The sequence below is a fragment of the Pristiophorus japonicus genome, chromosome 21, assembly GCF_044704955.1.
Source record: "Pristiophorus japonicus isolate sPriJap1 chromosome 21, sPriJap1.hap1, whole genome shotgun sequence".
In the NCBI taxonomy this organism is placed as follows: domain Eukaryota; kingdom Metazoa; phylum Chordata; class Chondrichthyes; family Pristiophoridae; genus Pristiophorus; species Pristiophorus japonicus.
The window spans coordinates 11,137,988-11,282,166 of record NC_091997.1 but is presented as its reverse complement, the minus strand read 5'-3'; the positions used below and the strand labels follow the sequence as shown (position 1 = coordinate 11,282,166).

Below are 144,179 nucleotides of genomic sequence, written 5' to 3'. Positions count from 1 at the left end.
GCCAGATCCAGAGAACCAGCAGGGAGCCGGAGAATCTGGAAGTTTTTTTTAGGCGCACTTTGTGGCGCGAAAAACGGGCGTCCAGGTCGGGGCTGCGCCGTTCTAGGCGCGGCCCGAAACTTGGGCCCTTGGTTACTCAACCAGAAAACAACAGGACTGGTTTGATAAAGGTGATCAGGAGATTCAAGAACTACTAGTTCGTAAGCGCAGTGCATTTCTGAGCCTGAAGCAACAACCCAACTCGGGAACTGCAAAGCAACGTTACAGATGGCTCAAGACTGAGGTCCAACAAAAAACCCGGGAGCTAAAGAACGGTGGTGGATGGAGAAAGTACAGGAGATACAACAACTGGCCGCCAGCCACGTATGCGAGGATTCTTCATTGCAGTCAAGGCCACATACGGTCCAAACTCCCAAGGTCCGACCCCACTCCTAGCCAAGAATGGGGAAACACTCATCAAGGACACCAAGGCTATCAAGGCCCGTTGGAAGGAGCACTTTGAAGATCTCCTCAATTGAGACTCGGCCTTTGACTCGAGTGTTCTCAACTCCATCCCGCAGCATGCGACCCGCCACCACCACAGTGAAACCCCACCGCTGCACAAGGTAGTGAAGGGTGCAAAATTCACAAGAACCCCCCCAGTGTTTGGGCTCATTCGAAAGGAAATTTAATTTTGGACTATCTATCAGAAAGTTTGAAATCCTAAAATGCGTGTGGAAGAAACTACGAACTTTAATCGAATTTTGGATTTTAAAAGACAAATTCAAGGCTGTGGGCGGGCCTAAAAAACTAACAGGAGACAACTTGATTATTGGAATTGTCTGGGTGTTGGGACTAAGTTAACTTGTCTGGAGAAATGGGTATTCGAGAATCCTTCTCCACAAGAAACATTAACATTACAACAAATAACCCAGAGATAGCCAGCCATCAGCCGGAATCTGGAAAACCATTTCAGCATATACATCACAAAGAGGCCCAATCCAGCCTGTATGCGGAAAAACTAAGCACAAAAGGACATTGCGATTACCAAGCTAATATTTCCATCAGGAAACAGTTTTTGAACATTAACCCACCCAAAACATATTAGCTTTTAACGAGCCCGCCAAAATATTACAAAGAAGAGTCAAGCCCACCAAATTTAAACAAAGAATTCTGAACTGATTTGGCGCCAAGATTAGAACCACTCAAGCCGTATAACTGGTCCCTGTTTTCAACAGAGATTAGGTTGCTAGATAGCTACAAGGTTGCTACCATCTCAGATGACATGCTTTGCCATACAACCGAGACCAAGCAGATGCCATCAAGACAAGGAGAGAAACATACGCGACAGTTGTAAACTAACTTTCCCAGCCTCGAAGTCCTGAAGTTTTGAAGGAAGGAAGAACATCACCATCGCGGCAGCCACCGACCACAACCAACGTGGTACCAACGGAAAACCACCGCGATCGACCAAACTCGAAACAAAACTCCAACGGGAAAAAAATGAAGAATCGAAAAGTTTCCACTCGACAATCTAATCCTGACCTACCAATGGGTAAAGCATTACCTAAAAGACTGTAGAGACCTATTTCTAGCCAAAGAAAACGGGTACTTACCCCACAGATCCCAAACGCACCTTACCGCATCAGCGGACTCAACCCAACTGAAGATTGTGCAGCAAGAAGTCTTCTCTGACATTCAGGGTATGGCAAGCAGACCCTACTGCGTCCAGCGAACCCCAAAACCGCGATCTACTGCTAACTGTCAAAAAGGATTGGTAAGCATAGTCCCTGCCTGCCCTGGAGTCCAACCTAGATAGAATTAGGCATTGGGAGGTGCGAGGTGCAATTCTACTGTAACCCCCTTTGAATGTAATGTGTTGTTCCCTAGTAGAGTCATTATAAGTTATTGTAACCCCCTCTGAGTGTGTAAGGTATTGTTCTTTAATAAGTTTGAATAAGTTCTGACATTGTACTTTCTTATTAGAGGAATTATAAGTTTGTAGTTTCTTGACTGTAATAAAATCAAAGTTCTTTTGCATCAAACCAGTGTCCTTTGCATTTTGTCACATCCCCCAAATAAATCCAGAGTCTAGAACCCAAGGAAGTGGGAGCGATTTGAACCGCTCAAGTTGGTCAGAAGGGAACCTGACCCCATCATCGAGACCACCCCCTTGCAGTAGGCAAAGCCATAAAACAGCTCAAAAATAACAAGGCTACGGGTGCGGATGGAATTCCTGCTGAGGCGCTAAAGTATGGCGGAAAGATGCTGTTGGCACGGATACATGACCTCATCTCTCTCATTTGGAGGGAGGAGAGCATGCCGAGAGATCTCAGAGATGCAATGATCGTGACCATCTATAAAAAGGGGGATAAGTCCGACTGCAGCAACTACAGGGGAATCTCCCTGCTAACAGCCACTGGGAAAGTTGTTGCTGGAGTTGTGCCTCAATGCGAGGAGTATTCAGAATAAGGTGGACGAATTAACTGCGCAGATAGTAGTTAACAGGTATGATGTAATTGGCATCATAGAGACATGGCTCCAGGGGGACCAAGGCTGGGAACTCAACATCCAGGGGTATTCAACATTTAAGGAGGATAGACAGAAAGGAAAAGGAGGCGGGGTGGCATTGCTGGTTAAAGAGGAAATTAAAGCAATAGTAAGAAAGGACATTAGTTTGGATGATGTGGAATTGGTATGGGTGGAGCTGCGGAATACCAAGGGTCAGAAAACGCTAGTGGGAGTTGTGTTCAGACCACCTAACAGTAGTAGTAAGGTTGGGAACAGCATCAAACAAGAAATTAAGGATGCACACAATAAAGGTTCAGCAGTTATCATGGGTGACTTTAATCTACATATTGATTGGGCTAACCAAACTGGTAACAATGCGGTGGAAGAGGATTTCCTGAAGTGTATTAGGGATGATTTTCTAGACCAATATGTCAAGGACCAACCAGGGAGCTGGCCATCCTAGACTGGGTGATGTGTAAAGAGAAAGGACTAATTAACAATCTTGTTATGCGAGGCCCCTTGGGGAAGAGTGACCATAACATGGTAGAATTCTTTATTAGGATGGAGAGTGACACAGTTAATTCAGAAACTAGGGACCTGAAATTCAGGAAAGATAACTTCAATGGTTTGAGGTGTGAATTGGCTACAATAGACTGGCAAATGATACTTAAAGGGTTGATGGTGGATCGGCAATTGCAAACATTTAAAGATCACAAGGATGAATTTCAGCAATTGTATATCCCTGTCTCGAGTAAAAATAAAACGGGGAAGATGGTTCAACCATGGCTAACAGGGGAAATTAAGGATAGTGTTAAAGCCAAGGAACAGGCATATAAATTGGCTAAAAAAGCAACAAACCTGAGGACTGGAAGAAATTTAGAATTCAACAGAGGAGGACTAAGGGTTTAATTAAAAGGGGGAAAATAGAGTACGAGAGGAAGCTAGCAGGGAACATAAAAACTGACTGCAAAAGCTTCTATAAATATGAGAAGAGAAAAAGATTAGTGAAGACAAACGTAGGTCCCTTGCTGTTGGATTCAGGTGAATTTATAATGTGGAACAAAGAAATGGCAGACCAAATGAACCAATATTTCGGTTCTGTCTTCACGAAGGAAGACACAAATAACCTTCTGAATGTACGAGGGGACCGAGGGTCTAGTGGGAAGGAGGAACCGAAGGATATCCTTATTAGGCGGGAAATTGTGTTAGGGGAATTGATGGGATTAAAGGCCAATAAATCCCCGGGGCCTGATCATCTGCATCCCAGAGTACTTAAGGAAGTGGCCCTAGAAATAGTGGATGCATTGGTGATCATTTTCCAATGGTCTATCGACTCGGGATCAGTTCCTATGGACTGGAGGGTAGCTAATGTAACACCACATTTTAAAAAGGGAGGGAGAGAGAAAGCGGGTAATTATAGACAGGTTAGCCTGACATTAGTGGTGGGGAAAATGTTGGAATCAATTATTAAGGATGAAATAGCAGCGCATTTCAAAAACAGTGACAGGATCGGTCCAAGTCAGCATAGATTCATGAAGAGGAAATCATGCTTGAAAGATCTTCTAGAATTTTTTGAGGATGTAACTAGTAGAGTGGACAAGGGAAAACCAGTGGATGTGGTGTATTTGGACTTTCAAAAGGCTTTTGACAAGGTCCCACACAAGAGATTCGTGTGCAAAATCGAAGCACATGGTATTGGGGGTAATATACTGATGTGGATAGAGAACTGGTTGGCAGACAGGAAGCAGAGAGTCGGGATAAACGGGTCCTTTTCAGAATTGCAAGCAGTGACTAGTGGAGTGCCGCAGGGCTCAGTGCTGGGACCCCAGCTCTTTACAATATACATCAATGATTTGGACGAAGGAATTAAGTGTAATATCTCCAAGTTTGCAGATGACACTAAACTGAGTGGTGGTGTGAGCTGTGAGGGGGACGCTAAGATGCTGCAGGGTGACTTAAACAGGTTTGGTGAGTGGGCAAATGCATGGCAGATGCAGTATAATGTGGATAAATGTGAGGTTATCCACTTTGGGGGCAAAAACGTGAAGACAGAATATTATCTGAATAGCGGCAGATTAGGAAAAGCGGAGATGCCACGAGACTTGGGTGTCATGGTTCATCAGTCATTGAAAGTTGGCATACAGGTACAGCAGACGGTAAAGAAGGCAAGTGTTATGTTGGTCTTCATATCTAGGGGATTTAAGTATAGGAGCGGGGAGGTCTTACTGCATTTGTACAGGGCCTTAGTGAGGCCTCACCTGGAATATTGTGTTCAGTTTTGGTCTCCTAATCTGAGGAAGGACATTCTGGCTATTGAGGGAGTGCAACAAAGGTTCACCAGATTGATTCCCGGGATGGCTGGACTGACATATCAGGAGAGACTGGCTCAACTGGGCCTTTATACGTTGGAGTTTAGAAGGATGAGAGGGGATCTCATAGAAACATACAAGATTCTGACGGGACGGGACAGGTTAGATGCGGATAGATTGTTCCCGATGTTGGGGAAGTCCAGAACCAGGGGACACAGTCTTAGAATAAGGGGTAGACCATTCAGGACTGAGATGAGGAGAAACTTCTTCACTCAGAGAGATGTTAACCTGTGGAATTCCCTGCTGCAGAGAGTTGTTGATGCCAGTTCATTGGATATATTCAAGAGGGAGTTAGATATGGCCCTTATGGCTAAGGGGATCAAGGGGTATGGAGAGAAAGCAGGAAATGGGGTATTGAAGGAATGATCAGCCATGATCTTATCGAAATGGTGGTGCAGGCTCGAAGGGCCGAATGGCCTACTCCTGCACCTATTTTCTATGTTTCTATGTTTCTCCTCAACTGTCTTCTCCCTGTGGTCAAGGAGCTCCTCCTGGAATCATAGTGCAGATTTCGTCCCCTGAGGGGCACAACAGACGATCTTTGCAGCGCGACAGCTGCAGGAAAAATGCAGGCCTTTTTCGATCTTACAAAGGCCTTTGACACTGTCATGGAGCGTCCTTCTCCATTTTGGATTCCCCAAAAGTTTGTCAACATGCTTCACCTGCTCCACGATGACATGCAGGCCGTGATCCTTATCAGTGGATCCATCACAGACCCAATCCAAGTCCGGACCGGGGTCAAACAGGGCTGCGTCATCGCTCCCACCCTCTTCTGAATCTTCCTCGCTGCCATGCTCCACTTCACAGTCAACAAGCTCCCTGCTGGAACGAAACTACAGAACCAGTGGGAAGCTGTTTAACCTACGCCGTCTCCAGGCCAGGTCCAAGATCACCCCAACCTCTGTCGTTGAGCTGCAGTACGCGGACAACGCCTGCGTTTGCGCACATTCTGAGGCTGAACTCCAGTATAGTGTCGATGTATTCACCGAGGCAAATGAAAGCATGGGCCTTACGCTTAACATCGTAAGACAAAGGTCCTCCACCAGCCTGTCCTCGCCGCACAGCACTGACCCCAGTCATCAAGATTCACGGCGTGGCCTTCGACAACTTTCCATACCTTGGGAGTCTCTTATCAACAAAGGTAGACATTGATGTGGAGATTCAACATCGCCTCCAGTGCGTCAGTGCAGCCTTTGGCCGTCTGAGGAAAAGAGTGTTTGAAGACCAGGCCCTCAAATCTACCACCAAGCTCATGGTCTACAGCGCTGTAGTAATAACCGCCCTCCTATGGATCAGAGGCATGAACGATGTACAGAAGACACCTCAAGTCGCTGAAGATATATCATCAACGATGTCTCCGCAAGGTCCTGCAAATCCCCTGGGAGGACAGGCGCACCAACATCAGTGTCCTCGTCCAGGCTAACATCCCCAGCATTGAAGGACTGACCACACTCGATCAGCTTCGCTGGGCAGGCCACATAGTTCACATGCCAGACACGAGACTCCCTAAGCAATTGCTCTATGCAGAGCTCCTTCACGGCAAACGAGCCAAAGATTGGCAGCGGAAACGTTACAAGGACGCCCTCAAAGCCTCGCTGGTAAAGTGCGACATCACCACTGACACCTGGGAGTCCCCGGCCGAAGACTGCCCAAGGTGGAGAAAGTGCATCCGGGAGGGCGTTGAGCTCTTCGAATCTCAACGCCGTGAGTGTGAAGAGATCAGACGCAGGCAGCGGAAGGAGCGTGTGGTAAATCAGTCCCACACCCGCCCCCCCCGCCCTTCCCCCGACGAATGTCTGTCCCACCTGTGACAGGGTCTGTGGCTCTAGTATTGAACTGTTCAGCCACCAAAGAACTCACTTTAGGAGTGGAAGCAAGTCTTCCTCGATTCCGAGGGACTGCCTATGATGATGATGATCTCCCCAATGCCGTTTTTTGGCATAATACAAGAGTTACGCCTGTTTTTTTGGCCCCGACTACTCCAAAAAAATAACTAGCAAGTTTCCCCGTTCTATCTTTTGAAATTTGCGCTGCGCAGCCTGTCCTTTAGCTTCGGGGGGTGGAGCCTAATGTCTGCGCTGAAAAAATGATGCCCCCCCTTCTGTGCATGCGTAAAAAAATAAAGGACGTTTTTGACGTGACTGCTTTGGGCGCACATGCCCAGTTTGGCTACCGGTCTGCATTTGGCCATTTTTAAAGAACCAGTTGTGTGCGAGAACTTTAATTCTCATTGGAAAAATCGGAGCCGCAATACAAGATGCAACATGGCCCAAGGACTAAAAATTTCTCACAGGACGAAGTGGAGGCACTGGTTACTGTAATTGAGGCCAGATGGCACGAGCTGGACATCAGCAGAGGTCACATAAAAGTTTCACCAAAAGAAATGCAGAAATGCTGGAAGCAACTTGCAGAAGATTACTGTGTAATGGTGACCACCCCGAGATCTGGAGGCCAGTGCAAAAAGAAATGGCAGGACCTTGGTCAAGTAGTTAATGTAAGTAATATTTTCATTTATTCAATGGAATTGCAATTGTAAATGTGACCATCTGTATATGTCCCATCCAGCAGAAAGACACCCTCTCTAAAAAGTTATATTTTCATCTTTGCAGAAGAAGGTGACACTCAACAAAAGGGAAAGAACTCGAACAGGAGGAGGCCCGGCAAATCTGCACCCACTGACACCATTGGAAGAGAGAGTCGCTGCTTTGATGGGTCCTGCCTGGAGAAAAGCAACCACCACTGCACAAGCTGGGCCCACACTCGAGGGAGAAGGTAAGTCCTGCAAATCCCACAATCTGGCTTTGCTAAATGTTAAGTACTGCGTGGGCTAGCCATGCTTCGGTTCATGGGGATGTCTCCATCAGCTACCCTTCGGTTGATGCAATGTGCTATCATTCATAGTGGTCCTTCAAATGAGCCTGCTGCCTGCGCTGTGTGAGCCTACTCATACCACCCACCCTGCCCCCTCCTCTGCTGCTAACCATTTGTCTGTTCTGTTATATTTTGCAGAACTAGAGGCCAACCCTGACAAGGCTGAAGCCGATGCAGAAGAAGATTCAGATGCGGACGAGCCTGAAGAGAACATCTTCCAATCCACCTTCCAGACCAAAAGCATTGGGGTGAGGGACAGGAGATGGATGAAGCCCCCAATGTTGTATTCATTCTGGAGGAGGTGCTGGTGCCACCCATTGAGGTGCCAGGCCCTTTCCTGACTAGTACAAGTGTTGGGACATTCCATAGTTTCTCAGAGTCCGAGGCTGGGGACTCCAGTGGGGTGCAGTGAGGCACACCCAGGGTCCCACCATCCGAGGCTACGGGTCCCAGTGGGATGTAGCGAGGCACACCCAGGGTGAGGAGGGGAAGGAGAGCTCGATAGCGCTCTCCTGAGGTGCAGGATCTAACAGATGTGGTTCAGATGATGGCAATGATTGCGGAGAGCATTGACCTTACCCGATCACTCCTGGACACCATCAGTGAGGTGGGTGATGAGGTATCAGGACTGTCGGGAGAAGTAACATTACTCTCACGAGAAATGCGAGCACTGTCCGGGAACATGAGGGAGGAAATGTTGCAGGTAGTTGACACACTGTGAGTGAACATGAGGGAGAGAATGTCACTGTCGGCAAACATGAGGGAGAGAATGTCACTGTCGGCAAACATGAGGGAGGGAATGTTGCAACTAGTTGAGACAGTGTCAGGGTACATGAGGGAGGGAATGTCGGAGTTAGCTGCTGCAATAAGGAAACATGCCCAGACCCCGCGCCCATTGACAGAATCAGCTGCCACTCCCACTCCAATCCCCAGGCCAGCCTCTGAAGAGGCCCAAGCCGGGCCTTCCACATTACCGCCTGCCCCCACTCCTCCCCCCATCAAGAAGTGTACATTACCTGAGATGTTCGAAAGAATAAGCTCAGTACCAACCCAAGAAATGTTGCGCCACCGCTTACGAGCAGGGGTGGAGTCAACAAGACCAAGCGCAGCGGGCAGTCTTAGAATAAGGTGGAGGAGCGATGGGTGCAGCCTTTCTTTGCTGCTGTTGTTGTTGTTATCATTATTGTTGTTACTGTTCTCAAATTAAAAGTTTCTTGTAAGTTATGTAAATTTACAAGTTATAAAACTTGTAAGTGATGTTAAAGATTTAAGTGATCTTAGAGTTTGTAACTGATCTTAAAGTTTGTACATGATTTTAACAGAAAACTTTAAAGTTTGATACCAGAAAATCTTTATTAAAGTTAAGTACAAATACGTGTTTCTTAAACTTTTGAATAAAATATATTTTAAATTATAACTGGCTCATTTCCATTATTTGTTCCATTATTAATACAACTTTTTGAAGTAAAGAAGAATCATTTCCATTATTTGTTCCATTAATACAACACAACTTTACGGAACAGGTCCATTTGGAATACTTGCCGCTGAACCTTCAGGCAGCAAAGCGTTCACAGATGAGCTGCTGGCGCAAGGCTCGAGCGATCGTTAAAAGGGCATGACGGTCCGCTCTCCTCCGCCGTTGTGCTTCGGGTTCAGGTACCTGCATGGCTTCCTCGTCCTCCTCCTCCTCATCATCTGCAACTTCCTCCTCATTATCAGCCACTCTCACCTCAGGTGGGTCTTCTACTACTAACTGCTGCTGCCTCATGATGGCTAAGTTATGCAGCATGCAGCACAAAACATGAACTGACCGACAATCTCAGAGGAGAATTGCAAATAGCCTCCAGAATGGTCCAGGCATCGGAAACACTGATTCAAGATGCCACTGGTCCTCACTATTATGCTGCGTGCTGCAATGTGTGGCATGTTGTATTCCCGGTCAACTTCCGTCCGGGTTGTGCGTAGGGCGTCATGAGCCAGGTGGTGAGGCCGTACCCTTTGGCTCCCAGCAGCCAGCTCTGCCCTTCTGGCTGCTGCTGAAACATGGCAGATATAGCGCTCTTGTGTAGGATGAACGTATCATGGGTGCTCCCAGGGTATCTTGCATGTGTTGATGTGATGCATGTCATCACACACGAGCTGTACATTAATGGAGTGGAAGCCTTTTCTGTTCCTGTACATCTCGGAATCCTCCAAACGTGCTCGCAAGGTGATGAGGGTACAATCAATGCAGCCCTGTACCTTTGGGAAGCCAGCAATCCTGGAGAAGCCCACAGCCCTGTCACGTATTGCCTGGGCGGTCATGGGGAACTTCATGTAGTCATTCCTCTGGGCATATAGTGCAGCAGTCACCTGCCGAATGCAGATATGTGTTGCATGTTGAGAAATGGTGCACACATCCCCAGTTGTGGCCTGGAATGATCCAGATGCATAGAATGAAAATGCAGCTGTAACCTTCACTTCACTGTCAAAGCAGTCCTCCTGACGCTTCTAGGTTGCAGGTCTGCTTTTACTAACTCACAGATCTCGGTAACAACTTCTTTGTGGAAACACAGCCTTCTTGCACAGGCTGCATCGCTCAGGTATGAACGCCTGTCTTGATATATCAGATGTGGGTAAGGCCTCCTGCCCATCATCCTACATGCTCTGAGGTTCCTCACGTGATGACGTCGAATCAATTGTCTCCTCTGCAGCACCATGATGCAGAAGGCTTGCACGAGGTATGTCATTGTCAGTATTACCTCCATGATTAAATTGTACCTTTGCAAGAAGCTCAAAAAAGCAGGAACAAGCTTCTTTGTTCACTCTCTCTCCCCAAAGTCGATGCCCTAGTATGGACCACACCCAGGTCTGCGCATGCGCAATAGGCTTGCTTAGAATGGGAACCTAGGCATTCAAATGAGGACATTTGGGGCAACGAAGTCTAATGCAATTCTTTAATTTTAGATTTTTTACAAAGTACCACCCACCAACTCACGGGCTCGAGGGTCTACCGGCATAATTTCTCCCTCACAAGGACACAGGGACTCGGCAAACAACCCCCCCCCCCCACCCCACCACCCCACTCTCCCCAGGCTTCTTTTGATGCTGCTGCATAGTGTAAGGGTTCTCATCCCTTCTGTTCGGCTTCCACACACCCCCACGCCCCCCCGGGCTGAGTCCCGAGCCCCTGTATCCGGGTGAGGGACTGATTGTGACAGCCGACACTCCAATCCTCGAGCCCAGTTTGGAGATGTTCGGTGCTGGCATGGCACTGTGAATAAAATCCAAAATTAAAGAATTGCATTAGGCTTCCATTTTCTGCGTTTTAAGTTTGAAAAAATTGAGCTCCATGCTGCATATTTAATGTGTTCTTGATTCCCTCCAAATCTTCGCCTGAAAACAATGGTGTCTTTCAGCACCGACTTTTTAAATTTGCGCTGGTTTTTCTTAAGTGCCCAGAAGGTTTTTTGCGAGTGGTCACATACGCCGTCCTGGGAAAAATGTAAGTTGGCCAAACTTACATAAATGTGAAAAACTGGCACAGACATCAGGTTACGCCCCCGTGACACAAAATAAAAACGAACCTAAACAAATCATAACTAATTGAGTTACACTGGCGAACAATCTTTGGGAAAACTTAGATATTTTACTTTAGGCCAAAAAAAGCGATGCGCCGCCAAATAAACGGTGCAGGTAACTGGGGAAAATTGACTCCTATATCTTTTGTTGATTACTGTGACTATTGTGGTAATGCAGCTCCTCATTTATGACAATAAAAGGATCATGTGACAAGTCACATGATGTATTGGAGCCATCCTGTGAAGTCTGTTTGTTAGTGATGTCATAACAAATATATCACAATTATCAATGAGAATAAGAACATAAGAAATAGGATCAGGAGTCGGCCATACGGCCCCTCGAGCCTGCTCCACCATTCAATAAGATCATGGCTGATCTGATCAGGAACTTGGCTGTGGAAGACTTGGTGCTAAGTGCAAAGTTCCCAGTGCCATAGGAGGTTTTACAAAAGACGTTCTTTGCTCTTGTTGGAGCTTTGCTTGAGAGCAGTGGTCCTGAAAGAGTCAACTTATTTATCCAGGACTTCCTAATTACTCAACTTACTCAGCTCCACTTCTCCTCCAGCTTGCCATATTACATTGTGATTGGTGGTCCAGGCCCACGTGATTCCAGGATGACCTTCCATTCCTGGGATGCATGGGCCTCTGCGCTGGGCTGCATATCTAGGCCTCGGAACGGAAATGTTTTTTCCTCCAGGACCGCCAGGTACTTTCATTAAAAGAATTTTGGTCAGAGCCATCCGTCTCCGACCGCAATTTTTGGTCTTATATTCTCTCATCCAATACAATGTTATAGTGTCGAAGACACCGATTCAAGGTAAGACTCTTAACACAAGCAGACCGTCAGATTGTTAGTTTATTTTTACTTGTATACAAGGGGAGAGTGCCCTAGTCAAAGGCTTAGGGTACCAACTCCGACAATACACAGGAATGGGACCATATTTATACACGTAAGTAAACAACTCCTATCATATGTGATGGTTCCTCTTTTTTTTGTAATAGTGCAGAGTCTAGCAGTTAATTTAATTACCTCATCAGTGTTATCCAATGGCTACTTGTCTTAGCTACCCTTTCCTTATTTTGGGCTAACCTCTCCTTGCCCCCTGTACACACTGTCTGGTTTTTTTGGTTTACACATCCTTATTGTGATTATAATTAGACAGAGAAGACAAATGACCTTAGCTGCCCTGAGGTAATGCAACCCATGGTTTCAACTGCTGACAGCTTGTTTGATATAGTTGCTGAAGTAAGCTCTAATTCTTAGGTTGACCAAATATAATGTCCCAGCAAGCCTTGCAATCTATGGTTGCTCTTTTTCTATCTTTCCACATTCCTCCCTTTTGTCAAAATATTCAAAAAGGAGTTATTATATTCAAAAAGGAGTTAGATGAGGTCCTTACTGCTAGGGGGATCAAGGGGTATGGCGAGAAAGCAGGAATGGGGTACTGAAGTTGAATGTTCAGCCATGAACTCATTGAATGGCGGTGCAGGCTAGAAGGGCCGAATGGCCTACTCCTGCACCTATTTTCTATGTTTCTATGTTTCTATGTCCCTATAGGGACAATAACTTTTAGTCCAACTAAATTTTACAGAGTCTCTCCATCTCCTTCTCTGAGGCTTCTGGGGTTGTGGCTACCACCATGGTGGCCGCCCCCGCTGGTACGGCTGTAGCCCCCAGTCGTGCACAGCAGCATTTTATCAGGACAAATACCAAATATAGAGCAAAGATAATGACCAGGAATATGATCAGCCCTTGTACTATGGTTTGACCTATAGACCCGAACCATCCGCCTGCCCAATCAAACATGCCCCAGGAACCTGGTTTCTTTAACTTTTCAACTTCCTCCCGGATGTGGTCCACTAAGTTACCTATTTCCTCAGAATTGTCAGGAATGTACGTGCAACACTCGGACCCCATTAGTGCACATGTTCCACCCTTTTCTGCTAGCAGATAGTCTAGAGCCATTCTATTTTGCAAAGCTACTGTTCTTATAGCCACCATCTCATCGTTTAATCCGCTTATAGTATCTGCAGTGTCGTTTGCTACCTCTTCTAATATTCTAGCCACTTTTCTTATTTCTCTTATGGCAAGTGCTACCCCTAGAGGGGGAACAAGGATAGAAAAGAATCGTTGTGTTTCTGTAATGGCTCATCTGGATCGATAGAGAGAGGATAAGTGATGAATGTACGGTACCACATATGCCAGGTAACATGATCCTGTCCAGCCCCTTGGCAACCAGGGGTAGGCCTTGTGGCCACAAACAAAGTAAGTTCCATTGTACGAGGTGGTTTTATCCACATTAAACCCTGCGGATACCAGGGAATAGTTGAAAGTATCTATCTGGTTGGCGTATGGGACATTCAATGTACAACCATAAAACTGAGAGGACGTATAAAGGGGAAACTCGCCAGGAGTACCCATCGCTGTAAAATTATATTCGCACTGACTCATGCCTACCAATATTCCCCCGGCCAAGTTCCTTACTAAACATATTGTCCCCGGCGGCCTTCCCATACCTGTGGCCCTGGTAAGGGTGAGGAAGGGAGGCTCTTGGGAGTGGTCATACCTCGGTTGGTACCACCCTTCAGACGAAAGGTATTCAGACGATATCCCCCCTTTTCCCAGGGCTCTGCAGATATGGGGTAAAATGATAAACTAGAGGATTCCATCATCTTCCCGTCGCCCGATGGTGGGTATACGACCACAGATGCAACTCTTATCATCCTAGGGAATTGGCGTGTGCCGTTCTGGTAGATATACCATTCTACTACTTCTGACAGGTTAAGTGAGATAGGTCTAAGAGGAATCCCTCCCTTCGAGTGGAGAGGGGTTTGGGTCCCTATCCAACAACCTCCTTCTTTGTTGTTTTCCTAGCGTATTTGTGGGACATATACAAGAAGGTGTTTACATGCAATTCGGGCATTACAGGTATCATAAGTGTCACAAGGAAACATAGTCCTAATGTCCATTTCCCTTTACTGATGGGGTTGGTGATTTCTTTTCCTTGTGTCCTGGAGCTCTTTTGCAGTGTGAGGCGTGGATCCATGTTGGTCTCTCCTTTATCTTCACGGCAGCATTGGTGGTCAACAGGATCTGGAATGGACCTTCAAACCTTGGGTGAAGACTATTTTTTCTCTTGAACACCTTCACGTACACGAACTCGCCAGGCTCCAAGCTATGGCATCTTTCTTCGGCAGGATCAATTTGGGCTTCCTTTACCTGGGAATGAAAGCTAGAAATACATTTTGTTAAAGCAATGCAATAGGTTAGCATAGTTTCTTCAATTTTGTGGACATTCATTTGTTTAGCAGTAAATGGTGCAGAAAAAGGCAACGTTGGGGACGTCCCATGACGATTTCATGTGGTGATAATCCTGTCGTTCTATTTGTTGCTGATCGCATTACCATTACTGCCAAAGGTAACAATTCAACCCATTTGACTCCAGTCTCATCACATAACTTTGCTAGTTTATTCTTCAACATTCCGTTGTATCTCTCCACCAATCCAGCTGACTGTGGGTGATAACTGCAGTGGAAGTGTTGGTCGATTTGTAACGCTCGACACATTTCTTTCACAACTGTCCCAGTAAAATGTGACCCATTGTCACTTGAGAGTTGTACAGGTATGCCAAATCGTGGCACAATTTCTTTTAACAAATGCTTAGCGACAGTAGTTGCGTCATTCTTTTTACATGGAAAAACTTCAACCCATTTAGAAAACACATCTATAATTACTAATACATATTTAAATCCCATGCATGGGGGTCATTCAATAAAATCCATTTGCAAATTTACAAAAGGTCCTGTTGGGTTTGAGTGGGAGGTAGATTCTACCTTTTCTGTTTTACCTGGATTCATTGTCTGACAGGTAACATAATTTTTCACTAATTTGTTTTGCAATTGCCGAAATACCTGGCGCATACCATGTTTTTGAAATATAGTCTGCCATCCCCCCTTTGCCCGCATGTGTGAAAGTATGAACACAGCGGGCAATCCATGGGAGCACAGCTCTGGGTGCCACCATGCGGCCGTCAGGTGTTTTATCGCATTGATTCTGTGCCCAGGTTAACACCTCCTCAGCAGCGGCCTGTGACTGAAAGGCCAATACATCATTAATTGTGGGCGGCAGATCAATGGGTTTTGTGCGTTGAAGCACGTAGGCTGACACCTGAACTCCTGTGTCTGATATGGCGGCATTTCGAGCAGCCCTATCAGCTCTATCATTGCCCAGCGCAATGTCGTCTCGGTGGCCCGTGTGTGCTTGACACTTAATTACTGCAATTCTTTGTGGACATTGTAAGGCACATAAGAGGTTTTTTACTTGCTTGGCATTCTTAATTGTTGAGCCTGCAGAGGTTAAATAGCCCCTGAGTTTCCAAATCTGTCCATAATCATGAGCAATTCCAAATGCAGATCGTGAGTCCGTATAGATATTAATGACCTGTTGTGTTGCCAGTATATATGCATGTGTGAGAGCAAACAACACCGCCTGTTGTGCTGAAAACGTATTTGGTAGGGCTGCCGCTTCCACAGTGGAGTGGCATGAGGTAACAGCGTAACCAGCGCGGCACTGGCCATGTTCATTTGTTCACTGTTTGCAATATCACTCCGTATCCTTGCTTTTCTCATATTGTACCTAGGTGCCCTTATGAATTTGCCACGCCCTCTCTATTCCCAAATCTTCCATTCTTTTAACCATTGGTTCTAAGTCTTGCGGTGTATACTTTTGTGAAACTGCTAGGGTACAGTGGGGTTTGCTGTTTACCCCCTTGAACAACCCTTGTGCTTGCGTGGGTAAGAGGACAGTGGCTGCTGTACCTTCAGGGCCAATGAGAATTTTTGGGATTTTCAATAAGTACTTGGTTTTGCAAAAATGGCTTGTAATACGTTCGCTTTTCCCAGTCTGTGCCCGTCTTGTCATAAAAGGCCGTACAATGAATGTTCGTGTGCCAGTGACCTAAATGTAAGTCCTTATGATATTCTGAAACTGCCCTCAGGACAAATTGTAGAGAGCCTATAATGTCCGCTAGTTTTCTGCTGACGTCATATTGATGATTCTGCCATGCATACAGAATTGGAGCTGGTTTAACTTGTAATGGGTACATGCCGTATCTGTCCGCTGGCACTTGAACTTCGATTCCCTTTTTGGAGCAGATAATAGTAGCATTCATTTTACACAATAAGTCTCTTCCGCATAAATTTAAGGGGACATCTTTAGACAACAAAAACGTATGGCTATCTTCGAATTCTTCGACTTGCACATTAAGGGGCTCTGAGAATGGCATTGTCTGTGAAGTTCCTGACAGACCCATTACCGAGACGTGGGCAGTTGAATGTGGAAATCCGTCCGCATAATTCTTTGTTAAAACTGAATAGGTGGCTCCTGTGTCTACCAAAAATGGGATCTCGGTTCCATCCTGTTCATTATTATTGTGGGCTCACTTATCATACTGGCTGATACAATGGGCAATTGTTTAGAGACTGCTCCTGGGCTGGGCTCAAGGTGTCATGGGGCATATGGAAAATTTAGCTGTGGCCGCATTGTTCCTGGTTATGCGTTGGTTGTTCCCACGGGTGTTGGTTGGAAAATTTGCTTGAGGCCTGGTGGGAACTTGAGTTTGTGTATTACTATTACTGCGACCTCAACTTTGTTGTGGAGGCCAATTCTGCTGGGACTGTTGGGTTCCTTGCAACGGACAATTTCTTGCCCAATGTCCCGTTTGTCCGCGGTTATAGCAGTTCCCACTAAAATTCTGCCCTTGCCCTGGACGGTTCATATTACCCCTATTTCTCCCGCCAAATCCTCTCCTATTTCCGCGCCCTCTCCCTCTGTTTGCAGATTTAACCCTGGCCGGCTGGTTACCTGGAAACCTGGCAGCTGAATGGGAGGAAGTAAGTGCCCTTGCAGCACTGCTTGTGGGCCAGGAGGAGCAGGAGAGCTTCCTACCGTCCCCCAAGCTTACCCTCTTGCCTTGGATAGAAACATAGAAACATAGAAAATAGGTGCAGGAGTAGGCCATTCGGCCCTTCTAGCCTGCACCGCCATTCAATGGATCGGTCCCTACTTCCCCCATCAGATCCCCACAAACAAAGATACCCTCCCCACCGGGGTCGGAGATCAGACCTCCCATGCTCTGACTAGCAGCTGCAGGCTCCTTATCTGGGAGTGCTCCCCACCCGACTGGAAGCCAAGCCTGTCAATCAGGCTGACCTCCGGGCAGCATCCTGTTAAAAAAAAGTCACACACTGTGAAGTCAAAACTCCACCGCATGCGGGTTTCCTATCCATAAATCCGCCCTCCCACTGACGAAACCTGCCCTTGTCAATATCGGAGCCAATGTATTCGACATAACTTGTGAGTTCCACCCTATCGATGGTATTTTTGGTCATTTTTACAAAATAAAAATAAACCTATAGCTTTTTTTTTTAAATCAAAAAAATTGTAAAATAACATTTATATCATACAGCTTTGTCATTAAGCCCTATTTATGTTTTATAACGGTTACTCACATACTGAAAAATGACACCATGCCAATAAAGTGACTGCAACATTAGCCAAAAGAATAATCACAGCTTAACGAACAATCAGCCATACTGTTCTCTCTGTTGCTGGCCCACCATTTGGACCCATCTGTCAATTGGCACAAATACTAATATTGCCTTTTACTGCACATGTAAATGACAGCTGGACAATGCTAACTGCTGCGAAAAAGAGATTATGTGCTCTTAAGATTAAAGTCTGTTAGAAAACACTGAAAATATCCTGATAAGATCCCAGTGAGCAGTATAAGGAGAAGGCCGTGGTGCAATGTGGGCTAGATAAGTGTGCATTACAAACTTTCATCCTGGATACAAATGACAGGCCAGATTACAAACCATTGTGGGTCATTTGAACCTAACTTGGTGGGCGGGAAACCCACGGGATCGGGTGGAACACCGGTTTTACACCCAGCCCAATAATATGGTCCATTGTCTTCAATGGAGAATATAATCGAGCGGGCTGTGAAAACAGCATTGCACCCGATCCTGTCAGTTCCCCGACGGGCAAGTTAGATTCAAATTGTCCCTATTGTGTCTTATAAGGGCACTGCCTCATTCCTTTGCATAACATGAACGACAACAAACGAGTGCCCAGTTATAACTACCAGAGGCAGTTATAGAACAGCATCCTCAGTATCAGAACCAAGAGAAAGATTGAAGACAACCTGGACATTTTAGTCTTGAAAGAAGGCAACTGAGAGAGCACCTCGCAGAGGTATAAGGGATAGTGAAGTGTAAAAAAGGGGACTCAGGAACACTACTTCAAGTTAAACCCTAACAATCGGATAAATTGACACCGGTGCAAAACTGGTAAAGAATGAATTCACGGCTGATATCAATAAGTGACCAAAATGTGGAATGGATATCTGGGTAGAGTAGTGAAGGCAAAATAAAAGCACATTGGGTTTTCTTTCACAACATATTAGTTTGTTATTTCTTGCCCCCTTCCCCATCAAAATTGGCAAAAGGTTAAAATGTCTTTTTGAGTCTTTGAGATCTTTGTTCCCCTACTCTGCCATAATTTTCCAGAAAGAACGTACATTTATATAGAAAGAAAGACTTGCATTTCTATAGCGCCTATCACAACCACCGGATGTCTCAAAGCGTTTTACAGCCAATGAAGTACTTTTGAAGTGTAGTCATTGTTGCAATGTAGGAAACACGGCAGCCAATTGCGCACAGATGGCAATGGGATAATGATCAGATAATCTGTTTTAGTGATTGAGGGATATATATTGTCCAGGACACCGAGGATAACTCCCCCGCTTCTCTTCAAAATAGTGCCATGGGATCTTTTATGTCCACCTGAGAGAGCAGACGGGACATCGATTCAAAAGATGACACCTCCGAAAGTGCAGCACTCCCTCAGCACTGCACTGGAGTGTCAGCCGAGACCTTTTTGTGCTCAAGTCTCTGGAGTGGGACTTGAAGCTGCAACCTTCTAACTCAGAGGCGAGAGAGAGAGTGCTACCCACTGAGCCAGTGACTGACACACCTTTGCATTTATATAGCGCCTTTCACTACCTCCAGATGTCCCTAAGTGCTCGACAGCCGATGACGTACTTTTGAAGTGGAGTCACTGTTGTAATGTAATGACATACGGCAGCCAATTTGTGCACAGCAAGATCTGTCAAACCACAATGAGATAAATGGCCAGATAATCTGTTTTTATTGATGTTCGTTGGGGGATAATGTCCAGGGCACTGTGAGAACTCTCCTGCTCTTCTTCCAATAGTGCCATGGGATCTTTTACGTCCACCTGAGAGAGCCTTGATTTAAATTTCATCAAAAAATGGCACCTCCCTCAGTACTGCACTGGAATGTCAGCCTGAATTATGTGATCAAGTGTCTGGAATGAGCCTTGAACCCACAACTTATTGACCGAGAGGTGAAGGTGCACCACTGAGCCAAGGTCACCTACCATCGAACATTCCTTTAAACTTCAATTATGCGGAATGTTCTGTTACCACCATCAATATTCCCTACATCCATCTGAAGCTGCAAACCATTATGTAAATGAGATGAGCCATGAAACTCTGGTGCTATTAGCATATTATGGGTTAGATTTTAACGCCCTCCACCCAGTGGAAACTAGACTGAGGCCGAGTTTGAATAGAGGTGGTACACTTGACGTATTGGTTAAACTCCACCAACATATTTCTCAGGGTCTTCCACTGGGCAGTCAAGGCACCCACACTAATCAAATGGGGGCCTCATTAATATTTTTAATTAGTTTGAGAAGGATTGTTTTTTCATTGGCCTCGAGACCTTTGAGCAGATCCAGTAAGCCACATTGTTGCTGTAGTGTATACTTGGTTTCACACATAATCATGTTTCTGCATAATTAGTTTTGAATGTAGTCAGTGATCTTAAAGCAATGCAAAATAACTTATGAGTAGACCATTATCATTCTCAATGGACGACTGTATGGATTGTATATCAATTTCAGAAATATTCTTGCCGTATGTTAAGTCAATGATTCATGGCCAATTAATAAAAACTAGTAAGGGTGGGAGGGCAATAGGCCAAACAATGGTATATGAGTAATCTGTTCCAAAGGCAAATGAAGAACCATGTAAAAATGTCAAAGCTCAATTGGCACTGACACTGTTTTCATGAGCCTAACACTATTTTCATCGAGGTTCCGCTGGAAATTGCCGTTTTCTGGGCGATTTCTCTCGAACCACCCATGTCCCGTCGAGGATCCACCCGGCGGGATCACGGTGGTGGAAGGGTTCCGTCCACATCACAGCGTCCTGCCCGCCCATGCCGCTTGTCTGTCAATCTCCATTTTGGCCTCCTGCCGACCTGCTGCCCGCCAGACGGACCGCTCTGGAAAAGCAATTCTGAGCTGGGCGGCAGTCGGCCAGCAATCGCAGATCAGGTGGTAGGGAGGGAGGGAGCGAGGCAGCGGTGCAGTGTAATCGGGCAGCTCTGGCACATCGGCTGGGTGGGAGTGCTGGTGGCCATCACATCATGGCAGCCAGTCGGATTCTGCACCATATCAGTGGGACTGCTGGAAAGAAGTTAGGTCAATGTTGCATTACTTTCTTGCTGATGGTGATGTTTAAATTGGATGTGATAAAACCGACTGAAATGTGTCTAAGCTAATGGAAGCTTTTTTGTTGCATCTTGTTGAAAGTGCTTCATTGACAAGGCCAATGGCAAAGGGAAAATTATTATGAGCGACTGAAAAGTGTTCAGCATCTCAAATTTTGTACATCCAAGCTGATTCATTAATTGTCTCGCACAATGTACTGCAATGTAACTGATGGCCATGTCATCTCAAGAGTGGCACTCCTCCATGTTTGGCCTCGCAAAAAGAGGATTGAAGTGCAGGCCTTAAGGTCTGCCCTGCAACTTGGTAAACTGAGAGTAATTGAATGGCAGTATACCTGCATTCATTGTCGTCTTGCGATGGCCTGTTGACAGGACCCATTAAACACTGCAGTCAGATGTGGAAGGGACAATATTCCTGATGAAGCAGATGACCTGAGGGACAGATGTGTGGTTGGCGCAACGCACCACACATGACGTTAAAATGACACAGGCACAAACAGAGGGTCAACAATGTGAGTGTATTTGCAAGTGCACAATGACAAATGTTACATAACATTATGACATATACATATATTTACACGAGGAAACAACACTCACCCCTCTACCCAACACCACCACCTCTCTTCCCCCACCGCCGACCCCCTGCAGCCATCCCTGCTTTCCTCTTCCTCCCCACGCCTACACGATGGAGTGGCCATCCCCTGCCCCTCACTGTCTCTGGTTCAGAAGGTTGTGCAGGAGGGCAGCGGGATGTGTGCAGACGTGTGCGTCTCGGTGATATCTGAGCCCGACGCCGAGGTTCTGCAGACACCTGGCAGACTTGGCAGGGGGCTGATGTCAGGCACTTCCGGATCCTCCAGGTGAAGGGGCAGAAATATGGGCCCTTCTCACTATCCTCCCTCCTCTTCTTCCTGGCCCTGGGTAGCAGAGATGGGAGTGGTGGATGTCATGTATCTCACACTACTGTACATAACTGTATCTTACCATGCTATACATGACTGTAACCAGAGATGACGTGTAACCACAAGCTTACCTTACCACCAGGGGTGCACTTGCAGGAGACACTGGATACCTGTCTCAGACAGGTATATAAGGACAGGTCTCAGGCAAGTGTGGCATTCCAGAGCTGTGAAATAAAGGTGCAGGTCCTGAGTGACCTTGACTTCATCGGAACAAGGGTTTCACAGTGTGAAATAAGCTGCTACCCCCACACACAGACAAAGGCAGAAAAGCAGGCCCTCAACAGCAGGCAGTGGCGCCAGAAGCCATCAAGGGCCACATGAACGGCCATTCACACCTCATCAACCCACAATGCGAGCAATCAACTACAAACTGAGAGAAGCTCAAGAGGGATCATTCTTTGGAAACAATGGAAGCGGTCTGTGCTGGAGATGTGGGGGAAGGCACTCATCAAGGGGGTGTCAATTTCAGCATGGTGTTTGCAGAAACTGCGACTACACGGGGCATCTGGCCCGCACGTGCAGAAAAACGGCAGCTTGGCTGGTATACGAATTGGAAGGGTCGGAAAGCGGACCAGAAGACGGTGGGGACAGTACCCGGGACACTGATGTACAGCAGGTCAACATGATCAATGGCCACTGCTCCTACAACAAGACGCCTCCAATAATGATGAGGATCCTACTCAACGGGATACCCGTCAACATGGAGCTGGATACGGGAGCGAGTCAATCTCTCATGAGCGCTCAACAATTTGAACAGCTGTGGCCGCACAAAAGAGACAGACCAAAACTCACAAGGGTCGATACAAAACTAAGGACCTATACCAAAGAAATCGTCCCAGTTCTCGGCAGCGCTATGCTCTCAGTCACACACAAAGGGACAGTGAACTGACTTCCCCTGTGGATTGTCCCCGGAGATCTCCCAGCACTGTTGGGGAGAAGCTGGCTGTCAAAACTAAACTGGAAATGGGATGATGTTCACGCCATGTCGTCAGAGGAACGGACCTCCTGCTCAACAGTTCTAAGTCAATGTGAACATCTCTTTCAGCCATGTGTGGGCACCTTCAAAGGAGTTAAAGTTAAAATCTACATCACACAGGATGCTAGACCGGTCCATCACAAGGCTAGAGCTGTGACCTATGTGAAGAGGGAAAAGATTGAACATGAACTGGACAGGCTTCTGCGGGAAGGCATTATGTCACCCGTGGAATTTAGCGTCTGGGCAAGTCCCATCGTCCCAGTCATGAAGCCTGATGGATCTGTACGATTCTGTGGGGACTACAAATCTACCATAAACAGAGTCTCCCTACAGGACCAATACCCGCTGCCCAGAGCGGAGGACTTATTTGCCACATTGGCTGGAGGAAAACTTTTCTCAAAACTAGATCTCACATCTGCGTATATGACGCAAAAATTGACCGAGGAATCCAAGCTACTCACCACCATCAACACACATCGAGGCCTTTTCATGTACAATCGATGCCCGTTCGGCATCAGGTCGGCAGCTGCCATATTCCAGCGCAACATGGAGAGTCTGCCCATCCCGGGGACGGTTGTATTTCAAGACGACATACTTATCACGGGCAGGGACACCGACTCCCATCGCCGCAATTTGGAGGAAGTACTAAAGCGGTTGTATCGGGTAGGCCTAAGAGTTAAGGAATCCAAGTGCCTGTTTCTCGCACCCGAGGTTGAATTTTTGGGCAGAAGGATTGCCGCTGATGGAATCTGCCCAACAGAGTCCAAAACCGAAGCAATTCGCCTGGCACCCAGGCCCCGGAATGTCTCGGAACTGCGCGCCTTTCTCGGGCTACTCAATTAGTTTGGGAACTTTATGCTGAACATAAGCACGCTGCTGGAGCCTCTCCATGTGCTACTCAGAAAGGGGTGCGATTGGTTTTGGGGGGACGTCCAGGAACGCGCCTTCAATAAGGCACGTAACCTTCTGTGTTCCAACAGTGTTTTGGCTTTCTTTGACCCAGGTAAAAAGCTAGTTCTTACATGTGATGCGTCAGTGTATGGGGTCGGGTGCGTTTTACAACATGTCAATAGTGCGGGTAAATTACAACCCATAGCTTATGCCTCCAGGTCACTTTCGCGGGTGGAGCGCAGGTACGGAATGGTGGAGAAGGAGGTGCTCGCGTGCGTGTACGATGTCAAAAAGATGCACCAATACCTTTTCGGGGCCAAGTTCGCATTAGAAACCGACCACAAGTCCCTCACGTCCCTACTATCCGAAAGCAAGGCAATAAACGCCAACGCCTCGGCGGGCATTCAACGGTGGGCACTCATGCTGGCGTCTTACGATTACACCATAAGGCACAGACCAGGCACAAACAACTGTGCCGACGCGCTTAGCAGGCCAACCCTGGCGACCATGGAAGGGTCTGACGAACAGGACTGTGAGATAGTCATGGCAATCAATGCCTTTGAGTCCACAGGTTCGCCCATGACGGCTCGCCAAATCAGAGCCTCGACAACCAGCGACCCCACGTTATCCCTAGTAAAAAGATGTGTCCTAGCCGGTAACTGGGCAGAGGCTCGCGATGCCTGCCCCGAGGAGATCAAACCTTTCCATAGGCGCATGCATGAGCTGTCACTTCAAGCAAACTGCCTGATGTGGGATAGCCAAGTAGTTATGCCTCTGCGAGGCAGAGAGGCATTTGTCCGGGAGCTCCACCGCGAGCACCCGGGGATCATTCTCATGAAGGTCATAGCCAGATCCCACGTCGGTTGGCCTGGACTTGGAGCCCTGCATCCGACGGTGCACCACTTGTGCCCAACTCAGTAATGCCCCCAGAGAGGTCACCCTGAGCCCCTGGCCCACCAAACTGTGGTCGTGGGTACACATAGACTATGCGGCCCATTCATGGGCAAAATGTTCCTCGTAAATGTAGATGCATTTTCTAAGTGGATCGAATGTGCCATTTTAAACTCGAGCACCACCTCCACCACTGTGGAGAGCCTTGGAACCATGTTCGCAATGCACGGCATTCCTGACATATTGGTCAGTGATAATGACCCGTGCTTCACCAGCGCAGAATTCCAAGATTTTATGTGACCACGGCATAAATCATGTTAAGACGGCACCATTCAAGCCAGCCTCCAACGGCCAGGCAGAGCGAGCAGTGCAGATCATTAAACAAGGCATGCTCAAAATCCAAGGTCCCACGCTGCAGGGCTGCCTGTCACAACTGCTGCTGGCATACAGATCTCGTCCACATTCATTAACTGGAGTTCCCCCATGCAACTATTAATGAAACAGACCTTAAAGACAAGGCTCTTATTAACCCTCCCAGACATGCATGAAATCGGTGAGGCAAAGTGCCGTAAGCTAACTGAGTACCATGACCGAAATTCGAGGGGGAGGTGGAATGAGATAGGGGACAAAGTGTTTGTGCTAAACTATGGCAGGGGTCCCAAATGGCTTGCAGGGACAGTAACAGGCAAGGAAGGAAACAGGCTACTGGTGGTACAAATGGATAATGGCCAAACCTGCCGGAGGCATGTAGACCAAGTCAAAAGCAGATTTACCAACAACACTGCTGAACCAGAGGCAGACTACAATGTGGAACTCACACCACACCTGGTGGACAGACAGAGGGAACAATCTGAGGAAAGGGCAATCCCAATAGACAGCCCAGGCAAGACACTAACAGTCATACTGAACGAAACAGACAGCCCAGGCGAGATACCAGCAATCACCCCGAAAGAACAACAGGCACCAAGGCAAACAACTGAACCACAACTAAGACACTCCACGCGAGAGCGTAGACCACCTGAGAGACTGAACCTATAAAGGCAATAAGACCTTGGGGGAGGGTGATGTCATGTATCTCACACTACTGTACATAACTGTATCTTACCATGCTATACATGACTGTAACCAGAGATGACCTGTAACCACAAGCTTACTTTACCACCAGGAGTGCACTTGCAGGAGACACTGGATACCTGTCCCAGACAGGTATATAAGGACAGGTCTCAGGCAAGTGTGGCATTCGAGAGCTGTGTAATAAAGGTGCAGGTCCTGAGTGACCTTGACTTCAGTATGTGCCTCGTGTGAATCTGTACTGCAGGGACAGGACTTTACAGTGGACATGGGTGATGTGGGCTGGGGGTGCAGGAAGGATCCGGTGTCTTCGGGTGTGGAGAACGTCGGGGTGGGAGATGCTGGGGTGTGACGGCATCTGTAAAGGCCAGAGGTCGATGGATTCTCCAGATCCGTGGTGTCTGAGTCAACATCTGCAAGTAGAGGACAAAATTTCAGTCTGTGGCGAGGGTCGGGGGTGGGGGGGAGGGGGGGAGGGGGAGATGTGAGCCGTTCCAACTCACATCATGCCAGCAAGGAGTCGCATCTCTTCATGTCCGCACCAATAATGGGCGACAAAGTCTGTTCAACCGCGAGTGCATTAACATTGCAAGCACTTTCATGCCATGAGCATCGCCGACACCAGAGATGAGTGTAGCCTTACCCTGCGGTAGCACCGGATCTGCAGAAACGTTTGTGCTTGGAATGCGGTGATGTACCACCAATGGCCAATGCACGCTGCTCTAGCCTGGTCAATTCCACCACATCTTGTGGGCCCCCTCCGCTCGCACTCGGGCTTGCATGTTTGGCTGCTTGTTTTCTCTGCACAAAGCCTTTACCCCCTTTGCTCATGCCCCCCCCCCCCCCCCACCCACACACACTCCCACAAACACACACTCACACCGTGCGCACAACCTTTTTGACCTTGGACAGGAGGGAGCGAATAAATTTGTGCTCACTTTAGCTGCTGCCACCAAATCATTGTGGCATTGGGCCCCATCCTGCTCCACAGTGCCTGTTGCACTGACCATCTCACCTATGTCCATCGAAAGACATCGGTATTGGGCTGGTGGAGGCTTGACGCGCCCATCCCGGGTGAGTTCGCTGTACCTGCGCTCCACCTCTGTCACTAGCTCCTCCAACTCCTGCTCATTGAACATGGAGCTCTGGGCCTGGTTCTGCCAGTCTTCATTGACGCTTTCTGCCCACTCATCCTCTATAATGAGAGGACTGGCTGCTCAAGAGTCTGAGTATAAATTTACGGCAACTCAGACTGCTCCCTCTCCAATGCCACCTCTGCTCTCTAACCTCCAACTCTCTCTCCTCTCTCTCTCCTCTCTCCCTCCTCTCTCTCTTCTTTCTCCTCTCTCTCGCTCCTCTCTCCTCTCTCTCCTCTCTTCTCTGTATCCTCTCCCCCCTCTCCTCTCCTCTCTTTTCTGTTTCCTCGCTCTCTCCTCTCTCTCTCTCTCTCCTCTCTTCTCTTTCTTTCCTCTCTCTCCTCTCTCTCTCCCCCCTCCTCTCTCCTCTCTCCTGTATCCTCTCTCTCTCCTCTCTCCTCTCTCCTTTCTCCTCTCACTCCTCTCTTCTCTGTATCCTCTCTCTCTCCTCTCTCTCTCTCCTCTCTCCTCTCTTCTCTCTCCCCTCTCTCTCTCCTCTCCTCTCTTCTCTGTATCCTCTATCTCCTCTCTCTCTCTCCTCTCTCCTCTCTCTCCTTGCAGGTGCAATTGACTGGTGTCCCTTTTATGGCCATGAGCATTTCCTCAATTAGCGTGCAAGGGCCACAAAAGGACTACAGCTTCCACCCCCAAAACGACAAAAATAAATGCCTAAATCCTGCGCATGCGCAGTGGAGACCCTCCGAAAAAACCCGAGTGAAGAGGCCTCCACCTGACGCATTCTGATGATGCTTGCCGCCGAGTCCCGCTCCTGCCCGCTGACTGATGCCTGCTGCCGCTCCCGCTGCCACCCACACAATGGCAACCAAAGCGGTTTTCCGGCAGGCTCCGGTAGCGTGGGTGCCGAAAACGGACCTCCCGCCCCGTGGCCGCCGAGAAATGGATGGCCATCAATTTCAGGCCCTAAGTTACTGACAGTTTATTTTTTTCCCAATAATGGATTGAAACTACCCATGCTCATTTTATATGGATAGAGGACATGTTCATTCAGTCAGTCTGGGTTGGATTTGCGGCCAGGTCACAGAGGTGAAAGGATAATGTTCCAAAACCTGCTGTGCCACAGAGTCCCTGAACAAGAAATATCTTCAAACTGGATCTTTTCATCACAAGTAGAAGTCGAAGGGTGATAAAATGGGAATTCAAGAGTTTGAAAAAATAGAACAGGATAAGATTCTCCCATGCTGCAAAGGATAACGAACAGTCATACATCTGAGAGAGAAGAGAAAGATCATCTGATATAAATGAGCCTCAGGACAGTAAATGTCAGGGTAAGTGGCAGTAATGATAACTGTCCAGAGCCCAGGAACTAGAAAACATACAATTCAATTGCTTTTCAATGCCATAAATCAGGACATTTCCTCTGGGGGAAGGAGGATAGGACTATTAGACTTGCCCTTCATTATGGATGACTGCAGATAATGGAAACTGAGCTGAGCTAAGGATTCACTTGCCCTATTGATGGCCTGACTCAATTTGGACCAATTAGAACAGGGCATTTAGACAGAATGTGTTTCCGACTGGATCAATATGAAGTGACATCAAAGGCACTGAGGAAGAGCAAATCATCTGAGCACCTTACTGAAGGAGGCTGTACAGCAGGAAGAGCCACTTGCAGAAATAGCAACAAAAACGTTGGGGTAGATTTTGACTTGGTACAACAGTATAAAATTGGTGAGAGCGCTTCAGTAGCCCCCTTTCACATCTCTCCCCATTTTAATTTCTGCTGACCTCAAAGGGGATAAAAATTGGGAGCGATGCCGGCTCACTATGGCCCATTTACATAATCGCACCAAGTCAAGATCTGCCCCATTTAGTTTATAGAAAAGAGATTGTAAAATTCAAATAGTCATCAGTTGCTGTGAAACTTTCTGTATTTTGCCTGAATTTTGTCGTTTAAAAATTAGAATGTTAAATATATGGTGTTAAATGTAATTATGGTAACTGGAAGTAAATCAATTTAACATGGCCCATTGTTTATTTATGGAGTTGTCATTTTAAATGTAATTTTATGCATAACTAGCATATCAAAATTGAAATGTTCGTGAATAAAATCTGACAGTTTTTGTTTGATCAACTTTTCTGAGACTCTGGAAATATAACCTTTAGGCTACAGAAAATAATGAGTTACCACCAAACTGTAATCACAGAAGTGCCAGAGTTGTTAATATCTGTCACACATTGGCAGAAAGAATCCATCAGAGAACGCTATTTATTTTGTTCCGCGTCCCGCAGGTTTTAAATCAGACCCAAAAAGGCTCAGGCAGCCATTCTGACTAGTTCAGTAGCAAGAAAATCCTTTTCTTTTGCCAATTTACTTATTAAGCTTTCATTGTTTCAGTGCCGATGCTATTCAGTCTTTTAACTGTGGGTTTCAATGTGATGTACCTGCCTGTGAACATACTGATGACATTTAATCAAAATGCTGCATCTTTCCATAATTTGCAGGTGGGACAGTTGCTGTAAACAGCAAAAAGCCATGTGGTTCTTTCAGGAAAAGTCTTTTTTCCATTGTTACTAATTGGATGCTGAGCTACTGCACAGCGATAGAGTTCATGCAAACCATGGGATTACAATGGACAAAAGCTAAAAAGCACAAGCAAAATACTGCGGATGCTGGAATCTGAAAAAGAACAGAAAATGTTGGATACTCAGCAGGTCAGGCAGCATCTGTGGAGAGAAGCAGAGTTAACGTTTTAGGTCTGTGACCCTTCATCAGAACTATAAAGCACAAGATGATCACGATCTGAATGTGAGCACAGTCTATTTGATAGTTGGTAGAAATCTCAGTCTGCTTAAAGAAAGCACTCAAAGTAGCAGGATTTGATTCTCCTAGAGACTATTGCATTTGTGGAATAGACACTCAGATAAACCAATTGCTTGCTGCATTAATTAACACATTTACCTGGCTCTGAACAAGTTAGAAGGTTACATTTTGTTTGCTGCTCCAGCCCTTCTATCTCTTCTTCCTTTCTCTTGCCCCCTCTTGGGTTCTTCTCTCCTGTGTCCCTCCCCTTCCTGTCCTTCAGTCATGCCAACTTTTATTTCTCCCATCTTGGGTACTTTGCCTCCTCCAATCCCTACCACAACCCATTAAAACTCCGCAATCTTCCTTCTCTCCTCCCACCGGACGAGCTTTGAACCCCGCGTGAGTGAGCCCACAGCTACTCTGTGTCCCTCTTTTGGTATTGTCTAAAGGGCCCAATGAAGCACCCCTCTCTGCCTCTTTATAGGCAGCAACCCAAACTGCTCCAATCCCCCTCTCTTGCCAACCGGCCTGCCCAGTGGGGGTTTCTTCACCAACCTGGTATAGTGGTAATATTACTGGACTAGTAATCCAGAAGCCTAATGATCGAGAGACAAGAGTTCAAATCCCACTACGGCAGCTGGGGAATTTAGATTCAGTTAAAATAAACCTGGAATAAAAAGTTTGTATCAGTAATGGTGACCATGTAACTAGCAGATTGTCGTAAAAACCCATCTGGTTCACTAATGTCCTTTAGGGAAGGAAATCTGCCGGCCTTACCTGGTCTGGCCTATATGTGACTCCAGACCCACAGCAATGTGGTTGATTCTTAACTGCCCTCTGAAATGGCCTAGCAAGCCATTCAAGGGCAATTAGGGATGGGTAATAAATGCTGGCCTTGCCAGCGACGCCCAACATCCTGTAAATGAATATAAAGCAAAATCTCTTTCCCATCCTGCTCACCCCACCCACTGCATTCCCTTTGACTCTGGCAGTGGATCAATCACCATCCCTCTCCACATTTCCCTCCAGAATGTCCATTCACTCACAATCAAGACCCCTTTGACCTTACCGTGGATGATGGCATGACCATCCTGGCTCTTTCACAGAAACCATGGGGCCGAAATTGGTGGCCTTACCGCCGGCTGCCACTGACTGTTGCCGAGTTTTTTCGGGTGAGGCCATAGCATCCCTGGAGCCTTTCCTTAAAGCTAGGCTGCCAGTTTAGAAAGCAGTCACGAGCCCTTAAATGGGGACTGCCTACTAAGATAAACCATTTAAAAATAGGCAATCTTCAGCTCTTAAAATAGAACTGCCGTCTGCAAGTAAAAAAAGGGTAAAAGTGCTTCAGCACGATCACAAATGGTTCAATAGGCCACGAAAGAGTTGTTGATGCCAGTTCATTGGATATATTCAAGCTGGAGTCCGATAAAGCCCTTACGGCTAAAGAGATCAAGGGATAGGGAGAGAAAGCAGGAAAGGGATACTGAGGTGAATGATCAGCCACGATCTTATTGAATGGTGGTGCAGGCTCGAAGGGCCAAATGGCCTACTCCTGCACCTATTTTCTATGTTTCGATGTTTCTTGGTCAACCACTGGCTGGGTAGGCTGGATTTTTGGGGTGTGTGAAATGAGGAAGGCACAAGGATAGGGTTGTGGTGAGGGGACGGCGGGAAAGCCAGAGCATCTTACTTACGCCATGCGCAGCTTGTACATCAGAAGAGATTGTGGGATGAGGGGAATTGGATGAAAAGGAGAATAACATATGACAGTATCAGTAGCCTGTTTCAGCCCCGCCACTGGCCAAGGGCTCAGTCATGCCTCGGTTAAGAATGGCCAGCACCATCTCCTCCAAGGGGGTGAGGTGAAGCTAGGAGTGTGAGGTGTGCCTCGTGTTTGGTACAGATTGTTGGTAGGTGAGTGATGGGAGGATGGGGTGTCATGCATTGAGCAGAAAAGGGCACATCCAAGGCCTTGCACACAGCACACCAGCTTTGTGCATTGAGTCAACACTGGCCCTCCAGAAGTAAGGATGTGGGATCAGATCACCGAAGCTGTTGCTGCCAGCAATGTCGCCCCCAGGACCTGGCTCCAGTGCCCAAAGAAATGTCATGATCTCAGACCATTGGTCAAGGTCAGTGAATGCACCTTCAAAAGCCGTCTCCTACCAACTGCATCACTAGCCTCACACACTGCTCAATGCATGACACCCCATCCTCCCATCACTCACCTACCAACAATCTGTACCAAACACGAGGCACACCTCACACTCCTAGCTTCACCTCACCCCCTTGGAGGAGATGGTGCTGGCCATTCTTAACCGAGGCATGACTGAGCCCTTGGCCAGTGGCGGGGCTGAAACAGGCTACTGATACTGTCATATGTTATTCTCCTTTTCATCCAATTCTCCTCATCCCACAATCTCTTCTGATGTACAAGCTGCGCATGGCGTAAGTAAGATGCTCTGGCTTTCCCGCCGTCCCCTCACCACAACCCTATCCTTGTGCCTTCCTCATTTCACACACCCCAAAAATCCAGCCTACCCAGCCAGTGGTTGACCAAGAAACATCGAAACATAGAAAATAGGTGCAGGAGTAGGCCATTTGGCCCTTCGAGCCTGCACCACCATTCAATAAGATCGTGGCTGATCATTCACCTCAGTATCCCTTTCCTGCTTTCTCTCCCTATCCCTTGATCTCTTTAGCCGTAAGGGCTTTATCGGACTCCAGCTTGAATATATCCAATGAACTGGCATCAACAACTCTTTGCGGTGCAAAAAGGAGAGCGGTCCTCCTCACAGTCTGCGGGGCACCGACCTACAGCCTCACAAAGAATCTTCTGGCTCTGGTGAAACCCACAGATAAGTTGTATGAGGAGCTGTGTACACTGGCTCGGGAGCATCTTAACTGGAGGGAGAGCAGGCTGATGGCGAGGTATCGATTCTACACGTGCCAGCGATCTGAAGGTCAGGAAGTGGCGATCTATGTCGCCGAGCTAAGGCGACTTGCAGGACAATGTGAGTTTGATGGCTACCTGGAGCAAATGCTCAGAGACTTTTTTGTACTGGGCATTGGCCACGAGACCATCCTACGAAAACTTTTGACTGTAGAGATACCGACCCTCAGTAAGGCCATTGCGATAGCACAGGCATTTATGTCCACCAGTGATAACACCAAACAAATCTCTCAGCACACAAGTGCTAGCAATGTTCATAAATTAACCGGAACTGTGTTGGCGAGCAGAAATGTACAGGGCAGAACCCACGAGTCTGCAACTGCCAGCAGGCTTCAGGTGACCCAGATGACTCAGAGTCCCCAACAAAGGATGAATGCAAGGCAATTCACACCTTGTTGGCGTTGTGGAGGATTCCATTCAGCCTATTCATGCCACTTCAAAGGGTATGTTTGCAAGAGCTGTGGAACAATGGGGCACCTCCAACGAGCTTGCAAACAGGCTGCAAGCTCTGCAAAACCTGCTAACCACCACGTGGCAGAGGAAGATCAGTCCATGGTGGATCAAAGCAATTTCGAGCCTGAGAGAGAGGAGGCAGATGCTGAAGTAAACGGGGTGCACACATTTTTGACGAAATGTCCACCTATAATGCTAAATGTAAAATTGAATGGCTTACCCATAGCCATGGAACTGGACACTGGCGCTAGCCAATCCATCATGAGTAAAAAGATGTTTGAGAGACTGTGGTGCAACAAGGCATTCAGACCAGCCCTGAGCCCCATCCACACGAAACTAAGAACGTACACCAAAAAGCTTATCACTGTCCTGGGCAGCGCCATGGTCAAGGTCACCTACGGGGGCATGGTGCATGAACTGACACTCTGGATTGTCCTGGGGGATGGCCCCACACTGCTTGGAAGAAGCTGGCTGGGCAAAATCCGCTGGAACTGGGATGACATCCGAGTGCTATCACATGTCGATGAGACCTTTTGTACGCAGGTTCTGAACAAATTTCCTTCCTTTTTTGAGCCAGGTATTGGAAACTTTTCCGGGGCGAAGGTACGGATCCACTTGGTCCCAGAGGCACGATCCATTCACCACAAGGTGCGAGCGGTACCACACATGATGAGGGAGAGAGTGGAAATCGAGCTGGACAGGCTGCAACGCGAGGGCATCATCTCCCCAGTGGAATTCAGCGAGTGGGCCAGCCCGATTGTTCCAGTACTCAAAAGTGATGGCACAGTCAGGATTTGCGGCGATTATAAAGTAACTATTAATCGTTTCTCGCTACAGGACCAACACTCGCTACCTAAGGCAGATGACCTATTTGCGACACTGGCAGGAGGCAAGATGTTCACCAAGCTCGACCTGACTTCGGCCTACATGACACAGGAGCTGGAGGAGTTTTCTAAGGGCCTCACCTGCATCAACACGCTCAAGGGGCTGTTCATCTACAACAGATGCCCGTTTGGAATTCGGTCGGCCGCAGTGATCTTCCAGAGAAACATGGAGAGCCTACTCAAGTCGATACCACACACGGTGGTCTTTCAGGACAACGTATTGGTCACGGGTCGGGACACCATTGAGCACCTACAAAACCTGGAGGAGGTCCTCCAGCGACTGGATCGCGTAGGGCTGCGGCTGAAGAGGTCGAAATGTGTCTTCATGCCAACAGAAGTGGAGTTTTTGGGGCGAAAGATCGCGGTGGACGGCATTCGGCCCACAGACGCCAAGACAGAGGCTATCAGGCATGCGCCCAGGCCACAGAACGTCACGGAGCTGCGGTCGTTCCTGGGACTCCTCAATTATTTTGGTAACTTCCCAACGGGCATAAGCACCCTCTTAGAGCCCCTACATGTGTTATTGTGCAAAGGTGAGAACTGGGTATGGGAAAAAATCCAAGTAATTGCTTTTGAGAAAGCCAGAAACATTTTATGCTCCAACAAGCTGCTTGTATTGTATAACCCGTGTAAAAGACTTGTGCTTGCATGTGATGTGTCGTCGTACAGAGTCGGGTGTGTATTACAACAAGCTAATGTTACGGGGAAGTTGCACCCTGTCGCCTATGCTTCCAGGAGCTTGTCGAAGACTAAAAGGGCCTCCAGCATGATGAAGAAAGAGGCATTAGCATGTGTGTTCGGGGTAAAGAAAATGCATCAGTACCTGTTTGGCCTCAAATTTGAGCTGGAAATTGATCACAAGCCCCTCACATCCCTGTTCACTGAAAACAAGGGGATAAATACTAATGCCTCAGCCCGCATACAAAGGTGGGCACTCGCGCTATCAGCGTATAACTATATCATCCGCCACAGGCCAGGCACCGAGAACTGTGCGGATGCTCTCAGTCGGCTACCATTGCCCACCATGGGGGTGGAAATGGCGCAGCCTGCAAACTTGTTGATGGTGGCGCAGCCCGCAGACTTGTTGATGGTCATGGAAGCGTTTGAAAATGATTAATCACCTGTCATGACCCGCCAGATTAGGACTTGGATCAGCCAAGATCCTCTGCTGTCCCGAGTAAAAAACTGTGTACTGCATGGGAGCTGGGCCAGCATCCCCGTTGAAATGCAAGAGCTAATCAAACCGTTCCAGTGGCGAAAGAACAAGCTGTCCATTCAGGCAGACTGCCTGTTGTGGGGTAACCACGTAGTCCTACCCAAAAAGGGCAGGGAGACGTTCATCTCGGATCTCCACAGCACACACCCGGGTATAGTAATGATGAAAGCGATAGCCAGATCCCACGTATGGTGGCCCGGTATCGACTCTGACTTAGAGTCTTGTGTACGACAATGCAGTGTGTGTGCTCAGTTGAGCAACGCGCCCGGAGAGGCACCATTAAGTTTGTGGTCCTTGCCGTCCAGACCATGGTCGAGGATCCATGTCGACTATGCGGGCCCGGTTCTCGGTAAAATGTTCCTGGTGGTGGTGGATGCTTTTTCAAAATGGATTGAATGTGAAATAATGTCGGGAAGCACCGCCACTGCCACCATTGAAAGCCTGAGGGCCATGTTTGCCACCCTCGGCCTGCCTGACATACTGGTTAGTGACAACGGGCCATGTTTCACCAGTGCCGAATTTAAAGAAATCATGACCCGCAATGGGATCAAACATGTCACCTCGGCCCCGTTTAAACCAGCCTCCAATGGGCAGGCAGAGTGGGCAGTACAAACCATCAAACAGAGCCTTAAACGAGTCACAGAAGGCTCACTCCAAACCCGCCTGTCCCGAGTACTGCTCAGCTACCGCACAAGACCCCACTCACTCACAGGGGTGCCCCCGGCTGAGCTACTCATGAAAAGGACACTTAAAACCAGACTCTCGCTGGTTCACCCCAACCTGTATGATCAGGTAGAGAGCAGGCGGCAGCAACAAAATGTAAACAATGGTCGTGCCACTGTGTCACGGGAAATTGATCTGAATGACCCTGTGTATGTGCTAAACTATGGGCATGGTCCCAAGTGGATTGCGGGCATAGTGATAGCTAAAGAAGGGAATAGGCTGTTTGTAGTCAAACTAGACAATGGACAAATTTGCAGAAAGCACCTGGACCAAACAAGGCTGCGGTTCACAGACTGCCCTGAACAACCCACAGCAGACACCACCTTTTTCGAGCCCACAACACACACCCAAAGGATCAACGACACCACGCCAGACCAGGAAATCAAACCCATCACTCCCAACAGCCCAGCAAGGCCAGGCTCACCCAGCAGCACCCCAGCCCAGCGAGGGCACAGCCAACACACCAGAACAGACATTTGTACCGAGGCGGTCCACCAGGGAAAGAAAGGCTCCCGATCGCCTCACCTTGTAAATAGTTTTCACTTTGACTTTGGGGGTGGAGTGATGTTGTGTATCTGTAAAGCCTGCACTCTCATGTTCCGCCACCAGGGAGCGCATCCCCTGAAGTCCCAAGGGGTCCCAGCATCCCTTGGGAAGCATTGAATGTAAGCCGGACCCTAAGGCCTGTTCCTCACTCTGGAGTATCTTATTAAAGACTGAGGTCACTGTTACTTTAACCTCCCTGTGTACAGCCTCATCTGTGTTAGGAACACAAAAATAAGCATGATTACATCTGTCGGTTATGCGTTGTATCAGTCTCTGTGACAGTACCTAGCAATGATATCGCGCACTGATCTCATGCCATGTCGTCCTGTCACCTTTTACAGAAGAAGCTATCGACGATGAGGTCCGTGCAGAGGCGAACGGGTGGGGTGCCCACCAGTCCCCAGCGACATCACAGAGATGGAGGAGCGGGTGCTCGCACTCGTGGGGAAGCACCCCCCGGACAGCCACGGATACATCTGCAGACCCTGAAGTGATGCTGCGTGAGTAAAGCAAACACCATTGCGTGATGTAAAGTCAATAGATGTCACACCCACTCATATCCAAACAATCATATGTGATAGATGATTTCTAAAATTGTCATAGAAATAATGATGGCCTAATGAAAATTATTGGAATGCAAATGTGTTGATGGTCAAGAAATGTGATGTCTGTGATGATTTTGAGAGCGGTGATGCTTTTATCGTGCATATGCTGTGTGTAGCACTGGACTCACCTTGTGACCCTCGCACCCCCTTCTCCTCCAATAAACTCATTTGTGTTTTGCAGCGAGCCAGCAGCGCGGCCCCAGGCAAGACCACAGATGTCAGAGGTGGGGGCGTGGGGCCCGACTCTCCAGACGATCCTACATCTGGTGCTGAGGAGCTCCGATTCTCGCCCGTCAATCCGCTGGCTATGTTTTTCACGGATGAGAGCACCAACTTCGAGGAGCCTACATCGCCACGCTCCAGAAGCCCTTCCACCCCAAGGCCATCTAGTGGTCCTCCGGTCATTCCCACCTCCACTCTGGAGGTACTGCCCTAAGCACCTCGCCACAGGGCACCCCATTTGCCCCCAGGATGGCGGCGACCCCGTGGAGACCTCGTGGACGCGGCAGGACTGTTCCACGAACGCCACATGAGAGCGGAGAGATGGTACAGTTGTCCAGGAGGACTGTAGACATTGGTGACCAGCTCATCGAAGCATTGGGGGCCATATCCCGACAGCTGGACACCATGACTGAGTACATTCCGCGGATGGCGGAGGCCCTGGATGCGATAGCCAGGAACACTGCTGGCACAGGTCTCCAGTGGTCCCCGAGTGCGGCACGCCACCCCTAGGTTCCGCACCACCACTGCGAACGACAAATTAGAGCAAGGACCAAGATCCTGCTTCTGCATCAGAGAATGTTGCCCCTTCGGCACCCCCCGCTCCCGTACCCGTGCAACCACCGCTTCTGCCTTCATCCACCCCCAATGAGGCACCACCTGAGGAGCTCCTCGGCCAGGCATCCGTGGAGTGAGGAGGGGAAGGGGTAGAGGTGGGGAGAAGGAGAGGGGTGAAGGAAAGTGAGGTGCATGTCCTCAGGTGATGGCTGTGTTATATCTCCATCTGGGTGTATGCAGTTTGTTGTAATGTATGGGGGGAGGGGATCACCCTCCTGCTTTGCCTCTGTATTCTGTGTTGCTGGACATGTTGAACATTTGATTGATGTCAATGGTGGAAAAAGTGGGGTGTGGGTGGGGTTTGGGTGTTATTGCCAGTGTTACTTAAGATTTCAGGCCAATGTTGGTATAAATTTTTTTTTATTGAACATAACCTTGTTGTGCATTATCTCAGATAGCTGGACCATTACACACTGGTGATTCCTTAACATGAGAGGGTTAAATAAAACTTAACTTCAATCAATGTAAAGTTTAACTGGCACCAAGATGATGGGCACCATTGATGTCAGAACTGCACACACACAGCAGTGTGTCATGATTGCCACTCACAGCAACGTTCTTTCAGGCAATCGTACAGATATCAGCTCCTCACGAAACAGTCTTGCAGCTATGTAGCCACCACGGGCCCTTTCCTGCGGTCTGGAGGGGGCCATGGGCCTGGTTGCATAGCCAGCCTGATTGTCTGGCCCTAGGTCAGCATCTAGCCCCTTGTCGTCCTCTTCCTCTCTCTCCTGAGGTGGAGCATCAGTTCCTTCTGGCAATTTTTGGCCCCTTCTGATAGCCAGATTATGCAGCATGGAGCACGTGACCACGTGACCTTGAATTCGACTGACACTGATGTCCTGATGGCAGGCTGCATATGTGGCCTGATGAACTCACATATTTCATTGATCATCATCTTGTGGAAGCGCAGTCTCCGAAGGCAGGTGTGGTCGGAGACGTTGAGGTAAGACCTCTTTTCCCTGTACGTGCGGGGTGTGTATGGTCTGGTGTGTATGGTCTGGCCCTCCTCCTCATTCTTGCATGTCTTAAATTGGGGACATAATGATGTGCATCACTCATTGAGCCATCTGCAGTCTACAGCATCTGCGTATTAATCGATGCAGGCTGAGAAATGGCTGGCCCCATTGCAATGAAAGTATAATAGCGATTTATCAGAAGCAATAATTTCCTCACTAAAATACACCTAGAGTAAACCCCAATGGTCCAGAGTCTGAAAATATGTCTGTTGAGATGGTCACTTCACCTGAAAAGATCTCCAGAATCAATGCAAACTCCCCCGAAGTTGAAGCAGCCTTTTGAATGAAGCGACCTGTGATTTTAAAAATGGCAGCCACACTGCTGGCTTTAGTTGAGAACAGTTCCACTTTTTCTGGGCGTTTTTTTGGGCGAGCGATATTGTGGGCGATATGTGTGCGAGGTGGTGAAAGTGGTGGTGGGCAATCTCCTGGGCGTTAAGTTTCGCCAAATGTGGTCTTTATGATAAAAAAAAAATGGGCGGGCAGTATTATTAAATCTCGACATTAATTCTGTGCGGAAAGTAACGCTGGGCGATATTTTGGGCATTGATTTTGCCCATTCTGATGATTCCGCCCAAAGAAAGGTGGACGGGCAGTAATATTTTTTCCCGGCGTTAAGCACATGGGGAAAGTAATGCTCGGCGATAAGTTTCCGAAAATTGCCCTTCAGTTTCCATTTTGTGCCAAAATGGGCGATATATGGGCGTTACATGTTATTTCAGCGGTAAAATGGACGATAAGTGGGCGTTTATGCATGGCAAAATAATGGAGTTTCTAGCCTCATGATTGGGAGGGGGGGTGCCGGAGGAGGGGGAGAAATTGGAGTAATTTGCACTTCCCGTTAGCGGGGCGCAAATTACTTTTTGACCAGGTACGGTGCCACTAACGACTCACGCTAAATTCCACGGGAGTTTAACTGGTAGCATCCACTCTGCTGCACTGACGATGACAAAGCCATCACCGTGCGCAGTGACCCGTTTTCGCCCCGGATTGAAAATTCGGGAGCTGCCCTGAAGCTGCACCGGGCGATGGCAGTGACAACTTCTGGGGGGAGTGTACCGGGCTGTAGGCGGGGCGCTAGTTAAAGGGAAAGTGTTACTCTCAAGAAAAAAAAAAATCATCCGAATTACCAGTTGCATCATGGATCGCGGGGTCTGTGTCGCGACCTGGCACCTCAGCACTCTGCTTGAGTGCCATAGCACCCCGCTCCTTGGTGGTCCAGGTAGGGACCCGCAGAGCTGGCAACTTGGCCCTCCCCTTTAATGAAGGAGTGCATCCCAGCGCGTAGCGCTGCGCCCTCTTCGATTGCTTCCGCCCTGCTCACGCCCCACAAAGCAAGTAGAGCACATTATTTTGCGCTGGCGGAGGAACTCCCGTCTCGCAGCTGTTACTGCCCCCAATTGGGGCGCTACGCAATTTCCCCCCCCTTTGATTCTAATCTGTGTACCACATTTTGAGGCACAGTATATTGATGGCATGTGAAGTCAAAATCTGCAGAGTTAATCTGGACCATCATTAGTAAAAAAAACTATGCATGTAATAAAGGAGTCGTAGTGTTTCTTTATTAAACGCAGTCACTATGCATAAATTTCTGCTCATCTACCTCTTGAAAAGAATTGGGTATTATTAAAGCTAACAAGTTAGAAGAGAGAAGGTTTCTCATTGTCGTTCATTTGATGACTAATAAACGTACAAGGCTGCCTTCAGCCAGAGTCCTTTGCTTTTCAAAAATAGAAAAGAGTGCTTTAAATAAAACAGCGTATATAAGATGAGTCAGAAAAATGCAGTTATTCCAGAAGTAATCCCCAAAAATTATGTGTGTGACCAGAAGACATTTTAAATCAAATCATACTCGGTAAACATGTTCATTTTCCATTAAAAAGTCATGCAACAGATCACGACCCATAATTTTACCTGTCTTCTTGTTCAGCGGCAGTAATGCATTAATGTGAGGCTGTTGTGCATAATTCAAAACATAAAAACTTGATTTTCCAGTATATAAACCTTTTTATTACTGGTTCATTTTTTTCCGATTGTCGCAAAGTTGCTGCCATGCATTAATATGTTAGAGAGCAATACTTTTACTAAACTAAAGGTTAGTGTGATTGATTTAAATGATGTTACATTGATCCAAGTTTGGGCAAAGCATGGGTCCTTAGTGATATCATAACTATACAACAGTTTTATGGATGAGAAACTTTTCTTTTAAACCATCTAAACCATGGCTCTGATGAAACATACTTGTGAGGTAAATGCAAGTGCACAGTGATGGCAGTTTTTAGTAGCCATTATTTGCTGTGAAAAATGGATTGTTGGAGATGCCACCTTCTTAGATGTTTGGATATTCAAATTTCTACAAAGTTCTGTCATCAGTTCTTGATATATTACAGATTATTTTTCAATCTGCCAGTCTATTTATTATATTACAACACATGAGAAGTTACTGCAGTTTGATATATGTGGGTTTATTTTTTTCAGTTTTAACAGAAACCAAAAGTTCCAAAGTACATTAAATATTGTTCTCCCCAGTTTTGAGGTTGCCCCTTCTCTCGCCCCCGCCCCGCCCCCCCCCCCCCCCCCCCCACCACAACTGTTTCTCACCTCAGTGCTGGTCTGGACTACCATATGTGATATGTGATATGTGATATGTGATCACCAACAATATCACTGAAAATCGTGTTCTTCTGAGAAGCAAAGCTAATTCTCCCAACTCTTCCTCTTCATTAAGCCAAACATAGTTGCAGGTGTTTTTTTGTTACACAAGGCGGCTAACTGAATAACATATAAGCAACAAAAACACAAGTGTGATATTGTTGATAGGGGTAACAGGTTGTTAAAAAATGAGTGTGACACACTGACACCCATTGGCTATACTATTCACATAATTAAAGTGCTTAGAAATGTTAAACATTTTTCTCCTTTCATATTCATTATTTTGTGCAGGTATTTAATTTCAGGCACAGTCCAACAAAGCATTCTTGTGCCCCATAAGATTTGGTGCTGCATTGGTTGTGGAGTCAATTTAATTGTGAAAGAATCTCAATGCTGTTCTACAATTAACGAATCCTCCAGGACATGGCCTCCATTGGCCTTCTTCTCAAGTGTTCATCTGAGAAGTATTTTTAAAGTCATTTATAAATAACATAGTTTATAAAACTTAATATGAAGTGTTGGCCTGTAAATCAGGGTAGCCATCTTGTTGCATTTCTGTGAAAAGTTGTCAAATGAAGGCATTTTGTCAAGCAGTCTTAGCTCCCAATATTCCCACTACTCATCATTTTCAAAAGCTTTAAAAAATATAATGTTTTAATGTTATTTAAAAGCGTTACATTTTTCCGATAAATTTGGAAGGATGAAGCCAGTTACTTTCCTCAAACGGCCTTGTCAAGATTGGAGGAACAAAGCTCCCAAGGCTAAGTCTAAATGCCAGTGAAGGCTGTGATTTAATCTTGTGGCCCTCAAGGTTGAAGTACAGGGTAGTGGCCATTTACCTCTAATATAAGTATTTGGGTTAGTGGGTACCTCATTGAGTAAATATTTTATAATTCTATTTGAATACTGCACTAAACATATACATAAGTGAAATATCGCTGTAATAAATAAAGTTATAAGTAAATTCATTGGAATATATTGATTAATCTTTAAAAAAAAACATTGCATCTAATCCCTTTGGTTTCTATTGAAATTAATTGCTATCTAGACATCTACTCAATGGCAAATTAAGGCCTCTCTTGATATATACCATCAGCCTCCAGCAATCTTCCAATTCTAATTTCTCATTCAAACCACATGCTTCTGATTAAAATTATTCAAATATCCACCCACTCTGCTAAAAGGGACATCTGTTTTTCCTCTCCAAGCCATGCTAAAATCTATTCCAATGGCAGAATTTGATGTTTGATATACTGCCAAATGTTCTTTTCTATTTTCAACAGAGCCAAGAGAATCAAACTATAGGAACATAAGAACATAAGAAATAGGAGCAGGAGTAGGCCATTTGGCCCCTCGAGTCTGCTCCACCATTCAATAAGATCATGGCTGATCTGATCATGGACAGTTCCACTTCCCTGCCCACTCCCCATAACCCTTTACTCCCTTATCGCTCAAAAATCTGTCTATCTCCGCCTTAAATATATTCAATGACCAAGCCTCCACAGCTCTCTGGGGCAGAGAATTCCATAGCTTTACAACTCTCTGAGAAAATAAATTTCTCCTCATCTCAGTTTTAAATGGGCGGCCCCTTATTCTGAGACTATGTCCCCAAGTTTTAGTTTCCCCTATGAGTAGAAATATCCTCTCTGCATCCACCTTGTCGAGCCCCCTCATTATCATCATTTTCAATAAGATCACCTCTCATTCTTCTGAACTCCAATGTGTATAGGCCCAACCTGCTCAACCTATCCTCATAAGTCAACCCCTCATCTCCAGAATCAACCTAGTGAATCTTCTCTGAACAGCCTCCAATGCAAATATATCCTTTCTTAAATACGTAGACCAAAACTGCAGTACTCTAGGTGTGGCCTCACCAATACCCTGTACAGTTGTAGCAGGATTTCTCTGCTTTTAAACTCTATCCCTCTTGCAATAAAGGCCAACATTCCATTTGCCTTCCTGACTACTTGCTGTACCTGCATACTAACTTTTTGTGTTTCATGCACAAGGACCCCTGGTCTCTCTGTACTGCAACACTTTGCAATTTTTCTCCATTTAAATAATAATTTGCTTTTCTACTTTTTCTGCCAAAGTGGATAACCTCACATTTTCTCACATTATACTCCATCTGCCAAATGTTTGCCCACTCACTTAGCCTGCCTATAGCTCTTTGCAGATTTTTTGTGTCCTCCTCACAATTTGCTTTTCCACCCATCTTTGTATCATCAGCAAACTTGACTACATTATATTCGGTCCCTTCATCCAAGTCATAAGTAAGATTACCTTATACAGTCTTCTTATTATTCAAGTGATAGTATCATAGGAACCTGTATAGCCATCAGGATGCCCCTAGGACCCTCCTATTCTTGCATGAATAAAGATCCAGGATCTGCAATCGCTCAATTCTCGTCCCCCAGTACAGGTTGAACCTCTCTGGTCCGGCACCCTCGGGACCTGACTGGTGCTGAAACAGAGAATTTTCCGAACCACAGGAGGTCAGTGCTGGTGATCGCAGAGTGAGGGAGGAGAGGCGGGAATGTTGGTGATTGGTCATTTCTCTGTCTGTCTCAGGTCTGACGCCCTTTCACTCTAACAACCCTAACCCAAGTCCCACAATTCCACAATGAGGAAGTAGAGTGAGATGCTGAGCATCACAGGAACACTTAACGATGAGCTCCAAGCCCAGGCCCAGAACAATGGCAGTTCTGCCACGGATGCCGATCTACAGATGTTTCCGGACCAGAGAGTCCCGGATCTGAAAAGTTGAACCTATACTGACATAAAAATGACTTTTTCTTAAAAATACCCCAGCCATAAAATAACAATGAAACTGGGATTAATTTTGGACTGCAAAGAACTGACACAGATACGATGGGTCAAAAGACCTCTTTCTGTAACATTCCAACAATTTTTGGCTTTAATTTTCTCATTATTAAAGTGCTACCAATCAAAATAGCCCTATCACCATGTAATTACATGCATCTTTGCACCTTCTAGGGAGATGAGACAGTCTGCAACTAGGTGCCACTCAACATCTTCAAAAAGTGAAGAGGTGGACAGAAGTGCCCATTCAAAGGTGGGTCAAGAATACCTTGTCCTGCCGAGGGCACCAAACTTAGATTGTCAGCGATCGTAATCTCTCCAAAGAATCAACAGAATCTGCCAAGGAGGCATTACCAAGTCAAAGGGACTAGCTGAGCTGAGAATGCCTTAAACTGTCCTTAGTCTGAAGAACAGGGCACCACAAAACAGCTTAGGTTGCGATTAACAGGCTAACTTTCTGGGAGTTTACAGGCAGCCCATGCTTACTTGGGAAACGTTTTCTTTTAAATCTTTTCTTTCTGGTGGCAAAGTAAAAGCAAATAGGAGGAACACCTTCTGCAGCTGGACTAGAAATAAGTTCTGGAGGCAGCAGTATATATTGACCTGTACTTTTAAGACCTTAGCCATACTCCAGCTGAGGTTGAAATCTGATCCCTTCATTGGTTAGCCACCCTGGGAGGGTGGGGAGTGGAGGGGGGGGGGGGGAAGGGGGGGTTGAGGGGTGGGGTGACCTGAACAGACAATGCCTCATGCAATTTGGAGGCTGATGATTAAGAGCACTGATAAAACAATTGGCTCTGGGCTGTGGATCCCACTACCTCCTTCTGAGATAGGAGCTTTTTGCTATTCCAGCCAAGATGCAACACCTTCGCCCCTTCACCAGCTGGACCAGTCCTGGGAAGAAGGATCCAACATAGTATGACTGGATTTTTAACGTCTCTTGCAATATTTAAGTGCTTTTACTTCGTTTTGGGTCAATTTTGTTGTTTCAGAACTGCCAGGATCAGTTGGACAGATCATGAGTTGGGGAAACACAATTTGAACAGTTTTCACATCTAGTTACAACAAATATAGATAAGCATATTTCTTGCAATACTTTGCATCTTTGGAACCAACAGAGACACTGATATCGCCCTATCTCAAAATCCTGGATCAGGTCTGAGCATTCCTTGAAAGGGATCAGAGTAGAAATCTATCCTGGCCCAACAATGTCTCTTCATCATGATTTAATATTGGTAATTCCTAGTGCTCAAAGTCACTGCGAGCCAGAATGTGGTTAGGTGAAAGATCTCTTCCATCCCTACTACCTGAGATCATCAGGCTGTAAAGAAACGTTTTACTTTAGCAGGCTAAAGAATACATTGTGTACTGGACCTGTGTCTGAATGATCAAATATAGAACTCACCGAGGTAGTGCTATGAATATTCAAATATTTACCTTGCACCTCCACCAATCCCCCTCTCTCTATCTACATTATTACATCCCCATCTCACTAGCCACACCTCACACTCACCCTCATCCTTGCAAATCATACCAACTAACAGCATACAAGGGTCTTTTAGCCAATGTTCATGTAGAGTTTCTGCTTATGTGTTGTCAAACATTGAAATATTTATTTTGAAAACTTTGCATTCTTGGACAGATTTGTGTGGACCTTTGGAAGTGGCTTAGTGAGTTGTAGTGCGTGGTGAGACATAAGGGTACCCCCCCACAATGGCAATGAGTGTGAAAAGAATGGCTTGGGCATTACAGGGATGCTTTATGGAGCTGGTATGGGGTGGTGCCAACCTGGTGCATCATGTGGCAGCCAGGGTGTACAGCGACAAGTGAAGTAAATCTAGCCATGGTGAGGCCATCCCTGGCATCCCGGACAGCAATGTGGTCAGGTGCTGATGCCCTGTGTCCTGTGCAGCATCCGGTGATTGCGGAGAAGGTTGGTGTTGTTGTTTGGTAATGCTGGTGTGGTTAGTGATGTTGGTGTTGGGGCTGATTGTGATGGGATTCTGAGGACCAAGGTGAGATTTTTTTTCAAGGACATCGATGCTGATGGAATAGCTGGCAGCTGAAGTTGAGATGGCAGAAGCGATCTGTCAATGGTGAGAGAGGTTGCTCCAAGGAGGAGACACTGGGATAGAGAGTTCACTGCAAACACTTCCAACCTGCATACAGCACAAAAGTGCCTTCCAAATCCTGAAGGCTTCAGCTTCTGAGATTGGAAAGTGAACAGCTGTGAAATAGTAGCGTTTATACCACTTCTACAGCTGTCAACTAGTCAAAGCAATGGAGAGTCATTGAGATCCCGACACAGTTACCTGACGTGAAGCCCGAGCAATGGGAAGCTGCTGAAAAACTTGGAAAAATGGTCAGTACCTGGTGAAATTCTTCTTAAATATCTTTAAAATACCTCTTAATGATGATAATTGGCTGGCCCGTCGCTTGGTGTCGGGTCCGTGAACCGCAGCCAGACCCGGCACGTTGGAAACTGACAAGGAGGTGGGTTCAGACAGTGGCCATTTTGACAGCGGGCCCGCCTCCAAACCTGCACTCCCAGGGCTGGTAAGATTGCGGCCTAAATTTTTATTTGCTCAGGTGCTAAATCAAGGTACTGAGCTATTTTGGGGAAATCAAAAACCCTGGCGTTATAGTCGGTCATGTTTTGCTCAGTTCACTCACAAAGAATCAACTGGAAGAGAAACAGTGTCATAACTAAAGTATAAGAGCTACATAATATCCGTATCGCTCGAAAACTCACTAAAAACTGCAGGGTCTGGTTCTGTAACTTGATTAAAAATAACACTGGGAACTTACAGTTCCTTCTCAAAAGTGAAGGAATAAAAATTAACTGAGCTATCACACAGGCCCCCGGGCTTTTATACAATGCAGGAGCAGGACATCTCCTGGGAATGATGCCAATGACATTAAAATGAAATGAACTTCTCACCAGAAAAATCAATGTTGGGCCATTTGCTACAGTGTGGGAAGGATGCCCAAATAATGAAGAATGTTTGATTTCTCTTCATCATGCACTCATCTGTCTTTCATTCAGCACTTAGTCACCCCAATACTTTCAGTCCTTACAGGACCATTGACTTTTACAGTCAAGGATTTCATTGTGAAATTTGTTACAACAGAAAACAAAATAAACTGATAACTTCCAATATTGACCTTGTGCGTGTCATGTTAGAATTGCATTGAAAGAGGAGTTTCATTATATTGGGAGCCGGTAGTTATACAGAGGGAGTTAGATATGGCCCATATGGCTAAAGAGATCAAGGGTATGGAGAGAAAGCAGGAAAGGGATACTGAGGTTGAATGATCAGCCATGATCTTATTGAATGGTGGTGCAGGCTCGAAGGGCCGAATGGCCTACTCCTGCACCTATTTTCTATGTTTCTAAATGTATTTAGGGCATTGTTAGACTTGTCATTATAAAGAAGAGTATGGGGTATCCGACCCGTGCTGTGCGTGCCTAATCTAACTCACTTCTCAGTATCATCTAATCTCTGAAGTTTTGTCTTTTGATCCCTCCCACTGATTTACAGTAGAGTCATTAGAATTTTAGAAAACCCAGCATCTAAGCAGGATCCCATTGAATTGGCCTGTACCTCACACTCCCAGCAGCAGCACTTTTCTCCTTCTGCTTGGATCCAGTTTACAGTTCCTGGCTGTTGGAGCCAAGCACTACCAGTGCGAGCAGATGACCTACGCACTCTTTCTAAGAATGCCAACAGCACGTTAAATAATTTTTTTGGAAAATTCCCATGACTCCACAGTTTCTGCTGGCGGCTTTTCCAGAGATGAATACTTTTCATTAATAGTGCTCTCCTCACCTCACCTCTTAACTATGTTCCAGACTTTGGAGTGGGAAGAAAGATAGCCCACTTTGGAGTAACTGATTGACCCAGGCTCACAATGCCCCAATGCTATTGCCATTAACTTGCCCGCTTGCTCGAATCCCAATATTGCAGCTGCTCCTGACTGACTCCCAATGCTGCTACCTCTAACTCTCCCGCAGTTTCAAAATGGAAAGAGAAAAATTGAAAGTGAAAAAAAAGCAAGTGGGGAAAAGTTACAGAGAGGACAGACAGAAATAAAAGAGTGAAGAGAGAAACTAGAGTTGGAGATCGAGATAGAGAAATATACAAACAGGAGTGAAGAGACAGAACTTAATAAGGAGAGAGACAAAATTGAAAGGAGAGAGAGAGGCTGAAGTGATGGGGAGAGAATTAGAATGAAGAGCAAGAGACCAAGAAAGGTAGAGAAAGACAGAAATGAAAGCGGCAGAAGGGAAGAAGTAAATGACATAATGCAAGGATCCCAGATTGGGGGTTGGACAGTGTGCTTATCTTTATTCTACTTGACTTAAAATCAATTTGATGAGGTACAGGCCACTTATTAGTTGTGTCAAAGGATCCAGCCCACTGCTCTACAGGATTGGACCCTCCCCACAGTAAAGGGTTCCTCTGAGGTTGGAGCTGATGCAGATTGTGGGGCAGAGTAGGAGGAGCTTTACACTACATCACTGTACTATCATCATCATCATCATCTTAGGCAGTCCCTTGAATCAAGGATGACTTGCTTCCACGTCAAAAAGTTCACAGGTGTTTCAACGAAGGACCTAAAATTCCAGGTCCCAAACTAAACCTTGAAGGGTGGAAGATGCCTGTGGGTGGATTTTTTTTAACGTGTGGTGATCGTTGCACACCAGCCACCATACGGGCTTGACAGAGCTAGGTCTTGATCCAGTGGCAAGGGTTAACCAAGACCACTGGAGACCAGCTCTGCTGCACGGACCTAGTGCACGCACATATCGCAGTGTGGGCTGGCCCGTGCTGCCCCTGGGTCCTCGCCTCTTCTGGGCCCTGATCACATCCCTCTACGAACTCTCGCCGCTCCTTCGCCCCGACCTTGCTGCTCCTGCAGTACCTGCCCACGTCCAATCATCGACCTGGATCTTGGTGATGTCCCTCTTCGCTGCCGTTGCTCTCCTGCTCCAGCATGTGCTGCTCCCTGGAGTGGTACACCGCCACGCTGCTCCTTCCACTCCCCGGCCTGCTCCGATGGTGCTCGCAGGCCGGGGGCTGATCGGAGAGCGGAAGGAGCAGCGTGGGGGCCTGGCCCAGCAGACTGTATTATATATGAACAGAGAGTGCATGATGCTGACACTGGGTGCTCCCAATGGAAGATGTCTTCCATTTCAATGCTGAAGCACTTTAACTGAGCACAAGTTCCACCAATACCCACCAAAAAGTAATTTTTAAAATTGTTGTTCTACTATCATCCGTGATGAAGAAATTTCAGCAATGTCCATGCAGCCTAATGTCTGGAAAGACAATTGTCACCTGTACTCTTCACCATTAAGCTCTGACCCTTCAATTTCCAGGAGTAAGAGAGAAGATCAGTAGTTTGATCACATATATCTCAAACTGACCTTGAATATCTTCATAAATTCCCTCGTGTCTATACTTGTCAATTGTGTGGCATACGACTTTTATATCGGTGTAAATCCTATTCAAATAAAGTAAAACTACTCTAAGGAGAATAGGCCATTACAAGTAGATGGCTGTTGTTGCTCGGTAACCAGATGAGTAGGCTTCATTGTGGCACCTTTCATTGATCAAAATACCACAGCTACGATCAACCCCGCTGAAAGTTATCAGAATGGATGCAAAATTCGTTTAATGTCATTATTTTGTTGCCTGAATACTCAGTCGGATTCCTGAGTCAGGTTGCATTGTCTCGCTAAGGCCAGCTTTTCACATCAGCAAAGAATTAAAAAATAAGTTTCCTCTAATTTTCTCCTTCTCTCCATATGGTGCTGGTTTCCAGTTCAGTGGTGCAATAGGATGTCCTCTACCTTGACCCGGTGGCTACCTGCGTGGAAAAGCCTAGACAGTGAATGCTGGCCAGCTATTTGCTCACCGGGTGCATCAAAACTAAGCCCGATCCTTTCACCTAACATCCACACGAGTATCAGAGAGTCATAGAATGGCATAGCACAGAAAGAGAGTGTAATGTATACACTAGTGAGTATGCTCACAAGTTTGTAGAGTTGTTGAGTTGGGAGTGGCTTAGCCAGTGACATGATGTTCACAAGACTCAATAAAACCCCAGCCAGTTGGGTTCAGGGGATCCATGATGAGGCAGGTAGTTGTGAGCCTGGTGGATGAACTGATAATATGTAGTGTGATTGTTAAACCTTTGCTAATAAACCAACTAGTTCTTAATAGCATTGGCCCAGAAATTCCGGCCTCCGCGGGTTTGTACTGAGTGTCTATGGACCCGGGAAGCTCCAGCTTGACAGATCTTCCATATCGTGGGAGCGAGGACATTTGCAAGGGCAAGATTGCGGTATTTACCCATATCTTGCCCAGCAACTGTCCTGAAAACTCTTGCGCCTGATAAAAGCTGGCACATAGCCTACTTTTACAGGCGGAAGAGTCTTAAAACACACTTAAAACATAAAAAATAAAATTAAAAATATACATTTTATTTTTAAAAACCCTGCCAATGTTCAATTTATTTTAAAACATTATTAAAAAAACTTTTTAAAAAACTGGGCAACTTTTTTTTTCTCTAAGATATTTATTAACTTTAATTTCAATTAATTTTAATTATGTGAGGTGTGTTTTCAATTTTTTAATTGGTGTTTTTGTTTTTTTTTCTCAATCAATAGCAATGAAGCTCCCATTGCTATTAATTGAGAATACTGTACCTGATTGGTTGAGCAGTCACACGTGACTGCACCTTCTGCGTAGGAAGGGATGGGGGCGCGCTCCGCAGCGCGGAAAGAGAAGGTCTCCCCAATGAAATCGCAGGTGCCTCCGGGACCTACAAGTAATTTCGTAAAATTTCTCCGGTCGGAGGCAATTGCCCGCGGGAAACCTCCAACCGGAATTTCAGGACCAATGTGTTGCTATGAATTCTTAAGCAAAAAGCCCATGAAGCAAATACATTACAGAGGCCATTCTGCCCATCATGCCTGTGCCATCTCTTTGAAAGAGCTATCCTATTAGTCCCACTCCCCTGCTCTTTCCCCGTAGCTTTGCAAATTTCCCCCCCTTTAAGTATTTATCCAATTCCATTTCAAAAGTTACTGTTGAATCTGTGTCTATCATCCTTTCCAGCAGTGCAATTCCAGATCATAACAAATCGCTGCGTAGAAAAATTATTTCCTCATATCGCCTCCGGTTCTTTTGCCAATTACCTTAAATCTGGGTCCTCTGGTTGCCGACCCTTCTGCCACTGGAAACTGTTTCCCTTTATTTGGGAGATAAGGGGTTATGGGGAGAGGGCGGGGAAGTGGAGCTGAGTCCATGATCAGATCAGCCATGATCTTATTAAATGGCGGACCAGGCTCGAGGGGCTATATGGCCTACTCCTCCTCCTATTTCTTATGTTCTTATGACTCTATCAAAACCCTTCATGATTTTAAGAACCGCTAGCAAATCTCCCCTTACCTTGTTTGCTAAGGATAACAATCCCAGTTTCTTTTGTCTCCCCACATAATTGAAGTCTTTCATCCCCGGTACCATTCTTGCAAATCTCCTCTGCAACCTCTCGAAGGACGTGACATCCTTCCTAAAGTGTGGTGTCCAGAAATGGCCACGTTACTCCAGCTGTGGCCGAACCAGTGACTTATAAAGGTTTATGATACAAGTAATTATGGATGTTTGTTTACTTCAGTAAGTACCAGTGTTTCATTCGGTTTCAGTACGTAATTTAGATGTTTCCATACCAATTTAATTCTGACAATGTTTCAATTAGCGGATTAGTTTAAGACAAACTGCTTCAGGTAAAAGTACAGATAGAGTCTGTGAGTAGAGGCTGAATGCTGCAGCAACATTGCTTCTAAACCTTAACAAGGGCACGTTGTTTCATTCTACCTTGGATCGTAAAGAAACTTGAAACTAGTTAAAAATAAGAATAATACCCTAGACACTAGGGCCTAGATATTAAAAGGGGTGGGTTACGTAGGCGGGGGAGCAGAGTTTAGGATGGGAAACCCAAAGGTTTCAACTGCACAGCAGGCGTCTTTTGTACTTGACAGGTTCCTCGCCTGGAAGTCATGTTGGTTTCCTGGTGGGCGGGGATGTCTCCAGAGCAGGCCCAGAGGTGTCCAATCCCCGACCGCAGGGTTCCGATCCCGGGGTGGGGGGGGGGGGAGGTGGAGTCAAATCCCCAACCCTGGGGGTCTTTCTATGGGGGAAGGGTCTGATGGGGGTGGGAGGTGAGAGCTTGGGTGGGGTGTGGGGGGGGGAGGGGGTTGCGGAAGGGGGAGGGGGTTGCGGAAGGAAGCACTCCTGCTCATCTTGCCCCACAAGCAGTGCTGGAACGGCATTTACCTTCTCCCCGAAACTGCCCTCATCTCCTTTCAGCTGCCGGGTTTCCCGGGGCCTGGGAAACCCGGCCAGCCACTGTTAGAACCTTCAAAGCAGGTTAAATCAGAGGCTGCCAGCCTCATTAAAATATTTAAATTGGCCACCCGCCTCCTGGGAGCAGGTTGGCTGCCCGTCCCTTATTCTGCCTCCGTTAAACCCGGAAGTGGGCGGGTTGGAGGTCGGTTTCAGATTGTTAACATCTGACCCGACCCCAACCCCAACCCACTTGTTTTTGAGTGTTAAAATTCACCACTAGGAGCCAATTAGAAGCAACAACCCTGGTTGACTTTTCTCCTCCTTAGCCCAGGGATGCTGAAGCAAATGTATAGCTTCTACTGCTATCCCGTTAGAACAAACTAACTCAGCACAGAACAGGTATTGTACCTGGGACCTTCCTAGTCAGTATAACCCAACCCAGACTGATAGTAGACAGTGATTTTATCTATTGAGCCACAAGAAGAACTCCAGTAAGGGGCTTTACTCAGGACTTTTAAAAGTTAATTTGAAGCCAAATTAGTTCAATGATGCTTGACTGGGCATTTCTAGAAATACAAGAGGTGCCTTTTTTGTTTTTACCCTTACTGTCTTAGTATTCCAACCATGAAGCATGTACAATGTGTACCTTCACATTTTCCCCTCAACTCAGTAACTAAAACATTGTAGTCACCTGGTTGTGCAAACCAAAACCAAGATTAAATGAGAATGTATACCCCAAAACTGCCCAATTCACTTGACTTAAGGCGTTAAGTCTCTGAATTTTTTTCTTATAGATAGTTTTAGAAAGAAACATGCTGTATTTAATATTGTCTGCTTCTAGGTGAGACGATCAGAGTTCATTTTCCTCAGTTTGGCAGGCAAATTGTTCTCCATTCGTGACCCTGTGGTGTGCAGGCCATGTGCCCTCTGTGACAGATCCCCCGTTGACTGTGTGATGGGTTCCGAATTGACTTTGAAAGCCTTCAGTGGGAGTCTTTCCTCAACACCGGAATTTCTGGGGATAGAACTTATCTTCTGCAGTTTTAGAGGGAGGTCCCCAGTGCTGCAAGTTTTTTCTCCTATATCTGCAGGCATCCATAGGACTTTCCTTTGCAGGTCATTCTTGCAGGTGCTCATTTTCTGAAGCTTGGCTGGTAATTTGCTGCCCTTTTCCTCAAGGGTATCAATACAGTCCAAGGAGAAGATTCTATCTTTCCTGTTCTTGCTGTTGCTGATAGAGGGGGTGGCACAGGGTGGGGTAAGAGACAGCTTCTCATCTTGTTCTTTTACACTATAGGGAGAAGAGGGGATCTCAAATGTGGAATGGAATTGGGAATAATCTACACGGAAAAAACCTTCTTCTAGCGACATGACGGGAAGGAACCTATGGCCCCAAAGAACTTCATCTTCTGTGTACGAGGTCCTCGCTTGACATGTCATTCCTGCAAAGCAGAATAACAAGTGGCTTTTAAAGTTTTATAAATAGATGGAGTTTACAAAATTGGTTCATTATTTCAATTATAATAATTAGAGAAAAATGCTAATACAAAATGTCAAGTTAATTGTTATAGTTGTACATAAATGACTGAAAGTGCCTAATTATTGCTCCCATTATAAAAACAAATTTCTCATAGGCATAAAAGGTTTATTATATGATTAAGCACAGTTAATTTTGCATACACAGTGCCCAGTCAGGTACAGCTGTCATCTGATAAGTACATACCTTAATTTGCCACAAAATACCAGGCTTTAACGAGGATTCTGCTCATATTAACTATATTAAAAATTATGGATAAAGCAACTGATGAGAGACTTGGAAAAACTTGGGACTGTATTGGACTGGAGCACAAGTTTGAGGAAATCCAACAGGAATGGTCAAAATTATGAGAGGGTGTTGGAGAGTAAACAGTAAAAAGTTGATTTCCACCGGTGAATCGGTAATAATGGAGCATAAACTCAGGATTAGTACTAGAAGCATAAAGGGGAGATTAGAAGAACTCTTTTCACACATAGTTATTAGAATATGAAATGCATTACCATATTTGGCTACTGGAGCCAATTCAATCAAAATATTTAAGAGGGACTTAGATAAATACTTGAAGCAGAAAAATATTAAAGGGTATGGGGAAAGTGCAGAAAAAATTAGAATGCTTATCTTTAAGCTCACATCTACTTTTTTGTTCAAATTAACAGCAAGAGGAAAATGTGCCCATCAGTGCCGATTATTGGTGTTCACCATATGGCACAAACATGGGACTGGGCCATGATTCTACATTTCCCATATTGTGAGCTCCCAACCTGGGTGAGAGTATTGAAGGAAAGTACCTCTCAGGGGTAGAGAACGTAATCAGAGGTCAAATTAACCCAACGATTTATGTGTTAATTATACAATTGATTCCAGTAATTGTTCAATGTGGGCCAAGAGATATACCTGAAGAAATTAAATTCTCCCACTTATGAAGCAATATCCATCTTGGGAACTGTGTTGGAGTTAATTAATAAATAATTTGCATATCAGAAGTCAGCCATGACTCAGTAGTCATATTCTTGCCTCTGATTCAGAAGGTTGTGGGTTCAAGACATACTCCAGAGATTTGAGCACAAAAATCTAGACTGACATTCCACTGTAGTACTGAGGGAGTGTGGCACTATTGGGGGTGCCATCTTTCAGATGAGACAACAACAACTTGTATTTATATTGTGCCTTTAATATCCCAAGGTAATTCACAGGAGCGTTATCAAATAAAATTTGACAAGGCCCCATCTGCCCTCTCAGGTGGATGTTAACGATCCCACGGCACTACTTGAAGAGGAAGAGAGTTCTCCCCAGTGTCTTGGCCAATATTTATTCCTCAACCAACATCACAAAAATTATTTGGTTATTATCACATTGCTGTTTGTGGGATTTTGCCGTGCACAAACTGGCAGCTGCATTTCCTACATACAACAGTGATTACAATTCAGAAATACTTAATTGGCTATAAAGTGCTTTGAAATGTCGTGAGGTCATGAAAGGTGGTATATAAATGCCAATTCTTTCTTACTTTCTTTCTCTCTTTTTCACGGGATTTCTGAAGAGGAAGAAAAATGGAGAAAGAGGGAGGACAATATATATTTTTTTAAATTACAGTGCTGGAAAACAGATTAAAATTTCTTCCCAAGTATAGCTGGGCAGAATGTAAATAAGTTTCAGACATCATTTCAAGTACATAAGAAATTTATTATATTCAGTTCTGTTGACAGGATTGCCTTTTCAGCTGCTGAGACGAGCTGTGTATTTTCTGTTTTTATCGAAGACGAGTATCACGCCCGTGAGATTAGAGTGTGATTCAAACCTCTTTAAAAATGCACAATGAGGCAGATATTTGCAGACTCTTTTCATTAAGTGTTTAACATAGAGATCAGTAGCTATTTATAAGCTTTCCACTTGTACATAAAGTACATATGGATTAGCACAAAACACAACCAACAGTACAAGAATGAGTGCGGTCAGTAAAAGAGCCTGCTGAAAATCTGGAATAAAGACAGAAAATGCTGGAAATGCACAGCAGAGCTGCTGTATTTAAAAAGGGGAAAAGGTAGGGTAATGTTTCAGGCATAATCCTTCATTGGGATCTCTATTCTAATGTGGATGAAATTTGTTTTTATTTCAGATTTCATTGCATATCATTGGTCCTTTAACAAACCTAACATATGTTTGCTCATAAATAAGAAGCAAATTTGAAGTACTTTAAATGAAACAAAATCAGTTGGGAAAATCACAGCCATTATTAAAGTCCACATTTATAATCCACTAGGATCCCTCAGACACATTAAATTAGACTGCGTCCTTCTCTAATTGTTTTTTAATTTATTCGTTTATGGGATGTGGGTGTCACTGGCAAGGCCGGCATTTATTCCCCTTTTTAATTGCCCTTGAGAAGGTGGCGATGAGCCTCCTTCTTGAACCGCTGCAGTCTGTGAGGCGAATGAAGGTTTGTTGTAGCTGTTTGGTACAACTGAGTGACTTGCTAGGCCATTTCAGAGAGCAGTTAAGAGTCAACCACTGGAGTCACATATAGGCCAGACCTGGTAAGGACAGCAGATTTCCTTCCCTAAAGGACATTAGTGAACCAGTTGGGTTTATCCAACAATCCGGTAGTTTCATGGTCACCATTACTGATACAAGCTTTTTAATTCCAGATTTATTTAATTAACTGAATTTAAATTCCCCAGCTGCCATAGTGGGATTTGAACTCATGTCTCCAGATTATTAGTCCACGCCTCTGGAATAATAGTCCAGTAACATAACAACTATGCTATTGTACCCCTACTAGTACTATTCCACATTCAAAATATTCAATTTATTATCTACCAGGAAATTGCTCGAGAAAAAATCCTTATTTGAAAATAGAATCATAGAATCTTACAACACAGAAGGCAGCCATTCGGCCCATCGTGCTGGTGTTGTCTCTTTGAAAGACCTATCCAATTAGTCCCACTCCTCTACTCTTTCCCATAGCCCTGTAAATATTTAACTTTTAAAGTATATATACAATTCCCTTTTGAAAGTCACTCTTGCTTTCCAGATCATAACAATCCGTTGCGTAAAACAAATATTTTCCTCATCTTGCCTCTGGTTCTTTTGTCAATTATCTTAATTCTGTGTCCTCTGCTGGCCGACTCTCTGCCAGTGGAAACAGTCTCTCCCTATCTACTCTATCAAAACCCCTCATAATTTTGAACACCTCTATTAAATATCCCCTTTACCTTCTCTCCTCTAAGGAGAACAATCCCAGCTTTTATAGTCTCTCCACATAACTGACGTCCTGCATCCCTGGAACCATTCTAGTAAATCACTCTGCTCCCTCACCAAGGTCTTGACACCCTTCCTAAAGTGTGGTGCCCAGAATTGGACACAATACTCCAGCTGAGGCCTAACCAGTGATTTATAAAGGTTTAGCGTAACTTCCTTGCTTTGCCTTGAAGTAGTCCACAGTAAAGTATCTTGACAATATTCACTTTGTGGAAGTACAGGTGAGATGCAAGCACACATGCGATATGAGTTATATGCGAGTCATTTGAAAGCTGTATAGGTCATATGCTGCCCAAAGCGTTAAAATAGTGCTGTAGAAGAAAAGTCGTACACATAATTAAAATTCAAATGAATTTCATATTCATGTAAAAATCCATTGTTAATAATCCAAAACTACAGCTTTGAACTGAAACAAAAGTATGCTTGCATTGCAATCAACCAGATTTTGCATAAGGGTTGGAATGAAAAATTGGAGTGATGCTAACACTGCAATCAAAATTAATAACAGCAGGAACAGCCAAAACCAAATTAAATCCTGGTAATTAGAACAGCTCCAACCTGCTCTGACATGTACAACTAAATTGCTGCAACATATATTTTCAGATTGGATCGCCTGAGGCAGCATCAATGCCCCCCTATTCTTACAACCCTAATATGCATTTAATTCCCTTCCTGTCTGAGACCTCCCCATGGGTTTAACTTTATTTATATGTGCATCCTCGTTTACATCTCCTGCCACTGCCCACTTCCTTCTGCTGAACCTGGGAGAGGCACTGCACTGCAGTTTGCTCCATCAGCTGCAGCAGTGCCAATTTGCTGTCTGCAGCTGCCTCACTGACTGGTTGTGACAGGTTTTACACCCCCTGTGAGATGATACACTCTACTGCCACCAATGGAATGGCAAATAACCGATGAAATCAGTCCAGTGAGAATTGGGGAGTTCAAATGGTAAAACTGTTGTGTATGCAACAATTGTTAGCCTGAGTACTGTTTAACTCCGAGGTATAACCTTGGCTCTGCTTTATTAAGGCCCAAAGTGACTAATATACAAAATGGCTGACCTTTTATACTTGGGCTGCACACACGTGGGTGCAGCCCAATGGCCTCCAACAGTGGCGCCAACTAGTGGCTAGTGGTCCCAAAAGTACATACATGACAATACCTCTCTCTGAGATATTAACACAGTCTTTTACAAATTGAGACAGTCCGGTGTTTTACTCTCCAGGGTTGACCGTCTCAGTTCAACTCCAGACTTGGGTGAGTGTTCAGAATCTGTTGTGACTGGGGGCTGGGTGGCTGACTTGGTGGGAGTGGCAATGGCCATGTCAGGGATTGAAAGTCCATTTTCATGGAACATGTCAGTGATTGAAAGTCCCAATTCACTGATGACCACTGAGTCCTCTGATGACTGGGGTAGGTTGTTTGGTCGTCGATTGTCTCTTCCTCCGACTATTCCAGTTCATCTGTGTGCTGCAGCTTTGTCTGATCCATATGTTTCCTGCACGTTTGCCCATTTTTGAGCTTGACAATAAATACTCTGTTGCCCTCCTTGGCCATGACAGTACTACCGATCCACTTGGGACCCAGACCATAATTCAGAACATATATAGGAACATTTACAGAAATATAACATGACACAGCTGCGCGATCATGACATCCTTACTGATTTTGTCTTCTATATTCAACATGATTATTCAAGTCAGGGTGTACAAGAGATAGCTTGGTCTTAAGACCTCTCTTCATCATTAGTTCAGCAGGCGAGACCTCAGTAAGCGTGTGTGGTCTTGTCCTGTAACTAAGCAGTATGCATGACAGGCGGGTCTGCAGTGACCCTTGGGTTACTCGCTTCATACTCTGCTTTATGATTTGGACAGCACGTTCTGCTTGCCCATTGGATGCAGGTTTGACTGGTGCTGATCTTACATGTTTGATACCATTGAGTTTCAGGAACTCTTGAAGCTCCTGACTGGTGAAGCACGATCCGTTGTCGCTAACAACAATGTCAGGCAGACCATGTGTCGCGAACATGACACTGAGATTTTCAATGGTAGCTGTGGATGTGCTGAATGACATGATTATACACTCTATCTACTTCGAATATGCATCCATCACAACTAAAAACATCTTCCCCAGGAAGTGACCTGCAAAGTCTATGTGGATCCTGGACCATGGCCACGACCACAGACTCAGTGGTGATTCCGCTGGTGCTTTGCTGAGCTGCATGCAAGTGTTGCACTGATTCCAGCTCAGAGTCAATTCCCGGCCACCTTACATGAAACCTGGCGATGGCTTTCATCATTACAATGCCGGGATGTGTGCTATGTAGCTCAAGTACAAATTTCTCTCTCTCTTTCTTGGGCATAACAACACGATTGCCCCACAGTATACAATCCGACTGAATAGACAGTTCGTCTTTGTGACGAATGTAGGGTTTGGTCCCCTCGCACATTTGCTTGGGTAAGGCAGACCAATCACCTTTGAGGATGCAACACTTCACCACCGATAAAATCGTGTCCTGGCTGGTCCTGGTCTTAACTTGTTGAGCCGTGACAGGGGTTCCTTCACTCTCAAAAGCATCCATAACTAACAATAGGTCCGCCGGTTGTGGCGTTTCCACCTCCGGTGTGGGCAACAGCAGACGGCGCAAAGCATCGGCACAATTCTCGGTGCCAGGTCATTAGATATATTCAAGAGGGAGTTGGATATGGCCCTTATGGCTAAAGGGATCAAGGGGTATGGAGAGAAGGCAGGAAAGGGGTACTGAGGTGAATTGTCAGCTTTGATATTGAATGGTGGTGCAGGCTCGAAGGGCCGAATGGCCTACTCCTGCACCTATTTTCTATGTTTCTATGTAATCAGAAGCGGATAATATCAGTGCCCACCTCTGGATGCAGGATGAACTGGTATTGATACCTTTGTTTTCATAGAACAGTAAAATGAGCAGCTTGTGATCTGTCTCCAGTTCAAACCGAAACCAAACAGGTACTGATGCATCTTTTTTACCGCATACACACAGGCTAGTGCTTCTTTCTCTACCATGCTGTAGGCTCTTTCCGCTTTAGACAAACTTTTTGACGCATACGCGACTGGTTGAAGTTTACCCGGCTCATTAGCTTGTTGGAGTACGTAACCAATTTCATATGACGAAGCATCACTGGCCAATACTAAACGTTTACATGGGTCATAATGTACCAGCAACTTCTTAGAGCAAAGCAGATTAGTGGCTTTCTAAAAAGTTCTATCTTGAGACACACCCTACACCCAGTTGTTGCCTTTTCTTAGCAGCAAGTGCAGTGGTTCTAATAAGGTGCTCAATTTAGGTAGGAAGTTACCAAAGTAGTTGAGTAGACCCAGGAATGAACGCAGCTCCGTCACATTCTGCGGCTTGGGTGCATTCTTGATGGCCTTTGTTTTCGTGTCCGTGGGCCTGATGCAATTTTCCTCCCCAAAAATTCGACCTCTGGAGCCATGAAGACGCACTTCGAGTGTTTCCGTCTGAGTCCTACTTTGTCCAGACGATGTAGAACCTCTTCCAGGTTGTTCAGATGTTCCTCGGAGTCACAACCTGTGATCAGGATGTCATCTTGGAACAGACTTCAGTAGACTCTCCATGTTCCTCTGAAATATTGCTGCAGCTGAGCGAATTCCAAAAGAGCACCTGTGATAAATAAACAGTCCTTTATGCGTGTTAATGCACGTAAGTCTCTTCACCGTCTCGACCAGCTCCTGTGTCATGTAGGCCGACGTCAAGTCCAGTTTGGTGAACGACTTCCCCCCAACTAGCGTTGCAAACAAGTTATCAGCCTTCGATAATGGGTACTGATTGGGTTTCGAAACCCTGTTGATCATAGCCTTGCAGTCTCCACAGATTCTGACTGTACCATCACTTTTCAGCACAGGAACAATGGGGCTGGTGCATTCATTAAATTCAACCGGTGACATGATCCCTTCACACTGGAGTCTGTCCTCTTCGATTTTGACCTTCTCCCTCATCATATATGGAACTGCCCGAGCTTTATGACGGACGGGTCTTGCATCCGAGTCCTCGTGGATCTGCACCTTGGCTCCCGTGAAGTTGCCGATGCCTGATTCGAACAGCGAGGGGAACTTGCTCAGTACTTGGCCACATGTATCTTCCTCCAACGACAATGCCTTGATGTCGTTACAATTGCATCTGATTTTTTCTAGCCAGTTCCTACCGAACAGCATTGGGCCATTGCCTGGGACAATCCATAGTGGTAACTCGTGAATCGCACCGTCATACGACACTTTAATTGTGGCACTGCCAATCACCATTATGAGTTCTTTGGTGTACGTGCGCAACTTGGCATTGACTGGACTCAGCCTGGGCCTCACAGCCTTAGTATCCCACAGCTTGTTGAATGCCCTCTGGCTCATTATCGATTGACTCGCCCCCGTGTCCAGTTCCATCGATACCGGCACCCCATTAAATTTCACGTTGATCATTATCGGTTTGCTTTGAGTTAGGAACGAGTACAGTCCATACACTTCCTTCTCTCGTATCTCGGATTGAGTATCCGGATCGGCGCTAGTCTGACCATCATCCTACATGTGGTGTATCGCAGCACGTTTGCTCATCTGCGGACACTTGTGCTGGAGATGCCGCACTCTCAGACAGCCTTTGCAACTATATTGCTTAAATCAGCACTGCTGGTGTGCCGGTGATTTCCCCCACAACGTCAACACGGAGTATTCGGATGCATTTCCGCTGGCGGACTTTGGGCAGTGACAAGTTTCACATATGCAGTCGGGTAGGCCCTACCATGTGCTGCTCTGCCGAACGCCGAATCAATCATATTTACAGTACTTGCCGAGTTTTGATTTTTCACTGATATCTGCTTTAGACTTCTATCCGTCATAATGCATGACTGAGCGATCGTGATGGCCCTGTTCAAGTCCAATGCCTCCACCGATAGTAGTTTACGCAGGATCACCTCGTGATTAATGCCGATTACAAAGAAGTCCCGCAGTATGTCTGCCAACACAGCCCCGAACTTACACGGTCCCGCTAGACGTCTCAGGTTGGCAACGAATTCCGCCGCATTCTGACCCTCTGAGCGAACGTGCGTATAAAATCTGTATCTCGAGATTATGACGCCTTCGTCTGGCTTAAGATGGTCCTGTACCAGTGTACACAGTTCTTCATACGTCTTCTCTGTTGGACTCACAGGCAGAAGTAGATTCTTTATCAGACCATAAATTTTTGGACTGTAAACCGTGAGGAATACCGCCCAGCGCCAATCTGCGTCGCTGACCTCCTCCATTTTGATGGCCATGAAGAACTGGCTCAAATGGCTCACAAAGTCTGCCCAATCTTCTCCTTCCACAAATTCCTCCAACAATCCAATTGTGCTCATTTTTGCATGCAAAGGTTCTTGTTGCCTCGTCACCAAATGTTGTGTATGCAATAACTGTTAGACTGTGTACTGTTTAACTCCAAGAGGTATAACCTTGGCTCTGCTCAAAGTGACTAATATACAAAATGGCTGGCCTTTTATACTTGGGCTGCACACACGCACCCCATTAAATTTCAAAAACTGTCAGCAGCATTCATCTCCCCTCATTACCATCAAAAGAAGCATATGTGTTGTTCACTGATCATAAAGTGGACACCACGAAAGCCTGATTTCTAGTCTAGTACTGGATGATAGAGTTATGAGGAAAGACTAGAAAATCTCATACTTTGAAAGTGTCAGCTGTGGCTCAGTTGGTGGCACTCTTGTCTCTCGATCAGAAGGCTATGGGTTCCAGTCTCACTCCAGAGACTTGAACCCAAAAATCTAGACTGAGGGAGTGCTGCACTTATATGTTGGAGGTGCTGTCTTTTGGATGAGACATTAAACCAAGACCCGGTCTTCCCTCTCGGGTGGACATTAAAGATGCCATGGAACTATTTCGAAGATGAGCAGGGGAGTTAAGTTATCCCTCGTGCACTGGCCAATATTTATCCCTCAACCAACGTCACTAAAAATGATTATCTGGTCATTATCACATTGCTGTTTGTGGGAACTTGCTGTGTGCAAATTGGCTGCCACGTTTCCTACATTGCAACAGTGATTACACTTCAAAAGTACTTCATTGGCTGTAAATGGGATGTCCTGAGGTCATGAAAGGCGCTATATAAATGCAAGTCCTTCTTTATTTTTTCTTTGCTCTTCAGCCTTGATCGAAGGTGAATGATAGGGGACCTTATATATAAGATACTAAGCAGAATAGAAACGGTAAATCTGTATTACTTTAAGTTAAACGATGAATGCAGAACAAGGGGATACAAGTACCAACAGGTAAAAGGCAAGTTCAAGACTGATGTCAGGAAGCATTTCTTCATACAATGAAAACAAAAATTAGAAGAGGTGTGTAATGGGCAGCTGATCTGATATCGCCCCATTTACATTATTGGCAAAAGAGAACATTTAAAAGTTAAAGTGATCAATACCTGGAATGGTATTGTGAACAGGGCAGTGAATGCAGAAACTGTGGAATCATTCAACAGGCAGCTCAATGCTGTCATGTGGAGTCCATTGGCTTCTATGGAAGGAGGAGCTAGAAGGGCCAGTTACAAAATGATTAAAAAAAATATCCACAGAGGGACAGAATTGATCTGATTTTTGTTGTTCAAAGTTTTCACTTTATGAAATAGGTGGTGGTGGTGGAGGGGGGCGAGGTTTGGGGGGAGGAATTGCCCAGGGGAGTGGGCGCTACTGGCTCCCGGGAAATTGTCCGGGAGTTTGCAGAGGCGTTGCCATGGCAGCACCGTGTCCCGCGTCCGGGCCGCTGTGCACTGCCGATGATGTCATTGCCGTGCGCGCTGACCCTTTAACGCCCCACAGGGGAAATTGCCCCACGGGCAAGCGCAAGCGAATGTGAATGGCAGAATCGCGGGTTTGATTTTTTTTAAATCTCTAACGATAATTGACTACATGCAGGAATGAGATTGAACAGTTTAAATTGTTTCATTTCGAGGCCAGAAAGGATGATTGGCATTGTACTAACAATTATCACATCATTAAAAAGGGACTTGCGCTGTTAAGATCCAGCCCTAACTTTGTGTGGTGAGTGTAAAGGCCAATTAATGTGTAAATGCAGCGAGTTCTTAAAAATAACGAGGAGGCTAACGGCAAGATGCTGTTGAGCGAAGTAAACGGCAGAGCAGCATAAATTGACCAACACATTCTGGAGATTCGTATCTCTTAATCCGCTGAACCTGCTGACCAATTTGCGCACTAGTAACAGCGTGCATCGTTAACATACCGTTTTCCTTCCAGCGCGACTTGCCTGAATAAAATTAAAAGAACAAAGAGTGGTGGAATGATGGGTTAGCAGAATGGTACGTCACTACTGTGGCCGGTATTCAAATCCTGTTCAGTCTGATGGGATGAAAATCTTCTCCCTGTGTCCTAAGTGAAATTAGTTTCGGCACCCTCAACCCAGTTTCCAGCATAAATCTACTGGCACAAACTTGCCTCTCACTTCGGGAGGCTATAAAGATGTTTGGTGCGGGAAATAAAAATGAAAATGCCACAATGGGATCCAGTTCTGATATTATCGTTACATTATTTTGTTTGAAGTGATGCAAATGGAACTTTGCCCTACCTCTCCCTTGTGTTTCACTAGGCCTGACATGCTGAAATAGGAATGCAAATAAGTTGAAAGATGTTCTAATCCCTAGCAACGCATCTCATTTCCTTGAACACAATTCATCCAAAATAAATTATTTTGCAGCGCTCCATTTGTATCTGATATTTGATTCAACCAACTTTATCGTTAATGCATTATGCGGCTCATTATAAGTTCATAAGGAGAAATGCCAGGGAGAAGAGGTCATTTAGCCCACCAAAACTTATCCCTCTAGGACATTAAATCTCCCATCACAAGATCAAATTGTATTCTGAATTGCACAATGTTTTTGTCTTTATTACATTACTTGGTAGATTATCCCAATATTTTTCAGTCATTGAGTAGAGAAGTCTTTCCGGAGAACTGTTCCAAATATACATGACATGAATTTCCATTTATGTCCTCTGGTCTTGATTTTTTGGTGTGCTCTTTCATATTTTCCTTCTTTCTAGACTGAAAAGCTTAAACATCTTTATATACCTTGGGTTTTGTTATCTGTTCTGTTGTATGATATCAGGGGTGCATGCAATAAAGGTGCAGCAGTTATCATGGGTGGCTTTAATAAGCATATAAATTAGGCTAACCAAACTGGAAGCAATACGGTGGAGGAGGATTTCCTGGAGTGCATAAGGGATAGTTTTCTAGACCAATATGTCGAGGAACCAACAAGGAGGGAGGCCATCTTAGACTGGGTGTTGTGTAATGAGAGAGGATTAATTAGCAATCTCGTTGTGCGAGGCCCCTTAGGGAAGAGTGACCATAATATGGTGGAATTCTACGTTAGGATGGAGAATGAAACAGTTAATTCAGAGACCATGGTCCAGAACTTAAAGAAGGGTAACTTTGAAGGTATGAGGCGTGAATTGGCGAATGATACTTAAAGGGTTGACAGTGGATGGGCAATGGCAGACATTTAGAGACCGAATGGATGAACTACAACAATTGTACATCCCTGTCTGGCGCAAAAATAAAAAAGGGAAGGTGGCTCAACCATGGCTATCAAGGGAAATCAGGGAGAGTATTAAAGCCAAGGAAGTGGCATGCAAATTGGCCAGAAATAGCAGTGAATCCGAAGACTGGGAGAAATTTAGAACTCAGCAGAGGAGGACAAAGGGTTTAATTAGGGCAGGGAAAATAGAGTACGAGAGGAAGCTTGCAAGGAACATTAAGACGGACTGCAAAAGCTTCTATAGAAATGTAAAGAGAAAAAGGTTAGTAAAGACAAACGTACATCCCCTGCAGTCAGAATCAAGAGAAGTCATAACGGGGAACAAAGAAATGGCAGACCAATTGAACAAGTACTTTGGTTCGGTATTCACTAAGGAGGACACAAATAAACTTCTGGATATAAAAGGGGTCAGAGGGTCTAGTAAGAATGAGGAACTGAGGGAAATCCTTATTCGTCGGGAAATTGTGTTGGGGAAATTGATGGGATTGAAGGCCGATAAATCCCCAGGGCCTGATAGTCTGCATCCCAGAATACTTAAGGAGGTGGCCTTGGAAATTGCAGATGCATTGACAGTCATTTCCCAACATTCCATAGACTCTGGATCAGTTCCTATCGAGTGGAGGGTAGCCAATGTAACCCCACTTTTTAAAAAAGGAGGGAGAGAGAAAACAGAGAATTATAGACCGGTCAGCCTGACATCGGTAGTGGATAAAATGATGGAATCAATTATTAAGGATGTCATAGCAGCGCATTTGCAAAGAGGTGACATGATAGGTCCAAGTCAGTATGGATTTGTGAAAGGGAAATCATGCTTGACAAATCTTCTGGAATTTTCTGAGCATGTTTCCAGTAGAGTAGACAAGGGAGAACCAGTTGATGTGGTGTATTTGGACTTTCAGAAGGCTTTCGACAAGGTCCCACACAAGAGATTAATGTGCAAAGTTAAAGCACATGGGATTGGGGGTAGTGTGCTGACATGGATTGAGAACTGGTTGGCAGACAGGAAGCAAAGAGTAGGAGTAAATGGGTACTTTTCAGAATGGCAGGCAGTGACTAATGGGGTACCGCAAGGTTCTGTGTTGGGGCCCCAGCTGTTTACATTGTACATTAATGATTTAGACGAGGGGATTAAATGTAGTATCTCCAAATTTGTGGATGACTAAGTTAGGTGGCAGTGTGAGCTGCGAGGAGGATGCTATGAGGCTGCAGAGTGACTTGGATAGATTAGGTGAGTGGGCAAATGCACTGCAGATGAAGTATAATGTGGATAAATGTGAGGTTATCCACTTTGATGGTAAAAACAGAGAGACCGACTATTATCTGAATGGTGACAGATTAGGAAAAGAGGAGGTGCAACGAGACCTGGGTGTCATGGTACATCAGTCATTGAAGGTTGACAGGCAGGTACAGCAGGCGGTTAAGAAAGCAAATGGCATGTTGGCCTTCATAGCGAGGGGATTTGAGTACAGGGGCAGGGAGGTGTTACTACAGTTGTACAGGGCCTTGGTGAGGCCACACCTAGAGTATTGTGTACAGTTTTGGTTTCCTAACTTGAGGAAGGACATTCTTGCTATTGACGGAGTGCAGCGAAGGTTCACCAGACTGATTCCCGGGATGGCAGGACTGACAAATCAAGAAAGACTTGGTCAACTGGGCTTATATTCACTGGAGTTCAGAAGAATGAGAGGGGATCTCATAGAAACGTTTAAAATTCTGACGGGTTTAGATAGGTTAGATGCAGGAAGAATGTTCCCAATGTTGGGGAAGTCCAGAACCAGGGGTCACAGTCTAAGGATAAGGGGTAAGCTATTTAGGACCGAGATGAGGAGAAACTTCTTCACCCAGAGAGTGGTGAACCTGTGGAATTCTCTACCACAGAAAGCTGTTGAGGCCAATTCACTAAATATATTCAAAAAGGAGTTAGATGTAGTCCTTACTACTAGGGGGATCAAGGGGTATGGCGAGAAAGCAGGAATGGGGTACTGAAGTTTCATGTTCAGCCATGAACTCATTGAATGGTGGTGCAGGCTCGAAGGGCCGAATGGCCTACTCCTGCACCTATTTTCTATTTTTCTATGTTACCAGATAGACTAGACATTATACTGTGTGATATTCGTGCATGACAGCTTAATGCAATCCTTTGAAATCATAATTTCTGCTATTTAAACAGAAGCATAATTGCTATGCTGGTTTCTTTGTTTTTCTGACTAAATGTAAGATTTTAGTACAGTGCTCTATAAATCATTTGGAATACAAATCGGTATTAATGTCTAAAAATAGTACATCAGTTAGGTGTCTGGAATTTATTTAAAAGACCATTTGACTTGAGAGTTTCATGTTCAACTTCATTACAAACCTATAGCTAAAATGTATTAAGTGGTGGAGGACAAACTAAGCAGCACCACTCACTCTAATCATATCTCAGAATTAAAGCTCCCACGATTAACTTTTGCAGTTTGCCTGCAGCATGAGAAAGGAGATTTACTCCAATCTGTTGGAAATGGGCAAGAAGAAAGATCTCAGCTGAAGTGTCAGAAGGATCCTTTTATAGCACTCAGTGCATGAATCTGATCTGGGCAGCCTACAGTGCACAAATTCTGGGAGCGGCATTCACATCAGATGTTTCCGACCCTCTGCAGGACTGTAGTGGAATAATGTCTAAGTGTCATTACTTAGGATTCCATGATGCATCAATAATGCCATAGTTTTAAATCTGGACCAAGCCTGAGTAGCAGAGATTGAAACATAGAAACATAGAAACATAGAAAATAGGTGCAGGAGTAGGCCATTCGGCCCTTCGAGCCTGCACCGCCATTCAATGAGTTCATGGCTGAACATGCAACTTCAGTACCCCATTCCTGCTTTCTCGCCATACCCCTTGATCCCCCGAGTAGTAAGGACTACATCTAACTCCTTTTTGAATATATTTAGTGAATTGGCCTCAACAACTTTCTGTGGTAGAGAATTCCACAGGTTCACCACTCTCTGGGTGAAGAAGTTTCTCCTCATCTTGGTCCTAAATGGCTTACCCCTTATCCTCAGACTGTGACCCCTGGTTCTGGACTTCCCCAACATTGGGAACATTCTTCCTGCATCTAACCTATCTAAACCCGTCAGAATTTTAAACGTTTCTATGAGATCCCCTCTCATTCTTCTGAACTCCAGTGAATACAAGCCCAGTTGATCCAGTCTTTCTTGATATGTCAGTCCCGCCATCCAGGGAATCAGTCTGGTGAACCTTTGCTGCACTCCCTCAATAGCAAGAATGTCCTTCCTCAAGTTAGGAGACCAAAACTGTACACAATACTCCAGGTGTGGCCTCACCAAGGCCCTGTCCAACTGTAGTAACACCTCCCTGCCCCTGTACTTAAATCCCCTCGCTATGAAGGCCAACATGCCATTTGCTTTCTTAACCGCCTGCTGTACCTGCATGCCAACCTTCAATGACTGATGTACCTTGACACCCAGGTCTCGTTGCACCTCCCCTTTTCCTAATCTGTCACCATTCAGATAATAGTCTGTCTCTCTGTTTTTACCACCAAAGTGGATAACCTCACATTTATCCACATTATACTTCATCTGCCACGCATTTGCCCACTCACCTAACCTATCCAAGTCACTCTGCAGCCTCATAGCATCCTCCTCGCAGCTCACACTGCCACCCAACTTAGTGTCATCCGCAAATTTGGAGATACTACATTTAATCCCCTCGTCTAAATCATTAATGTACAATGTAAACAGCTGGGGCCCCAGCACAGAACCTTGCGGTACCCCATTAGTCACTGCCTGCCATTCCGAAAAGTACCCATTTACTCCTACTCTTTGCTTCCTGTCTGACAACCAGTTCTCAATCCATGTCAGCACATTACCCCCAATCCCATGTGCTTTAACTTTGCATATTAATCTCTTGTGTGGGACCTTGTCGAAAGCCTTCTGAAAGTCCAAATACACCACATCAACTGGTTCTCCCTTGTTTACTCTACTGGAAACATCCTCAAAACATTCCAGAAGATTTGTCAAGCATGATTTCCCTTTCACAAATCCATGCTGACTTGGACCTATCATGTCACCTCTTTGCAAATGCGCTGCTATGACATCCTTAATAATTGATTCCATCATTTTACCCACTACCGATGTCAGGCTATAATTCCGTTTTCTCTCTCCCTCCTTTTTTAAAAAGTGGAGTTACATTGGCTACCCTCCACTCCATAGGAACTGATCCAGAGTCCATGGAATGTTGGAAAATGACTGTCAATGCATCCGTTATTTCCAAGGCCATCTCCTTAAGTACTCTGGGATGCAGACCATCAGGCCCTGGGGATTTATCGGCCTTCAATCCCATCAATTTCCCCAACACAATTTTCCAACTAATAAGGATTTCCCTCAGTTCCTCATTCTTACTAGACCCTCTGACCCCTTTTATATCCGGAAGGTTGTTTGTGTCCTCCTTAGTGAATACCGAACCAAAGTACTTGTTCAATTGGTCTGCCATTTCTTTGTTCCCCGTTATGACTTCCCCTGATCCTGACTGAAGGGGACGTACGTTTGTCTTTACTAACCTTTTTCTCTTTACATATCTATGGAAGCTTTTGCAGTCCGTCTTAATGTTCCCTGCAAGCTTCCTCTCGTACTCTATTTTCCCTGCCCGAATCAAACCCTTTGTCCTCCTCTGCTGAGTTCCAAATTTCTCCCAGTCCCCGGGTTCACTGCTATTTCTGGCCAATTTGTATGCCACTTCCTTGGCTTTAATACTATCCCTGATTTCCCTTGATAGCCACGGTTGAGCCACCTTCCCTTTTTTATTTTTACGGCAGACAGGGATGTACAATTGTTGTAGTTCATCCATGCAGTCTCTAAATGTCTGCCATTGCCCATCCACTGTCAACCCCTTAAGTATCATTCGCCAATCTATCCTAGCCAATTCACGCCTCATACCTTCAAAGTTACCCTTCTTTAAGTTCTGGACCATGGTCTCTAAATTAACTGTTTCATTCTCCATCCTAATGTAGAATTCCACCATATTATGGTCACTCTTCCCCAAGGGACCTCGCACAACGAGATTGCTAATTAATCCTCTCTCATTACACAACACCCAGTCTAAGATGTCCTCCCCCCTGGTTGGTTCCTCGACATATTGGTCTAGAAAACCATCCCTTATGCACTCCAGGGGTTGAAGATCATGTAGTGCTGTACATAGGAATCGCTTTATGAAAAATGAACAGGGTCCATCTAGTTCTTTTACCATCCTACCCCTATGCTTGCTGACCTACATTGGCTACCGGTCTGGCAATTTAAAAAATCTCAGCCTTGTTTTCAGATCACTCCATGGCCTCGTCCCTCCCTATTTCTGTAACCTCCTCCAGTCTTACAACCTTCCGAGATCTCTGCACTCCTCCAATTCTAGCTTCTGGTGCATCCCCGATTTTCATCGTTCCACCATCGGTGGCCATGTCTTCAGCTGCCTGGACCCCAAGCTCTGGAATTCCCTCCCTCAACTTCTCTACCTCTCTATCCTCCTTTAAGAAACATCTTAAAACCTACCTATTTGACCAAGCTTTTAGTCATCTGTCTTGTATCTCTTTATATGGCTCAATGTCAGATTTTGTTTGATCCCGCTCCCGTGAAGCACCTTAGGACGTTTTACTACGTTAAAGAGGCCATATAAATGCAAGTTATTGTTTTTGGTAGTTGCACGATACAATGATAATGGAGTTGTTGACTAATTGCAACAATCAATCTCTCGAAATTAGTCCACAACAGACCCAGACATGACACGTGGAAAACCACAGTGGTGGAGAGCTTTGGAAACCATAGCTCCAAGATCACCTTTTCCTTCCAAGCATGCTACACTTACCACATTTCATGTCTCAGATTACTTATATACTGTAACCCAAAATATTTGGGTATGAATAATATTGGCTCAGAATTTACGGTCGGAGGCTTCCTGGAGGCTTCTATGAAAGTACCTGGTGATCCCGGAGGTTCAGCGAATTGCGGTCCTGGGGCTCGATGTGAAGACCAGCGTAGAGGCCCTTGTAACCCAGGTTCATAAGGGTTTAGTACGCATCCCTGGGATCACGTGGGCCGGTCCAACCTATCAGAGTAGGGGGATCCCCATTCATACTTATAGTAATTCCGTATGTACGGAACTGCCATAATTATGAATGGGAATACTTTCAAAAACACTGAAAATAACTTTTTAAAAAGACATTATGTATTTAAAATTAATTAAAATGCAATTTAATTAAATATTTTATACAAAAATTAATTTTTTTGATTTTTTAAAAATGTTTTAACAGGGCTAAAAATAAACTTACCTTAATGGACAGGGTTTGTTTTGTATATAAATGAGTGATAACATTTTATTTTTAATTTTTATTCAACTCTCACACCGGTAAAAGCAGGCCTTACCTTAACTTCTTGGACATTCGCTGGGCAGGATTTGGGCAAATAGCACAACTCTCAGCCCGCAGAGGCCCTTTTCCTTCGGATGCGGTGGATCGGTCAAGAGATTTCTTGACAGATCGCAACTTCCTGTTTTAGCCACATGCACAGTGTATGCCTAAACGCGAGACTTGCGCAGTCCCTACGAGCATGTGCACACCTCGTATGCGCACGTAGGGGCTGCGGATCCAGGTCCAATAAAGTGCTAGGTCTCAGGGTGGACAAAATAATAGAATAACTGCAGACAAATCCACATAAATGGAAACATGTGGAGTCAAAATGTGTCGGACAGAGAACATTAGAATGGTTACAGCACAGAAGGAGGCCATTTGGCCCATCGAGCGTGTGCCGGCTCTCTGCAAGAGCACTTCAGCTAGTCCGCTGCCTCGCCCTTTCCCCGTAGCTGTGCAAATTATTTTCCTTCAGGTACTTATCGAATTCCCTTCTGAAAGCCATGATTGAATCTGCCTCCACCACCCTTTCAGGCCGTGCATTCCAGATTCTAACCACTCGCTGCGTTAAAAAAACTGTTTCCTTATTTCGCCTTTGGTTCTTCTACCAATCATCACGTGCTTAGAATATTTTTCAAACTATTGTGTAAATGAATAATAAAGTATTACATCAAAAGACCTACCAAATACCAATCACTCAGTGTGCACTGCCATAAGCGGAGCAGGCTCGAGGGGCTAGATGGCTTACTCCTGTTCCTAATTCTTATGTTCTATGCATGCATTGAGGGAAACCAACCTGATTTTCTTGTTCTCTCCTCTCTTGGAATGGGAGAAGAGCCTTGGTGTGTTCAGCACTGCGTAAATCTTCCTCGCTGCCATGCTCTACCTCACATTCAACAAGCTCCCCGCTGGAGTGGAACTGAACTACAGAACCAGTGAGAACCTGTTCAACCTTCGTCGTCTCCAGGCCAGGTCCAAGACCACCCCAACCTCTGTCGTCGAGCTACAGTACGCGGATGACGCCTGCGTCTGCACACACAGAGGCTGAACCCCAAGTCATAGTCAATGTATTTACTGAGGCGTACGTAAGCATAAGCCTTACACTAAACATCCATAAGACAAAGGTCCTCCACCAGCCTGTCCTCGCCGCACAGCACTGCCCCCCCCCCCCCCAGTCATCAAGATTCACGGTACGGCCCTGGATAACGTGGACCATTTCCCATACTTCGGGAGCCTCTTATCAACAAGAGCAGACATTAACGACGAGATTCAACACCGCCTCCAGTGCGCAAGTGCAGCCTTCAGCCGCCTGAGGAAAAGAGTGTTGGAAGACCAGGCCCTCAAATCAGCCACCAAGCTCATGGTCTACAGGGCTGTAGTAATACCCGCCCTCCTGCATGGCTCAGAGACATGGACCATGTACCACCAACGATGTCTCTGCAAGATCCTACAAATCCCCTGGGAGGACAGACGCACCAACGTTAGCGTCCTCGACCATGCCAACATCCCCAGCATTGAAACACTGACCACACTTGATCAGCTCCGCCTGGCAGGCCATATTGTTCGCATGCCAGACGCGAGACTCCCAAAGCATGCACTCTACTCGGAACTCCTTTATGGCAAACGAGCCAAAGGTGAGCAGAGGAAACATTACAAGGACACCCTCAAAGCCTCCCCGATAAAGTACAACATCCCCGCCAACACCTGGGAGTCCCTGGCCAGAGACCACGCTAAGTGAAGGAAGTGCATCCGGGAGGGCACTGAGCACCTCGAGTCTCATCACCGAGAGCATGCAGAAATCAAGCGCAGGCAGCGGAAAGAGCGTGCGGCAAATTTGTCCCACCCTCCCTTACCCTCAATGACTATCTGTCCCACCTGTGACAAGGACTGTGGTTCTCGTATTGGACTGTTCAGCCACCTCAGGACTCATTTTTTAGAGTGGAAGCAAGTCTTCCTCGATTCCGAGGGACTGCCTATGATGATGATGATGATGATGTTGAGCCCTTGTCTTTGCAATGCAGAAGTGTAAAGCCAAATTTCATCTGTTTTAGCAGTGTGAATGCAGGGAATTGGTGCATGGATGTAATCTAATCTACAGAAGCAATTTAAAAGTGGCTAGAGTTAAGGCAATTAAGGCCTTAACCTGCACAATATCTCGGTAAATGATATCAAGACCCAGGGATCACAAGAGAGAACCCTTACCCTGTACATTGGTTAATGGAAATGTATCACGTATCAACACGTTTCCTTGCTACAGAAAGCAGATTAAATATATACCCTTATCAGGTTGAGACTCAGGCTTTAAGCCAGACAGGTTTATTTAAGAGAAACAGTTAATTTAACTGTATACATTATAAAACTTCAAATAAGAACATAAGAACATAAGAAATAGGAACAGGAGTAGGCCATATGGCCCCTCGAGCCTGCTCCGCCATTCAATTAGATCATGGCTGATCTGATCATGGACTCAGCTCCACTTCCTCGCCTGCTCCCCATAACCCCTTATCCCCTTATCGTTTAAGAAACTGTCTATTTCTGTCTTAAATTTATTCAATGTCCCAGCTTCCACAGCTCTCTGAGGCAGTGAATTCCACAGATTTACAACCCTCAGAGAAGAAATTTCTCCTCATCTCTGTTTTAAATGGGCGGCCACTTATTCTAAGATCATGCCCTCTAGTTCTAGTCTCCCCCATCAGTGGAAACATCCTCTCTGCATCCACCTTGTCAAGCCCCCTCATAATCTTATACATTTCGATAAGATCACCTCTCATTCTTCTGAATTCCAATGAGTAGGGGCCCGACCTACTCAAACTTTCCGCATAAGTCAACCCCCTCAATCCCGGAATCAACCTTGTGAACCTTCTCTGAACTGTCTCCAAAGCAAGTATATCCTTTTGTAAATATGGAAACCAAAACATACACTTCACTATTCTCCTGAATACACAAAATAATAATGTCGCTCACTTTAAAGGGAAAGGAGCTCCCAGGGACTGAATCTCAGGAAATCACAGTCTGCCTCCCGCGATTTTCCTTGCATTCATTTTAATTTTACTGAATGGAAAATCACAGGCTGCGTGACCACTATTTCTCAGCATGTATCCACTTGTGATCATTGCTCCCTACTAGGGTGCCAGATTGTAGAACCACCCCTTACATTTCAATAGCGTTAAAAAAATATATCAGTGTGTCCATGTATAAAATTATTGAAAGTAAAAATGTTTAGAGAATTTTTAAAGGCCATTTGAGGACTTCAGACAGCATTATAAACATTAATAACTAAGTTTTGGTACTGCACGTCCATCTACTGAATCGTAGGATTGAAATACCCTCCTAAGTTCTGTCACTGTTTCTAACACAAACGCAGATGGATTAGATTTTCTTTATAATTGTAGTACTCTGTGCTGCATTGTCACATTCTATTTCCACTGCTGTTGCTGGTTTAAGCTGTCATGTGATGTAAGACCGAAAGGAAAAACAATCTTTGTGAAATATATCCTGAAGGGATTTGCAACATAGAACTGGGAAATGTAATGAATTACAGAAAGGATCGTGCGGTATATTTGGTGTGCTGTATTATAAGTGCCTTGTATTTATTATAATCTATTCTCCCAATTTTACTTGCATCGCCATTAGCTACTGGGCAATGCACTAGAATCGTCACGTCAGAGTGGTCTATACTGCCTGAAAGGGCTTTAATGATCGGGAGCAGAATGGAGCAATCCAACTTTACTGCCCATGCTGTGATGATTTATGAGAGTTGGATCACAACAGAAGGAGTTGGCTAGCACAAAAACAATGAAAGCATGCCCAGAGGTTGATAGCACCCAACATTACTAATCTGACATGCTGTATCACCCCATGCAATGGATTCATCATCTCTGCTGGGGTGCAACAGAAGGGTAATTTTCTTTGCCTGAATTAGGAAAGGGAAACTGGAGAACAGGTCAACTTGTTTTATCTTTATGCACCCCCTAAATTTTGGCTTAGAGGAAGTCATAAGTGCAGGAATAGAATCAGCTGCCTTTCTGCCTTGCTGCTGAAGAAATAGTATATGATGTCGACGTGGAGGACCTTATACAGAGGGACACATGTCTGGGCCCCTCTGTAGATCATATTTTCAGTGGTTAACAGGAACAACTCATCATTTAATACCGCCTGTATCTGAAAAACACTCTCGATTCTGGTAAGCATGCCCATATAACTGAGTTGATGTATGCGCAACTGTGATCTCTGTCAATTATATGCATTGCAGGAAATCATATTTAAGATTCAAGTTCTAATGAGTTTTCATTGTGGGCAGTTAGAGGTTTAGAAGTCAAGTGTACAATTTTCCAAGCTGTTGTGTTTTGTGATTCAATTGCTTGTGATTCAATTACTGTGAACGAGCTTGGAGAAAACATATGCCGGGGTGGGGGTGTCTGTTCAGTATTTAATTATCGGACATGTCACAGATCAGCAGCTGACATGAACTCTTGCTCCATCTCCGTTCCTTGCTGAGTGAATCCCTCTGATCATTTTCGGAGATGGGTGCATGTTATGTTTGAACTTTGACCTCACTTTTTAAAAGCAATACATCTTGAGCCTTGTCAGTCATCTTTATAACGTGTTTAACAAAGTGTTTCTTCATTTTATTCTGTTGCTGAGATGGAAGATATTTTTCATCCTTGGAACCATCACAAGCAATACATTGAAACCTCATGGATTTCCTCCATTTCAAATATCTCTGCTGGTCACATCAATTTTACAATAAATGACAAATGCTTTGTTCAAAACAGACATTGAAAAGTACTCATACCAGAAAAAGGACATCTAGAAATCAGCACACCAGAATAAAAGTCATTTACCTCAGTCCAAGGCCCCACTCTAGTGTAAATGCCGTTGTATTACTTATATAAATGCTGGAACCAATAAATGAATATAGAATAGGTAAAGGATCTCCTGTGATGTTACTTATAGTAAGTCAAAGGCTACAAGCATTTAGAAATGCATGAGTTAATCAAAGACAGGCAAGTCATGTTTGGTAAATGTAAGGGTTTTTTGAAGTGATAGGTTGGAGTTAAAGAAGGAAATATAGTAGATGTAAAGAAAGGGATTTTCAGAAGGTATTCAATATGGTGCATCACAAGATAGATGAACAAAAGGGGTTTGAAGGGATAGTGGAGCAGGGTAGGTAAATGTGATTAGAACTATTTGCTTGGGGTGTAAATACTGACACAGACTGGTTGGGCCGAATTGCCCAGTTCTGTGTTGTTTTATCATGCCCAGAGCATTATACCATGTAATGCACAATGTATTCTTTTCTGATAAGGTAGAACTGTGCTTAACCTGGCTTGTCCCTTTAACATCAAAAATTCTAATCGCTGTGTATAGTGATTATCAAAGTCAATTACTGGCTAATTGCCGTTGCTAAGAAAGACTTATCGATTGGCAGCTGCTTGTAAATCCCAACTCCAAGTTAAAAGAAACTGACAGGAAATGATTGGTTCTCTTTCTCAATTTTATACTGCTTTTAAGATACTTCTTTCTCATTGGTAGGCTCAGTTATGATTTACTTCAGTTTTCCGAAGGTGTAATGTTAATACAGACTTTGCAAGCTTGACCCTTTCAGATGGGAAAGAAGAGTGTGAGTATTATATATATTAGTTGATCTCCCATGTTGTTATTCATGGGTAGTCATGGATCTAAAGCATGGTTGCAATGTTCAACTGCTAACCCTGGCCTATCCATTTAAGGCCACTGTGGAGAAATGGTCTAAATTGGTCCTGAGCTCAATGATAGGCTCATTATTACAAAAGAAAAATACTGTGGATGCTGGAATCTGGAATAAAAACAGAAAATGCTGGAAATCTCAGCGGGCCAGGCAGCATCTGTGAAGAGAAAGCAGAGTTAACGTTTTGGGTCGATGGCCCTTTGTCAATAATGATAGGCTCATTATTGCTGCTGTAGGAAGTTTCTCTAGATTAGCAACTGCTCATTTCTTTCTTTGCTTTTCTTAATGACCTCAACAACAACAACTTGAATTTACGTAGCACCTTTAACATCCCAAGGTACTTCACGGAATATTATAAGACAAAAAAATTGATACCGAGCCACACAAGGAGAAATGATTGCAGGTGACCAAAAACTTGACCAAAAAGGTAGGTTTTAAGGAGTATCTTAAAGGAGGAATGAGAGGTAGAGAGGCGGAGAGGTTTACGGAGGGAATTCCAGAGCTTGGGGCCTAGGCAGCTGAAGGCACGGCCACCAATGGTTGAGCGATTATAATCAGGGATGCTCAAGAAGACAGAATTAAAGGAGCACAGATATCTTGGGTGGTTGTGGATTTGAAGGAGATTACAGAGCTACGGGGGGACGAGGCCATGAAGGGATTTGAAGAGGATGAGAATTTTGATATCGAGGTGTTGCTTAATCGGGAGACAATGTAGTGTCAGGGTCAGATGTAAACATTGGGAAATAAATACATTCCTTTCACTTTTTTGTGTAGCCTTTTAGAACTAAATCAGGTACAGAAAGAGAAATAAAGAGGGAAAGAAAGATTTGATTTAGAGAGAGGAAAGAAAGAGACAGAAAGGAAAAGTTAAAATATTTTACATTTGACATTTAACAACAATGTACTACATACAGGAAAGAGATTGAGCAGTTTAAGTTGTTATCGTTCCGGGCGAGAGAGGTTGATTAGCATTAGATTAACAATTATCACATCGTTAATTGTGATATATTCACAGAGCACAAGCACACATAGCTTCCAACATGGCAGGCAGCTCTCTCGGAAGCCTCCGGAAATCTGCTTGGTTCTGTTTATTATCAACCCTGCAATTGCAGTACAGAATACGTCCACATCCACAGTGTGGAGCTATAAACATTACAAGCTTACAGACATTACACTTCTCCCTCCTTAATGAAGAAACCATCATATATAACTTTCATGTTTATACGTAACACAGGATATAAACTTATTTTTTTTCCATATTTACAAATTTAACTTTACCACTTGTTTTCTGTTTCGAAGAGGATACCTTCGCTCTCGAATAGAACCTTCCAAACATGGTGTCGAATCTAAACTCATTCGAGGCTCATCCTGAGGAACGTTTTCCTCCACGGAATTTCCTTGATTTTCATTTGAACTCACTCTAACTTCAGGCTCTTTGTTTTCCTGACTCGGACTCAGACTTTCATTCTGATTCTCTCCTGGATTTAGGATTTGCTACTGGTGTATCAAAACTATCTGATGAGTCAGAAATAATTGAATCATTCCCACCTTCAACTCCTTCCATGTCTGTAGGTAAAATATGATCAATATGAACAAACCTAACCTGTCCATTATCAAACATCTTTACCAAATATGTGCGAGGGCCACATATCTTCACCACTTTTCCTGGTAACCACTTTACCCATTTATGGTGATGGTTTTTCACTCTCACCTTCTGGTTTAATTTCACACTTCCCTCTTTTACTCTATCTCTATCATGATTCTCTTTCAGTCTTAATTGTGTCTCTTCTACGGACTGTGCCAAATTTGGCTTTAACAACGAGAATCTGGTTCGTGGCTATCGTTTGAGGAACAACTCTGCTGGTGTTCTACCAGTAGTTGTATGAGGAGTATTTCGATTTGTAATCAAAAAATTAGTCAATTTGTGATCCAATGACAACTCTCGTTTCCTTGAATTTGGATCTAACATTTGTTTTATGAGGATACGTTTTCCAATTTGTACAGTGCACTCTGCTGCACCATTCGAAGCAGGATGGTATGGTGGAACCTTGGTATGTTTCACACCATTTTTGCTCGTGAATTGTGCAAATTCTTCTGAACAAAATTGTGGTCCATTATCCGAAACAATCTCTTCAGGGAGGCCAAATGAAGAAAATAATTTTCGTAAAATGTCCAATGTTTTACTTGTTGTTATTTTCCACATTGGGAACACCTCAACCCACTTTGAATGGCTATCAATCACAATGAACAATTGTTGTCCTTCTAACTCAGCAAAATCAATATGTAGCTTTTGCCACACCCTGGGAGGCCATTTCCATGGCTGTAATGGTACTGATGGTGGTTGCTTGCTTACCGATTGACATGTCGTACACTGACTCATGATGTACTCTATATCTTTATCAAGACCTGGCCACCATAAATATCTGTGTGCAAAACTCTTGGTCAAACACATTCCCAGTTGCTGGTCATGGAGGTCTCCTAATAATTTGGACCTGAATTTATTTGGTATAACCACTTTTGCACCCCACATGATACAATCTTTATCGACTGATAATTTATTCCTACGAATGAAGAATGGATATGTATCTTTGTCTGTTACCTGCTTTGGCCATCCAGTTGCAATGTACTCATAGACTTTTGACATCACTGGGTCATGTTTGGTTGCTCTATCAATCTCTTCAGCTGTGACTGGCAGTTCATCAATGTATGAAAAATAAAACACTTCTTCCCTATCGGGTGTAACTTGTGATGGGGAAGGCAATCTAGACATTGCATCAGCATTACTGTGATCAGCTGATCATCTGTATTCAATATCATATGTATATGCTGACAAAATCAAAGCCCATCTCTGCATTCAGGCTGCCGCTAATGTTGGAACTGGGGACTTTGGATGGAGGATTGCTGTTAGGGGCTTATGGTCCGTAACGATGGTAAACTTATGACCATACAAGTATTTGTGAAACTTCTTGACCACAAAAATTAATGCCAAAGCTTCCCTTTCAATTTGCGCATAATTACTCTCACTGGCACTGAGAGTGTGTGAAGCAAAAGCAATTGGTCTCTCCTCCCCACTACTTAATACATGAAAGATTACTGCCCCAACTCCATACGGAGAGGCATCACATGCTAGCTTAATCTCCTTAGATATGTCATAGTGAACTAACATGGTGCTCTCTACCAATTTGCTTTTACACTCCTTGAATGCTGTATCGCATTCTTTTGACCACTTCCAATGGACCTGTTTTTTCAAAAGTTCATTCAGTGGGTGTAATACTGTAGCCAAATTTGGTAGGAACTTCCCATAATAGTTCAAAAGACTCAAGAATGAACGAAGTTCAGTGACATTCCTGGGAGTGGGTGCATTTCTGATCGCATCCAATTTTTCCATGGTTGGATGTAAACCATCTTTGTCTACTCTGTACCCTAAGTACTCCACTGAGTTTTTAAATAACTCACACTTACGAGAAGACACTCGTACTCTGTGCTTCTCTAGCCTTTTGCGGACTTTATTCAATATGTTATTATGAATTTGCCTATTTGGTGCTGAAATTAGTATGTCATCCAAATAACATACTACCCCTTCAATACCTTGCAAAATCTGGTTCATCACCCCTTGGAATATGGCAGGAGTGGAAGATACTCCAAATGGTAGCCGATTAAATTGATATAGGCCTAGATGAGTATTTATAGTCAAGCATGACTTGGACTCCTCATCTAGTTCAAGCTGTAAGTAGGCATTCGTAAGATGCAGTTTTGAGAAGATCAGACCACCTATCAGTGTTGTGAACAAATCTTCTATATTCGGCAATGTATTGGGGACATTACCCTCTAGAACCTGGTTTACGGTTACTTTATAATCACCACACAATCTTACCTTACCATCGGACTTAGGTACAACAACAATGGGTGTAGCCCAATTACATCGATCTATCTTAAAAATAATGTTCTCAGTCTCTAGTCTTTTGAGTTCTTGCTCAACTTTCTCCTTGAGTGCATATGATACGGAACGTGGCTTGTAGTAAACCGATCTAGCGTCCTTCTGTACCCTGACACTCGCCTTGAAGCCTTGGATCAGCCTGCCCGATTCACAGAACACCTTCGGATACTTCTTGGTAACCTCATCCATTGATGAAAATTTCGCTACCACACAGAAAATCTTATTCCAATCCAGCTTCAGTGGGCTCAACCAATTTCTTCCTAGTAAGGCGGCTTATCTCCTTTCACTATTGATCTTTATATTTCACCGGTCCGGTAATATGACCCACCACAGGAATTTTCTCTCCCGAGTAGCCTCGCAGCTCTATCTTGGATTTCTCCACTTGAAAATCACACAATTTGTCGCGATATCGTGACTCCGGTACTACACTCACGGATGCACCTGTGTCAATTTCCATTGGTATCTTGAATCCCGACAAGATCTATGTGGATTTTGATGCTTTCCGAATCGCTGTCCGTTAACCTCATGCTCCTGATAACGTGTAACTCTAACATCTCGTCCTGTTGTTGTTCTTCCATGCTATGTAGTCTCTTGGGATTTCTACTCATAGCTTTGAACGCTGGACTCATAGCTTTGAAAGTTCGTTTACCCTTCAGTCAGCATGCCTTCGCAAGATGCCCAGTCTTTCTGCAGAAGAAACACTCTGCCTTCACGTATGGACAACTTTGAGCAATGTGTTGTCCCAGGCACCTATAGCACGACTTCGACGCTCTGTTAGAATTTCCAGTTTCTGAGACTTTGGGCCCCCACCATCTTTTACTTTGAATCTGCAGGTGATTTATCTCGGTTGACTGACGACCGTAATTATTATTTAATTCTCGGGAATATTGTTCGGCCATGCCCATTGACCTCGCTGTCTGACAAGCAATCTCAAAAGTCAAGTCATCCATCGTTAATAACTTCCTTCTGATCGCATCATTTTTCACCCCTCAAACAAAACGATCCCGTAATGCTCGGTTTTGAAAGTTTCCAAAATTACAGTGCATCGATAGCTTTTTTAATGCAATGATATAATCACTGATACTTTTATCAGCCTTTTGATTCCAAATCTCTAAACGATAGCTTTCAGCAATTTCTAACGGTTTGAGGTTAAAGTGCTGCTCCAGCTTCATTAAAATCTCTTTAAGCGTTGTGTCCTTTGGCTCGTCAGGCACAAGCAGATTTACAAGGGTCTCATACAATGCCGGACCCGCCACCGATAAGAAGATCGCTTTCTTACGTTCCAACACAGCCTGGTGCTGGACTGCATTGTCTGGAACTTCAATTATGTTATTTGCAGTGAAATACATTTCTAGCCGATCCACATATGCTTTAAAACGTTCCCGGTCATGTCTATATTCCCCCAAGTGTCCAATTACACCTGCCATTTTAATCTTTAGCTGTTCACACCGTGTGCTGTATTTTACCTCGGATTTTGTAGCTTTTTCCAAAGACAGAAACTTCCACAGTCTCTCTGTCAGCTGGCTGAATCCTTCACCAACAAAATTTAAGCTTTAAATCATCCAAAAAATCCCATCTCAATCGCCAAATGTGATATATTAGAGCACAGCACACACAGCTTCCTACATGGCAGGCAGCTCTCTCGGAAGCCTCCGGAAATCTGCCTGGTTCTGTTTATTATTAACCCTGCAATTGCAGTACACAATACATCCACATCCATAATGTGGAGCTACAAACATTACAAGCTTACAGACATTACACTCTTAAGTGTAATGTCTGTAAGAGTACTACGCTCTTAATCAATAGCTCTAACTTCCTGCAGCGCATTTAATGGGCAATTAATGTGCAAATCCGCCAAGTTCGGGGAGCACATAAGAACATAAGAATTAGGAGCAGGAGTAGGCCTCGAGCCTACTCCGCCATTCAATTAAATCATAGCTGATCTTCTCCTTCAACTCCACTTTCCTGCACTATCCCCATATTCCTTGATTCCCTTAATATCCAAACATCTATCGATCTCTGTCTTGAATATATTCAAAGACTGAGAGACAGAGAGACACTGTTTGTGCAAAGCAAATGACGGAGCGGCGTAAATTGACCAGCAAGTTCTGGAGATTTACATCTAATGGCCCATCTCTTAATCTCCTGAATTTGCTGGCTGATTTGCACAGTAATAATTCTGGACATTGTTAACACGCCATTACGATTTGGCCCCTTAACTAATGTGGTAAAATAATGCACAGGATAAATTGTGCATAGTGTATAAATTATTTTTAACAACTGCCTTTGTTTGTACTTTCCTTTCTTCATCTTGCACACCTGCCAACTCGTATTCGTTTGGAGTAGCACTCATTTATTTCCGTTTAATTTAAAACGTAACCAGTTCTATGTACCTCACTTTTACACTGTTTCATCGTGGTTTCTTCAGATCTTCTGTCGATGTTATAGTAGACGGTGAGGAGAACCCTCCCAATGGAAATTCAACTCCACATAGTGTAACTGGCTCTGTGATCCTTCTCACTCTTTTCTTGATCATAAGTCACACTTCAGTTTGACTCATTCAGTAGCATTCTGAGCACTAACTCAAAAGGTTGTGGGTTGAGGCCCACTCACGCAGTTGAGCACATAAACTAGGCTGTCACTCCAATGCAGTACTGAGGGAGGGAGGGAGGCAGAGAGAGAGAAAGAAGGAGACAGAGACACCCAGTGACAGAAAGAGAAAAGTGGCAATCAGTGTAATGTATTTGCTTCATGGGTTATTTACTTAAGATTTCATAGCAACACATTGCTATTAAGAACTAGTTGGTTTATTAACAACGGTTTATCAATCACACTACACATTACCAGTTCATCCACTAGGCTCACAACCACATGCCTTATCATGGATCCCCTAAACCCAACTGGCTGGGGTTTTATTGAGTCTTGTGAATATTATGTGACTGGCTAAGCCACTCACAACTCAACAGCTCTACAAACATGTGAGCATACTCACAGATGCATACATTACAATCAGAGAGAGAGGTATTGAGACACTTGTTTTTAACAGGGGAGGTGGGGGCAGCCCAATAGTGTGCAACGAACCCAGCAAGACCGAGGTATGGAGGCCCGGTCAATCTTAATGGCAGGGCTTCATTTAAATAAATAATCGCAGAGTCCTGCCTGACACCCATCCAGATTGACCACCTCGCTGGTGAGCGGTATGGGAGCCTGGCCAAAGCTGGGGGCCGTTGGGAAGGATCCTGGGCAGTCAGTGGCTGGAAGGGATTCCCTCGCCTAGCAGTGAGTGAGGGAGGCCGGTTTTCTTTGAATAGTCAAACAGGGCAGGCAGGGTTACTGTGGCTGGGGATTTCCCTGAAGAACATGGCGATTCTGGGACTGGGGAGACCAAAGGGCTCCTTGAGAGGCCTGGGGTGGTTACACTCTTGCTTCTCCTGGCCCACAAGGAGTTCAAAAACAGGCAAAGCTTTAAACTTGTCTGGACCTCTTTGGGCCAGTTGGTTCCTCCCGCTGTGGTTCTGTTGCCAGGTGACAGATAGCATGGAACTCCGCCTGCATGGGCCTTAAAATTACATTGCAGCGCCGATGACATCAGGGACCATGTCATTTTGAATCTAACCTGCCTGATTTTAGCGGGAGGCTCATCCAGGGCCTAAATCACCCCCGTTAATATTACGCAGGCTAGGAAAGTAGCAGTTTTCAGACCAGATCGCAATTTTTAGGATGACTATCCCTTGCCTACCCATCGGTGGGGGCGGGGGTTAAAATCGATACCACAGTTTCAAGCTTTGACCTCTCATATTATTCATGTTCTAAACCACAAATAAATTAAACAGACACAGATTTGCTGGGTTTGCCTAGAGGGTATGCATATCACTTTGTAAAGTTATTTTGGATAGATTATAGGTTCAATTCCTGTTAGTGATAATACTTTGTGACATTCATCAAATGCCACACTTGAATGCCTTGTAATATAAATTTCATCCAATCATAATTCATTACCAATCATACATAGATGGTTCCTAACCATTCTATGCCACATTTTCAAATCTGGCAATAATATGGATGTAACCTCTGGTTGACTGTACAGGCTGCTGTATATTTCGGGTGTGTGATTAGAATGACTTATTCTCAGCTTGATCATACTACCGATGCTATACTGGAACAAAGACTTACTGCATGCACAGAAAACAATAGTCTTTACGACAGACTAGCCAACATAACTTCCATTATCTCCTCAGCTTCTATATGTTTAGATGAAAATGTGCTTGTCCTTGCTTCCTCTTAGTGATGTGGTTCAAGTATTAAATTGAAATGCTTTTTTCAGGCACCACTGAACACTATTAGTGCTGGCACTTTGATGAAGGTATTAATGGCACTGGCACACTTAGCAGTGAAGCCAATATAACTCTGCTTACAGCCTCATAAGTATGCATAATGTCAAGTAATGATGCAGAATTGCATAGAATATGTAGCACAGAAACAGGCCATTCGGCCCAACCAGTCCATGCTGGCGTTTATGCTCCACTCGAGCCTCTTCCCATCTTTCCTCATCTAACTCTATCAGCATAACCCTCTATTCTCTTCTGCCTCATGGCTTATCTAGCCTTCTCTTAAATGCATCTATACTATTCAACCACTCCCAGTGCTAGCAAGTTCCACATTCTCACCACTCTCTGGATAAAGAAGTTTCTTCTGAATTCCCCATTGGAGTTCTTGATGACTGTCTTATATTGATGGCCTCTAGTTTTGTTCTGCTGCACAAGAGGAAACACTCTCTCTTTGTCTTCTCTATCATAATTTCATCATTTTAAAGACCTCTATTAAATCACCCCTCAGCCTTCTCTTTTCAAGAGAAAAGAGACCCACCCTGTTCATCCTTTCCTGATACCGTCCTTGTAAATATTTTTTGCACCCTCTCCAGTGCGTCTATATCCTTTTTATAGTATGGCGACCAGTATTGTACACACTTGAAACATCCTGCCACAGAGTTGCCCATCAAAGGACAACAGCCAATCATTGAACTAGCCCCTTCTCTTTTGACCCACAAATCAGCTGTCAATCATTGATGTGCGCCAGATTACTAGAGTTACCTGTTCAAGAACCAGTAAAGACATGTCACAGCTGTGGTGTATGTAGCACACAAATCACTGACTCCACATGGTCTGGTGTTAATATACATACATCAATACATAACAAAAACAATTAAAAATAATAAAATAAAGCTCCATTAATTATCTAGATTGGCTGCCAATCACAGTCTTCAAAAACAGACAATGGGCCGGATTTTGCATGGGTGGTAACGGTGAGGCTCACAGTGCTCACTGTGATAACGGGGTAAATGAGACAACGGTTTCCACCGTCCACATATGTGCAGTTAAATGCGGAAATCTGACAGCTGCTGTCAGAGATACCCCGCTGCTTCACGGGGTGCACTGTTACGGTCCTCGCCAATAGACTCGTTTCTGAAATGATTGACACAGAACCGAGTCATGCCCACTAGCTCCCCACTAAAGATGGCAGAAAATGTTAGGCCTGGTGTATTTTTAACTGTGTGATAAGTGATAATTACCGCTAAACAACCTCTCTGGCCCTGAAAATTTAATTTTACAAGTCTGGAGTCTCATTCCCTCAGAAGTTAGAGTTAGAGATTTTAAAAGAGTTGTTTTGACTTTTTCTGTCTATCTCTTTTATCTCTCTCTTTCTCTTAATTCCACCTATCTTTCCCAATCTTTATTCCGCTTTATGTACATGATTTAAATCTAATTTATACTTCCTATTTTAGAATCTGCGGGGCCGAAATTGCCCCTTCCAATAAGGCCTTTTACCGCTGGCAAGTGGCGGCTACAGAGCAGCGCGGAATGGCCGCCGACGCTCCATGGAGGGGGCCGCCATTTTGTAAATTGCCCTCTCTCAGGAGTGGAGTGGTGTCCGGCATTGCTCCGCACATTTTCCCACCGCAGCGTGCACGCGCCGACCCCTTACCATCAGGCAGGGACTCCCTCACGGAATTGCCCTATCGAAATTGTCCCTTACCTGAAATTGCCCCGCCGGAGCGGCACCACCGCAGACCCCTGCCCCCGACAGCTTTTGCTGTTGGTGCACTCTCTGTGAAATGGCGGCGCGCCCACTCTTAAAGGGGAGGATGCACTGCCGTGGCCGCCATGTTATTTTTTTTTTTGTTGGCCGACCGCCAGTTCAGCCCGACAATTATGTCCCCTTCCGAAACCTTCCCTGGTGGCCCAGTGGACCGAAGTAAAATGAATGCAGAGTTCGCAGCGGCCCTCCCCTTTAACTGAAGGGGAGAGACGCTGTGATGCACCAGCGCCGTGATGTCATCAGCGCGGCACTGATGAATGACAGCTGTGGACACCCCCACGTCCGGCCCGCTAGTGACGGGCACTCCGTTCTGCTCCCACTTCTGCCCCCATGATGATCCATTTCCGCCCCGCTGGGAAAAAAAAACCTTGAGGAGCTGAATTTCACCCGATGCGGCGACCAGAACACCTCAAAAACAGTAGGCGCAGAGCGACAATTTCTACATGTCTCAGTGGGAATTCTTCAATCTGATTGGTTGAAGAGCCTCGTTTGTTTTTCTTACCCGCCCCTTGGAGGGCGCTGTGCGGGATCAGACGCCGGATTAGAACAAATCCCTACTCTAAAGCCCATGAAAACTTTGTGGGCGGCTGTCAGCGAGCTGAAAGGCAAATGCCGTTCCTTCACCGCAAAATCCAGGTCATTGTTCGTGGAACAAGCGTGATGGCTAGGGCCATTTGAGCAATTGACATTAAATATTCTATTATCCAATAGGAAACAGTTACTAATTAATATCATCAATACCCAATCAGGTAGACCAGTCTGGGTTCGGAGTTGAATGCGTATTAACCAGGCTGGGCAATTTCTGTGTAAACCTTGATTAATAACCTCTCGGCCTGTTATTATTCATTAAAAAATCCAGATCAATGACTTAACACAGACTTAGGGGTCAAAATTCCGTTGGCAACGCCACCCGTCAACGCCGGGGAGGGCTGGCTAATGGACGGCTAAGTACGTACCACCGGTGCCAACTGTGTTCCTCGGCTCACGGTAAATTTAGTTGGGCGGAGGGGGCAGCGCCAAGAGGTATCACTGCGCGCTCTAACACCACCCACGTGGTGATGTCATAGAAACATAGAAACATAGAAAATAGGTGCAGGAGCAGGCCATTCAGCCCTTCTAGCCTGCACCGCCATTCAATGAGTTCATGGCTGAACATGCAACTTCAGTACCCCCTTCCTACTTTCACGCCATACCCCTTGATCCCCGAGTAGTAAGGACTTCATCTAACTCCCTTTTGAATATATTTAGTGAATTGGCCTCAACTACTTTCTGTGGTAGAGAATTCCACAGGTTCACCACTCTCTGGGTGAAGAAGTTTCTCCTTATCTCGGTCCTAAATGGCTTACCCCTTATCCTTAGACTGTGACCCCTGGTTCTGGACTTCCCCAACATCGGGAACATTCTTCCTGCATCCAACCTGTCCAAACCCGTCAGAATTTTAATGCCCCCTTGGCGCCGCGGCTGCAAAATTAGGTGAGTACGGTGTCCTTATCGGCACAGTCTAGAAAAGCTGGTGGGACATCGGGGATCCCGGGGCGGTAGTGTCCAGAGATCAGGGGAAGTGGTTAGGTTTATTTTTTTTTTTAGCATTTATGTATTAATGGGACCAGTGAGGAAGTGTGGGCGAGGGAAATTGTCGGAAACTTTTTTTTTTCATTTTCTTCATCTCGCATGTCGGTAGCCTAACGTTGGGAAATTCGGTCGGCCTCCTGAGATGCCGCCCCATTGGTGCCCGAGGATGAGTGTTTCAACGCCTCTTTTAGCGCTGCTCTCTCATCTTTGGGCGGGAAAACTGAATTTTGCAGTTTGAGCCGGCACCTACTGCCTGGCGTTAAAATCAGCACTCAGCCGGTGTCACCGCCTCAAAAAATGGCGGTACCGAATTTCGACCCCTTAATTTTAATCAGAAGGGGTGTTTTGAAAGAAATGGGCAAATCTGGGGAAAATTATAGTCAGTTAGAAAAGTCACAGTGTACCTTTAAGAGCTTCTTTCCCAACAGGCCTTTAATGGCTTTCTTAATATGGGCAGATCGAAGGCTGGCTGGGTACATCAAACACAATATTGGTAATCAAGGATTGCATTGTAATGACTTCATTCTCATGCTGTTTTCAACATATAATGATACTCCCACACAATCTACACGAGAGCAGGCAACAGCAGCGGGAACTAACTGTGCAATTTTAAAGGTGGACAAGACATTATAAGTGGTGTGTCAGGGAGCCAAAGGGTATGAGGTCTGTTCTCCTAACCACGTTGAACAGACAGTCATCACAGTTATTATTTTTGAAGCAACAGCAAAGATTTAGATAGGATTTTAAACCGCTGCTTCTTTTTAAGTTGAAGCATCAATTAAATGTGACATGACCAGATTTTACACACTCATTGCTTGCTGTCTCCATTGCCGTTGCTCGTAGCACTCAAGTAAAGTGAAGCAGAATCAACCACCAACCTCAGGCCTCAATTCCAGCTGTTGCACATTCTTATGTTTCACCATCACTGGAAGATTTCACAGGATGCCCTCCAGGAATAGAAATCACAAATGTCCTCTACTTGCACTAAACAGTTGAACTTGCTTCAGAAGTGAAATCAGCCAGGGAATGTATTCTCTACACAGTCCAATCCACTGAAGAGTACACCCCAAACCGCCTTTTAAAACGCGATTTATTTGTAGGTTCCTTCAAGATTCAACTTCTGGATGTAGCGACATTTTACAAAGTTGATGACACGATTTTGATTCTGCCATTGAAGGCTGGTCGAATCACGATAGGATGTTTTTGACGGCTGAATGAGTTTTTCCTGTGATTAGCTGAGCAATCTTCATCATCATAGGCAATCCCTCGGAGTCGAGGATGACTTGCTTCCACATTAAAAATTAGTTCTCTAATGACTGATAAGTCCAATGCGGGAGCTACAGTCTCTGTCGCAGGTTGGACAGACAGTGGTTGAAAGTACGTTGGTTGAAGTGCCGGTTTGTTGAAGTGCTTGGGTTGTTGTGCGCTCCTTCTGCCGTATGCGCTTGGTGTCCGCTTGCTCCCAGCGAAGAGACTCGAAGTGTTCGACGCCCTCACGGATTATTCTTTGAGCGATCTTGCACCAGTGATTCCCAAGTGTCCGTGGGGATGTTGAACTTCATCAAGGAGACCTTGAGGGTGTCCTTGAAGCATTTCCTCTGCCCACCTGGGGCTCACTTGCCATGTTGGAGCTCCGAGTAGAGCACTTGATTTTGGGAGTCTCGTGTCAGGCATGCGGACGATGTGGCCCGCCCAGCGGAGCTGATCGAGCGTGGTCAATGCTTCGATGTTGAGGATGTTGGCCTGCGCCTATCCTGCCAATGGATTTGCAGGATCTTCCTCAGCCAATGCAGACCTGGAAGGTCCCCAGTTCAATTCCCAGATAGGAATTCCTATTCCTATCAAATTCAGTCAGCTGATCACAGCTGGAGCACTGGAGGAGATTAGGGAACAGAAGATTGGATAGGATGCCTTCCCTCGATCACTATGCAGTCAACCCTGTTGAAGTGCAAGTATGTGGATGTTGGGGAGGTGAGACAGGATTGGGCACAGTTGTGTTGGCCCGACAGTCAGGTTACTTGCAATTCTCACTGTCAAGGCTCAATGCTTACACACCGATTGAGACTTGGGTGAAGCACCAGGGATTGACTGGTTTCCTTGGAACTATATCCCAGAAAGAAACTGCTTGACAGAGATAATGGAAGGAAGTTCGGAGGATTTAACGTAAACACAGGCAGTTTGCTACGTTGTAAAGAAGTTAACGACTGGTTAGACAGAAAGCTCTGCTTTGGGCCTCATAGTTCAAAGGGTAGAGGACTAGGCCTTGTATTGATTGACACCATAAAGGAGGTAACACTCTAAAGTGAACAGGTTTCTGGCTTTGGCCTCATGCCTTCAAATGCAGGATAGGGACGAAAGAGATAAGATACAAATTTTAAAGAATGAAGCCTGGGAAAGTGTAAACAGTGAAAGACATATGGCGAAAATCATAAGACATCTTTAGGGCGGGTTCTTGAAACAAGAATCGAGACTAGAACAAGATATGGTATTAGGTAGCAAGTTTTCAGGGAAACCTTTATAGGTCAAATGGTCTTGTCACTATCCCATGTCAGGCCCACCCCGAAAAAGAGAATAAATGTAGCTTTCTCAAGGTTGTTCTCAAAAACGGTGTGAGGGAAGGGTGAAACAGAAGTGGGGCTGGTCGAACACTCTTCAAGAGTGATCCATTGCTTCATTGAAGGAAGCTTTAGACAAAGACTGCAATCCAGAGAAGTGCTCACTTGTGCCAGCCGTTTGTCCAATCGGGATCAGTGTCAACTACTTGTTACGTTTGTAATGTTTTTGCTGTCTAGCTAATGCGTTGTATTCTATCTTAAACTCTGATTAAACACAATATACCTATCAAATTGGTTTACAGTTGATCCTGATTATTAAAGCGACCAGAGATAGCCTTAAACTTGGCTATTCACTCACGTACTCCACTTCCTTTCGAGGCAGCAACCGGAACGCTACTGGGACGCTGAGGGAAGCCCTTCACGGATGCTCCGCGTTTCAATGTCTCTCTCCTTTGCTTAAAGGGGAGGGCTGCTGCACACTCTGCAAGGCATCTGGTGGCCTTCACTAGGCCACCAGGGCAGCGTGCTCCCGGGCCTGCAGGCCCAGCACCCAAAACGGAGTGCTAGGCTGCGTGATGATGGCCCAGACCCACGCTAGAACCGCCATCATCGAGCCGAACCCAAGAGTCGCAGCCAAAATAAGATGGCGGCCTGGGGCTGTGGTACCCGACCCGTTAAGTAGCGCCCCGAGAGTAGATGTCGGCCAGCTTCGCGACCCACGTCAGCCTCGCGGCCTGTGGGGCTTTTTCCCCCTCGGTGCATTACGGGGTCAACGCGGGGTGGTGAGGTGTTGCTGCACACAGTGATGACATCATCGCCGGTTGCGCGGCGACCTGGGGCACTAACCGTGGGACGCGGCGCTGCCATGGCAATTTCCTGGGAGGTGGTAGTGCCCCTCTCCCCTGAGCAAAAGGTCTCCTCTGTCCCGTTAGTGCCCCTGGAGGTGCTAGCAGGGTAAGAGAAAGGGGCAATTTCAGCCCCTTAGTGTCATAATGATGACTATATGCCTCTTTGATAGCCCAGTGGGTAGCAACCTCGCCTCTGAGTCAGAAGATTGTGTGTTCAAGTCCCACTCCAGCGACGAGCACAAAAATCTAGGTTCACACTCCAGTGCAGTGCTGAGGGAGTGCTGCACTGTCGGAGGTGCCGTCTTTCGGATGAGACATTGAACTGCTCTCTAAGGTGAATGTAAAAGATACCCTAGCACTATTTTGAAGGAGCTGAGGTGTTATCGCTGGTGCCTTGGCCAATATTTATCCCTCAATCTACATAAAAAAAACGATTATCTGGTTATTATCAAATTGCAGTTGTTTTCAAAGGCCTTTGACACTGTCAACCGCGAGGGTCTATGGAGCGTCCTCCTCCGTTTCGGATGCCCCCAAAAGTATGTCACCATCCTCTGCCTGCTCCACGACGACATGCAGGCCGTGATTCTTACCAACGGATCCATCACAGACCAAATTCACGTCCGGACCGGGGTCAAACAGGGCTGCGTCATCGCCCCAACCCTCTTCTCAATCTTCCTCGCTGCCATGCTCCACCTCACAGTCGACAAGCTCCCCATTAGAGTGGAACTAAACTACAGAACTAGTGGGAACCTGTTCAACTTTCGCCATCTCCAGGCCAGGTCCAAGACCACCCCAACCTCTGTCGTCGAGCTACAGTACGCGGACGACGCCTGCGTCTGCACACATTCAGAGGCTGAACTCCAGGACATAGCCAACGTATTTACTGAGGCGTACGAAAGCATAGGCCTTACGCTAAACATCAGTAAGACAAAGGTCCTCCACCAGCCTGTCCTCGCCGCACAGCACTGCCCCCCAAACATCAAGATCCACCGTGTGGCCCTGGACAACGTGGACCATTTCCCTTATCTCGGGAGCCTCCTATCAACAAGACCAGCCATTGACGACAAGATCCAACACCGCCTCCAGTGCACCAGTGCAGCCTTCGGCACCTGAGGAAAAAAGTGTTTGAAGACCAGGCCCTCAAAACTGTCACCAAGCTCATGGTCTACAGGGCTGTAGTAATACCCGCCCTCCTGTATGGCTCAGAAACATGGACCATGTACAGTAGACATCTCCAGTCGCTGGAGAAATACCACCAACGGTCCGCAAGATCCTACAAATACCCTGGGAGGACAGACGCACCAACGTTAGCGTCCTCGACCAGGCCAACACCCCCAGCATTGAAGCACTGACCACACTTGATCAGCTCCGCTGGGCAGGCCACATAGTTCGCATGCCAGACACAAGACTCCCAAAGCAAATGCTCTACTCTGAACTCCTTCACGGCAAACGAGCCAAAGGTGGGCAGAGGAAATGTTACAAAGACACCCTCAAAGCCTCCCTGATAAAGTGCAACATCCCCACTGACACCTGGGAATCCCTGGCCAAAGACTGCCCTAAGTGGAGGAAGCTGAGCACCTCGGGTCTCATCGCCGAGAGCATGCAGAAATCAAGCGCAGGCAGCGGAAAGAGCGTGCGGCAAACCAGTCCCACCCACCCTTTCCCTCAACGACTATCTGTCCTACCCGTGACAGAGACTGTGGTTCTCGTATTGGACTGTTCAGCCACCTAAGAACTCATGTTAAGCGTGGAAGCAAGTCTTCCTTGATCCCGAGGGACTGCCTATGATGATGTTGTTATAGCTTGCTGTGCGCAAATTGGTGGCCATGTTTTCCACAATACAACTGTGACTACAAAAAGTACTTCATTGGTTGTAAAGCGCTTTGAGATGTCCAGCGGTCTTGAAAAGCGCTATAGAAATGCAAGTGTTCCTTTCTTTTAGTGGAAGAGCTAGGAAGGGATATATCTTCCTTGCTATTGAGAATCTCTGGCATGCATCCCTGATCCACTGAAAAGCCTGGCCTTGTCCTTGCCAGCTGAGATATCTCACTCAGAGACCAGCAGTATGAAACATGTGGAAATATCACATGTATTGAGCTGGGAGCAGGAGGGTTGGGGGTCACTTAAAGAGGGAATGTTTGACGCTGTGACTGGTTGAAAACAGAAAAACATTTTCCATTTGCCAGCACTGTCAAACCTCATCAAAAGAATACAAATCAGATCATAAAAATCCCCTGTTTTCTTTATGGCCCAATCTCAAGAATTGCAAAATGCAGTCAACACAATGAAGCAGGAAATAGGTCGTGAAAATCATTCTCATTTAATAAATGGATTTTAGTCCTTTTACCTGGAAAAATACGGTTAGTTTGAAAGGAGAATTTACAGACACTGATGGCAGATAATGGCGCAGAGCAGAATAATAAGCTTCTTCCAGCTGTGGGTAAACATTTGGATGTTGAAATTTCAAACTAAGATTTTAACCTTCAACTTTCCCTCTTCCAGACCATTTGAACTGCCAGAATCTATGCAAATCGTGAATAAAATTCCTTTCAAGCAAACATGGAAAATCCATTTTTGAATCACCATGAATATCACTGCTGGGCCAGCAAAGAAACCGACACTGGACCGCAAGCAAACTTCCCGAGATCCTGACTGAGATTGCTGTATTGTAATAGCGCCCAGATATCCAGTCATCTCCACTTCATGGCTCTGAAAGCTTACTTTAAACGAAAAATAAAAATGGTGGTGCAAACACAATGTTGCAAGTTTTATTCAGTAGCTCGTCAGAGAAGCAAGAGGCACAGGGGCCGAAACTGCACCTTTTCTATAAGAGCTGTGACCCCCCCCCCCCTCAAAGAGGCGGCCAGGGGTTGGTAATGACTCACCGCTCGGTCGGCGCGGAGGGGCCGCCATTTTGTAAATTGCCCTCCTTTATTTTTGGAACGGTGTACAGAAACGCCATGCCTGTTTTCCCACCGCGTCGGACACACACCGACCCCTTACCAACCGGCAGCGACCCGCTTTCTGACCCCCCCCCACCGCGGGAAATTGCCCCGCGGGCACGGCACTAGTGCCAGTCGGTGACGCTGACAGCGTTCCCCAGCGGGGAGCTATCTGTGGCTAGGCAGCGCGTCCGTCCGCCCGTGCATTGAGGCGGACAGAACACTTAGATAACGGTAGGTGCGCCCCATTTAGGGCGGAGGGCAATTTTGTCCCCCCAGCTTTCCTCTTCAGCGCAATAGCAGTGGATGTTTGGTGGATCCGACCGTCCAGCCGCCCTTTGCCTGCATCCCCAACCTGGTCCACCCTCCAGTGTCAGGATAATTTACATATTGAGCATCGGAGCTATCTACAGTGTTGCTTTGTGCCTACTGCAGGTGGGGGCAAATACATTGCGACAGTGCTTTGCCAGAACATAGGTTGTCTCAATTAATTAATTGTATGATTGCATGTCCACTGATATTTTATTATGTTTAACAAATATTGGTGTTCCCTTGTTTGAGCATGTATTCATTTTGCATTGATGCATTTTTCTAAAGTAGTTGACTAACACAGAAAGCAGGTGGGATAGACGTGTCATGTTTCTCAGAGCTGTACTTGTGCTGTATTTTATTCAGTTCTAATTGTACATTTTAAATTAATTCAAAATAACGCCGAAGAAAAATAGCCCTCTATTTCAGTCCCAATATACTCTATAAATGTAGCTGGGTTTAGCTCCTTATAAATATCAACCTCCATTTTAGCTTTCTACGTTCCAACATACGACAGGGTGTCAACCAATCAACTCCAAATGGCGACTGGTCTGCTGTCATGTGAATCTGGGAAGTCATTTTTTCCCTGGAAAATAAGGCAGTTACAGCAAGTGTGATTGAACAGTAATAACACCCAGCACTGTACTGATGAAATTGGAAGATAGCAATCTCATCCTTCAAATCGACCGTTGTTATTTAAATGATGGATTACTTTACCTGAAATTTGATGTTTCATTACCTTGGCCTTTTCATGTGAACTAGGATGGACAGGAGCAACATAGAAAAGGTGGTGCTACGGTTTGTTTTTCAAAAAAGACTAATTTCTTCGTAAATCAAAAAGAAAAAAGACTTGCATTTATATAGCACCTTTCACAACCACCGGACTTCTCAAAGCACCTTACAGCTAATGAAGTACTTTTGGAGTGTACCCCTCATCATCATAGGCCATCCCTCGGACGAGGATGACTTGCTTCCACGAGTTCACAGGTGTTTCGATGAAGGACCCGATGTTCTAGTCCTGAACTCCAATTGAAGGGTGGAAGATGCCTGTGCGTGAATTTTTTTAACGTGTGGTGACCGTTGCACACCAGCCACCACACGGGCTTGACAGAACTAGGTCTTGGTCCAGTGGCAAGGGTTAACTAAGACGACTGGAGACCAGCTCTGCTGCACGGACCTAGCGCACGCACACATAGCGCAGTGTGGGCTAGGCCCGTGCTGCCCCTGGGCCCTCAGCTCTTCTGGGCCCCGTACCCTCATCTGTCACACCTCCACCACGATCTCTCGCCGCTCCTCCACCATGGAATTCGCTGTTGTAATGTAGACAATGCGGCAGTCAGTTTGCGCACATTAAGCTCCCACAAACAGCAAAGCGATAATGACCAGATAATCTGTTTTTGTTATGTTGATTGAGGGATAAAAATCAGGATAATCAAGTCCTGATAGTCAGCCCCACCCCCACCAGTACATCTCCTGTGAGATTCACACAGTCATTCTGTGTGGATGGTGGATATGGTGACATTCACATCCAGCGTTAAATTCTAACAGTGGCTTCAGAAGGAAGCATTCTGGTACAAAGCAGCAGTAAGACTGCTTGAAAAATTTAACAATAAAACCAAATCCGAATTAATAAAATCCTACACACGCTGGCATCGACATCATAACAGTGGCCACACTTCAAAAGTAGCTGTAAGTGCTTTGGGACATCCCAAGGTCAGGAAAGGTGCTATAGAAATGCAAGTCTTTCTTCCTTCTTTCTTTCTGAAGCAATAACACTAAAAGCACTTTTGTGAAAACTCGTGGAGATACATTTAAAGGGGCACTTCCGTTTGCAACTTTAATATTACTGATGAAAACATTTAAGCCTGGGCATAACAGAGGCCAATATTTTTGTTTCTGTTTTTATTTGTTCTCGAGATGTGGGCAGGGCTGACATTTATTGCCCATCCTTAGTTTCCCCAAAAAGGTGGTGGCGGGCTCTCTCCTTGCATTCCTTGTTGTGATGGTGCTCTCCCCTGCCCCCCCCCCCTCCCAATAGTGTTAGGTAGGGAATTCCTGGATATTGACCCAGCCATAATTATTGTACGAGCACTGATTGAGCTTGTATCCAGACATCCCAGTTAAAATAGTGGAGAGAGAATTCTGATACAAACGCACTAAATGTGACTCACTGTCATCTCTAGGCTTTAGGTTCCTAAGGTAAATCATACTAAACGGAATCTCTGCCAGCACACTTCTTTACTGAATCAATGTATTGCACCAGATTAGTAGAATACAGATATGTCCCTATTTGTCCTAACAAGGTGAGGCCCAAGCTTAGTTGGGCAATCTCAGAAGGATAGGAGGGGCAGGGAAGGAGGTGACTAGTGTGCCCCTCAAAAACCACAGTAGCAAAGACTTGGGAACAGATCCCCTACAAAATCCTCCCAATCAAGGAGAGAACAGAGAATAAATAGCTTACAAAATGGACGGGTAGGAGGAGCAGTCCACAGTGGAGCAGATTGTGCCTAGTGCCTGTAAAAGGTTACAGGAGACGCCTAGAAATAATGTTCCGGATAATTTAAAAAGGAAAGCAGAAATAAACACAGACTTACCGGTAGTCTCAACAATTCCCTCCAGAATCACCACAATTTCAAACTGATCACTTCTCAGAGATCGTTGAGATAGATCAAAGAAGGGACTTTTAGGATTTATTTCATGGCAAATAGTCAGAGGTGAAACAAGGAAGAGTTGGTCTGCACCCGTCCCAAATCCAACATTCAACTCGCACTGATCCAGGGGCAAGAACTCTCCTTCTGGGGTCTGCCTGGACTGAAAACAAGAGAAAAAAGACAGGATTATACTTGGAGCTAGTTTTTTGTATTGTTCCTGTTTGCTCATTACGTATAATCAATGGGGTTCGCACACTACATCAAGCTGATTTATTTCTAACATAAAGTTGAAAAGAAGCTATGTGTGTTAATAGTTATGCATCAGGAACTCATTCTCATCTACAATCTGGGAGTTTAGAAGCGAGTATTCTTGGCAGTATATAGAAGGGAAGAGAGAGGGGAGGAGCTTATCAATCAGTCCAGGGGAGGAAGCAAATAAATGCAAAAAAGACTTGCATTTATATGGCGCCTTTCATGACCACTGGACGTCCCAAAGCACTTTACAGCCAATGAAGTACTTTTCGAAGTGTAGTCACTGTTGTAATGTAGGAAATGCGGCAGCCAAGGTGCACACAACAAACTCCCACAAACAGCAATGTGATAATGACCAAATAATCTTTTTTAGTGATGTTGGTTGAGGGCTAAATATTGGCAAGGACACCAGGGATAACTCCCCTGCTCTTCGAAATAGTGCCATGGAATCTTTTAGGTCCACCCGAGAGGGCAGACAGGGCCTCAGTTTAATGTCTCATCCGAAAGACAGCATCTCCGACAGTGCAGCAGTCTCTCGGTACTGTATTACGTGTCAGCCTAGATGTTTGCACTCAAGTCCTGGAGTGGGACTTGAACCCAGAACTTTTTGACTCAGTGGCAAGGGTGCTACCACCGGAGCCACAAGGGAGAAAGACATCCCACATTTAGCAGCGGGGGGCGGGGGGGGGGGAAAGTACCTTCAAACCCCAAGTTCAAGTGGAGGAAAGTAAATGAACATCCAATGCAGATTTTATAGAATTTGGGTCACTCAATCGCAGAGAATGAAATTCTCACCACCAGTCTCCTAGAATAAATCATTAGCATTCTAGGCAGTCCCTCGAAATCGAGGAAGACTTGCTTCCACTCTAAAAGTGAGTTGTCAGGTGGCTGTACAGTCCAATGCGGGAATTACAGTCTCTGTCACAGGTGAGACAGACAGTGGTTGAAGGAAAGGGTGGGTGGGACTGGTTTGCCGCACGCTCCTTCCGCTGTCTGCGCTTGTTTTCTGCATGCTCTCGGCGACGAGACTCGAGGTGCTCAGCGCTCTCCCGGATGCTCTTCCTCCACTTTGGGCCAGGGATTCCCAGGTGTCGGTGGGGATGTTACACTTTATCAAGAAGGCTTTGAGAGTGTCTTTGAAGCGTTTCCTCTGCCCACCTGGGGCTCGTTTGTCGTGTAGGAGTTCCGAGTAGAGCACTTGCTTAGGGAGTTCCGTGTCAGGCATGCAAATGATGTGGCCCGCCCAGCGGAGCTGGTCGAGTGTGGTCAGCGCTTCGATGCTGGGGATGTTGGCATCGGCGAGGACACTGACATTGGTCCGTCTATACTCTCAGTGGATTTGCAGGATCTTGCGGAGGTACTTCTCCAGCGCTTTGAGGTGTCTGCTGTATATAGTCCATGTCTCTGAGCCATATAGGAGGGCAGGTATCACTACTGCCCTGTAGACCATAAGCTTGGTGCCAGATGTGAGGTCCTGGTCTTCAAGCACTTTCTTCCTCAGGCGACCGAAGGCTGTGCTGGCGCACTGAAGGCGGTGTTGGACCTCGTCATTGATGTCTGCCCTTGCTGATAGTAGGCTGCCAAGGTCTGGAAAATGGTCCACGTTGTCCAAGGCCACGGCGTGGATTTTGATGACCGGGGGGCAGTGCTGTGTGGTGGAGTCAGGTTGGTGGAGGACCTTTGTCTTACGGATGTTTAGTGTAAGGCCCGTACTTTCGTATGCCTCGGTGATGGCGCTAACAATGGCTTGGAGTTCAGTCTCTGAGTGTGCACAGACGCAAACATCTTCCACGTACTGTAGTTCGATGACAGAGGATGGGACGACCTTGGATGTAGCCTGGGGGTCGACGTAGGTTGAATAGGTTCCCATTGATTCTGTGGTTTAGTTCCACTCCAGCGGGGAGCTTGTTGATAGTGAGATGGAACATTGCAGCAAGGAAGATCGAGAAGAGCGTTAATGCGATGACGTTGGCTAATACCAATACAATGGGGATCACAGGTAGGCATGGAGTAATTTGAGGATTTCATCTTTCATTTCTTCCTTGCTCTTTGATTCCTTCATTTTTCTTCTCTTTTGTCCTTTAGTTCACTTTCTTAATGTTTTTTGTTCATTCTGCTTTTAATTTTCTTTCCCTTTTTTAAGTTTCTTTTTCATTTTAGTAGATTTCATTTTGCCCCTTTATTTTCTTTTTGCTCTCTCTCTCACTCTTTTTTCCTATATTTTCCCTTGCCCCCAGGATAGACCAAGATCTTAAACACATTAGCACAGCAGTATTTGATTGCATCTAACTATAATACATTAATGGGAACCAAGCCAATAGTCTAACCACATTAAAATGAAAAGTTGACGATGGTAAACTACCAGTCACTATTTCCATCCCTTGGTGCATATAATTCAAACCCAGTGCAGCCATTTAATTCTAGATACACTTCATCACTAGGTCTACTGTAAATAAAAGCATCAAATTAGTGTCATGCTTGAAGACTGTCTCATGCTCTATCAGATTATCTGTTAACAATTAAGGGTTTATTTCCCTCTGGATGTTAATGTAAGTAAAAAAAAAAATTATGCAAATAAACAGGTTAGCAAGACCGGTAGAAAGTGAGAACAAACATTTTGTCCCTTCTCATCACGGCTCTGACACTTGCTCATAAATTAAAATTGGTTTTAGAAAGAAACAAAACAAGATATATGTTAAGGGGTTTTTAAGGGTCATTCATGACAGAATCATGTAGCCTTGCACAGGGGTTGGGTGGGGAATACAAATAAAAATTGAGTTTTGAACGGTCATTCAGAACTATGGGGTGTGGTTATGTTACTGAACGAGTAATCCAGAGACCTGGTTATGGGGTATGGTAGTGCAAGGGTTAAGTTATTGGATGAGGAATCTGGTGGCCAGGTTACGGGGTATGGTAGCACAGTGTGAAGTAACAGGATTCATAATCCAGATGCATGGTTATGAGGTATGGTTAAATTGCTGGTTAAATAAACAGAAACCTGGTATGGGATACAGCAGTGCAATGGTTATGTTACTGAACTAATAATTTAAAACTGAGTTCTAATTCCACGATGGCAGTTTGCGAATATAAATTCAGTTTAAAATATCTGTAAATAAAAAGCTGGTATTATGATATATTCTTACGGCATCACTAACACACACACCCAACAAGATGGCTCTTAACTGTCATCATGTGACTTTTCCACATGACCTTTTTATTGTATTTACATTAGCATTACATCAGTGGTCCACTAGGTGGAGCTATATTACAGGTATCAGTAAAATTGACCATGAAACTCTGTCGAATTGTTGTAAAAACCCAACTGGTTCACGAATGTCTTTTAGGAAACCTGCCGTCCTTACACTGTCTGACTTGCATGTGACTCCAATACCAATGTGGTTGACTCTTAACTGACCTCTGAAATGGCCTAGCCAGCCACTCAGTTGAATCAAACTGCTACCAGTGGTTCAAGCAGGTGGCCCACTATCGTCTTCAACTAGGAATGGGCAATAAATGTTAGTGACGCCCATATCCCAATAACTTTAAAAAAATCTGGCCTTGGTTATATTAAACCAAAAGCAAGATTTGGAAATAGCAACAGAATTAATAATTACTGTTTAAAAATAATCACTGGCAGATTTGCGATGTGCAAGTGATGCAGCTGTGGCCCAATTTCACTCCCACTGGTCGTCTCGATTCAACTTCCGCTGGAAGCCTTGAGTGTTAATTACATCCCAGATGGTGACTTGCTACGCGTGAAAATAATTTGTTACTTTCCCATTGTAGAAAATGTCCCGAACAACAAACACTCCAAATAACCCATTCGCCTCCATGTGAAGGTTAGAGGTTCATTTGCTACTCATGAAAAGTATTTCAGGAATTTTTCTGTGCGAGAACTGCATTTCTGTGGCACTGTCTATTAGGGCTCCAGAATAAGGGACTGAAGTGAGGAGAAATTTCTTCTCCGAGCGGGTGGTAGATCTTTGGAATTCTCTACCCCAGAGGGCTGTGGCGGCTCAGTCATTGATTATATTCAAGACACACATTAATAGATTTTGGGATATTAAGGGAATCAAGGGAAATAGGGTTAGTGCGGGAAGATGGAGTTGAGGTAGAAGATCTTATTGAATGGAGGAGCAGGTTGGAAGGGCCGAATGGCCCACTGCTGCTCCTATTTCTTGTGTTGTTATCTTCTAATGTAGGAGAGGCAGCAGAAGAAAGCTGATAAACACTGTTGCAGCTGTAGGGACGTCAAGTAGGAGACGTGCTCACCGAAATCCTTATCTTCCCATCAGAGTTTATCGACCCAGGACAACATATCTGCAATTCTCTGAGGAGCAGCCCCATGGATAACCGGAAGCAGCTGGATAGGGCTGTGGGGTCATACAGATTGCAGTCTTCCCTCAAGTCCATAGCATCATTGAGTACACCCTTGTCGCCCTTCACAAGACCCCTACTGTCTTCATGAATTGTAAGGGCTTCCACGTCATTAATGCGCAACTGATATTTTATGAGCAGTGCATCATGCAGGTCTCTATCCACTTTCCTGGCAGCTGCTGTAACGCTTTTGGTATGTATGCAACCCTATGTAACCAGCATTCTACCGCCACCAGAGAACGTATCTGTTGGAGTCCCGAGGGATCCCAGCATTCCTTGGGAGACCTGTATATAAGCAGGCCTCCCATGCTGTACCAGTACTCTGGAGTGAGAATAAGGAGATGAAAGTCACACTTACTCATTGTCAACGGTACTCAGTTGCATTACTTTATTCAGGACATAACAACTGGCGACGAGATAATGGACCATCACACGAAAATGCAGAGAACTGTTGGTATCCTGGAGAAATTCTCAGAAGGGGATGATTGGGAAGCCTTCGTGGAGCGACTCGACCAATACTTCGTGGCCAACGAGCTGAAAGGGAGTGTGATCGCTGCCAAACAAAGGGCAATCCTCCTCATTGTCTGTGGGGCAACAACCTATGGCCTCATGAAGAATTTTCTTGCTCCGGTGAAACCAACAACCAAATCGTATGAAGAACTGTGTACGCTGGTCCGAGAACACCTAAACCCGAAGGAGAGCATTCTGATTACAAGGTATCGATTTTACACATATCAACGTTCTTAAGACCAGGAAGTGGCAAGCTATATCGCCGAACTAAGGTGCCTTGCAGGACATTGCGAATTTGATGGACTCCTGGAGCAAATGCTAAGAGACTTTTTTGTGCTTGGCATTGGCCATGAGGTTATCCTTCGTAAACTATTGACTGTTGAAACACCGAACCTGAGCAAAGCCATAACGATACCCCAGGCATTTATGTCCATCAGCGATAACACCAAACAAATTTTGCAGCATAAAGATGTTTCGGCAAGTACGGTACACAAAGTAACGTCGTTTTCAGGCAGGAATGCATGTGGCAGAACGTACACGCCTGCAGCTGCACGATCTCAGATGATTCCGAGTCCGCCATCAAGCGTTAATGCGAGGCAATTAACAACTTATTGGCGCTGCGGAGGTGATCATCGAGCCCATCAATGCCGCTGTAAACACTATGCATGCAAAGGCTGTGGAACAATGGGACACCTCCAGCGAATGTGCAGACGAGCAAACCCTGCAAACCACCATGTTGCAGAGGAAGACCGATCCATGGCAGATCAAACTGAACTAGAAAATCATACCGAGGAGGCAGAAGTGTACAGGGTACACCCTCACCATGAAATGTCCACCAATCATGTTAAAAGTTGAAGTGAACGGAATTCCAGTATCCATGGAATTGGACACGGGTGCGAGTCAGTCCATCATGAGCGAAAAGGCCTTCGACAGGCTGTGGAGCAACAAGGCACACAGGCCCAAACTGAGCCCTATTCATACCAAGCTGAGAACTTACACTAAAGAGCTGATCCCTGTTATTGGCAGCACAGCAGTAAAAGTCTCCTATGATGGAGCAGTGCACGGACTACCACTATGGATAGTACCAGGAGATGGCCCCACACTGTTCAGCAGAAGCTGGCTGGGAAAAATCCACTGGAACTGGGACGACATCCGAGCGCTTTCGTCTGTCGCTGACGCGGCATGTGCCCAGGTTCTGAGCAAGTTTCTGTCATTGTTTGAGTCAGGCATCTGTAGTTTCTTGGGGGCGAAGGTGCAGATCCATTTGATTCCCAGTATACGAACCATCCACCACCAGGAACGGGCGGTGCCATATATGATGCGAGAGAAAGTGGAGATCGAGCAAGACAGGCTGCAATAAGAGGGCATCATCACGCTGGTGGAGTTCAACGAGTGGGCCAGTCTGACTGTTCCGGTTCTCATGGGCAATGGCATGGTCAGAATTTGCGGGGACTATAAAGTAACGATTAACCGTTTTTCGCTGCAGGATCAGTACCCGCTACCCAAGGCAGACGACCTATTTGCGACGCTGGCAGGAGGAAAGACATTCACCAAGTTGGACCTGACCTCGGCCTGCATGACGCAGGAGCTGGCGGAATCTTCGAAAGGCCTCACCTGCATCAACACGCACAAAGGTCTATTCATCTACAATAGATGCCCGTCAGGGATTCGATCGGCCATGGATATTTTTCAAAGGAACATGGAGAGTCTACTAAAGTCGGTTCCACGCACCGTGATTTTCCAGGATGACATACTGGTCACAGGTCGGAACACCATCGAACACTTGTAGAACCTAGAAGAGGTTCTCAGTCGGCTAGATCATGTGGGGCTCAGGTTGAAACGCTCGAAATGTGTTTTCCTGGCACAAGAGGTCGAGTTCTTAGCGAGGAGAATCACGACAGACGGCATCAGACCTACCAACACCAAGACAGAGGCCATCAAGAACGCGCCAAGACCACAGAACGTGGCAGAGCTGCGGTCATTCCTGGGACTCCTCAATTATTTTGGTAATTTCCTACCCGGGTTAAGCACCTTGCGAGAACCTCTACACGTGTTGCTACGCAAGGGAGATGACTGGGTATGGAGGGAAATCACAACAGACAGCTTTTGAGAAAGCCCGAAATCTGTTATGTTCCAACAAACTGCTTGTCCTGCATGATCCTTGTAAACGTTTAGTGCTAGCTTGCGATGTGTCTTCATACGGGGTCGGGTGTGTGTTACAACAAGCAAACAAATCGGGAACATTGCAACCGGTTGCTCGTGCATCCAGGAGCTTGTCCAAGGCCGAAAGGGCCTTCAGCATGACTGAAAAAGAAGCTCTGGCATGCGTTTATGGGGTAAAAAAAAATGCATCAGTATCTGTTTGGGCTTAAGTTCGAGTTAGAAACTGGCCATAAGCCACTCATATCGCTATTCTCAGAGAGCAAAGGTATCAATACCAATGCCTCTGCCCACATCCAAAGATGGCCGTTCACGCTGTCTGCATATAACTATGTAATTCGCCACAGGCCAGGCACAGGAGAACTGCGCTGACGCCCTCATTCGGCTACCATTGCCCACCACCGGGTTGGAAATGGCACAGCTTGCAGAGTTGCTCTTGGTGATGGATGCATTTGAAAATGAAAACTCACCTGTTACCGCCCGCCAGATCAGGACCTGGACCAGCCCGGATCCTTTACTGTCCCTTGTAAAAAAAATTGTGTCCTCCATGGGAACTGGTCCAGTGTCCCAGCGGAGAGGCATGAAGAGATCAAGCCGTTCCAGCGGCGTAAAGACGAAATGTCCACACAGGCGGACTGTCTTTTGTGGGGTAATCACGTGGTTTTGCCTAAGAAAGGCAGGGAAACATTCATACACGCATACGCGACCTGCTCAGTACCCACCCAGGCATAGTAATGATGAAAGCTATAGCCAGATCCCATGTGTGGTGGCCCGGCATCGACTCAGATTTGGAGTCTTGCATGCGCCAATACAACACTTGCTCGCAACTGAGCAATGCACCCAGGGAGGCACCGCTAAGTTTGTGGTCATGGCCCTCCAAACCGTGGTCTAGTTGACTTCGCTGGCCTGTTTCTAGGCAAAATGTTCTTGGTAGTTGTGGATGCTTATTCAATATGGATTGAGTGTGTAATAATGTCTGTAAGCACGTCCACTGCCACCATCGAAAACCTACAAGCCATGTTTGTCACGCACGGCCTGCCTGATGTGCTTGTCAGCGACAATGGGCCGTGCTTCACCAGCGCTGAATTCAAGGAATTCATGACCCGCAATGGGATCAAACACGTCACATCTGCCCCATTCAAGCCCGCATCCAACAGCCAGGCAGAACGGGCAATCCAAACCATCAAACAAAGCTTGAAACGCGTGTCGGAAGGCTCTCTGCAGACCCGCCTGTCCCGAGTTCTGCTCAGCTACTGCACCAGACCTCACTCACCCACCGGAGTTTCCCCAGCTGAGCTCTCATGAAAAAGGCGCTCAAAACAAAGCTCTCTCTCATCCATCCTGATCTCCATGATCACGTTGAGGACAGGCGGCATCAACAAAGCATGTACCATGATCACACAAATTTGTCACGCGATATTGAAGTCAATGACCCTGTATTTATACTCAACTATGGACATGGTCCCAAATGGCTTGCTGGCGCTGTCATAGCCAAAGAAGGGAGTAGGGTGTTTCAGGTCAAACTCACAAATGGACTAACTTGCAGAAAGCATTTGGACCAAACCAAACTACAATTCACAGACAGCCACGAGCAACCTGAAGAGGATACCATCAACTTCAACCCTCTGACATACACACAAGTGGCAACCGACATCACGGTTGATCACGAAGCTGAACTCATCATCCCCAGCCACCCAGCAAGGCCAGCTGTGCAGCAGCCCAGCGAAGAACCAACCAACTCACTTGTACCAAGACGATCGACTAGGGAGCGAGAAAAGCCCCAGATTATCTCACCCTGTAAATAAGTGTACTATTGACTTTAGGGGGGAGTGATGTTATGTATGCAATCCTATGTAACCAGTATTCTACCGCCACCAGAGGGCATATCTGTTGGAGTCCCAAGGGATCCCAGCGTCCCTTGGGAGCACTGTATATAAGCAGGCCTGCCATGCTGTGCCAGTACTCTGGAGATAGAATAAAGAGAGTTAGGTCACACTTACTCACGTCTACAGTACTCAATCACATTACTTTATTTGGGACATAACAGCTTTTATATTGCACCAATTTTCTACCACCTCCCACCCACCCATCCACCCCCTAGCCAACACAGCTCCTGCACAACAAGTGAGAGGGCGGCAGCTTGAGGATGAGGGTTATCCCTTGCACATTTGGCTCATAAGTCCACGTTCGGCAGCCAAAATGAGCTCCAACCTGATCAATGGGTCAACTAAAGTCTTCATCGAACAGACCATCGGAATCCTCAAGCAGGAGTGTTGCAGTCATCTCCATGTGAAGCCTTGGGTCTCCCCTGCCCAGGGATACTCTCCTCCGGCCCCCTGACTGCTTACATTCTGCCGAGGACTGTTCCACCGGGTTTCTGTCTAAAATCCCACTTCTGTGCCCAGATAGCCAGGTTTGGGAGTCTGACTTTAATCATTTCAATAAGACCCGGGAGTTAAAATCTCCCAAGTCTCATCATCATCATCATCATAGGCAGTCCCTCGAAATCGAGGAAGACTTGCTTTCACTCTAAAAGTGAGTTCTCAGGTGACTGTACAGTCCAATACGGGAATTACAGTCTGTCACAGGTAGGACAGACAGTTTTTGAAGGAAAGGGTGGGTGGGTAGTCTGGTTTGCTGTACACTCCTTCCGCTGTCTGCGTTTGGTTTCTGCGTGCTCTCAGCGACGAGACTCGAGGTGCTCATCGCCCTCCCGGATGCTCTTCCTCCAGTTAGGGCGCTCTTGGGCCGGGGATTCCCAGATGTCGGTGGGGATGTTGCACTTTATCAAGGAGGCTTTGAGGGTGTCCTTGAAATGTTTCCTCTGCCCACCTTGGGCTCGCTTGCCGTGTACGAGTTCCGAGTAGAGCGCTTGCTTTGGGAGTCTCGTGTCGGGCGATGTGGCCTGCCCAACAGAGCTGTTCGAGTGTGGTCAGTGCTTCGATGCTGGGGATGTTGGCCTGATCGAGAACACTGACGTTGGTTCGTCTATCCTCCCAGTGGATTTGCAGGATCTTGCAGAAGCAGCGCTAGTGGTACTTCTCCAGCACTTTGAGCTGTCTACTGTATATGGTCCGTGTTCTCTGAGCTATATAGGAGGGCGGGTAGAAACATAGAAAATAGGTGCAGGAGTAGGCCATTCGGCCCTTCGAGCCTGCATCGCCATTCAATGAGTTCATGGCTGAACATGCAACTTCAGTACCCCATTCTTGCTTTCTCGCCATACTCCTTGATCCCCCTAGTAGTAAGGACTACATCTAACTCCTTTTTGAATATATTTAGTGAATTGGCCTCAACAACTTTCTGTGGTAGAGAATTCCACAGGTTCACCACTCTATGGGTGAAGAAGTTTCTCCTCATCTCGGTCCTAAATGGCTTACCCCTTATCACTACTGCCCTGTAGACCATAAACTTGGTGCCAGATTTGAGGTCCTAGTCTTCAAACACTCTCTTCCTCAGGCAACCGAAGGCTGCACTGGCACACTGGAGGTGGTGTTGGACCTCGTTGTCGATGTCTGCCCTTGCTGATATCTGCCAGGTCTCATGCTGCTGGGGACTGGATGGTTTGTTGCCTGCCTTGGCTCCAGTACACCATACTTATGCCACAAGTTAAAATTTTGACTTATGCACCTGCATTTCTCGATTTCTCTAATCCACTATTAAAGCTATACTTACTTTCACTATTCTTCTTACCCTAAAAAAATTTCTTCACATTTATTTTTGTTAAAAAAACTTATCTTTGGTTGGCGGGTGCTGCTCAGGCCACAGCGCCCACTGATGAGTCCTTAGCATAGCAGGCCCGAAGCCTGTTTCAGTGAAGGGATCAAAAACAGGCATTAGGCCTCTCATTTACATTTGTAAAGGACGTAACAGCTGCTTTAGTCGGCTGCTGGGGATGCCTGAAAAATGACCCAATTTCGGGTCAGTTCTTGGAACGCAGGACATTGTTCCCCCAACTTGGGTCTCACAACATCGTCACATAGCAACCATCAGGAAAATAAATTCCCCATATTGAGTTCCCAATCTTGGCTAATGTGCTTGGAAAAGGCACAAGGATGAAAAGATAAAATAAAACTCATAATCAAATCAAATCAAGTCCCTCTCATAGGTTGTGGGTTCAAGTCCCACTCAGAGACTTCAACACAAACAAATCTAGGCTGACACTCCAGTGCAGTGCTGAGGGAGCGCTGCACTGTCGGAGGTGCCATCTTTCAGATGAAACATTAAACCGAGGCCCTGTCTGCTCTCTCAAGTGGACGTCAAAGATCCCATGGCACTAATTCGAAGAAGCACAAGGGAGTTATCCCCGGTGTCCTGGCCAATATTTATCCCTCAATCAACATAACAAAAAACAGATTATCTGGTCATTATCACATTGCTGTTTGTGGGAGCTTGCTGTGTGCAAATTGGCTGTTGCATTTCCCACATTACAACAGTGTCTACACTCCAAAAGTACCCCTTTGGCTGTAAAACTCTTTCTTGCTCACTTGCTTTCTTTCTCATCTCTTTGCATCTCATAACAACTGGTCTAAGAGTGGTATCAGCAGATAACTGAGAAAAAATGATCCCCACTCTGGGTGCATGTGGGAGAGCAGATCTAAAGACAAGGAAATCAGTACACGATCCGAAATGGTAGAACGATGAAGGTCTTTGACTCCAATGAGACACTGTAAAGTATGTTCTGTTGCAGATCACACAAACATTTACGAACACATATAACTTGTCTCTCTAGTGCATTGCCAACAGTAGTAACTTTAAAGCTTTTTATTGTTTCAAGTAATGGTACTGTAGATGTCAAAGTATGAACAATGTATTGGTTTGTAACGCAAGTAATAAGAACAGAAACATTAGCATTTGAACTCAAATCTGAAAGAATCTTTGTTGCTATAGCTACCAAATGACTGTTCCACAATGAAATGTTGCTCACTGCTGGAAAATTATCACAAGTCAACAATGAACCAACTTCTAAAAAGTAAAAGCGGTTTAAAATCTATCACCTGTAGATAGATGTGAGTGAAACTTCCACCAGCACATCATGAAAACTGTGTACAGAACAATTTTTCTGTATCTATAGTGTACCACTAGATGCAACAATCTAGATAAAGCATTTAAATAGATTTCATATTATGTCAGGAATATGAAACAAAATAATAAGCAGGAACAAAAATATCATTTTAAATGCCGTTAAAAAAAACAAAACTGGTGGATCTCCAGTGGTGTTGCTCACAGGCCTGGTATCTCAGGAAACTGTCATGGCCGCCACAGAAGTAGCAGCCAGACCTGCAGCAAGGGCCAGAAACAGAGGCACCTCCAGTATTCGTGGCAACTGATGAATAGAAGCTCCACAAAAGGAGCAAAGTTCAAGACCCAGGTTAGACCCCGAGACAATGTCATGGGTATGTTTCCTTTTTTTGTAAATTAATTGTTTATAGTTATTCTGTTATAAATTATATATATTTTTTTTATCTATCTTTACTTGGCTGCTGAGGAAATAACATGGCAGCTGACGTGATTTTCAAACATATTTGATTGATTTCATTTATTCCCCTTCTCCGCTTTGCTTTTATGGCAGCTATTTGATTACGATTCATTCCTGACAGGTACCGTATATACTCGCGTATCATGCGACTTTTGAAGACCTAAATTGTAACCTAAATTTGGGGGGGTCGCACGATACGCGAGATACAAAATTTGCGGGTGTGAAGTGCTGGCCAAGATTAGGCTGTTAGGCTGTTAAGCAGACCGTATCCACGCTGAATCTCGGCAGGTATCTCCTGGGCTGGATTGCAGCCTCTATTGTCGCTTGTACTGTATCTTTGCTGTGGTCTAGAGATCGCCACCCACAACTCCCTCTGAAGTTTGCTGCATTATTAGAGGCTCCATCTATCTCAGCCCATGCTTCTTTTACCCGCAAACACAGTAGAGGCTGTGGCTGGACGACGCTCGTCAAGCCAGCTGGAATGATTGCTGTATCGGTGTTCGATTCGCGAACAGCTTTCACAGCAGAATCCACTCGATGTTTCATGTTAAGGTCTGTATTCGATCTCAAAAAAGTGACTCGCATGATACATGAGATATATGGTAAAATCATGTTTTGGGGACGGAAATTTAGGGGTCGCATGATACGCGAGATCGTAGGATACGCGAATATATACGGTACTTGTTGCAATTCTTTAGTGTTTCTATGATTGTTAATTTCCATATCTGATTACTACTTGTTCCTTACCTGTTCAATCGTGATTTGTTCTTGTATTATGAATATGATATTTTAGCCAATTTACTGCAAGTATGGCGGACACATTGTGCAGGTGCCACTTTTAGGTGCGATACTTTGTGGTAAGGTTGAACATGTGCTAGGTGCATGACTTTATAGCAAAACAATCATAACTAAATAGAATGTGTGTACGTTGGTGATCACTCACCTTACAATGATTATACCATTCTTGATCATCCTTTCGTGTGAATGTTGCCATTTGGTGACTACAAGAAGCACGGATTCAAGGGAGAATCATAGAAATTTACCACACAGCCCATTGCATCTGTGCTGGCCAAAAAAGAGCTATCCAGCCTAATCTCACTTTCCAGCTTTTGGTTCAAGTGCATATCCAAGTACTTTTGCAAATGTGATGAGGGTTTCTGCCTCTACCACCCTTTCAGGCAGTGAATTCCAGACCCTCACCACTCTCTGGGTGAAAAAAGTTCTCCTCAACTCCTCTCGAATCCCTCTACCAACTACTTTAATTCTATGCCCCCTGGATGTTGACCTCTCTGCTAATGGAAATAGGTCCTTCCTGCCCTCTCGAGACCCCTCTTAATTTTATGCACCTCAATTAAATCTCCCCTCAGCCCCCTCAGAATGACAGCAAGACGATCTCAATTTCATCAAGGGATTCAGATAATGTCATAAACAGATTGTACACCGCTGTTATTAAATTATTTTTTAAAAATGAATAAAAAGAAATAAAAATGCCCGAAGACAAAAAAACAAAGACATTTAGAAACATAGAAACATAGAAACACAGCTCACACTGCCACCCAGTTTAGTGTCATCTGCAAACTTGGAGATATTACACTCAATTCCTTCATCTAAATCGTTAATGTGTGAGCTGTGAGGAGGATGCTAAGAGGCTGCAGGGTGACTTGGACAGGTTAGGTGAGTGAACAAATGCATAGCAGATGCAGTATAATGTGGATAAATGTGAGGTTATCCACTTTGGGGGCAAAAACACGAAGGCCGAATATTATCTGAATAGCAGCAGATTAGGAAAAGCGGAGGTACAACGAGATTTTACACTCAATTCCTTCATCTAAACCATTAATGTACATTTTAAATAACTGGGGTCCCAGCACTGAGCCCTGCTGCATCCCACTAGTCACTGCCTGCCATTCTGAAAAGGACCCATTTATCCCGACTCTCTGCTTCCTGTCTGCCAACCAGTTCTCTATCCACATCAGTACATTACTCCCAATACCATGTGCTTTAATTTTGCACACAAATGTCTTGCGTGGGACCTTGTCAAAAGCCTTTTGAAAGTCCAAATACACCACATCCACTGGTTCTCCCTTGTCCACTCTACTAGTTACATCCTCAAAAAATTCCAGAAGATTTGTCAAGCATGATTTCCCTTTCATAAATCCATGTTGACTTGGACTGATCCTGTCACTCCTTTCCAAATGCGCTGTTATTTCATCTTTAATAATTGATTCCAACATTTTCCCCACTACTGATGTCAGGCTATAATTACCCGTTTTCTCTCTCCCTGCTTTTTAAAAAAGTGGTGTTACATTAGCTACCCTCCAGTCCATAGGAACTGATCCAGAGTCGATAGACTGTTGGAAAATTATCACCAATGCATCCACTATTTCTAGGGCCACTTCCTTAAGTACTCTGGGATGCAGACTATCAAGCCCCGGGGATTTATCGGCCTTCAATCCCATCAATATTCCTAACACAATTTCCCGCCTAATAAGGATATCCTTCAGTTCCTCTTTCTCACTAGACCCTCGGTCCCCTAGTACTTCCGGAAGGTTATTTGTGTCTTCCTTCGTGAACAAAAATATTTGTTCAACTGGTCTGCCGTTTCTTTGTTCCCCATTATAAATTCACCTGAATCTGACTGCAAGGGACCTATGTTTGTCTTCACTAATCTTTTTCTCTTCACATTTTTATAGAAGCTTTTGCAATCAGTTTTTATGTTCCCGGCAAGCTTCCTCTCATACTCTATTTTCCCCCTCCTTTGTCCTCCTCTGCTGAATTCTAAATTTCTCCCAGTCCTCAGGTTTGCTGCTTTTTCAGGCCAATTTATATGCCTCTTCCTTGGATTTAACACTATTCTTAATTTCCCTTGTTAGCCACAGTTGAGCCATCTTCCCCGATTAATTTTTATTCCAGACAGGGATGTACAATTGTTGAAGTTCATCCATGTGATCTTTAAATGTTTGCCATTGCCTATCCACCATCAACCCTCTAAGTATCATTTGCCAATTCATGTCTCATACCATCAAAATTACCTTTCCTTAAGTTCAGGACTCTAGTCTCCGAATTAACTGTGTCACTCTGCATTTTAATAAGGAATTCTACCATATTATGATCACTCTTCCCCAAGAGGCCCCGCACAACAAGATTGCAAATTAGTCCTTTCTCATTACATATGACCCAGTCTAGGATGGCCAGCCCTCTAGTTGGTTCCTCGACATATTGGTCCAGAAAACCATCCCTAATACACTTCAGGAAATCCTCCTCCATCGTATTGCTACCAGTTTGGTTAGTCCAATCAATATGTAGATTAAAGTCGCCCATGATAACTGCTGTACCTTTATTGCACGCATCCCTAATTTCTTGTTTGATGCTGTCCCCAACCTCACTACTGCTGTTTGGTGATCTGTACACAACTCCCACTAGCGTTTTCTGCCCTTTGGTATTCCGCAGCTCCACCCATACAGATTGCACATCATCCAAGCTAATGTCCTTCCTTACTATTGCATTAATTTCCTCTTTAACCAGCAACACTACCCCACCTCCTTTTCCTTTCTGTCTATCCTTCCTGAATGTTGAATACCCCTAGTTGTTGAGTTCCCAGCCTTGGTCACCCTGGAGCCATGTCTCTGTGATGCCAATTATATCATATTCATTAATTGCTGCCTGTGCAGTTAATTCGTCCACCTTATTACGAATACTCCTCGCATTGAGGCACAGAGCCTTTAGGCGTGTCTTTTTAACACACTTTGACCTCATAGAATTTTGCTGCAATTTGATTTTTGCCTTGGGTTTCTCTGCCCTCCACTTATACTTTTCTTCTTTCTATCTATTGCTTCTGCCCCTATTTTACTTCCCTCTGTCTCCCTGCATAGGTTCCCATCCCCCTGCCATATTAGTTTAACCCCTCCCCAACAGCACTAGCAAACACTCCCCCTAGGACATTTGCTTTACTGTTTTTGCTGGCATCTTCTCAAGATGTGTGAGCTTTTAAATAACAACAAAAATTAGGAGCTAAAACAACTTGTGTAATAGATTACAAATGAACAAATCCTTTAAACCATTGCCCAATTACAGCCAGAAAACAGCAAGGTAACAAGAGCTGTTGTGTAGATAACTCCAGTTATAGGCAGCTTAGAGGTTGGCAGTGTTATTAGCAAATATAGGGACCAAATACAGAATGAACTCTATTGTATATATGAAATATATATATAGGTTCATGGGAGTGATGGCAAGGCTGCAATATTCCCTCAGGATTCAGGCTTTATTATTTAGTTACAAAACATTCTAATAGGTTATCTGAATTGCCGGATGAGATTGCCTTCTAATCATTCGTAGTTACCTGGTTTAGTTACTCAGCATGGTTTATTTGTACTGTTTACTGTGGTACTGCAGTTGCCAAAACGCAACGTGAGCTAACTGAACCGTACAGCAACCAGTTCTCAGCCCTTCATATGCACCGAACAGGAACATTCACTTCAGCAGATCTCTTGTTATTTTCAGCACTGTAGCAAAAGACATAATGGACAGATGAAGATTAATTTGTTAGGGGCCAAAATTAGTCGTCCACCCATTTCTCGGTGGTATGCCAGTGGTATGTCGTTTCATACTGCCGGGTATCGCCGGGGCGGAGTGCACGCAATTTTCATCAGTTTTTTTCTTGGCGGTATGCCGAGCGGAGTGTAGCCGGCGGTGTGTGGGCGGTGAGTCCTTTTCATTCGGGAAGCTTCGGGTCCCGAGTTGTGTGCGTGCTCATGCTGCTGCGAAGCTCCCCCCCAACTCCCCGAGAGACACCGACCAGAATCGACAGAGACTGTCGGCCTGAGAGTGCTGTGCAGGTATTTGGGGTGGGGGTTGCTTCTTGGAGAGAGATTGTTATTTGGGGAAAATTGCTATTTGTGGGGAGATTGCTTCCTGGGGGGGGGAGATCGCTATTTGGGGGGAACAGATCGCTGTGGTGGCGGGTGGGGGGGGGGAAAGAGACTGAGGGGTAGGAGAGACTGGGGGGGTGACAGATAGAAAATGTTTCACAGATGAAGATGCATACCGCCGACTGATGATCGACGTAAAATCACCTTTTCCAGGGCAGTCTGCAGGGCCGGCGGTATGTCGGCGGTAAGTCATCAATTTGGCAATTTTGGGCAGTATGTCAGTGGTGTGCATACCACCCGACGGTATGTTGCTGATGAATTTTCCGTCGGCCAGTATGTAGGCGGTATGTTGGTATTTTTCGATCAATTTCAGAATTTTGGGTGGTATGTCGGTGGTCCGTGGGCAGTATGCAGCGGTATGTCCACCAATTTCGGGCCCAATATGTTCATCATTCTCTTCCGCTGGTGTGTGATGAGTACTCTGGTCAGATTGTCTACACACAGCACTCACCAATAGCTGTACAATGTGTATAATTACTGCAGACTGGCAAAGTAGCGCAGTAACACAACAGGCACAACAGTTTTATATAATTGTATGAGCGTTTAAAGCCTTTAACTGGGAATTATTCGCATATTTCTGCTTTACTCTATTGAACTTGGCTAAATCCATATGGGAATCAAGGGTTTAACAAAAAATGACTGAGTAAAACAGGAATATATAACGGTCCGAAAATTGAGGTTAGAGGCTTCCAGCGGGCGGACGCCTCCGATCGAAATGTTTTTAACAAAAATATCTGGTGGTGCCGGAGGAACGTAGAATTGTGTTCCGGGGCCTAGATGTGCAGTCCAGCGTACGGGCCCATGTCTTCCAGGAGTGTATGCGTATCCTGTGATCACGTGGGCCTGGACCACCAATCACAATGTAGTATCTATCCTCATTCATAGTAACGGGAGCTGTGAGCTCCGATTACAATCAATGAGAATACCCCTAACATCAAACAAAACACCAACATAAATAACAAAACCATGTCATTTTTTTTAAATTGATAGAAATTGCATTAAGTTAAATGTTTTCAAGAAAAAAATTCTTGTTTTGGAATTAAAAAAAAAATGTTTTAATGGTGTTAAAAATAAACTTACCTTCATAGGCAGGGTTTTTAATATAAAAATAAGTAATAATTAATTTTTCTATGTTTTAAAACTCTAACACTGGTAAAAGTAGGCCATGCACCTGCTTTTACCAGGCGTCGGAGTTTGAAGGACATTCGCTGGGCAAGAGTTGGGCAAATAGCCCAAATCGCCGCCCGCGAAGGCCCTTTTCCTGGGGATGTGTGCAATCTGTCAAAAAACACTTTGACAGATGGCAAAATCCGGTTCTTGGCGCGTGCACATCACGTGCCGAGAATCGGTATTTGCGAGGCCTCTTCTGGTGCGTGCGTAAATCGTACTCACCCAGAGAGGCCGCAATTTTGGGAAAGTATCATTTTTTTTCTTAATTCACGTGGAGCCAGGAAGAGCCGGCAGGTATGTTCCAGAGCACTCCTGATGCCTGTGATTGTCCCCCCTGCCCCTGTCCTGCCCCCCTGCACACCCCCCCCCACCACCCAAAGCACTTACCTAAAGGCCCCTGTCACCAAGACAAATGACTCCAAATTGGCGAACTGCCTGTGGATGTGCGATAGAAGCTACAGATCTGTTTACAGCAGTTTACTGCACACCGTTTAATTCACTTACATTTAACTACTTCAACAGATTCAACAAGTTGGTGACAAAATAAATTAAATGTAAACTCAAACGTAATCTATCTGAAGTGATTGAGTGTGATAAAAATAAGGAGATCCCTATTTTTAATCCCATACAATTCTAAAATAGCTAGATTTAACATGGCAACCGTCTTTCTATATCAAATACAAAATTAAGGTCAGCGATGAATTGTCTATGGAATCAAGCTAGTTTGGTTGATCTAGAAATTAGATAGGAGGTGGGGCTTTGATCTACATGTGAATTAAGTTATACACGGGACATCATATGAGCATTGTATGCGATAGCTCAGACCATTGTATTTTGAATCATGGATGATTGACAGACCTGACTTCAGATGCTTGGTGTTTTTACTTACTGGGGAATTCTCCCGTAGATTCCTGGGTTCAAAGTTTGGACCTCTGGCCTTAGACTCTGGTAAAGTGAAACCTCGTAATGCAAGCTAATGTGTCATCTTCCCAAAATTACAAGGCAGCTGTGTCTTGTTACCCCTTCCATTCAGAAAGTGAGGGATTGGATCTTGCCTATCTATCAACGTGTGGCCATTGTGTCCTTGAGTCAATGTGCAAAACCATTAGAAACACACCATGCCACAGAATCAGCAGCATTATCAGAGTGCCCGTGATTGAACCCTCCCCCTTCAAGGTTCCTCCTCCCCCTCCACATTGCACATGTATAAATTTAGACCAAGAGAGATTTTTTTTTTAATTGAATGATTTTAAAACAGACAGGTCACATACTAACATACCAGTAGGCAAACTGGAATTGGATCCTTCCAATGACAGCGAGATTAACAATTTCATTTTTCTCACAAGGCCATCAGTTCGGAATATAGCTTTTTACTAAAGAACATTACTTACCGATGACATTTTTGGCATGAAGTGTCCTTCTGAAAATGAGCAACAAAATTATAAGGCATGAAAAATGGTGCTGTACATGTGCTCTCTTTCAGATGCAGAGAGACATCCTGTCCCTCTTCCACATTCATTATGTTGATGGAAAAGTATTACTGAATGCAAAGTTCCAAAATGTGTATATTCAGTAAATGATCCTAAACTGGGAAACTTTAAATCACTTTGGCTCAGTGGTAGCATTCTCAGTCTAGTCAGAAGGTTGTGGCTTCAAGCCCCACAGCAGACACCTCAGTGCATAATCTTGGCCAACTCTTAAATGCTGCATTGTTGGCGATGCTGGGAGTTAAATTGAGACATGTAGTGCCCGTTTTTTAGGCGCTACACAGGCACATGAGGATCAAAAATTGGGTCCAAGAAGCTCCCACATACATGATGGGAAGTGGGCTGGATGCCATCTTGGTAAAGGACAAACAAGAGGCATCATTTACCCACGTCTGAAGCAGGTGTTAGTTGATGTGACCATGCAAATATGGAACCTAACACCTGCTTCTGGTCCCTGCTGCTACTTTAGTTTGCCCTGAGGCAGCCAATGCCATACATAGTAAAAAAAGATAAATACTTACCATAATTACCGCTGTTCCCGATCCCGAAATCACCGACCTCCCTCCCAGTCCTGACCTCCAATTTCACCCCCCCCCCCGCCCTCCATCCAATCTTCCCTTGGCCTTGACCTCCTAGCTCCCCTGACAGCACTCCAGAACCCCCAAAGGTACTGCCAGGGCCTGCGATCTCCCTCGACGATTCCCAATCACAGACTCCTCGGCCCACCTCACGATCCAATCTGATCATTTATTGGAGCAATAACCAGTGCAGGCTCTTACCTCTGCGACATATACATTATGATGAGGCCCAAAATACAGAGTTCCTTAGACTTCAGACTATTTGTTAACACCGTGGGAGTGAAGCTCGCTAAAATGGGCACTCCAGAACCTACCTCTGCCATTTTTGAGACGAGGGAGTGGAAATTCCTTTCGGCCTGTTTTCGTGCCTGAAATGGGCACTGCACAGAGCACCTGTGGCTGGTCCGATATTGGACCTCATTAACATTATTTGGATGTGGTGCCAGCATCCATCTCGCCTCCAGAGGAAGCTCACCCATTTTAAAATGAAGTTCAGGTCACTTGTCTCACTGGCAGAAGCCCAAAAGTAAATCCTGGGAAGAGTGGGGCAGAGCAGCAATGGGTGTGCGGGAAGGAGGCAAATCATGAGTACTGTGGAGTCGGGGAGCACTTCTGCTGAGGAATCCCAAGCAGAGCAGGCCCGCCTCTTGCTCTGCTCTGCGATGTCCACTTAGGTAGAGGCATTAAACCATTCATTTAAATATGTAAGGGGTCTAACATCTGATTTAGGTGGCCAGCAGGGATGCCTGAAAAATAGAAACATAGAAACATAAAAAATAGGTGCAGGAGTAGGCCATTCGGCCCTTCGAGCCTGCACCGCCATTCAATGAGTTCATGGCTGAACATGCAACCTCAGTACCCCATTCCTGCTTTCTCGCCATACCCCTTGATCCCCCTAGTAGTAAGGACTTCATCTAACTCCCTTTTGAATTGTCCGACTAATATCGGGTCGGATGTCTTTCAGGTGTCCTTTGGGCATGGGACATTGGTCCCTCGATATAGGCGTTCATTGCACCAATTTTACGCCAGTAAAATGGGCACAATGAAGTGCACTTTCTAATCCGAGATGTTAAGCTAAGGCCCAGTAAAAGATCCTATGCCACTATTCAAAGAGGAGCAGGAAATTTCTCCCAGTGTCCTGGTCAATACTTATCCCTCAACCAAATAAACTGATCATTTATTGAATGTGTTTCTGGGACTCTCCTGTGCACAAATTAGCTGCTGTGTTTCCCTACATTAGAACAGTGACTACACTTCATTGGCTGTAAAGTGCTTTGGAATGTCCTGAGGTTGTGCAAGGCTCTATATAAATGCTTGCTTTCTTGTTTACATTCCAGGTTTGGTTCTGGAGTCATCCCGACCAGATCACTTTTTTATATTTCAGACTTATAAAAAGGTTTTTCAATTATTTGCTTGTTACACATTCACTGAATCATTAAAAGTAAAGCTCTTTCACAATAATTGGTAAATAAATGAATATCATAGGATACTTATTATATTCCTGAATATTTAAGAGAGATCGAAGATGAAGGACCTTTAAATCCTTGAAATAGAAAATTGAAAATAAAGGGAAAGGTTTATAGTTTGAATTTAATGCTTTTATTTGAATTGATGTTAGTTTGAAATTCTTGAAGCTGCTTTGTATCCTTGGAGATTGAAGGCATTAGGAGTCTAAGAAATAATGCTTTTCCCCTTCATCATATTTCTTTTCAGTACAGTGCACAATGAGAAGCAAGTATGGAGGCATGGGAATGGTTCAATTCACGAGGCAGTCAGAAAATAATAGGAAATGCCATTTTTGATTAGTGGACAGGAATATTGTTGTAGACTTCAAAAGAGTTAAAGTTGTTGAATTATCGGCAATAAAAAGATAGTATCTGGTAGCTGCAAATACAGGGTCAATTCTGAGGTAACTGGCACGATTATCATAGGCGGACCCTTGAGCGAGGATGACTTGCTTCCACGAGAGTTCACAGATGTTTCAATGAAGAACCCGATGTTCCAGTCCTGAACTCCAGCTGAGGGGGTGGAAGATGCCTGTGTGTGAATTTTTTTTAACGTGTGGTGACCGTTGCACACCAGCCACCACACGGGCTCGACAGAGCTCGGCCTTTATCCAGTGGGCAAGGGTTAATCAGGACGACTGGAGACCTGCTCTGCTGCACGGACCTGGTGCGCACACACATCGCAGTGTGGGCTGGGCCCGTGCTGCCCCTGGGCCCTCGCCTCTTCTGGACCCAAGCCCCGTACCCTGATTCGCTGCACCTCCGCCACGATGTTCCAAGGCCCGGCGCTCCAGCTCTATTTATAGCCCCGACCTGCGGTGGTGTTCTCTCACAGGTCGGGGCTATAAATAGAGCTGGAGCGCCGGGCCCTGGAACATCATGGGTTGCCCCGACCTGTGAGAACACCACCACAGGTCGGGGCTATAAATAGAGCTGGAGCGCCGGGCCCTGGAACATTATGGCATGATACCAGACCATGAATCTCACTGTGATTTTTATAATAAGCTACATTTTTGAACTTGACCTAAAATTCTCGTTGATTGTTCAAAAATAACTATGATAAAAATGGGTACGATTTCATGACAACCCAAAGTTCAAGCCCGATGTCCTGTGCAAACTCATGTTATTTATGCCAGCAATTTGTTGCAAAAAAGCTTTAAATCTGAGTCCATCTTGATTACAAAATTCAGATCTATATATGAGCTGTTTTATATTAACAATCAGATCCACAGCTGTATCTAGTACAACATGCAGATCCAAAGCTGAAATTAAATTCAATACAAAACAGATTATATACGATAGAAAAGCCAGATCTAGAACACAGTGTGTATGCATACACAGTGTGTATTATAAAAGAAATGTTTAAAACAGAGGGTATATTCATTGCAAATTACAAGTCTATAGCTGAGATGATATATTACTATCCAGATTCATGTCAAGGCAATTAATCATTTATTTTAAATGGTGACATTGGTTTTGCAACATTTGATTAATGCCTTAACAAAAGCCCATTAGAGATTTGTAACTATCTTTTACACCCCCGGGACAAAGTACACATCCTATTAGCTACACATCTTAATAATTGAGCAGTATTACAAAACATACAAAATCGTAAGAATTATTTTATAATAAAATTGGTTTGCAGAAAAATTGCGACTAGAATTTTGAACAGACCCTTGGTTGGAACATCCTTTCATTAAGTCTTTGTTGGTTTTAGATTGCTAAGGTATCCATTTATCATGTTGGTTATTCTAAATGTATTATACTGTAGATATCTCAAAGCATTGGAGAAGTACCATTAGTGCTGCCTCCGCAAGATCCTGCAAATCCCCTGGGAGGACAGACGCACCAGCGTCAGTGTTCTCGATCAGGCCAACATCCCCAGCATCAAAGCACTGACCACACTCGACCAGCTCCATTGGGCAGGCCACATCGTCTGCATGCCCGACACGATACTCGCAAAGCAAGCGCTCTACTCGGAACTCCTACACAGCAAGCAAGCCCCAGATGGGCAGAGGAAATGCTTCAAGGACACGCTCAAAGCCTCCTTGATAAAGTGCAACATCCCCACCGGCACCTGGGGATCCCTAGCCCAAGACTGTCCCAAGTGAAGGAAGAGCATCCGGGAGGGCGCTGAGCACCTCAAGTCTCGTCGCTGAGAGCATGCAGAAATCAAGCGCAGACAGCGGAAGGAGCGTGCGGTAAACCAGACTCCCCATCCACCCTTTCCTTCAATGACGGTCTGCCCCTGTGACAGAGACTGCAATTCCTGTATTAGACTGTACAGTCACCTGAGAATTCATTTTTAGAGTGGAAGCAAGCCTTCCTCGATTTCGAGGGACTGCCTCTGATGATGATGATGATTATACTGGAACCATCTTCCTGTACGCTGTGCAGCAATTGAAGGCCTTCGACCGAAATCCTATGTTCTTCCGGGACCAACGGGTAGTTTGGTAGATTTTTCCGGGTCAGAGGCATTCGTACGAAGGAAGTCTCTGACGCAATTTTCGGTCCACTGATTTGGGCAGTGCAACATGCTCAATTTTCTCTCTAGCTGCGGTAAATAACTTTGCATCCTAAAACAGTGACTCATACAAAATGGAATTTGCCCAAAAGCTTGCATGATTCTGAGGGAGACGAATCAACCAAATGCATTTTAGAATTTAGTCGCCCAGAAATTCCGCGGGGATTCCAGCAGATTCTCACTGGAGATCCAACGGAGCCCTCAGGAAAATGGCAGCGACCCAGATGTGCTGCCTGTCCAGTTTCTGGGAGTTTCTGTGCTGTCTTTTAAGCCGCAGAACATATATCCGCCTCTTACGAGGCAAAAGAGAAAGGTTGGGCTGGTGGGGGGGACAACTCCCTAGGCCAGGTGTTCCCGCTACATATCCTTATTCGTGGAGCCAGCTTTGTATAGTGGATGGTATGCCAAGGGATTGCAGGCATCCTAGTGGCAGGTGTCAACCTTGTCAGTGGTAGCACTCTTCTCTCTTGAGTTAGTAGGTTGTGGGTTCAAATCCCACTCCAAAGACATCAGCAGGTTATCTCAGTTGACACTCCAGTGCAGTACTGAGGGAGGGATGCACTGTCGGAGGTGCCATCCTTCGAATGGGACATGAAACAGAGGTCCTACCCACCCTCTCAGGCCATAGAAGATCCCATGGCACTATTAGAAAAACAGGGAAGTTCTCCTGGTGTCCTGCCCAACGTTTATTCCTCAGCCAACGTCACCAAAAATACTTTCATTGGTAATTTATCGCATACCTGGGATCACGTGGATCTGGTCCTCCAATCAATAAACAGAATTCCATTTCAATAATTTACAAAGAGAATCCCCTAATGCTATGCAATGGAATCCCCAAAACTAATAATTATACAATGCACAGAATTGGAATTTTATTTATTATACCAACATCAATGAAAATTTAATATTTTGATAATTGTATACATCATTAAAACTGCAATGCAAGCCAATATTTGCATACATTCATTTAATATAGTGTATATGCATAATTTAGGATATGAAAAAGTTTAATATAAGCCTTAAATATCCCTTTACGCTGATGCAAACAGGCCCTACGCCTGCTTGCATCAACCGTACGAGTAATGTGGGCAATTGCTGGGCAGTTGCTGGGCAAATAGCCCAACTCTGCGGCAGTGATTGCTTATTCAGAGCTTCCACCCTGGCCTATCAATGCATATGTTAACAGACCGCAAGTTCCAGAGCTCGCGCATGCGTACTCTGAGAGTGCACCATCACAGGCACCGTAATTTCAGGGCTAATGGCTGGCGAAAGGCCTGGATAACCCACACCCACTGCACCCCTCCACCCCTCCACCTCACACCTACCTCCCCACCCCACTGATCAGGCACCTGAGTTTCTAGCAGGCATGGTCAAGTGGGTGGCAAAAGATATGTCCCAAGAGGCACTTATACCCAACTGGCCCATGGAATTGAGGTGACCTCCCACTCACCCTGTAAACTCCAGCTTCCACGATTTACATCTAGGGAACTTTGAGGCCATTGTTTTTATTTAAATAATAATTCAAATTATGCATCAACAATATAAACTCAAGAAGCTTACTGAAATACTATAATTTCACACACTGAACAGCACCTCTGGCAGGATAGAGGAACACATGTCTTACTGTCATGTTAAGCATTAGCTGCTAATATCAGCGACAGTAATTATAGCCTACTGGCCCCTATCATTTCAATATCTATCTGGACAGCAGGGAATATTTGTATTATTTGAGCACATTCTGATGGAGTGTGCTTATGAAGCTAAATTTGAAGGAGACATGAGTACTGAATGTACTTGTAGTCCCCGTACCGACTTTCTTTGTTAACTCTTCCACTACTGAATTCGCCCGAGAACAATGTTTCTGTTATTTAAACATAATTTTTGTTTCAGTCAGTAAATGCTTTAAGAATACATCTGCAGCAATCACCATTACTGAATGCAACAAAACATTGCAATAAAATATTTGTTTGCTACATATCAGCTTAATCAAACAAATTAGCCACAGAGCAATATCCAGAGAGAGCGAGTGCTCTGGTTTGACTTAAACAAATTGCAATGGCTTTTACTGGTAAATGAGTTGAAGTTTGTTTGTGCTTACCTTTATCACTTTGCATCTTATCTGAGCAGAGACCATATGGCTGTTTCTAAGGTTCCCGACACGGAACATCAAGCACATTTTGCCATCACGCTGAGAGATGACTGCGCTGTGGCTGAACATCAAAGTCTCTGCCCTTTTCTTTGGCTGGGACATTTTGATGAACATACACCCGATCAAAAAAGCGTCCACGATGGAGCCAAGCAAGGATTGGAACAAGAAGAGAATGATGCCTTCGGGGCATTTCTCAGTGATGTATCTGGAGCCATATCCAATAGTGGCCTCTGTTTCTATGAAGAAAAGAAAAGCTGATGGAAAATTGTAGACATTTTTCACACACGAGGTATAGTTCTCACCATGAGTCTGGTTTATGTCTCCTCGGATGTAGGCAATGATCCACCACATTGAAGCCATCACTAGCCAGGCTATTGTGTAAGTCAGAATGAAGATTAGGAGGTTCCATCTCCATTTCAGATCCACTAAAGTAGTGAACAAATCAGAAAGGTACCTACTTGTCTCTCCACCTAAGTTCCCATGCTGGACGTTGCAACGACCGTTCTTGTCTACAAACCTTTGCCTTTTCTTTTTTATGGGAGCGGTGTAAGTGGAAACCCTGGAAGTATTGACAACTTGATAGTCTTCACCGAATTTTCTACGGAGTGCAGACATCCTTTCAGCAGCACACTGAGACCATCAATCCTTGTCCAGTGTCGTTTTTTTCTTGAGGCTGTCCCAGTCTTTGTGTTAGAGCACTGGTCCCCTTTCGAATCTGGAAGTTGGAAAGGCACTACATGGCATTGTTTAGTTGCTAGGTAGCCCAGGATTTTCACTTCGGGAGATGTTTCCCTGTTGCTAGGTAGTTCAGTGTTCCCAGGCAATGTAGAAGACTGGGGGCTGTCCTCGCTTCAGCGGCTCTCGTGGTGATCTGTGAAGGTAAGGGGCTCAGGAGCGTGTGCAGCATTGTTACAGGAATGCTGCTGTGATGTTGGAGACTCCCTGGGAGCAGGGTGTTCCTGGAGGTAGGAGCTGTACACAGCAGCTGGCTGGCCAATTGGAGCACACTGCTGCCTTGCAATGGTCCCTGAGGGAAGTGATAAACAGAATGCGTGAACAACAGAGAGAAAGAACAGAGGCAGACGAATACAAAGATAAAGTAAAATTAAAATAAGATTGGGAAGCAGAACTGTAAAACAGAATATCCAAAAAAAGAAAGCAAGAAGCAGACAGAAATAATGTAAGTGAGCAATGAGGATCATTTTAGCAATGCAAAGTTCAAATATCCAGCATACTATGAAATAACATTACCGTGTTTATCATTTCATATTCAATTATGAAGTTGTTGTACATTTATATGTCTTAAAAATCATTGTAACAGTGTAAATAAAAAGACCTCTATTCCAAGGTACAACTTGAATAAATTTAATTGCAACATGTTGGTAGAATAAAGAGAACAAGAAAACTCTAAGTTTGTAAAATCCATCTTTTAGAAAACAAATTGAAATTTATAAAGGATTGAAATTAAAATGAGAATACTTCTTCAACAAAACATAATGCTGCCCCCTACAGATAGAAGTTATCTTTGACATTTAAAGATACAAGAGTCCTGAAATTATATTGTTGGACTTAATGGGCTGAACTTTAGCAAACCAAAACGTATGTCCCACCCAGCAGAAAGACATCCTTTTTAAAAAGTTAGGTTTTCATCTTTGCAGAGGAAAGTGGCACATAATAAAAGGGAAAGAACTCGAACAGGAGGAGACCCGGCAAATCTGCACCCACTGACACCCTTCGAAGAGAGGGTCACTGCTTTGATGGGTCCTGCCTGGAGAAAAGCAACCACCACTGCACAAGCTGGGCCCACACTCGAGGGAGAGGGTAAGTCCTGCAAATTCCACAGCCTGGCTTTGCTAAATGTTAAGTACTGCCCGGGCTAGTCATGCTTCGGTTCATGGGGATGTCTCCGTCAGCTACGCTTCCGTTGATACAATGTGCTATCATTCATCGAGGTCCTGCAAATCAGCCTGCTGCCTGGCCTGCCCTGTGTGAGCCTACTCATGCCACCCACCCTGCCCCCTCCTCTGTTGCTAACCACTTGTCTGTGCTCTGTTATATTTTGCAGAACTTGAGGCTGACCCTGACGATGTAGAAGAACATTCAGACGAGCATCAGCCTGAACAGGATAAGATCTTCGAATCCAACCCTCCAGCCAAGAACATGGGGGTGAGGGGAAGGGGGAGGGGATGGAGCTAGATGAAGCCCCCCCCCCCCCACTGTTTTGTTGACTTTGGAGGAGGTGGCGCTCATTGAGGTGACAGCCCCTTCCGTGACTAGTGGTTTGAGAGCTGGTGGGTCATTCCATGGTTTCCCACCTTCCGAGGTTGCAGCCTCACGATGGCTAAGTTATGCAGCATGCAGCACACAACAGTGAACTGACCAACAATCTCAGGGGAGTATTGCAAGTAGCCTCCGGAATGGTCCAGGCATCGGAAACGCTGTTTCAAGATGCCAGTGGTCCTCTCCATGATGCTGCACGTTGCAATGTGCGACATGTTGTATTCACGGTCAGCTTCTGTCCGGGTTACGCGTCGGGGCGTCATGAGCCAGGTGGTGAGGCCGTACCCTTTGTCTCCCAGTAGCCAGCCCTGCCCTTCTGGCTGCTGCTGTTGAAACATGGCAGATATAATGCTGTCGGGTAGGATGAACGCATCATGGGTGCTGCCAGGGTATCTTGCATCGACTGACATGATGCGATGCATGTTGTCACACATGAGCTGTACATTAATGGAGTGGAAGCCTTTTCTGTTCCTGTACATCTCGGAATCCTCCAAAGGTGCTCCCAAGGCAATGTGGGTACAATCAATTCAGCCCTGTACCTTTGGGAAGCCAGCAATCCTGGAGAAGCCCACAGCCCTGTCATGGATTTCTTGGGCAGTTATGGGGAACTTTATGAAGTCATTCCTCCACGCATACAGTGGAGCTGTCACCTGGCGAATGCAGACATGTGTTGCATGTTGAGAGATGGCGCACACATCTGCAGTTGTAGCTTGAAATGAGCCGGACGCATAGAATGAAAGTGCAGCTGTAACCTTCACTTCAACTGACAAAGCAGTCCTCCTGATGCTTCTAGGTTGCAGGTCTGCTTTGACCAACTCACAGGTCTCACTTACAACTTCTTTGCAGAAACGCAGCCTGCTGACACAGTCTGCATAACTCATGTGGAGGTACAAACGCCTGTCTCAATATACCCGAGGTGGGTAAGGCCTCCTGCCCAGCACCCTACGAGCTCTGATGTTCCTGATGCGATGACGTCAAATCAATTGTCTCCTACGTAGCACCATGATGCAGAAGGCTTGCACAAGGTATGGCATTGTCAATATTGCTCCCATACTTAAATGTTACCTTTGAAAGAAGCTCAAAATGGCAGGAAAGCAGGCAGAACAGGTTCACAGTTCTCTCTCCCCAAGGTCTGTATGGATGGACCACACCCAAGTTCTTGTGACTTCTCCTCTCTCCACCCCCCCCCCCCCCCCACCTGCCTTAACTACACTACTCATTGCTCATTGCAGTCTTCAGAAGCCTTCTGATCAGCACCTCGCTTCCCGGGCTTGAGCCTTCCTATCGGCACCTCGCTCTCGCTCTCTCCTTCCCCCGCCCCCCGCCATGGCTCGTTTTGTAGCCGAGCCCTGAGCCCGTGTCCAGGCGTGGGGCCGATTCTGCCGGCCAAAGCTATGACCCTCTCGCCCTGCTTTAAGACGTTCGGTGGTGGCGTTTGAGTAAGTAAAAAAAAGAGAAAACTTCTGAAATCCAACACTTCTACATTGACAGGATAAAAAAAAGTTGAACTTTATTATTGAATTTGACAGTGTTCTTGACTCCCTCCAAAATCTTCGATTAAAAACAATGGCGTCTTTCAGCGCTGGTTTCTCAATGTGCGCTGGTTTTCCTAAGTGCCCAGAAGGTTTTTTGGGAGTGGCCAGATATGCCGACCTTGGAGCAAAGAAATGTTGGCAAAACTGTGAAAAATTGTAAAAACCGGCGCAGGCATGAGGGAACTATGACTTAAAAAAAAAACTGGCCTAGAAAACTCATAGCTAAGTCAGTTACACCGGTGCAGATCGCAGGGGGAATCTTTGAAAAAAATAAATGCACCTAAAAAAAATGGCGCAAATGACTGGGGAAAATTGAGCCCATGGACTCATCATCCAAAAACAAAGGGTGACCATCCCAAGGGTGAAGCATATGGTGCAATAACAGAGCCAAGAAATGCCAAATCCTGTCCAATATGACCAGTACAGCGTCGATCGACATTTGGATTTGAATTCACTGTTAGGTTTCAAAAGTAACAAGCCGTCACCAAATATGATCTATGATTGTTTAGTGTTAAATATCCATTCCCTGTGGCTATTCTAGGCCTATATTAAACCCACAGTGCCAAAGTACAGCAAAATACTTATCGTCACAATATAAGAGCATTTCTTGACACTATATTGATGTACTGCTAAAATCCAAATGTTAATCTTTCTGTAGTCAGTAATGATAAAATCCATCCTATTACATCCTTCATTTGTCCAACCCTCACTGCATATGATGGGGTTGCCACTATTATGTATAATTTGCATATTTCTCAACAGCTGCTTCACTCAATATCTGAATTATTCATACTGTTAACATGTTGCATAACAGCTCCTTCCAAGCCTCAGGACCAGTATTCACCTTTATTAGCATATTGTACAGTACTGCCCAACCCAGAATCTCAGTATTTCACTGTTACTAAGAATATTACAACCCTGATCACTGTAGCTGGAGGAAAAATAATCTGTGAAGGAGTTGGGTGATTTTACTGCAGTGTAAATGATATATTTTTCTCCCTAAGAGCACATACTATCCAGACTAAGAAACCAATTTTCTGTTTACAAAACATTAAAACACAATTTAAATATATATACATACTTAAATTGTCTTTAATTGATTTGGTCAATCGGGAATTAATCCATCAGATCATGTCTCCCTCCACTCTTTCTGTGGGCGAGCTAGAATGACAGATGGAGCAATGAACTTCTGCCATCTAGCATTGTCCTGTGCCCTGCCTAGATGTCAGACTGATGGCTGTTGCTTATTGGCTGTAGTCTGCTTAGCTACACACAAGCAAAGTGGTGACCATTACTAGGTAGCAGATGTGATACTACTATTGTAATTGATCTTCAACTAGTGGATCTGCCCTGACATTACTCATAGTGCTATTGTGAAAGTATGAATATCAGTAGATGCAGCTGGGAGAATATATATATATTTTAATAATATGTTTGTGCTCAGATACATGGACATGGACTGATTACTGAAAAAAATGGATTTTTAGTTTTCATTTCCAGTAATTTACAACACTTATTTTTTAATAAAGTATCATTGATTAATAAGATAAGGGGGTAATTTTCTGCCTTTGTATTTCTAGCACAGAGCATTCCATGCCAGTGATGTGGCAATATCTGGACTGGTGGATAGTGCAGCTGTTATGCAGTCTACCGCACTTCGCATTAATTGTAACACACAAAAATCAGGCAGGCTTCGAAACAGACACTCAACTTCCTCATGCCTGACATTCTGGGATGTGCTCTGGCTAAGCAATGGTCTTCCCTGGGAGCGCATCAGCAGAAAATTATCGCTAAAGCATTAGCACAGTCGCGCATATAATAAAGACTAGAAATGTATGCATCATACATAACTTGTGTGCACTGACACTCTGTGTCATACAATGGCTTGTGTCTGTGATTCCCACACAAACCCAGGTCAACAGAGGAAATGCCAAATGAATTTGAGGTATTTCCCCAATGGAAGGGAGAAGGCAATCAGAGCGCAAATCAACTGATTGCATCGTCCCACAACTCGAAGCATCCAGCTATGGAATATAACTGGCAGAGAAGCTTAGGCTTGGCTGCTCAATGTAATGCATGGTATATTGGTAATGTTACTTTAAGAATTTTCCAGGATCATTACTTCCGATCTAGTTGTTAGATCGGTACATATTTTATTTAAACACATCACAAGAGAGAACAGGAAAAATACCAGTTGTATATTGAGTGCAGGCAAAAAATAAAAGATCAAACATTAATGAATTGCAGCCTCGATGTGACATGACTATAAAACTCGTTTGGGGAATAGTATGTAGTACGGGTGGACCTAAAGATGGAGATAAAATATATTATCTCATTCACTGTTTGAAGAATAGACCACTATACATAGACTAACATTTAATAAAGGACAGCTCTTTGTCTGCTGTAATAAAGTTTATCATTGCTGACACCAGTTATTTTAGGTCATTCTGGCAATTATCTGCTGAGTAGGAGAAGATCACTGTTGATGGCTTTGGGTAATGCTGTGAATTTGAATGTGTAAATATTAATTAGCACAGCAGCTACATTTGTGCAAGTAGGCTAGACATATTTAATAAGTGTTCAGAGCCCGTAGTATGTAAATCATATGTTTCTTTACTCCTAGCTATGAAAATGCCCAAATAATATTGGAACAAAAGGAGGTGTCTTGCTAATATACATAGCGTACAGAAGTTGGTCTTCGTTGTGACTGTTTTCTGGGTGGAAGACGGGAGAATGGACCTGTAATGAAATGCAACATCCCATGCCAGATCTGTGCCTGCATTATGGGCGCTGCCATTTGGTAAAGGCGGCTTTTCAGGCGGCCCTGGCACTTGTGAGTCATACAGGGTAAAGAGTGTTACAAAGGAAACAAACGTGCACTCAATTAGGTTGGAGTATAGCCACATCTACTAATTGTGGGCTTTGATGGAACCAAAGTAGAATATCTCCAGCTACAGAAATGCCGGGGGAATGTTCATCTCAGACCTGTATTTTTGGTACAAGCGAGGGATAGCAGGGTACATGCCCTCTGATATTTTTTCCCATTTTTATTTACTCAGGGACAGGCAGTGTGAAAATACCAGATCTATGAAGCAGTTACAAAGTAAGGATTCTATAGCCTTTGTTATAGCATAGCAGTTAGTAGCAGCTGTCAGAGATTTCAGAGCTAATTCAGCGTGCCTTTTGCGGTGCAGACACTTGATTCTGCAACGCATTTAGCAATCATTGAACAAGCTCCAGGTAAAAGCTAAAGTTGCACAATTTTTGCAAATCAATATTAATACAAAATTTCCTATAAAAGGATATGGAGCAAAGAGGATTAAATGGAGTTGAGGTACAGATCAGCCATGATCTAACTGACTGATGGAACAGGCTCAAGGGGCTGAATGGCAAATCCAGTTTCCATGGTCAACATTATTAAAGATCCTTCTTTGAACTGCGATAATATGAAATATTTGTGAGCTTTAAATCACATGATGCTTTTCTTTTCATTAAGTTATAAAGCACCTCTCATCTATTCGCAACTTTCAAATGTAACAATAATTAAATAGCTAAAAACTGAACAGTAATTACTGCTGTAATGGATTACATTACATCTCATGTGTCCTCTCCTGTGGCATTAGAATGATCATAATAGAGACCTGAATGAATAATCACTTTGAATCCTTGTTATGTTTAACAGAGCACTGAAGCTGTGGTCCTAATTCATCCAAGCTGTGTCTTCCCTTTACAATTTCTGTAAATACAGGGACGATGCTTTGATAAATCGATGAAATAAAAGATTCAAGAATGTACAAAGGAATAGGATTTATCTGTTTTAAATTGAGAAACCATGGTGAAGGGTTATGGTGCATACATCAGGATTCCAACAACGTCGAACACAGCACGAGAGCTGAATCAAGAGAGAAGTGGCAGCGAGGTAATGCATAGCTTTGTTTTTTAAAAGATTGTAAATAGTAGGACTGTTGTAGAAAAGGACGTGGGGAAAAATGAGTTTGCATAAGAGATGAATTTTGATTTTAACACATTGAGGGTGCAGGGCTGAGGAATAACTTGTAGGAAACATAGAAACATAGAAACATAGAAACATAGAAACATAGAAACATAGAAACATATTAAGGAGCTAGGACACAATTTCCCGACTAATAAAGATTTCCCTCAGTTCCTCTTCCTTACTAGACCCTCTGACCCCTTTTATATCCGGAAGGTTGTTTGTATCCTCCTTAGTGAATACCGAACCAAAGTACTTGTTCAATTGATCCGCCATTTCTTTGTTCCCCGTTATGACTTCCCCTGATTCTGACTGCAGGGGACCTACGTTTGTCTTCACCAACCTTTTTCTCTTTACATACCTATAGAAACTTTTGCAATCCGCCTTAATGTTCCCTGCAAGCTTCTTCTCGTACTCCATTTTCCCTGTCCTAATCAAACCCTTTGTCCTCCTCTGCTGAGTTCTAAATTTCTCCCAGTCCCCAGGTTCGCTGCTATTTCTGGCCAATTTGTATGCCACTTCCTTGGCTTTAATACTATCCCTGATTTCCCTAGATAGCCACGGTTGAGCCACCTTCCCCTTTTTATTTTTACGCCAGACAGGAATGTACAATTGTTGTACTTCATCCATGCGGTCTCTAAATGTCTGCCATTGCCCATCCACAGTCAACCCCCTAAGTATCATTCGCCAATCTATCCTAGCCAATTCTCGCCTCATACCTTCAAAGTTACCCTTCTTTAAGTTCTGGACCATGGTCTCTGAATTTACTGTTTCATTCTCCATCCTAATGCAGAATTCCACCATATTATGGTCACTCTTCCCCAAGGGGCCTCGCACAATGAGATTGCTTCCAGTATTGCTTCCAGTTTGGCTAGCCCAATCTATGTGCATATTAAAGTCACCCATTATAACTGCTACACCTTTATTGCATGCACCCCTAATTTCCTGTTTGATGCCCTCCCCAACATCCCTATTACTGTTTGGAGGTCTGTACACAACTCCTACTAACGTTTTTTGCCCTTTGGTGTTCTGCAGCTCTACCCATATAGATTCCACATCATCCAAGCTAATGTCTTTCCTAACTATTGCATTAATCTCCTCTTTAACCAGCAATGCTACCCCACCTCCTTTTCCTTTTATTCTATCCTTCCTGAATGTTGAATACCCCTGAATGTTGAGTTCCCAGCCCTGATCATCCTGGAGCCACGTCTCCGTAATCCCAATCACATCATATTTGTTAACATCTATTTGCACAATTAATTCATCCACCTTATTGCGGATACTCCTTGCATTAAGACACAAAGCCTTCAGGCTTGTTTTATTAACACCCTTTGTCCTTTTAGAATTTTGCTGTACAGTGGCCCTTTTTGTTCTTTGCCTTGGGTTTCTCTGCCCTACACTTTTCCTCATCTCCTTTCTGTCTTTTGCTTTTGGCTCCTTTTTGTTTCCCTCTGTCTCCCTGCATTGGTTCCCATCCCCCTGCCATATTAGTTTAAATCCTCCCCAACAGCACTAGCAAACACTCCCCCGAGGACATTGGTTCCAGTCCTGCCCAGGTGCAGACCGTCCGGTTTGTACTGGTCCCACCTCCCCCAGAACCGGTCCCAATGCCCCAGGAATTTGAATCCCTCCCTGCTGCACCACTGCTCAAGCCACGTATTCATCTGCGCTATCCTGCGATTCCTACTCTGACTATCACGTGGCACTGGTAGCAATCCCGAGATTACTACTTTTGAGGTCCTACTTTTTAATTTAGCTCCTAGCTCCTTAAATTATATAATGTCTTTCACGTCACAAAGCACTTTACAGCCAATGAAGTATTTTTGAAGTGTAGTCACTGTTGTAATGTGGGAAACGAGGCAGCGAATTTGCGCACAGCAAGATTCCACAAACAGCAATTATGATAATAAGCAAATAATCTGCTTTTTGTGATATTGATCAAGGGTTTTTTTTTAAATTTCAAAATATACTTTATTCATATAAAAATTTGTACAGTACATTCAAAAGCAGTTCAGTACATTTAGCTGCGGTCAGCAATCCCATACACTACATTTGGGTGCTGACGGCAGTTCCGTTCGATACATTCCCTTGCTTTTCATTTCAAGTACAATTCGGTACAATACGGGTTACATTGTAGTACATTCGACAAATTACATTACATGTGTCACTATACAGTACACGGAATGGGTGACGGTACATTTACATTTTTTCTTTTCAACGTGCATTACGAAATAGACCTTGCATTGTACATGGCACTACATAGGTGTTTACTGATCATGGTGCTCCATGTATACAAAAAAGTAGTTACAAGTACGGCCCGAGGGGGGTTTTGTACTGATTCCAGCCCCCGGGTTTACCGTGGCAGAAGGGCTTTAAACTGTGGTCCTTCCCCACCGTGCCTTTGCGGCGACTGCACCAATTTTAAGTGCGTCCCTCAGCACGTACTCCTGGATCTTGGATTGCGCCAGTCTGCAACACGCAGACGTGGACATCTCCTTGCTCTGGAAGACCAGCAAGTTTCGGCAAGACCAAAGAGCGTCTTTGACCGAGTTGATGGCCCTCCAGCAGCAGGTGATGTCTGTCTCGGTGTGTGTCCCTGGGAACAGCCCTTAGAGCACAGAGTCCTGTGTTACGGAGTTGCTCGGGATGAACCTCGACAGCAACCACTGCATCTCTTGAGGATAAATTGGTGTCTTCACCACTGGTTAGTAATCTGGTGGAGTGGACCATTATAAAATCTGACCAATTTTCCTCCCATGGAGGCATATTGTTTGAACCCTGAGATTGCATTACATCCTTGAGGCAGTTAGAATTGATGGAATTGGTGAGGGTATGAAATAGCAAGACGTTAGAATATTCTGGTCATTTGTATTTTTACACGCTGCCGTGTGGACGCTTTGTTGCAGTCCCTTGTGTTTTTGATATTAATTCTTCATAAGAATGGCAAATACAGGTCACTAGCCGTTTCATTTTAAATATATTACATTTATGAATCTTTGCATTTTCTCCTACTCTCCCCAACTCCTCCCCCTCCCCCCGCCCGCACCCCCCCCCCCCGCAAAATCGGGACAACCAGTAAATTCATGCAAGATGTCAAACATTGTGCAAATTACAGCAGAGCAGGTCTCCAGTTGTCTTGGATAACCCCTGCCACTGGATAAAGATCTAGCTCTGTTAAGCCCGTGTGCAACGGTCACCAAACGTTTAAAAAAAAATCCACACACACCTTCAAGATTTAGTTCGGGATCTGGAATATTAGGTCCTTCATTGAAACACCTGTGAACTCATCCCTTTTTGGCATGGAAGCAAGTCATCCTCGCTTCGAGGGACCGCCTATGATGATGATATAACCTATCCCTTCTACCCATTATTATTTGTATGTTACACAGTTCTGTTCATGCTATTACTATTGTTTGTTTGATTGTTTTAACCATTTTGTGCCTGGATGTATTGAATAAGTTTTCCGCTAATGAGTGGCAACTTTTGTTTTTCAGTACTTTGAAGTTCCCATGCAGGTAGATTAAATACTTCTGCTCTTGTTAATTCTAATGAAAAGAGAGAGATGATGGGAGCTGAGGCAATGCGTCTACAATATCGGATCCCTGTGTCGAGGAGGCAGGCTGTTGTGACTTCACAAACAGGTATTAATAGTCTTTGGAACAGCATTACTGTGGGTTTACAGATAAATAATTTGAAGTTGATTACAGAGGCTGTAAACGTGTCAGCCCAGCAGATACTCAGACTTAAAGAATTGGTGGTTTACTGCTGGAGTGATATTTGTGGTAGATTTTACAATAACTCAATTGTTTTTTTCCTTCTTTTCCCTCCACAGTCAATTATAATCGACTTCATATATCTTCTGCCTGATAGGCAAAGAGGCTGGTAGACACCTCAATGATGTCCAATCTACACTATAGTCTATTTTTCAGTTGTTTTTAGAATTTACAGTAGTTTTAAAAATGGTTCTCTTTTGTTAATCAAAGAGTGACCCCTAGTGGAAAGATATGAAATTGTTTCACATAAAACAAAATGGGGCCGAGAAATTGGCCTCCTTGGCACCACCTGTTATCGTCTCCGGGGGCGCAATAACGGGGTGCTAACCACTTACCGATCGTGCGCGGCGAGATGATCGACTTCCACTAAATTCGGCGGGAGGCTTGCGGTGCTGGTAGGACGTTGCGTCCCGATCTCCTTCGCCCGGAGATTGTGACGTCATCGCCGTGTGCATCGCCCCAGGAGCGCCTCGGACCCGAACCTCGGTTCCATCCCCTGCGGCATCGCTGGGCAAAAACGCCGGCAGCTGCAGGAGGCGTTCATCGGGAGGCCGGGCGCTTCGGGGATGAAACATAAGGGCGAGGCGACTGAGGGAAGTGAAAAAAATCTCAAAGGTGGTGTCCGATCACGCTTTGTCCCATCCTCTTCACCGGTGATCGATCAAACCCGGCACTCTGGTGCAGTGCACTGGGCTGATCGGGCCGGGACCAGCTAAATGCTTCCCTTGCGGAGCCTGCAGCAATGGCCCTTCCCTCGACGGGAGGGGAGGAGCCTCGGAATGCAGCAGCACCCAGCGTGCAACGCTGCACAACTACTGCCCCGCCCACGTCCTGTAACGCTCCAGGCAGGAAGTGGAATGCTTGATTTAGCGCTCCACTTCCTTCCTGGAGCACAAACACTGAATTATTTAAAAGTTGAAAATCATTAGCGGTAGGCGCTAATTTTTTCGACTTTTAAAAGTTGCCGCCCCAGATGGGGCGCTCCCGAATTTCGCCCCCGTTGCATCTCAGTGGGGTTTAACTTGAAATGAAAGTTTAAGGGTTAATAATGTAAGGTGAGAAATTACTGTTGACAATAATGGCATTCATTCCAACAGAGGTAATCCCCCCATTTATTTTAAGGAACCCGAGAACCTTCTGGTAACTACGGCCTTTATTCATCCAATGCATGTTTTTGTGAGACACCCTGTCGTGGTTCTGTCCTTAAATTATTCCTTTATTGTATTACTCTAAGAGCAATGTAATTATCATTCATACGACCCTGAGAAAGAAAAATCTTTAAGTACAAATTATACTTTATTGAGCAATTTTACACCTAAAAGGTCACAAAAGTAGTTAGGGAGGTAAGTTTGATGCTGGGCGACACTGTAAAACGCACAATATTAGCTTGGCCATCGTTCAACACCTCTTAGGCGATGGTGTATAATGGGTGGCTGAGCCGATACCGCACGTTTTATGCCACCGTCCAAAGTCTAAATTGACCCCCTTAATATTTGAAATGGGAAAAAATATTGTGCTGTGCAATGTAACCGCACACTTTTGGGTAAAGTAGGTGCAGCTGCACTCAGTATAGACCCCTCATCCTATCTGAATTTGTTAACTGCTTGATGCTGACACTGGGTGACAAATTTAAGAATTTTTTTACTTGCTTCCTCAAATTACTGCGCTCCTCTAATTCTGCCCTCTTGAGCATCCCTGATTATAACTGGTCAACCATCGGTGGCCGTGCTTTCAGCTGCCTGGGCCCTAAGTTCTGGAACTCCCTCCCTAAACCTCTTCCCCTCCCTATCTCTCTTTCCTCCTTTAAGACACTCATTAAAACCTATCTCTTTGACCAAGCTTTTGATCATCTGCCTTAATTTCTTCTTATGTGGCTTGGTGTCAAATTTATTTGTTTTGTCTTTTAACACTGCTGTGAAGTGTCTTGGGATGTTTTACTACATGAAAAGCACTATAAAAATATAAGATGTTGTTGCCTGTATTTGCCATTCTACTTTGAGATTAGCACAAAACACACCAAAAACATCACGATTAAAAAGAAGAAACACAGACCCTCAGTGAATATAAAGCAATGGCTGGAATTTTCCAGGGGGTCAGCAGGCAGGATTGGTAGCGGGTTCGGTGGCAAATTTTTCATTTTTTGACAGCGGGTCAGGTACCCGCTGTCAGCCCATCTCCAAGCACCTTTCCCGATGTCGGGTCTGTCAGCGCTGAGCAGACCCATCAGGCAGTGGTGGGGGACCCAATTCAGGTCATTAGTGGCTTGTTTGGAGCCACGTAAGAATGATTTTTGGTTTGCCTTCTGCATTTGACAGCTCACCCACGGGGTCCATGCTGGTCATGGACCAGGTCTGTCAAGCTGAGGCGGGAGTTCAGTGGCCATTGAATCAGCTGCTGAATTGACAGCTTCAAATGTAAAGTAAAAGCTCCACCCTTACAGAGATATCAGCCCTCAGCCACAAGCTCTTCCTCACTGCATTTCCACAACAGATCGAGCAAGCTGCAAGTCTTTATACATTCTCCATCAGTCTGACCTCATTACCCCTCCCGCCATTCTTCTGTCATCTCTACTTCACCTGCCATCTAATCCATCAGCGTGGGTGCCTTTTATACTCTCAACTTGGTCCTCAGAAAGCCATCCCCAACACCAACAGCACCAACAACAGCAACGACCTTCTCCGCAATCAACTGATGCTGCAATGGTCAGAGGGCATCAGTACCCAAGCCCCAAGCACATTGCTGCCCAGGAAGCCAGGGATGGCTCACCATGGCCAGAATTACTTCATTGATGCTGTACACCCTGGCTGCCACATGATGTGACAGGTTGGCACCACCCCACACTAACATCATAAAGCATCCCTACAATGCCCAAGCCATTCCTTTCACACTCATTACTATTGCGGGGGAGTATCATTATGTATCACCATTCACTGCTACTCATTAAGCCACTTCCAAAGGTCCACACAAAACTGTCCAAGAATGTAAAGTGTTGTAATAAAAGGTTTCAATGTTTGACATCACATTAAGTTTACATGAACATTGCATAATACACCCAAGTGTCTACCTACCCTTGTGTGTAGGTAGTTGGTATGATTGCACTAGGAAGACGGTGAGTGTGAGGGGTGGCTAGTGAAATGGGGATGTGATAATGAGGGATTGGTGGAGACCCAAGGTTAGTTGGTGGGAGTAAGAATGTACAGGGGTAGGGTAGGGTAGGCAGAGTGGTGGGGATTTGATGAGAGGTACAGCAGGATGAAGGTGAGTGTGGCTTTGCACTAACGTTTCGTGATCTACTGAGATCGTGGAAACGTTTGTGGCACTGCACCCAGGTCCTTCTGACCGCATCCCTGCTTATGCCCTCCTGTGCAATGTGCAACCAAGCTGTGTTGGTCTCCTGGGGAGGTCTCTTCCGCCCATGGGAAGGGAAGAGGGCCTCCCTGCATCCTGTGACTCCCTCCATAAGTATATGGAAGGAGTCATGGGAGAGCCTGGATGCAGCCCTGTGCATTTGTGCAGTGCTTTTCAATGTTTGCAGCACCTCAATGCTATAGAACACTGACAGCACACATATCAAAATAAAGTTGGCCATTAAAGAACCCGGCTGACGACGCGTCATCAAATGATGTCACTGGACCCGCTTCCTCTAATTGGCCGGGAAACACGCCGGGCGGGCTTAACAAGCCCAATTAGGGAAAATTCATTTCAGACAGCGGAATGCAGCCAGCAGCGGATTCTCCAAGTTTGGGGAAATTGCGGCCAAAGTGTCAGTCCAGTACATATTCCGACTGAAAGAGAATTTTCTGCATGTTGCTGGTTTACTGTTGGAGTGATATTTGTCAGAGATTTTATAATAACTCAATTGCTTTTCCTTTCCTTTTTCCTCCATAGTCAATTGCAATCCTCTTCATATATCTTCTGGCGAATGGGCAAACAGGTTGGCAGACTCCTCAATGATATCCAGTATCACTATTGCTTTTAGAATAAGCCAGAAGGAATTGCATAATGATCTAGTTTAAGGTGCAAAATCAATGAATACATATCGACACAAATGATTTAATTGTATTTTTTAAAAATCCATCGAATGAAGGTGTCATCAATCATAGACCTCAAATGGATTCTAGGTATTCGTTGTTGGCCATGACACACACAACTGAAAAAAATCAGGACTGAAACTGCTGATGTCAAGACCAAGGCCCCTCGACAATATAATAAAACCTCAGAGCGGGATTTTGCCCTTTGGTGGAATCCTGCGATTTATGTTTCCGTAGATTGAGTTGGCCGCAGTCAATCCTGGCCATTAAACTGGAGTCAGCCTAATTTTGTCAGGGTCTCCACAGGATTCCTGTTTGTGATGGGAAGCCAGCCTTGGAAATGGGTGAATAGGATGGGGGGGGGGCAGAGGCGCCAGCGAGGCGCTGAGGTCAGGGCTGCACTGAAGATGACGCGCCACAACACCCCTCTCCTTCAGTTAAAGGGAAGGGCCGCTGTGGACTCTGCAGGCCCTTTGGTGGCCACCAGGTACAATCTCGACCAAGCCAGCGGTGCAGCACCCAAAGAGGAGTGCCAGGCTGCATGATCGCGGTCCGGTTGAGGTGAGGGTTGTCACTGGCGGGCCGACAGAAGAGTCGGCCGACAAAAACAAATGGCGGCCCGAGGTACACATGGCCTCCCCTTTAACGGACATCCCGGGTGGAAGTCCACCCCCGTGAAGCAAAATCCGGGCCAATCAGATTTGTTGGTCAAAACTGAACCAATCGCAAAAAGCCAGATGAAGCCACTAAGGTGTACTAGGCAATGAACATGGTGACAAAATATAACTAGCCCATGCATTTTATAATTGCTCTGTGGCCTAATGCTTGCTTTGCTGTATTCCCTTTTGTGCTATTTGCAAACTCACATATGTTTCTTACTTGGCATGGTTCTTTAAAATAAAGTGTTAAACATAAAACCAAAAGAAAACATCGCATTTTCCAAGAATTAGGCTTTGAATACAGATCAGCTTGGACAACTGGCTCAGATTTGCGCTCCTCTCCCACTGTGACCTGGTTGAGGGCTGACAATGTTCAAAGCTGTGACTCTGTCACTCATTGCAGGACTGCAAGCTGCAAGCTTAACTCCAAGTTATAACTCCCCAAACTGTTTCCGATTTCAAAGCACTCCTACTTGTGACTTTTGTACCTTCCTCAACCATGTCCCTTCATACCAACATCAGAAACATTCCCCTAATCCACACGTTTGGAATTTCTTTTCTTGGAAAAGGCTTCCTAATCACTTTTCCACAGTGGAAAAAGGTTAGGGTGAAAATGATGAGCTGATTCTTCGCAGGTTAAGATGACAACAATATTCTTCACAAACAGTTGCAATGTCACTAAATTCCTGTTGGGAGTGCTATTGACAGTTAGAAGTCGCTACTCTCAATGGGGCCACCAGCAGGACAATAGTGGTACTGCAGCCCTGAACAACACTGCCGTTTATTTTGCACATCATTTCACAATTGCGTACATGAAAAATATTCTAAATTTATGGCCACATAAAAATGAAAGAGCCACAGAAATGTGCAGTCATGGACTAGACAAGTTACAAATGCCCTTTTGGTACTGCACAACTCCGCGAGATGCCTGAATGGAATAAGTCTTACTGATGCTGGTCCGAAGCCCAAGGACACCATTCACCGATATGCTTGGTCCTGGTGTATCAGTGCTACAAAGGGTCTGTGTGACACCAATGGATTTGATATCGATAGTTTACAATTTTTATCCTCTAAATCGGAGTGTGGAGTATCGATAGGGTTTTGGAGGTTAGAACATAAGAACATAAGGATTCGGAGCAGGAGTCGGCCATTTGGTCGCTCGAGCCTGCTCTGCCATTCAATAAGATCTATCTCAACTCCACTTTCCTGCACTATCCACATATTCCTTGATTCCCTTAATATTCAAAAATCTAACAATCTCTGTCTTGAATATACTCAAAGACTGAGCCTGCACAGTCCTCTGGGTAGATAATTCCAAAGATTCACTACCCTGAGTAAAGAAATGTCTTCTCATCTCAGTCCTAAATGGCCGACCCCTTATTCTGAGACTGTAACCCCTGGTTCTCGACTCCCCAGCCAGAGGAAGCATCCTTCCTGCATCTACCCTGTGAAGCCCTGTAAGAATGTTGTATGTTTCAATAAGATCACCTCTCATTCTTCTAAACTCTAGAGAATATAGCCCTAGTCTACTCAATCTCTCCTCAACGGACAATCCCCCCATCCCAGGAATCAGTCTGGTGAACCTTCGTTGCACTCCCTCTATGGCAAGTATATGCTTCCTTAGATATGGAGACCAAAACTGTACACAGTACATTAGGTGTGGTCTCACCAGGGCCCTGTATAATTGCAATACATTGTCTTTACCCTTATACTCAAATCCTCTTGTAATAAAGGTCAACATACCA

The 144,179-nt window shown here is 45.1% G+C and overlaps 1 protein-coding gene across 1 annotated transcript; it reads right to left on the bottom strand.

The window, feature by feature from the left end:
• Positions 1-52,658: 52,658 nt before the first annotated feature.
• On the bottom strand, positions 52,659-126,867 carry LOC139233602 (G protein-activated inward rectifier potassium channel 1-like). Its single transcript, XM_070864006.1, has 3 exons — positions 126,115-126,867; positions 98,990-99,206; positions 52,659-54,091 (listed from the first exon to the last, which is right to left on the bottom strand). Exons 1-3 carry the CDS (start codon positions 126,778-126,780, stop codon positions 53,487-53,489), a joined length of 1,488 nt encoding a protein of 495 aa, XP_070720107.1. The 5' UTR covers positions 126,781-126,867; the 3' UTR covers positions 52,659-53,486.
• Positions 126,868-144,179: the final 17,312 nt, after the last annotated feature.

Bases quoted from the DNA above. Each gene is read 5' to 3' on its own strand.
- LOC139233602 (XM_070864006.1), bottom strand. From the start codon at position 126,780: ATGTCTGCACTCCGTAGAAAATTCGGTGAAGACTATCAAGTTGTCAAT. The intron at 99,207-126,114 runs GTAAGCACAAAC...TCTTGTTTTCAG, and splicing joins TAAGATGCAAAGTGATAAAG to TCCAGGCAGACCCCAGAAGG. The intron at 54,092-98,989 runs GTAAGTCTGTGT...TCTGCTTTGCAG, and splicing joins GGGAATTGTTGAGACTACCG to GAATGACATGTCAAGCGAGG.